This window comes from Magnolia sinica, chromosome 17 (assembly GCF_029962835.1).
Source record: "Magnolia sinica isolate HGM2019 chromosome 17, MsV1, whole genome shotgun sequence".
Lineage (NCBI taxonomy): Eukaryota > Viridiplantae > Streptophyta > Magnoliopsida > Magnoliales > Magnoliaceae > Magnolia > Magnolia sinica.
In genome coordinates, this window is record NC_080589.1 from 21,709,899 (window position 1) to 21,854,077 (window position 144,179).

General features: G+C 39.4%; 3 protein-coding genes, 1 long non-coding RNA gene and 1 other non-coding gene across 6 annotated transcripts; 2 read left to right on the forward strand and 3 right to left on the reverse strand.

Moving 5' to 3' along the window:
• Nucleotides 1–6,670: 6,670 nt before the first annotated feature.
• LOC131232144 (small nucleolar RNA R71) lies at nucleotides 6,671–6,777 on the reverse strand. The gene has a single exon (XR_009164753.1). It is a non-coding gene; the product is annotated as a small nucleolar RNA R71 (small nucleolar RNA).
• Nucleotides 6,778–18,032: 11,255 nt separating this feature from the next.
• On the forward strand, nucleotides 18,033–20,831 carry LOC131230458 (receptor-like protein EIX1). The gene has a single exon (XM_058226382.1). The coding sequence runs from the start codon at nucleotides 18,033–18,035 to the stop codon at nucleotides 20,829–20,831; it is 2,799 nt and encodes a 932-aa protein (XP_058082365.1).
• A 3,478-nt stretch (nucleotides 20,832–24,309) lies between these two features.
• On the reverse strand, nucleotides 24,310–25,755 carry LOC131230878 (uncharacterized). Its single transcript, XR_009164122.1, has 3 exons — nucleotides 25,521–25,755; nucleotides 24,765–25,073; nucleotides 24,310–24,675 (listed from the first exon to the last, which is right to left on the reverse strand). It is a non-coding gene; the product is annotated as an uncharacterized LOC131230878 (long non-coding RNA).
• Nucleotides 25,756–45,059: 19,304 nt separating this feature from the next.
• Nucleotides 45,060–48,986, forward strand: LOC131230395 (uncharacterized). The gene is made up of 8 exons (XM_058226300.1): nucleotides 45,060–45,394; nucleotides 45,571–45,665; nucleotides 45,761–45,864; nucleotides 46,298–46,398; nucleotides 46,510–46,613; nucleotides 46,686–47,123; nucleotides 47,209–47,340; nucleotides 48,629–48,986. Exons 1-8 carry the CDS (start codon nucleotides 45,152–45,154, stop codon nucleotides 48,786–48,788), a joined length of 1,377 nt encoding a protein of 458 aa, XP_058082283.1. The 5' UTR covers nucleotides 45,060–45,151; the 3' UTR covers nucleotides 48,789–48,986.
• Nucleotides 48,987–49,340: 354 nt separating this feature from the next.
• On the reverse strand, nucleotides 49,341–109,495 carry LOC131230394 (serine/threonine-protein phosphatase BSL1). 2 transcript variants are annotated; one of them, XM_058226298.1, is made up of 21 exons: nucleotides 109,063–109,492; nucleotides 108,876–108,936; nucleotides 108,471–108,549; nucleotides 108,282–108,361; nucleotides 108,096–108,190; nucleotides 97,169–97,268; nucleotides 81,205–81,274; nucleotides 80,090–80,191; nucleotides 79,751–79,832; nucleotides 79,480–79,653; nucleotides 61,848–62,040; nucleotides 61,516–61,750; nucleotides 60,873–61,043; nucleotides 60,551–60,789; nucleotides 53,300–53,384; nucleotides 53,118–53,216; nucleotides 52,838–53,037; nucleotides 52,673–52,748; nucleotides 50,556–50,691; nucleotides 50,032–50,171; nucleotides 49,341–49,938 (listed from the first exon to the last, which is right to left on the reverse strand). In XM_058226298.1, exons 1-21 carry the CDS (start codon nucleotides 109,262–109,264, stop codon nucleotides 49,855–49,857), a joined length of 2,703 nt encoding a protein of 900 aa, XP_058082281.1. In that variant the 5' UTR covers nucleotides 109,265–109,492; the 3' UTR covers nucleotides 49,341–49,854. The 2 variants fall into 2 exon arrangements, 1 of the variants encoding a protein (XP_058082281.1); XR_009164009.1 differs by lacking the exons at nucleotides 49,341–49,938; nucleotides 52,673–52,748 and having other exon boundaries at nucleotides 109,063–109,495.
• Between the last annotated feature and the right edge of the window lie 34,684 nt (nucleotides 109,496–144,179).

Below are 144,179 nucleotides of genomic sequence, written 5' to 3' on the forward strand. Positions count from 1 at the left end.
CCCCATCATGCCAAAGACCCCATCACGCAATCGACGATCTAAGTGGGATTCCAATGCTATCGGTAATCCACAAACACCATCGATGATCCATAGACCTCCATCGACGATCCACAAACCACCATCGGTGATCGGTGATCTAAGTGAGATCACAACATCCACCAATGATCCACATACCCCCAATCGACGATTGTAGTGTCCTATCAACGATCCACATTGCCTAGGCTAAAAAATATCTTTCACTTTTAAAATGAGACCAAACTTTCTTCAAAGGGGACCACCACACTCTCCTCCCTTTCACAAACTCTCACTATTGATACTTAGTCAAAAAAAGAAGAAAAAACAACCATAGAGGGGGACCACTACACTCTCCTCCCTTTCACAAACTCTCAACATTGATACTCCACCAAAATTCCTTATATTAACCTACCTTTTGACGTTATAACTTGTATGTTGAAGAGTTAAAACATCTTTAGAGAGTCAACACGTGGCTCAAAAGCACTCCTTTTCTGCCTAGAGAGTATGTTGAGTAGCTGGAGTGTCCTATTGAATGTGAAATATTACATATTTTTTCCTTATTGTGCATTAGTTTTATAAGCATAAGTGTGTTTAATCGATTTAATTACGTATGCTTTACTATACTACGTGATTTGGAGAGATAAGATGAAAAAATGATTAAAGAGAATATTTAATGCTCAAAGAATGACCCAGTGAGGATTTGGAGATTTGGAGGTTATTAATGAAGAATTCAAGTGGCCAATATCCAAGATAACCAGGTGCAAAAGAGAGAGAAAGGACTGAAAAAATCACAAAGTCCATCGATAGAAATAACAAATTGTTCGGTCCCACCGAGGGTTAGTTCGGTCCAACCGAATGTGCACAGAACAATCTAACAAGAAACTGTGATTTTCATACTTAATTTGGCTCGACACTTAGGTGCGACCAAAGTCAGGTTTGATGCCACCGAAGGAAGGTTTAGTGCGACCTCGGGGAGACAAAGACTTACCTATTTTGAAGAAATTCAACTGCAATAAAAAGTGGGTTCGATGCGACCAAAGGTATGTTCAGCTGTAACAAAAGGCTATCGTCAGTATGATCGAATCGTACCGGTCGAATTTTGACAACCTTCGACCCTTAACCGGTATTTACACGCGACCCTGATTCTCATGCCGTCAACCTGAGTCGACTCAACCCAGACCTTGTACCTTAACGACCGCGTCGTCGTCGCAGTTCCGATGCCGCGACTCGCGCGCTGATGCGATGCTCTGGCCAGGAGATGTAGGCCAGCGTTCGGTGCGAGGAAAACGCCGCCCGTTACAAAACCCCAGAGAATCTCTACGAGATGTCACCTCAATCAATCAATCCATCCCATCATGTCAAGTACACATCACCTTTCACCCTTTCCCAAGCAAGCCCCAAAGTCAAAAAGTTCTTACACAAGCCATACTTCTCTTACACCATTAGCCACAAAAGTCAAAAAGCCCCTTACACCCATCACCCACTACATCCATCACTCCATCACCCATCACTCTCTCTCCTTTTACAAGTTTCTCTCTCATTTTCAAACTTTCCTAAGCAAGAGAAAGTCCATACGTATGAGCCTCTCCAACTTTTCCAAGCAACAAGTGTGGCCCACCTTTCCATCCCTAGATCTCCCATCCTAGCCATCCATTTCTCATCTTCCTCCATCAAAGAGAAGCACAAGGAGCTAAGGAAGCCAAGGGAGCAAGAAGATCAAGCGGTGGGTGCTTTGATAGGGTAGTTTTAATTTTTTTAAGATGGGCCAAGTGAGGCCAACCGATCAATGGTTTGGATCTCACTTTGGACCCTAAGATGTGGCCGATGGCCCACTTGGATCATCATGATCATTCCATGATGGGGCCATTCTCCATGGACTCCATCATGATGTTTATTTTTTCTTGCATACTTACGGGTCATTTAGACCGTCTATTTTAGTGGAGAAGGGATCTCCACCGTTGGATTTCGATTTAATGGGCCCACCTGTAATGGCCGCTTAATTTATGTTGTAGATCATTGAAAGGAGGACCCATAGTGCCGGGGTCCCTCCATCATGCGTGTCTCACTCTTTTTTTTTTCTCTCTCTCTCCCTCCCTTTTTATGTTTTTTTTGTGTGATGATAATGAGGTTGTGTGGCCCACTTGAATAGACCCCACCATGAAGTAGGTATTTTATCTAAACCATTTATAAGTGGGGCCCACCTTATATGTATAGTACCCACACCATCCATCATTTGGTGGCCCACGTAAACAGGGCCCACCCCAAGGCATGTGCACTGCCAGACCGTCCAGCGTCCCTGGACGCTGGACAAAAAGGGAAAACACAAATATCAGCTTGTTTTCCAAGCTTATGGGTGACCCACTCATGTAGGCCCCACCTTGATGCATGTGTTCAATCCACGCCGTCCATCCTTTTCCTCAGACTATTTTAGGCGTTGAGCCAAGAAATGAGGTTGATCCGAGTATCTGGTGGACCATAGCATTAAAAATGGTGATTTTCACCTTTCAAAATTGCTTAAAATTTCTTACGCGCCAAGACATGTCCAATATTGGGCTCGATGGACTTGTCACAGTCTGTAGAGACCAATGGCTGGGGTGGATTTACTTAATGCGGGCCCCACACGTGAAATACCCAAAAACTGCTGTCAGAAAGGCAGCAGGCGCTGCCTGCGTACCAGCACCCAGGCGGACGAACAGTGACCCACGGCTCTAGCCGTGGGCCTCACCTTGATGTTTATTTGTCATCCAACCTGTTCATGAGGTGGGTCACTCCCAGCAGTGGGCCCCCTCCAAATTTCAGCTCCGTCGGCAGCTCAGGTGGCCCACACTGCAGGAAAAGGTGGTATTGAATTTCTGCCATTGAAACTATTTTGTGGGCCACAGAAGTTTTGGACCAAGATGAAATTTGTGTTTTTCCTTTCACTCAGGCCCATGTGACCTTGTCAACAGTTTGGATGGTGGGGAAAAAGATTATGGTGGGCCATACACGTGGAACCCACCATTGCTGTGAGTGTTGCTACACCGTCCACGGCTGTGGACGGTGGGACCCTCCATGATGTATACGTTTTATTCATACCGTCCAGCGGACGATAGAGCCCACGGTGATGCATGTGTTTTATGCACACTGTCCAATGACAGTGGGACCCACCCTGATGCATGTGCTGCATCCCATCCACCCAACCATTTTAAAGGCCCATTAGATGTAATTGCGGCCCATGGGTTGAGGCCCATTTGAGGTATTAGGGGCCCATGGGTTAAGGCCCATTAGATGTATTGGGGCCTATGGGTTGAGGCCCATTTGATGTACATATGGGGCCCAATTGGTGTAGCCCATATGATACACATAAGACCCATGAGATTAGGCCCATTTGATGCATTCTAAGGCCCACGGGTTATAGCCCATTGCAATGTACATAAGGCCCATTGGTGCGGCCCATTGATGTGGCCCACTTGATGAATATAAGGCCCATGTGATTTGGCCCATTTGATGTATTTAAGGCCCAATGGGATGTACCTAAGGTCCATTGCAATGTGTGATCCCAACATGGTTTATGTAATGATGTTTATGACAGTCGTGCGTTGGGAGCAATGTTGGTTTGATGTCCACATTACGACTCTCCCTAGGGCCCATTGATAGGCCTATACTCGTTATGTGTAGGCCGTCTAGGCCATCTGCATTGTAAGGATAATGCATTACTTTATGACATACGTAGTATAGCTCCATAACTCATGATCATACGCATCATATGTATGCTTGATATGAAAAGTGACTGATCATAGCATATGCCTTCGGGCAGATTGTTTAGAGGCTCCCGGATAGGGGGTGTTGCCCTACATGAGCGCATGATACGCGTAGGATTGTTGTATGATGGATAGTATGATTTATGCATTCGCATTGTGTGATATGGTTCCGTACACCCTAGCGACATCGGGGCCGTAGCTCCACAGATGTATCGTGGTTGGCGGGATTGTATCGAAAATCTTGTTCTACATGGGGTGCTATGGATATCCCCGGGTGAAAGTCCCTAAACCCTTATGGTACCAAGAGGTTGCTCCAACGTCTATACCGAATGGGTGCATGAGCGCGAGTGCCGATGACGGTTGCACTTTCCACCGTGTCGTGGTTGGTTGGAAGGGGGTGTGGCCTTACCCCGCTCGAGGGAGTAGTCTGAGTTTGACCAACTCGAGGAATGAGTCCGCTATCGACGAACCAAGCCCGATATTAGCGGCGGATAGTGAGGTCTCTTCCATTCACCTTATTGCCGCGATGGGGCGGCAATGCAGTTAGAGTGTATTAGACCGGTGATATTTGATTTGATTTGTATTGATATGTGGACTTAGATGAGGATTTATATGCTTGAGTTGCATTTCGCATTACATGGTCTTGGTATGACCGACATCATTCATGCTTTGCACTGCATGACCTTGGTACGGCTAATGGCATTCTTGGCTTTCATCAGCATTTTTCGCATTACTCTAATACTGCATAACTGCATTACCACCTTGAGCACACACTTTCACCACCCTCTAAGCTTTCCATAAGCTTATGCGTTGGATCGCAGCAGCGCTGAGGCTTGGACGCATGGCTGATCATTTTGGAGTTTTGTTCATCATCATTGTATTTCCCTTTATGCTCATTGTACTTGTAAAGTTTTTGATCATAGTGGAAATGTGATGGAGCTTTTTGGTTGTTGTTTGTGGGTTATGCCTTTGGTTATGCTTATTACGAATTAAACTGATGTTGAAAATCCTCCTTGTAGTATCCCAGGATCGGAACCTCGGGGAGACAAAGACTTACTTATTTTGAAGAAATTCAACTGCAATTAAAAGTGGGTTCGATGCGACCAAAGGTATGTTCAGCTGTAACAGAAGGCTATCGTCGGTATGATCGAATCGTAACAAAAGTACGCAAATTGAACTTAATTCCAAGTTGGTGTGAGTTTTTCCTATTTAAAGGGATGTTTCAAGCTAGTCTAGATACAAATTAAAGTAGAGGAGAGAGCAAGGAGTTGCAGAGCTTCTACGAACTCATCTTTCTTCTCCGATCATTCGGTTCTACTTCAGTTTTTCATATTTTTGTTTGAGTTTAGTTCAATCATGTTTATGGTTGACTAAATCTCTTAGTTATGGCTACGAGGTGAAACTTATAGTAGTTTTTAATATCTTAGTTTACTTTTATTCAAATTATTTGGTTTGAATGTTGAACAATTCATTGATATTTGTTTGAATAAAGATTTATTTTTAGTTTTTCTTGATCCATTGTCGACTCCGAGCATATTGGATGCTTAAGAAAGCAAGAGTGATTGCTTATCTATTTTGAAATGGATTGATTTGTGAAATCCATTGATCTATCATAAACTAAGGGCACGATAGATGCTTTAAATTCCATTTGATCAATACTTTTGTGAGTTATGTGAGGACCATGTTAGTTGAAGTTCATATATGTTTTGGATTATAAATGATAATTTAACCACTCTATTATCCGGATGGATATGATAGGATTTCAATTCTAGTTGAGTAATCTACTTGAATCAAATGAATTAGACATTAAGAATAGTTATAAGTGGATCCTTAACACTCTAGTGTTTTCTTTACTGATTTTCCTTTAAATTATCTTAGTTTCAATCATACTTCTTATAATCCAATTCTATAGTTAGTTCTAGTTCTAGTTCTAGTTCTAAAGTATTTTAAAAAATGTACAAATATAAGTCCATATGGATTCGATCTCAGTCTCACCGAGTAAAACTACATCGCAGCCCAACACTTAGGGTTGTTGTCCTTTTATATAGATTAAGTTTTTGGTGCCATTGCTGAGGACTTCGACTACACTTTTTTGAAATACCTTAGGGTTAGAATTGGTGTAGGATTAGGACTAGTTTCCTCTACATTTTTAGATTAAGTTTTTCTAAGAATTTAGATACTAACATTGCTTTTGTTTCTTTTATTTCATAGAATCTAACCCACAATCGTCAATCAGATAGTATCCTTCCAACCCTTTTTTACTTTAGATTAGTTCCAAATTATTTTATTTTATTATTATTTTTTGTTCTAGAAGTTTTTATTTTTATAAAAGTAGGTTTAGGTTTAGAATTAGGTTTTTGAGTGGTTCATGCTCAAGTGGGTTTGTGACAATACTCTCCATCTCTTAAGTAAAGGATGACTAGTTGAAGGATTACCTATCGATCACCGAAATAGATAACACCTAAGATCCTCTGAATTGTCCGAGAATATTCTTGAGAATCAACTTCATCGTTGTATCAATAAGAAACAAGATGGGAACGATGTGCACAATGGTCCTCCAGCTAGAACCCTACGTAATTATTTGCAACTAGCTAGGACGAACATACCTTCCTACATGATTTTTCCACATAATGTAGAAAATGTAGAATTTAAGTCGAGAGTGATCTAAAACTTCTGAAATTCCATGGAATAGATTCTGAAGTCCATACATACATCTTAAGGAGTTTCATGAGATTATAGCGACCCTACACTTTAACAATGTGTTGGATGACACCATGAGACTAAATTTGTTCTATTTTTCATTGAAGGAGAAGGGCAAGTCATGGCTTCACTCCTTAAGACTGAGATCAATGGGGACATGAGTTGATATGACCTAGCAGTTCCTTAAAAAATTCTTTCCATTTCATAAGACTAGCACTCTTAGAAGGGTCATCATGAACTTCTTGTAGAAAGAAGAAGAAACCTTCTTCCAATGTTGTGAGAGGTTTAAGGATCTTCTAAGTGCCTGTCCACATCATGGCTATGAAATTTGGCAGGTCATAAGTCTTTTCAAAGATAGACTGACTTTGCCCATCCGCCAATTTGTATAGATGATGTGCAATGGGGAATTCATGAACAAATATCCCGATGACACGTAGGACTATTTTGATATGCTAGTTGAAAACACGCAATCATGGGATACCTTAGCCAAATCAACCAATCTCAAGTTGACCGAGGCTAAAGAAAAGGGAGGAATATATGTCTTATGGGAAGAAGACTACATTAATGTTAGGGTGACCAATCTCACAAGAAAGGTCGAAGTCATGGAATTGAAGAAGGTAAAAGTAGTCAAACTCGATGAGACCCTTAAAACAATTTGTGGTATTTGCACAAGTAACATACACTTGACGCAGAAGTGTCCTACAATTCCTGCGTTCTAAGAGTTGTTACATGATCAATCCAATGCCATGAACAACTATTAAAGGCTTTTCAATACTCTAATCTCAAACACATACAATTCTAGTTGGTGGAACCACCTGAACCTCAGTTGGAGGAATGGGCCAATGTAGACAAAAATCCTCAAGGGTCCTTTCCTTCGATACTCATTCCATTTTTAATATAAAAAAAAGGACACAAGAGGATCCAGTTCAAAAATTCATACACGATCAAGAGTAGTTCAATCAAAATATTATGCAAGCATTCTACGATATTAAAACAACTTTACGAATGTTTACATCGTCCATTCAAAGATTGGAGTCACAACTAACTATTAAGGAGAAGAGGACTCTTCTAGCCCAACATTTACCTAACCCAAAACCACAATGCGAGATAAGTGACCCCAACTCTTTCACTCAACATATGGAGCAAGAAAAGTCCATCACCACTCTTAGAAGTGGAAAAACAATTGACAAAAGTATCCCAACAAGGGTTGAGAAGCCTAAGAACTTGGAAAAATCTAAAAGAGATGATGAGTCTATCGATACTATACATGAGAAAGAACCATATATATATATATATAAAAGCCAGTAGCTCCATTCCCACAATGGTTATTCTCACTTAAACCTCTACCCAACACTCAGGAGATCTTAGAGGTTCTCAAAGAGGTAAAAATCAAAATCCCTTTATTGGATGTCATTAAAAAACTCCCATCATATGCCAAATTTCTTAAATACCTTTGTACGGTCAAGAGATAGCACAATGTTAAAAAAAAGAAGATATTTTTGACAGAAAAAGTTTGTGCCATCATCAAACAAGATGTGCCCAAAAAAATACAAAGATCTCGATAGCCCAACCATCTCATGTATGATTGGAAACCATTGGATTGAGCAAGCTTTACTTGATTTGGGGTCGATCGTGAATTTGATCACTTACTTGGTATACGAACAGCTTGGTCTAGGTGAATTAAAACCCACCAAGACCACACTCCAACTCGCTGATTGTTTGATTCATATACGGAGAGGGATGATAATGGATGTGCTTGTCCAAGTCAAAAAATTCTACTGTCCAGTAGATTTTATTGTTTTGAATATGTTGCTTGTCATTTATGTTAATACTCAGATTACTGTCATCCTTGGCCACCCATTCCTAGCCATATTAAACAATATAATCAATTGTAGGAATAAAATTATAAAATTGTCATTTGGGAATATGACACTTGATCTGAACATGTTCAATATGTGCAAACAACAAGAGGATGGTGATGACTTCCACAAATTAACTTGATAAACTCAATCATGGGAGACAAGTCACTTTTGACTTTGTACTCTAACACTTTAAAGACATGCTTGGCCCACTCCACTGACTTGGATGATGACATGATTAGGGAGATGGATGCCTTACTTGATGCGACGTCGGTACTTGAAACTAACTGGCGGAGGCCTGAATTTAAACGATTACATCTAACTCAAAGCTTCTATCGTCTAGTGTCAAAGCACTAAAGCTTGGCCTAAAATCTTTGCATGTTGATCTTAAATATGCTTATTTAGGTCAAGATGAGACATATTCAGTAGTGATTTCCTCCCACTTGGATAAGGAACAAGAGAGTATGTTGATTTCTACTCTCAAAGAATATAAAGGAATCCTTGGATGGACTATTAAGGACCTTAAGGGAATTGACCTTCTGATTTGTACTCACCGCATTCACCTTGAAGATAATGCGAAAATATCTAGACAACCACAATACAATCTAAATCCAAATATGAAGTGGTTAAGGCTGAGGTATTAAAGCTATTGGATATGGGTATTATATACCCTATATCCGATAACTAATGGGTGATCCCAACTCAGGTGGCACCCAAGAAGTCTAGGATTACCATTGTACCCAATGCGGATAATGAACTCGTGTCAACTAGAGTCACTACTAGTTAGAGAATGTGCATTGATTATCAAAAGTTGAATACCGTCATGAGGAATGATCACTTTCCTTTTGCCTTTTGTTGACTAGATTTTGGAAAGGTTAGCGGGTTATTCCTACTATTGCTTCCTGGATGGGTATTTGGGCTACAACTAGATAGAGATTACCCTAAGGAACAAGGAAAAGACTACATTCACATATCCCATCGGCACTTTCTCCTATCAAAGGATGCCATTCAAATTATGTAATGCCCCTACCACATTCAATGATCCATGTTGAGTATTTTTCTGGCATGGTGAGGCAATTTTTAGAAGTCTTCATGGACGACTTATCAATATTTGGTTCTTCCTTCAGCAAATGCCTTGAGCACTTAAAATTGGTGTTCAAGAAATGTGAAGAAAAGAATCTTGTGCCAAATTGGGAGAAATGCCACTTCATGGTTCAGAAGGGAATAGTCCTTGGACAAATCATAGTGTTTAATGGAATTGAGGTGGATAAAGCTAAAATCGACTTAATTTCTAACCTACCACCACCTAAGAGCATACACGATGTACAATCTTTCTTAGGACACGTCCAATTCTACCAAAGGTTCATAAAGGACTTTAAGCTTATCTCTCATCCCTTATGCAACCTTCTTAAAAAAAGAAACTCCCTTCGAGTGGAGCGAGGAATGCCAAAAAGATTTCACCAAGCTCAAAGGTATGTTAACAAGAGCCCCATCATGTAACCACCCGCTTGGAATATACATTTTGAAATCATGTGTGATGCAAGCGATTATGTAATTGGGGCGGTGCTAAATTAGAGAAAAGAAAAGAAGCCTTATGTTATATACTATGTGAACTCTAAACCTTGCCCAGGTGAACTACTTTGCTACATAAATGGAATTCCTAGCCGTAGTGTTTGCCTTGGACAAGTTTAGGTCTTACTTGATAGGATCCAAGATCATCATCTTTACCAACCGTACGACACTAAATTAACTTCTTTCTAAGAAGAATGTCAAGCCTCATTTGTTGAGATGGATCATTCTATTTTAAGAGTTTGATCTTGAAATCCAAGACAAGACGAGAGTAAAAAACGCAGTGGATGACCATCTGTCTTGGCTTGTCCTATCTGATTTCATTGAGACGACAGCTATCAATGATATATTCCCTGATGAATAACTCTCTAAAGTCTCTCAATTACCTTAGTTTGTTGACATTGCCAATTATCTTACTGTAGATACAATTCCTACTTATTGGACTGCGCAAGATAAGAAGAAATTATTTATCAAGGTATGCAAGTTTTTCTAGGATGATCCTTATCTTTTCAAATATTGCCCAAATCAAATCATAAAGAGGTGTGTGCTTGATCACAAACAACACAGTGTCATTTCCTTTTGCCATTCATATGAGTGTGATGGCCATTTTCAGTAAGAAGACTAAAACGAAAATTCTGCAGTGCGGATTGGCCCACTATGTTCAAGGATACTAACAATCTCTGCAAAGAGTGCAAGAGAAGCCAAAAATTAGGAAGATTATCTCGTCAAAATATGATGTTTTTGAACCCCATTCTAATCATTGAAGCACTCGATTGCTAGGGTATCGATTTCATGGGACCATTCCCCCCATCTTTATATTCTCTTTATCATTGACTATGTTTCTAAATAGGTTGAGGCAATTTCGTGCCAGAATAATGACCATCGCATGATAATTAAATTTCTAAAAGAAAATATTTTATCTAGGTTCGAAACGCCTCGAGCCATCATTAGTAATGGAGGATCTCACTTTTGCAATAGAACATTCGAAACATTAATAATAATAATAATATGGTATTTCACATAAATTAAGCACCCCTTAACACCCTTAGACAAGTGGCCAAGCTGAAAATGGTTAACCTGAATTGCAATTATTGGTCACTTCAACTAACTGACACGTTGTGGGTTTACTGTACGATGTACAAAATCCCTATTGGTATGTCTCCCTATAGACTTGTTTATGAGAAGGCTTGCCACTTGCCTGTGGAGTTAGAACATAAGGCGTATTGGGATATACAGAATTTCAATTTTAATCTTGGCAAAGCTAGCACGCAATGAAAATTACAACTAAATGAACTTGATGAAATCTGGAATAAGGCTTACGAGAACTCTCGAATATATAAGGACGAGATGAATGTGTTCTATGACAAGAACATCAATCATAAAAATTTTAAACTACATTAGAAAGTCCTTTTATATAATTTGAGAATTCATCTTTTTTCCAATAAACTAAGATCTAGTTGGGCCCCTTTAAAGTCAAAACGGTTTATCCTCATGGGACTGTCGAGATAGAAAATCTGGTGAATGGTAACATTTTTAAACTAAATATTGTTCACTGCCTTAAGCCATTTGCTGAGAACTTCGATTTAGAGGATATATCCATCCCTCTAAAAGATTATGTCTATCAGGACGAACTTTCTAGTTTAATGGAGGTCTATCTATCCATTTAGTGTTTTCTTAGGATTATGGTAGAATAGTTTAGGTTTTTTGTTAGTTTGTTTTTGTCTAGTGGAAACCTCTTTAGATGATGGAAACTTCATGCCGATGATCTTCTTCAAGTACTCTCTCTTACTCACTCTTTTATTTTCATCGTCTTATGATATGATGTGTTACATATCTTCCTACATTGTAAACTTTAGGGGGTGAGATTTGATTAAATTAATCAATATTTCTTAACTTTTAAGGAAATTTTTTTTTTCAATTTTCAGATTTCAAAACTCATTTTGAAGATTGATATTCTATGTACTTGAGTGTGTTTAAGTATAGGAAGATGATTAGATATAAAGTAATTTTTAAAAGTCTAGAGTCTAGTTGATTAGTAGATTTTTTTTAACAAGTTCTTTTAATGAATTGATTAATATGAATATTTAAACATCAATTGAGTTTAATTCACAATTCACATGACTCAAATTCTTTAAGGTTAACTTGAATTCCTAAGAGTTTAACTTAATGATTATTCAAGAGCGTTAGGATCCAAGCCTAGAGATCTTTATCTACCTTGATATGAAAAGAAGAAAATGACCAACTAAAAAAAGGATAGAATATAAAATGGTTACCTATTGCATGTGCATAAATGATAAAATAATGAAAAAAAAAATGAAGAAGGGACAAAAGTGAGAAAGCTGTCGATGAAAAATCAAAAGCTGCAAAAAAAAAAAAAAAAAAAGTGAAAAGGGAGATGGATTCAGAATTAGTGACTTGAGTTGATCTAACCACTTTGAAGTAATCATCATAGTTAACATCATTGAGAGAAGGCTAACTCTTATGGATTATAAGTTGGAATCACTGAGCACACTAGGAACTTGATGTTCAAATGCATTTTATTAAGTGATTGATGGAAGAAGAATTTCATTTAATAGTTTTCAAGTGATATTAGGTTATAAACTTACAATATTTCATCCCTATATCTTTGAATTCTACCTACATATGTATAGGATTACACATAATGTTATTTTCTAAGAGAAGTTTAAAATTTGGGTTTTAAAGATTAGTTTTTCACTTATTTTGCTCGGGACTAGCAAAATTCTGGTTGGGGATGTATCAAGTGTGAGCTATTGCATATTTTCTCCTTATTGTGTATTTGTTTTATAAGCATAGGTGTGTTTAATTTATCTGATTAGTATATTTTTCTATGTAAGGTGATTTGGAGAGCTAAGATGAAAAGAATGATTAAAGAGAAGATTCAATACTCAAAAAATTACCAAGTAAAAATTTAGAGATTTTGAGGTTATTAATGAAGAATTAAGTACCAAAGATCCAACATAATTAAGTGCAAAAGAGAAAAAAACTGAAAAATCACAAAGTCCATTAACAGAAATAGCAGGTTGTTCAATCCCACCTGAGGTCGGTTCGGTCTGATCAAATGTGCACAGAATAGTCCAGCAAGAAATTGTGATTTTTAGACTTAATTTGACTTGACACTTAGGTGCGAACCAAGCCAGGTTCGGTGCCACCTGAGGGAGACAGAGACTTTAAACCTATTATAGAGAAATTCATTTACAACTGAAAGTGGGTTCGATGTGGCCAAAGATATGTTCGACTGTAACAGAAGGCTATCGTCAGTGCAACCAAAGCATAACAAAAGTAAGAAAATTAAAGTCGGTTCCAAGTTGGTGCAAGCTTTTCCTATTTAAAGGGATGTTCAAAGCTAGCTTAGATACGAATTAGGGTAGAGGAGAGAGAGAAATGAGTTTTGGGGGTTCTACAAAATCCATCTCCAATCATTTGGTTCTCCTTCGATTTTTTTTTATGTTTTTGTTTGAGTTTAGTTCAATCATGTCTATGGTTGGCTAAATCTCTTAACTAGGACTAAAATGTCAAGCTTGTCATTTTTAATGTCTTAGTTTACTTTTATTCAAATTATTTGGTTTGAATGTTAAACAATTCATTGATATTGGTTTAAATAAATAAAGATTTATTTTTCAGTTTACTTTGATCCATTATCGACTCTAGGGACATTTTTTTTTTGTTTTTTTAACACGCACACACACCCCACACACTCATGCTAGTGGAATTTCACCACCTATGGGTACTTGAACCTGTGACCGAGAGTTGAAACTCCTGAGAGTCTACCACCCAAGCAAGAGTAAGGACCCAATATGGATGTTATTGCTTAAATCTAAGGTAATGCTTACCAATGTAAAGCCCATTTTAACCATGGTACTAAGATCCGCTAAGATTCATGAGCTAATACTTTGGTATCTTATGTGGGAACCAAATCAATTAAAATTCATATATGTTTTGAATTATGAATGATGATATAGCTGCTCTATTATCCAGCTGGATAGGATAGAACTTTGATTCCAATTGAGTAATTTAATTGAATCAAGTGAATTAGACATTAAGAATATTATAAGTGGATCCTCGGCGCTCTAGTGTTTGCTTTACTAATTTTCTTTTAGATTATCTTAGTTAACAATCATACTTCTTATAATCCAATTATATAGTTTTAGTTCTAGTTCTAGTTCTATTTTTAAAGTATTCTAGAAAATGCACTAATATAAGTGCATGTGGATTCGATCTCTGTCTCACCGAGTAAAACTACCTCACAGCCCTGCACTTGGGGTTATCATCCTTTTGGATAAATCAGTCATCGGAGATTTCCAGAGAGTGGTAGTCTCCAAGAGAGCATGGTGGTCCCTCATATAAACTTTCAACCATCGTGCAAGATTCAGATCCAGTGGTCCTCTCCTTGAAAGAAACAAACAAAGAGAAAATGAAAAGAGGGAAAATGGCCCTCCTATGCCAAGGTCCCACAATAAGACCCTATCAGGCAACTTATGTTGGTCTATTGGCTTGTCATGAAATTCAAGCAATAGCGTCCATACATGGTGAACATACATCGGGCCAATCAGGTTACTTGACAAGCTCGACTAGTACGAGCGTACGTCGACTTAATCGACAAGAAATGCATAAGCATTCCGCGTGGCCTAACCACTACCATCAAATGACGTATGACTTGGATTCGTCGAATGTATCCATCGTGGCTAAATCAATTCGGCCATCGATCGTAAACCGTTACCGATTGCCTAGGCTACATTGTAGCCCCAATCATACTTCAAACATTAACATTCACGTGTAACAACCAAAGCCAGCATGTGACAACCAAATCTGAATATAAATCTTATCTGAGCATTTCAACATAACACATACTACACATGTTACAATACATAGGCAATTCATCCATCAATCACATAGTAGTAAGGTAGGTTACATAAAAAAACTGTAACCATAGATAAGGGGATTGAGAATCCTATCTCAACACCCTCATTACATACATTTAAACTAGCATTTTCTCATTCAAGCATTTTATCAAACACTTAGTCTACACATATTACATACATGTAATAAATCAGTTAAAATACATGTTATAGCAAATCCTTCTACATAGGAGTTTCCACACGCACAACGATCATGTATTAGCAATTAATAATCATAGTAAGCACAAATCATAATTCCATATTCATTCAAACATTTTAACAAACACTTAGAATGCATTCGAAATAGCGTAACCTACATATATGTGTAATATGTTGAAACATCCTAACTACGCATATGTGATAGCACTCAAGTCAGTCATAAATCATTGACTGACATTGAAAGCCTTGAAAACCATAACCTAAATGCTTATAGTCCGCACCTTACGCCGGTGGACACGTAACGAATTTAGTTCGTTCTCTAACTCGTCGTCTACGGCACAACTGCAACCTACAGTATGAAATAGATTAGTTATTTCATCCTTTACTCTATTTGCAATTAGGATTTCTTACCCGAAAATGGAACCGAGAATCGCGGTATAGCGATATAGTAGCAGTGATATGATACGTAGAGCGGCAGGGAAGAATCTCTACAGCAAACCCTAGCTTTCCCTCACACTTTCTCTCTCTTTCCTTCTCTTTCTTTTCTCTTCTCTCACCTAGGGTTAGAAATTCGTATGTGAAGGGTGAGAGAGGGTTTTAGGCCTTTATATAAGCCCAAGACTGATGGAAATGGCCCCAGGGCCAAGGTATACTTAGGTAATAGCCAAAGGGCGACAATTTCGGTTCAATGGAACACTTTAGGAGGCCCCTGTTTCTCATGCGGTCGGACTTAAGCTTCCTAACATTGGATCTAGGTCGAGTTAAGTTTTCGGTCCGATCGAATTTACAAATCGACCGCGTCAGACTAGTTTCAGTTCAACGGTCACCGGTACTTGATCAGGGCCACAAGTGTACTGACATGTGTTGGAAATTTTTCCTAATCCGAAGGTGTAATTGGGTCAGATTCCGATCCTTAAATTTGGTCTGCAAGTGAACGACTCAATTCACTTAAGTTGCAGTTCATTTCCTAAAGATATTCGCGTTTCTCACGCACTTCGCTACGAGCTCAAGTTGTGTGTTTCAGGATACTATTAGGATTTGATTTCCGAGATGGTTGTCAAGCCCAGTAAGGCGGTCATAACCGTATAGTTTCGCAGTAATCAGACTTTCGATGTGCGGTCCAGATCCGATATGAAGTTTCATGATGCTCCCGAGAGCAACTGGGTTTTGAGATGGATCCTAAGTTTTTAGGTAATATAGCGTTAGCGGTTCTACTCGTTTTGGGTCTTACAGATCGTATTCAAAGTAATTAGTGCTAATTTCACAAGTAATCTAGTTTAACATTAGTTAATTTCTATTTAATTTCTAAAGGATTCGGTCCTAAGTGATTTCTGCCAAAGCCTACTCGGTTCGGATCGAGTCGGATCTAAACGAGTCGAGTTAGCCGGATTGAGTCGTCCGGTGCCCAACTCTACCCATCGACCAGGCGGCAGCAACCCTCCGACCTCTCTCTCTCTCTCTCTCTCTCTCTCTCTCTCTCTCTCTCTCTCTCTCTCTCTCTCGGGTCCGAGTCTTAAAACCATGTTTTCCTCTTATGATTTTTTTATGTAGGAAATGGTGGAAATGGAAGGAAGTGGGTTGCAGACTGCGTAAACTCCCATGATTTATGTATTTTATTCCCTCTATCCATCTATTTTATCCCCTCCATCCAACCCAACAACCCAATCCGAATTGGTGCCAACTCGATCTAACTCGGTATTTCTGACTGGGTTGGACTCGGTTCGGATCAGCTCAGCCCAGGCCCGAACTCGAATCGAGTCAGGCATGCTAGACTCGGTACCAACTCAGATCGAGTTTGGTTCAGGCATTTTTCAAAACTAAATCGAGTCGGGTTGGACCTAACTCGGTCCCACTTGACTCAATGCCCACTTCTGCTTGCCACTAGCTAATGTCTAGTGGTTGGTGCTCTGTGGGCCACAACATGATGTATGTGTATCATCCATGCCGTCTATCATTTTTTTCAAATAATTTTATGGTCTGAAGCCAAAATTGAGGTAGATCAAAATCTCAAGTGGGCTACACAGTGTTGATTGAACTCTCACCATTAAAAACTTCTTGCCGGAAAACTTTGAATATTGAACTCTCTACAAAAGTTATGGATAAGCTGATATTTGTTTTTTAAGTTCATCCCGGTCTGTATGACCTAATCTACAGGTTGGATGTTAAATAAACATTACAGCGGGCCTAAGAGGTTTTTAACGGTAGACATTCAATCACTACTTTTCCCTATGGTGTCGTCCACCTGATATCTAACTTATTTATGTATTAAAATAATGTGTAAAAATGAATGGACAGTGCGGATAAAACACCTAGATTATGGTGGGCCCACAGAGTACTGACCACAAGCCACCTGGCTAGTGGCAGCGTCACTAGCCAAGCCAAGCGGACAGATTTCCTGCTAAAGCCTTTGGCAGGAAGTTCCTGCGCAAGGATGATGGGTGGGGCCCACTGAAATGTACGTGAGAAATCCATTCCGTCCATCCATTTTGGGAGATTATTTCAGGGTGTTCGAACAAAAATGAGTTGGATAAAAGCGAAAGTAGTTCACACAAGAGGTAAAATTGGGGAAAGAAATTTCTACCGTTGAAACCTTCATGGCTCCACCTTGATGTTAATATGCTATCCAAACCGTTTATAAGGTCATTTCCAATGGAATGAAGTGAAATACCAAAAATATAGCCTGATAAAAAATAAAAAATAAAAACTTTTATGGCCATAAGAATACTTCAACGGTGCTCCCTTGCGCAGGAACTTCCTGCGGAAGGCTTTCGCAGGTAATCCGCGTCCCTCATTTTTTGTTCGAACGTACTAAAATGATCTCGAAAAACGGATGGATGGTGTGGATTTCTCACAAACATCTCAGTAGGCCCCACCCAGCATCCTTGCCTAGAAAGGAAATCCGCGTATATTATCTGCGGCCATCTTCTACTGTACAGCTGCACTCGTCACACGCGGTCTCACTCTCCTGCGTCTTCCTTCCACTTTCCTTGCTTGGTCTTTTCTTCCTCATCTATGTTATATAAAGAATTTAAGCTCCCTCCCATACCTGCGAAAATCTTTGATGTTATGTGATAATGGATAAATTAGTGAGAGCTCTGTTTCTTTCTGTATTTGTATTTCTAAGCGCTGAAATCATTCAATCCACTTCTTACAATGGAGAAGTGAAGGTGGTTTGCAAAGAAAGAGAGAGAAAAGCCCTCCTCAAGTTCAAAGAAGGCCTCGTGGATCCAATGAATCGACTCTCTTCTTGGGTGGGCCATGATTGCTGCAGTTGGAGTGGAGTGGGCTGCAACAATAGAACATGGCATATTGTCAAGCTTAACCTCCGAAACCCCCTCTTACAATTCAGTTCAATCGATCAGTCCTATTATCGGTTTCCATACAACTCGTCATTGTCTGGTAAGATAAATCCTTCTTTGCTTGAGTTGAATCATTTGAACTACTTGGACCTAAGCTGGAATGATTTTGGATTTAAACCCATCCCGAAATTCATCGGTTCATTCAAGAAACTTAGATATCTTAACCTCTCAAATGCCTTCTTTGGTGGAATGATTCCCCATCATCTCGGTAATCTCTCTAGTCTGGTTTACCTTGATCTTTACTGGACCAGTGTGGAAGTTGATAACCTTCATTGGCTTTCTCAACTTTCTTCCCTGCAACACCTTGATATGGGAACATTGAATCTCAGTCAGTCACATGATTGGTTACAGGTTATTAATACGCTCCCTTCTCTCTCCGAGCTACGCCTCTCCAGTTGTGAACTTCCTAACATGACCATTTCTCTTCCATATGTTAATTTCACATCCCTTTCAGTTCTTGATCTCTCCAACAATTTTCTTGGCCCAAGAATTCCAGATTGGTTGTTCAACCTCAGCAGCCTAGAGTATCTTAATCTCAAATGGAATCATTTTCAAGATCCAATTCCAAGTGCTCTTGGCAAGCTTTGCAACTTGCGTACTTTAGATTTCTCAGGAAATTTAAACAGGGGAGAGATAACTGGATTTGTAGAATGTTTATCTGGATGCATTCAGGAAAGTTTGGAGACACTGAATTTGGCATGGAATGGACTTAGTGGGTATTTTCCTGATTGGTTATTCCATTATAAAAATCTTAAAAATCTTGATCTCAGTCACAACAACTTGAATGGGTCTTTGCCCCAGAGTCTTGGACAACTTTCAGAGCTAATCAGGCTCAGGATATCTTCTAATTCATTGGAGGGAAATGTGTCAGAAGCACACTTTGCCACTCTAACCAAATTGGAATCATTAGATATATCCTTGAATTCTTTAGTTCTTAATGTTAGCTCCAATTGGATTCCTCCTTTTCACCTCAAACACATCAGAATGAGGTCTTGTCGATTAGGGCCCCTGTTTCCTGCATGGCTTCGTGAGCAAAGAGACATTTACCAACTTGACCTGTCCAATGCTCAAATTTCAGATTCCATACCAAACTGGTTTTGGAACTTGTCTTCTCAAGTCCAATACTTGAATCTTTCTCACAACCAAATCAGTGACGAGATTCCAAATTTGTTGCAGTTTGCTCTTTTGGCAAGAATTGATTTAAGTTACAACTACTTTAGAGGTTCATTGCCACACTCATTTCTTAATGTAGGTTTTTTGGATCTCTCAAAAAATTCATTTTCTGGACCCATCGCCGTGAACTTTGGTGAACCACTTCTTTTTTTCTTATCACTTTCTCATAACCATTTAAATGGTAGCATTCCCTTGTCTTTATGTCAAATTGTGGATTTGGCTAGCCTTGATCTCTCATACAATAAATTAACTGGAGAACTTCCTCCGTGTTTGGAAAATTTGACCAGCCTGTTTGCAATGGATTTCACAAATAATAATATATATGGACATATTCCTGAATCTTTTGGTCTTATGTCTTCCCTAGAATCATTGCATTTGCGTAGAAATAATTTTTCAGGTGAGCTCCCTACATCATTGAGAAACTGCACCAATTTGAGAGTTGTCGATCTTAGTCATAACAAATTCTCTGGAAACATACCAACATGGATAGGGGAAAGCCTGTCAGATGTCTATATTCTCAGCCTTAGGTCAAACATGTTTTCTGGAACTATTACTCCACAGCTGTGTTGTCTTACTTATCTTCAAATCTTGGATCTTGCATATAACAAGCTATTAGGTGCCATACCAAAGTGTTTCGGTAATTTCAGTGCCATGGTTACAAAGGAGCGTAAAAGTGGAACGATTGCGGGGTCCAAGTATCATGATGAGAATGAAGATTATTGGGTACATTATGAGCAGAACATAACGGAGGTTGCTGAAGGATTGAAACTTCATTATAATAAGACTCTTTACCTTGTAACTATGATAGATCTTTCAAGCAATCATTTATCTGGAGAGATCCCTGAAGAATTAGCACGTCTATCCAAGCTGCAAGGTTTGAATTTGTCCAGGAATCATTTGATTGGAAACATTCCAAAGAAAATAGATGGCTTGCGACAATTACAGTCTCTTGACTTGTCATGGAATCAACTTTCTAGTACTATTCGGCAGAGCTTGTTAGCGTTAAATTTCTTAACCAGCCTTGATCTCTCATATAATAAGTTGTTCGGGCAGATTCCATCAGGCAGCCAGCTCCAGACTTTTACTGATCCTTCGATTTATATTGGCAATCTTGATCTTTGTGGGCCTCCGCTTCCAAAAGAGTGTCCAAAAGATAATACATCTCAAACTCTGAAGCCCATTGAAGAAGAGGAGGAAGAAGGGTTTGAATGGGTATGGTTTTTCACTAGCATCGCACCAGGATTTGTGGTTGGATTTTTGGGGGTATGTGGTTTTTTAATCTTCATTCTGTGGGTAACAAAGGTGGCTAGGTCAATGACAAAGCTACAAGACAGCAAGTAAAGGATGGGTGAATTCCACATATTCCAAGAGTATAACCAATGATGTCCTTTTTCCTTGTTAAATGAGTGTTGTATGGATCTTTAGCTTTAATATATATGTGTGCCTTTTTGTTGTTGTATGGATTTTAGCTTTAATATATATGTGTGCCTTTTTGTTGTTGTATGGATTTTAGCTTTAATATATATGTGTGCCTTTGTCCATTTATATGTCTATCTTTAATGAGGTTGCAATTACCCTTCCACTCACATTAGAGTGAAAAGCAATGCATCTGCAAATCGGGAGTACTTCCCTATCAGTATAATGTGATCATTTCTTTTGAAATCCAAGCAAGGTTTTGGAAATGGCCCTGGAACTTAATACAGTGCTTGGTACGTTGAGCATTGAGCCGAACCGGCTACATATGGAAAAGACTGGAATTGTTGACGAAAGTAGACCAACAGAAGATAGATTTGCCAGATAGTGGGACCTATAAGATAGATAAAGGTTAACATTTACTCACCTCTCTATCACCTGAGATTTGGATCTGTCTCATTTTAGGGCACTAGCCCAAAAGCCCTAAAATGAGACAGATCTAGTGCCCTAAAATGAGCTGGAAAATGGATGAACGACCTGGATAAAATGCACATCATGATGGGCCCACATAGCACCGTCTTGCCGGTGACAGTTTGCAGTCATGGTGCGCCCACAGTGTCGGTTTGCAATCTGCGTTCAGTTGCCTGAGACCCCGCCTGCAAGGTCGGAAGCTACGTGGGGCCCACCGAGATGTCTGTGAAAAATCCACGCTGATACGGAAGCTTTGATGGGCCACTCCACCAGGAACAATGTAAAATTCCATTTAAATTTTCTAAATTCACTGGCTGTGGCATACCTGAGTTTTTTATAAGGCTTACTTTTGTATTTTCTCTTCATCCTGGTGAGCCATGACTGATGATTAATGGGCTTGATGAAATACATACACAATGTTGGCCCTATACATAAACCCATACCCATTGTTCCCTGTGGTGTGCCGCAGCAGAGTTGTGGCTCACTGTTTTTTGGCCTCAGGGGTTGGAATCTAGGAGTGCACTTGATGAACAGAGTGGGCCCACAGAGTTTTATTGTTTCATGTGTTAGGTAAAACAAGTGTTGGAGAGGATTCCAACCCCAACGGAGGATAAGTCCGGCAATGGGCTGGCCAGCCCACCTGACCTGACGTGATCTACCTGGCTTTGTGCCCGGCTTGGACCTAGTAGCTTGCCCATGGACAGGGCTTGGCCTCGCATGCATGGTTCGATCAATTATTGAGCCGGGCTTGGGTTTGAGTCATATTAGCCTCACCCAGCTTGGGTTTGAGTCATTTTAGCCTCACCCAGTCGAGTCCTGCCTGTTATAACTGAATGTTATATGTATATGTGTTACAACACACAAATATCTATTTCTTTGTGTACGTGTGGCCCACTTAATTAATGAACAAATTAGGAACATTCAAATGCTAATAGGGATTTTATCAATTTTCGGGCCAGATTGATCTGGGTTGAGCCCTGGCCTAAATGATATTTTTGGGCTTTGGATTGTTATATATACTCAGCCCATTCCAGACTTGGGCCCAGCTCAGGCCTCAGTTTGGCTCAGCCCAAACCTGGCCCATTGCTATCCTGTTGGTGGCCCACACGCTGCTTCTCATCTATTTCCATCATGCGTCTGGTAGAGTAGCTTGGTGTGAGATTGTTGGCATGCATTGAGATATACTCTTTTTATGTGATCTTCGCTCCATCATTGCAACCATTTATTCTATTGTTTGGTGCTTTTCTATGCATCAGAACCGTCCAATTTTGCTGATCCATGTATTTATGTTGGGAACCTGTCACAGACACGTTCCTAGCATGGTTGAGCCAAAAGAAGATGGACCGTGAATTGACTATAACTTTTGATCCGGGTATCGTTACGGGGCGCACAACCTATCAATCTTTACTGAAATGGGCCATCCGAGGTGAACCGACCCACAACGTGGGTCGCATCTGTCCGTTTCGTCAAAAAAGGCGCGCTTTCAGCTCAAAAACGAATTTTTAAGAAAATTTTACTATTTTTAGTAATTCCGATTTTTTAAATATTTTTAGAGCTTTAGATTTTCTTTCCTTTTAGAAATAACTTTTAGTTATACTAGGACTCTTCTAGAGAAAGTTTATTTGCAATTTTTATTTTTAGAAATTAGGCCTTAGAAGAGTTTTATTAGAATTAGGATTTTTATTAGAGTTAGAATTTTGCTATTTTTGGTAATTACGAATTTTAGTTTATTTTTTTCCTATATTAATGGTGTAAGGAGACACATTAGGGAATTATCAATTATTCATCAATCAATTTCGAATTTATTAGAATTTATTTCTATTTTCTGCTTTCTTTCCTCGTGGATTCGAGAAGTCTCTGTGAGGAGTCCAGAGAAGTTCCGTGGATTCGGAATAGTTATCCTCTTGAGGAAGACGGTGCTCGACCTCACGTCCTCCCCTGCGTCATATTGGCTACCTCAATTTCTGTTGGACTCCACACCTAGAAATGAAAGGGCTCAGATGCCAACATCTATGGGCGAGGGATCAGACGATTACGATGACAATGGATATGAATTATCATAATCCTTCTATAGTTTGCTTGATAATAGGTTGTTGGGTATCCCAAACATCAGGGGCCCATCATGTCAATGGTTTTAATTATCAAACCATATCATCCACTGTACACATCCACATGCATCAGGATATTACTTCACATTGACAAATCTTCCCAAAGTAGATGTGTTTGAGCGGATGTGTCGTTATGAGCCACAGATCATAATTATAGGCTCCACTGGGACAGTCAGTTCGGGTTGAGATTACCTGAGCCCGACCTGATCTTGAGAGGACATAGATCAGGACTGAGAATATCAAATTCCTCAAATGAAGACAACCAGGCCGAAATTTGAGAACCTCAAGGGCTGATCATGAATTGATACACTGCAACAGAAAAGGCCTTTAGCCTCAATTCAAAATTGTGGCTAAAAAATTTAAAAACCGAGGCTAAAGCCTTTAGCCTCAATTTTGCCTCAGTTATCCAAATTGAGGCCGCAAACTCAATGGCTAAATGCTTTAGCTTCGGTTTTAGCAACCGAGGCTAAAACGGCTTTTATAGCCTCGGTTCTTCAAGTGAAGCTAAAAGAACATTTTTAGCTTCAATTGTCTCGAAATGAGGCCAAATCAAAATTTTAGCCTCCATAGTTTCCAACCGAGACTAAATCTAAATTTTAGCCTCAGTTGCCTCCAATTGAAGCTAAATCTATTTTTAACCTCGATTCTCATCAACTGATACTAAAGGCTTTAGCCACGGGAGTTGTAATATCAGTTTAGGTATCTGAGACAAAACTGAGACTAAAAATGGATTTAGCTTTTGTTTGCATCAATCGAGGCTAAATTCACTTTTTAACTTCAATTCTCAACAATTAAGGCTAAATCATTTAGTTTAACTCATTCATAAACCTGTGCATAGTCATTCATTCAATCAATCAAATACAATCATTCATTTTAATTTATTCATAAAAACACAATACCAACAAAAAAATGTAGCTTCCTAAATAAAAGAATCAATGGTTTACAAATTACAACAGCTTCTGAGACTAACCAGAAAATCGAATCAACAACTCCACCATACATATCCTCCAACAGCTGACAAGTAGCGAGAAGCATCATGAGCTCTATTGATTCCGCCAGGAGTCAAAGCCTCTGATCAATGGGTTGTAAATGGATTGTAGAAGAGAAGCAGCCTATATGCATCATACCATCATGGCTCAGCAGTCCATGTCTGGTATGGGCATCTTCCAGAAATTCCAATAGTTAAAATCCTCCTGCAAGAAAAGGAAAATCCTCGGATCATTGGTAAAAGAAGAAAATTAGACAACAGTTTCCAGATTCTGAAATGAGATGAGATACTCACCTGCTCAGCCAATGAAGTGGGGGGAAACATGTCATGGACCAGTGTGTGTAGCGAGGTATACGACTTCACATCAATGCAGTGATGATTAACAGCCACCTCACCCTGCCCCAGTTTTAGGGAGAGAATTTAGATGGGCCAAAAACAGATTTTTTTTTTCCTGGCTTAGGATGGAAATGATACCTTAGGATTGATAATGAATATTTAGCCTTTCGGGATCCCCATCTTCCTGTAACTGAGATCATTGGTGTCTCTGTTTCCAAAGCCTGCATAAAATGGGTTGTAGTCTGAAGGGAAAAGTGCTCTAATATCCTGCTTGAAAACAAATATTACAAATCAAAAGAGGCAGCACAACTGTTTTTTTTTTGACCTTCCTTTCTTTGGTTTCTATGAATATCCAGGAAATGGACATGAAGTGATATTCACTTGAGACTTCTGTCTATTGAAAAACATAAGAAAATTTGGGTCATGAGGGTGGCAGCGAATGCCAATTTCTGGGCTTTGGTTCTCAAGGCTCATTTTGGTAAGTTGCACAGAACTTCACTACTACTACTACAAATGATTTCGGTGTTTCCATTCTTGAAATTGCTATGGTAGAGTGAATAACGAAGGGTCCAAGCATATACAAGGATATGAAACATTTGCAGACTGAATTTTCTGTTTGGCCAGAAGTCGAGTTGAGAAAGCAATTACTTGTCAGTAATGGAGATCTACCTGCAAACATGCAATCTGTCGAAACAAGCAACAAGCATTATCTACCTGTATATACAACTTTGAATCCATGATTGAGTTGCTTCACAGTCGCTTTTGCGACAATTCCACTTGTATGGGTTGCTTCATTGTCTTAGCTCCTCACATGCATGCCGATTCATTCTCAATCACCCACCAATTTCCATTTTTCACTCTGTTTACCTGCATATACAACAAGCATCTAACTTCAGTTATTTAATATGGATTGTTATTCCCTCTTGTATTTTTCTTTTTCGTTCTTTTCCTTTTTGACAATTATGGGAATAGAGGATGATTACATGCCAATTCATTCCATAATGTATGCTTTGGTCAAGTTTCAAAATGTTGGGTCCTTACTCTTGCTCCGGTGGTAGACTCTTAGGAGTTTCAACACACTGGTCAAGGGTTCGAGTACCCATAGGTGGTGAAATTCCACTACGGCGTGTAGGGCTGTACACAAACCGGGCTAGCCCGATTAACTCGCTCGACTCGGCCCGACCCGGAACTGAGTTCGGTCCAGGACGGGCCATTTTCTTCAGCTCGAAACTGAGTTCGGGCCGAGTTCGAATATATATATCCTAAATCCTTACCCTAACCATTTGAGACAAAGAAGTGAGAACGCCGCCCGACCCTAAACCCTAAAACTCTCTCTCTCTCTCTCTCTCTCTCTCTCTCTCTCTCTCTCTCTCTCTCTCTCTCTCTCTCTCTCTCTCTCTCAATCTCTCTCTTGACTTCTGGGATAGTTCACCGCTCATCTTTGAAGTGACAGTGACTCATCCACCTCACAGGTGTCATAGATTTACAGCAATCTAGGCCGTCCAAATCGTGGGTCCCTTTGTAGATGGAGCGGGTCCGAAACTGGCTTGAACTCACCCGATTGCTGACGGGGCCAAGTTCGGGCTGGACATGTTGACCCGGTGACCGGGCCGGGCCGGGTTGAGCCCAGTTCGACTCGGTTCGGCCCGATGTACACCCCTAACGGCGTGAGTGTGCAGGATGTGTGTAAAAAAAAAAAAGTTTCAAAATGTTATTGTGGTTCCGGTGCTTAACAAAAAAAAGGATTTATGGTAAAAAAAAAAAAAAAAAAAAAGATGTGATCCTGCTAGTGGATCAGATGTTGAACGAATGTCAATCCATACTACAGTTGTCAGATTTGGATTTAGATGGTAATGAGATCTGGAATCCAACATGCTAAATGGATTTGATCTGTTGGCAAGTGATGGATGTTCTTGCCACACATGTGCCACATCCACGTCTGAATCATTTTCGTTAATACTGATGATAAACCATTGATATCTTGACTTCATAGTTGAAATAGATATGAGGGGAGGCCTTCGTTGGAGATACATGTATTGGGTTTCATTAACATGAATTCTCTACCGAGATAACATATTAACACAAAATAATCTAAAAAAACACAGGTTTTTGTTGAGGATCAAATATTGCATATTAGACCCCAGTTATTACTTAGTTTTAAGTACATGATAATTCTTAATGTTCTATTTTAATCATGTCTTTGTTGAGGGTCAAATATTGCATATTAGACCCCAGTTATTACTTAGTTTTAAGTACATGATAATGCTTAATGTTCTATTTTAATCATGTCTATGTTGCAAGGTGAATTTAGAAGCTTGGATTGGAAAGAGTACTAAAAGCATGGATTTAATGTTCAGGAATTACCAAGGCAAAACGGATGGACGGAGTAGATTTCTCAAAACAGCAAGGTGGGCCCCACTTCATGTGGATGGTGTACACAGCAGATGTACACCGGTAGTGTACCGAGCCAGCAAACCCGGTCAAACCGGGCTGACCCGCACCTTCCAAAGAAAGAGAGAAATCTCTCTCCCTGTTTCCCGCCTTCGGGCGTTTTGAACGCAAGACCGTCCATTGGGACTTGATCAGGCCCACCTCCATCATAATTCAAGATGATCGAAATCGTTCATCAGGTCCATAGGCCCCTTTCGACCACACCCTAGATCAGATTAATCCTAAATCAAATCAAGAAGATCCTAAATTGGGGCAGATCGGCTTACCATCCTAAATTGGGGCGGATCGACTCGTTGAACCCATCTTCCTAGGATTATTGTAAGTGCTCCATTCTCATTTTCTTTCTAGATTTGGGTCTTTGTATGGTTATTGTTCTACATTTTGAAGTCGATTTGGATTTTCTAGTTCATTTTTGTGGGTTTTGATAAAAAAATCTGATTTTCTTGAAACCCATTATTCCCTTGTTATTTATCTCTATTTCTTGCATTCCATGGAGGTTCGAACTAAGAAGAAAGCATCACGTGATTCTTCTTCGAGGGCAACTCCTATTAGGGTGCATACCCTACGACCACCCGAGGAAGACCCGGAATATGTGCGGGACCTCCATAATTGGAAAATCATTGTTGAGCGTACCGTTAATGCTGCTCATTTAGCTCCTTTTCAGCTACTTCCCATCCTTTCCTCTGTAGGTTGGGAAAACATCCTAAATTGGGGCAGATCGGCTTACTGCTCTATTGTGCAAGCAATGTATGCTTCAATTACTGAAGCGTCCCTTGATGATCTATCTTTCTCTATTAGTTTTAGAGAAGGAACATTTAAAGTTAATAAGCATTTAATATTGGGTTTGTTAGACATAAATGTTAATGATGACTATATTCCTATACCAACTCTTGCTAAACGTATGTCTGAATCCAAGCGATGCAAAATAACCTGCAAGTTATGTCACTTTAATGTAGAGTGGAGCGCAGGTAATGCCCTCCGTGCCAATCAGATGTTGCCCAAATACAGGGTTCTTCATTACAAACGTGTATCCTCATTTTGAGAACAAAGTTGAGCTGACTTCATTTATGTGTCGCATACTCCATTCTGTAGTTTATGGCATTCCCATTTGTCTTCTGTCCTTGATTTGTTATATCGTTATTCAATTTTGTCTCCATCCTGGCCATGGTTACATACCATTTGCCTATCTGATGACTACACTAGCTCTTCAGTGTAATGTGGTCATGCCACCTGCTGAGGCACCTATAGGGGTTCTACCTTTCAATAATTCCAATATCAACAAGATGAACCTGAAATTTCTACAAGGCCAACACGATGAGGAGGACGTCGAAGTTGAAGAAGAAGGAGACACCCTGCTAGATGACACTATTATGGATGATATATTTGATCAATTAGAAACTGATGATGAGGTTGACCCTGATTTTCAGCCATCTCAGTTTGATGAGTGTCTTCGCTCACTGGAAGAGAAGGTGGGTGAGTTGAAAATGTCTCAGGACAACCTGAATGAAAGTCACAAATCCTCGATGAATTATATGTACAAATACTTCCATCGCATTACAAGGGGACTTCATCAGATTAACTCGTCCATTCCACCTCCTTCTTCTTCGGGTTCTGATTAGTGATTGTTCTTTTTTATGATGGATCTGTATAACTTAACTTCACTTGGTTTGTATGGGATAATGTTGATGACACTCTTTTTTTTTAAATAATTATGACAATCCTTTTGCTTCTACTCTCTTTCTATTCAATATCATATTTATACTTTGCTTGATTATCTGTCTTCCTTTGTCAAGTTGTGACAAAAAGGGGGAGAGACTTGATAGAAATGATTATGAGCTTGCTTATGTTTGAGTTTAAGTTATTTTCATTTGCTTGATGAGCTTATGGTAACTTATGTGTAAATGAATTAGTTATGTGGATCTCGTGTGGATCTATATATTGTGGATATGTGTATATTTCTTAATAAAGGTACTCTACACTTATACTCAAATGTAAGTCAAAGCTCAGAATATGGGAGAAATGATTGAGGGGGAGTATGTATTGTGGATGATAGAGTGAGTGATTGAGTTGTGAAGTTGTGAAGTTGTGAAGATTGTATTCTATACACTTCTAAATTTGTTTTGTCACAAATTTGACAAAGGGGGAGATTGTAAGTGCTATAATTATCAAATTTCGGCGAGACAAAACTAACCAAAATGTGACTTGTTTGAATGATGAAAAGTTCACCTTCAAGTGAAGGATGATGGAAACTTCACCTTCAAGATCATCACTTATTGAAGATTTGAAGTACAAGACACGAAGATCAAGCTACTGCATTCATGCTACAAAGCCTCTAATGCGAATCTACCTCAAGTAGAAGATCTGAAGTTGCTAAAGATTTGAATTCAATGTTCAATGATTCAGGTATATGTAACCCTAGAATGACCCTTGGTTTAGGTTCTTTCTTATGCATATTATGTTCGGATTTTTATACTTGGAATAGGCTTAAATTCGACTAGTCTTAGCTTATATTCGATTAGTCCAAGCTCTGGCTGGACTAGTCCAGGAACTGCTTCGACCAGTCCAAGTTTTAAACTCAAATTTTGAGTTTTTCTGGTAAATCCTTGACCAGTCGAGCACCCTACTCGACCAATCGTGGAGATCTGCTTGACCAGTCGTGGGGAGATCGACTCGAACTCCAGCAACATATTTTTGCATCCCACGACCAGTTGAGCAGGCCACTCGACCAGTTGTAGGTCGGTTTTATCCAATCATGCCCGAAATTTGAAATTTTGTTGAAACTAAGACCAGTCGAAGGAACCTCTTTTCAGCCTATAAATAGAGGTCTTTTCTCATTCTAATTCATTCAGTTAAGCCCCAGAAAGATTCCACTTTGAGAGAAAAGTCCCCGTCATTATCAAGCTATAGTTCTGTAATTTTAGATTATTTTAATAGCTTATTTTCTTTGTAATTCCTTGATCTCTGCTTTGTAAATCTGCTTTTTTTAAAGGGGGAGTTTTCATTCTACCATTTGAGAGCTAAGGAATTCAAACAAGTAGACAAGGTTTGATTTAATTTAAAATCTATTTAGAACCTAGAACCCTTGATTATATGTGTTAAACATTGAACATCTACATCAATCGAAGCGGTTCATCAGCTACATCAAGCGGCATCTTCAAGAAGAAGATAAGTACTTTTTTTTTTTTACTTTTTGGTTTTGTTTGAGATTAGCTAGAAAAATCTATGTATTAGTTTTGACTAAGATCAACTAGAAAATCTCAGCGCAGGGTTTTAATTGTGTAAGCCCAATCGAAAACACAACTGTATAGGTTTTAAGGTGAACCTGAGAAAACCTTATTTCATAGTGAACACCAATATCACGTGGGTTGTGATTATTGGGAGTGGAGTAGGTGTGGCTGTTTGAGAACAGTTGGTGTACACACCGAACCACTATATATCTTGGTGTTTGAGGTGGATGATGATGTATGTGATGAATGTGTGGTGGATGTTTGTAATTCTTTCTTTTATGTACATGTGGTGAATAATTGTAATAGATAACTTCCATTATTTGCCTCTCGTTTTAGTTTGTGATCTTGATCCTATCTGAGTTCAAGAAATCAGGTTGTCCTACCATAAACATTTGTTTTTGGTGTAAGGTTGTCCTTTGAACAAAGGTTTGAATCAATTTCTCAATACTATTATGATTGAGATCTGCGTTTAATTCAGTTATTTATTATTATGTTCAGCAATTTTTTATTTTAGGATTAGTCCTATTCACCCTCCCCCCCTAAGGACTGAGAGCTCACCCTTTTCACTTGATTTAAGAGTTGCTAAAGTAAAATGAAATATAACATGTAGAGTTAATTCACATAATCATGGTTTACCAATTCTCAATCATGGGATAATGTAAGCCAACTAACATGGTTTGATATTTTAATGTAAACAATCCAAGTTCTAAAATATTAGTTATAATATAAGTAGAAACAATCCTTGAACTAACTTGGAGATGGAAATCCAAGGGGAAAAGTCATCACCTTTCGGGTCAGATTCCCTTACGTAGTTCCTCCTTTTTAGCAATCCAAATTCCCGCGATCAACCCACGGTCCAATGCCACTCGATTGAACACCTAGGGTCATTCCCAATAAGAGCTTGAGATTAATAATCGAATTGATGGATGATTCCAATGGCTCCTAACTACCTAGGCCTGATTTAACTTGGGTTTTCTTTCATCCAATGATGATGAGGCCCGTTTCCATATGTCCCATGTGGACGTCACCTTCATTACTATCATTGAGTGGCCCATAATGCTTCCTAATCACCACAACTAGGTGGGGATTATAGGGATTCACCCAAACGAATGAAAACTTGGCCCAAACCCATCTTGATTCGGCCCAGCAGCTGCGGCCCAAAACTGTGGTTGGGTTGTCTGGCTTGGACGAGCTATGTGTTCACAACCCCAAGTGTAGGGTCGTGATGTAGTAATAATCTCGGTAAGACCGAGGAGAGACTGAAACTTGTACGTATTCTGAAAGTAATTAGAACTAGAACTATAAGAAGATGTAATCTAAATCTGGAGAATTTAAGAGAATAATTATAAATTATTTAACTAAAACTTGTAAATTCAAAGGTGGGAAAATAAGGTTTCCAAGGATCCACTTGTAGAGATCAAGCAGATCTACTTAATTCACAAATACAGCTGGAATCAGAGTCTCATCTTACCTAATTGGAAGATATATTAGTAAAATCAAATCTGAACTTCCTTTAATCTAGTTCTCAATGGATGAGAGGTGTGAGAGCTGAAATTGATTCCATCACAAAACCATGCCCAAGAGACAAAGAAAACAATAGAATTTACCAATCCTCAACCAATCTTAAGAGAATCATGAAGATTAGAAGGATTCCATCACCCAACTATGCCCATGGGACGATGGTGAACAACGGAATTTCTTAATTTCATAATCTCAATACATGAAAAGAACATACTCAAAGCTATCGCAGATCTATTATAATTTAAGTCACAACAAACTATTAAAAACTAAAAGTATTTCTTATAATCAAACTAGAATCAAAGATAGTTCAACTTAAACATGAATCAAAGCCATAGAAAACATCCCATCACGCTATAAGCTTTACCTCTTAGCCCTAGCTAAGAGGTTTAGCCAACCATAGACATGACTGAAAAGAGAGAAAAACTCTAGGTGATGGCCTCTCCACGTGATGGCTTCTCCATGTTTTCCTCCTCTGTCTATTTCTCTCTCTTGCTTCCACGATTTTTTTCTCTCTTGCGGTGCTAGGTGATAGGCGTTTTATAGTACGCCCGAAACGAAATCTGATTGTGTAAAGACGCAGTCCGACCGTGTATAGGATGCGTAACAGCAGCGATAACAGAAGGACCCACCACCTCTAGCTCCGGTCTTCTTGAGATCTCTTCCTCCAATCCCATTCGTCTCATCCATTAGGCGTTCAACGTCCTACTAACCGGTTGTTTTGGGCCCCTGACTAGGCGGTTCTGATGGATTTCATGATGAGGAAACGTCCGTGTTTTCATGGTGGAATCGCTTCACATCGTTTTTCTCCTCTTTGGACATCTATAGGTGGGTCGGATTGGTCATCCAATGTTTTCTGGCCCATCAGATCTACAGTCGGTGCAGAATCACCAACCTTATACGAAGATAGTATTTCCGCACAGCTACGTGAAATCGGCAGAAGTCGTCCGTGAAAGCTGGCGGTAAAGGTGGGCATTTTCTTTCCTCTACATCTTTCCTTCCTTACCGTCAACGTGGGAGGGATCGAACGTGTCCTAGTTCTGATTTGGACGGCCCTGATTTCATTCAGACAAGCCCCTTTGATCTTCTTGCGCAACGCGAAACCGTTTTGGTTTCTTAGTGTCATCCGCAAAAGGACTTTTGCGGACGGAGTTCGGTTTAGGTTGCTTGATCGAGTTTGGTATGTAATAATGGGGTTTGGTTGGATTTGACTCGTCTACAAGATGGACGGTCCGAATCAACGAGATGGTCCAAGGTGGTGGGCCCAATCTTGTTCGATCGGACGTTCTGCGTTCGAATTCCTCGCGGCGGGATAGCTGGAAGAAAAGAGAGGATTTCTCTCTTTTTTGCAGATTTTATCGATCAAACAGAGTTTGACCGAGTCATGTAGTCCAGTGCACCTCAGGTGCATATACCTTGTGCATGTACGCCATGTGCATGGGTCCACAGTGATGCCCATGAGAAATCTACTCCGACCATCTGTTTTACATATAACTTAAGGGGTTGAGTCCAAAGTTGAAGCACGTCCAACGATCAGGCGGGCTCCAAATCAATGATTAATGGCTGATTGGTTGATCTGTCCACTAGCCTTAATGATTCCTGAGCGTTAAATTCATGCTTTTAGCATCCTTTTCAATCCAAGTTCTTGAATTCACCTTGCAACACAACATGATTAAAATAGAATATTAAGCATTTTCATGTTAAAACCAAGTAATAAATGGGGTCCAATATGCAATATTTGACCCTTAACACTATGCAGCCCACTGAACCTTGCTTAGGTGCAGCCCATGGCTGTGGTTGGGTCATCTGGCCTGGCCCAGCTATGCGGCTCACTGAGCTTTGCTCAGGTGCAGCCTGCACTCAGTCAGTGCCTAGCCTACTGGCAACTTAGGTGCGGCCCATTGCTGGTCTCAAGTGTGGCCCAAAACTGTGGCTGGGTTGTCTAGCCTGGCCCATCTATGTGGCCCATTGAGCCTTGCTCAGGTGTGGCCCATGGCTGTGGCTGGGTCGTCTGGCTCTGCCCAGCACCTGAGGCCTGCATTTCCCCCACCGATTCTGTCTTTCCTTCCTTCCCTGAATCCTCCTTTCTTTATGTTTCTCAGGGGCCCAGAGGTTGGTGGATTAGCTCTGGTGTGACCCAACTCAACACGCTTGGCCTGCTCTGGTGAGTTGGCGAACCCAACTGACCCAACGCTTAGCTGGACAGTGGTGATGGTGGGCCGCATGAAGGTCGCAAGTCTAGTTAGAGTGTGGTTCTGGGTTAAGAAGGTGGGTCATGCACAGATCTGGACTCAGCTAAACGAGTCGTGCCCCATACCTAGTGAAACCTTCTCTCGACACGTCTCGATGTGGGATTCTACCGTCAGTGAAACCTTCTCTCACACCTTCCTGAGGCTCTCTTTCTTTCTCTCCCTCTCTCTACTTCTCTTAGCAGAGGTGTTGCTGGTCTGCATTGATTTAACTCGATCCGAACAGACTGGGTCGAGTTAGTGCGGCACCGAGTTGCACCTACCCTACACTCGATCACTCTCTCTCCTTTCCTCTATTCTCTCCCCTTTTCTCTTTGAATCCCATGGTGAGAATCCCGAGACGAACACCTCCTTATATAGCCGTGGAGCACGCTCGAACGTACCATCCAACGCCGGTGAATAGGTGACCACACTCACGTGCAATCCTCGGGTTTTCGCATACATGGGACCCACCTTTACCAGGGATGTGTTTCTGCTGCCAGGGCCCACCAAAAAAGCAAACTTTTATTGTTATGGGGTCCATCCCATCGCAGTGTGGATAAAGGAAATTAGAGTTAAATGAATTAGAGGAGCTGAGGAGAGATTCCTATGAAAATTCTAAAATCTACAAAGAGAAGACCAAAGCTTTTTATGACAAAAATATCCTGAGGAAGAATTTTGAACCTCAGCAAAAGGTCCTATTGTACAATTCCCGTCTCCAGTTCTTTCCGAAAAAGTTAAGATCAAGATGGACAGGCCCCTTCATTGTGAAGAATGTTTATACTCATGGGCTGTTGAAATTGAGAATCCACGTAATGGCAATGTGTACAAGGTTAATGGTCAGAAATTGAAGCCTTATATGGAAAACTTTCATTTGGGAGAGGAGTCCTTCCCTCTTCATGAGCCAGAATATTCAGAATGATGCTTCTAGTCTGACGGAGCATTTCTGTAGGATTTGTATCATATTCAATTCTTTTTAGTGTCACATAGTAGGTAAGTTTTTCATGGTAGGTATTATCTACCCTTTCTTTTATTTTTATTGTTCTCTGCATTACATTATCATTACATTGGGGACAATGTAGATTTTAAGTTGGGGGTGTGGATAGTCATCCATGTGAAGGTTTTTTTTTTTAGGTTTCAGTTTATTTTATTATTTTTAGGTTTCAGTTAGGTTTAAGTTTATTTTTTTAGGTTTATAGGAAATTTTTTTTCAACATTTTCAAAATAATATTTTTATATACAAGAATGTGAACATGATATTTTGCGAATTCCAAAGGCAAAGTTAATACTTAGTGTAGGTTGATAGTAGTTAGAAATCTAATAATTGAAAATTATAGACTTGAGTTCAATTATCTAATCACTAGTTTAAAGTGAGTTGTAATTTGATGTACTGAATTCACAATACACTCTAGCTAACTAAGTGAGGAATATGATATGTGAACTAGAATAACAAATTTTGATTTAAACAAGGTTGAATGAACTAGTACCATTGATATATGCTTAAAAGAGAGAATATTGAAGGGAAAAAATGATGATAGAAAAAGAAATTGTTATTATAGAGCGTGAATGCAATGACCATAACAATCGTGTCAGTAATCCGGAGTACGGATACCTAAGTATCCATTACTGTTACCATTACAAGTACGATATCTTATGTTATGAAGCAAACCTGGTGGGAATCTTCATCTAAGGGTGGTCTATAATAATGAGAATATGATGATAAAAGAAGAAATGTCATGAAGAAAATGAGATAACTAGAGATTTCATATTCTTGGGATGATTGAAAGGAGTTAAGATAGGGAACATGCATATTTCTTAAAGTTAGAGTAGTGTCACGGAGCACCTAAGAATATTGGATAATAACTATTCTAAATTTTGATTAGGTCTCTGAACTTAAGGATATAATGGATTAGAAAATTGAGATTCTAACTAACTTCAGACTTAGGGTAAGTATTGTTTTGTTTTGAAATTCATATGATGAATGAAAGCATAATTGTATAAATTTGTGAGTGTTGAACTATTTTTCATATTTTCAATGTTTGTGGGTAACATTTCTGGAAACTCTCACGAGACTATAACTCATCCACTAGGGGAAACCTAGGGGTTTAAAGGCTTGTTGCATATGCTAAATGCAATCGAGATTACCTGCGAAAGTGGTGTAGTTAGAATTTTATTTTCATTTTAATTTTGTTTTTATAATTAATTTTTATTCTTATTTTTATTTTTCTTCATTTTTTTGCTCAGGACTAACAAAATGTTAGTTAGGGAGTGTGTTGAGACTCAAATATTGTATAATTTTGCTCATTTATATATTGGTTTTATGAACATGAATCCACTTAATATTCTATTTTACTCATGTATGTGTTGCAAGGTGAATTTAAGTGTTGGATTGAAAAGGGGTGTTAAAAGCATGAATTTGATGCTCAAAAATCACCAAGGCAAGGGATGGATCTTAGGAGACTAAGATTGAAGAATTCACATGCCAAAGATCCAAGAAAATCAAGTGACGAATAAAGAAAATCGAAGATTTGAAGTAAAGAATCCTGAAATCGTCCTGAAAAAGTGTATTATGAAGCTCTGAGGTCTATTTTGAAAAACTACGCAGCAGGAAATCTATTTTAAACAAACTGTACAGCGAGAAGTCTATTTTGAAAAACTGCGTATATTTGAGGCGATTTCTAGGGTTTTTCAACTTTGTACGAAAATTGGAGTTCCCTACTTATAAATAGGGCTTCCTAGGGCATTCATACGCATCATTCAAGACATCCCAAAGCAAGAATTAGGGTTTTTAAAGAGTTTTTAATTTTATTAAAGTTCTATAAGTTGTTGTTTTTTTTAAAAATCTTTTCTATTTGCATTTATTTCTTTCTTCTTGTTTTTTCTTTCTTATTTTAATTATGTTTTTCTAAGTTCCTTCTAGCCCAAGCTAGAAGGGAAGCACATGGGTTTAATAATTCTTTAAGATTATGATGATTGATTGTTTTAATGATGAGAAGAATGGTGTATGCATGTTATCTATTATTTAGGTTTTGTTTTTTACTCTCTTGTGAGATCCATATATTTCCATCATATGAGTTCCACATTGATGGATAAGCTTACCCTAGATCAATCAGATTTCCTAGATAAGAGAGGTTCTCAACCTGTTATATTTCTTTGATTTTCATTATCTCATTGATATTGGATTCTTAAAATCACTGACGCTTGAGAATATATATCAATGGTGCAAATCCATGATTTTCTATTTTTTATATCATTTATTAAAATATTTAAACTGTTTTATTTTTCAATTAGGTTGACCATAGTGATCAGATCCTAGTTATCCAAGTCATCATGATTTTGAAACATTAACTTATATGTGGAACTTTAAAGCTTGGGTGTTATTTTATTCAGTTGAATTACATTCATTCAAAAATCTCAAAATCAAATCATCAATTTAGCTTTTATTACTTAGTTTGTTTTGCATTTGATTTTTTCCTTCTCACAATTCATTTCCCTGTGGGATCGACCCTGTATTCACGAGATACTACTTACGAACCTCTGCACTTGGAGGCAAGCAATCAAGTTTTTGGCCATACAAACACCAACCCGATAAAACTTGGGTTGGGCTCGGGTTGAGGTCTCGGGTTGCCTGACCCAACACGAACCTGATTAATATATAAGTTCCTTATAAATTAATTATAATTAAGTGCAAATCATTTGTGTTGAAGGCAAAGAAAATTCCAAATGTCGACTGCTTTTATTGGTCCACATCATTTTCGATGACTCATCTCACATGTAAACTCCTGCATGTCAACATCACATCAAGGGACAATATATACGTTGACTTCCCATTCCAGAGTGCAACTTGTCAATGACTTAAAATAATAAAGAAGAAGAGGATAGAGAGAGGAGAAGAGGGAGAGAAAGGGAAGAGAAAACATTGAAGAGAGAGAGAGAGAGAGAGAGAGAGAGAGAGAGAGTTTAATGCAGTATTTTTTATTAATAGAAATAATGCAAAAGACCAAACTACCTTTAAAGATTAATATAAAAGGACAAAATATTCTAACGATGCATAATAATTTCAACACAAATCATTATAAAGCAGTCATATAACTTGAAAATTTCGAGAATTCTTGCAAGATACTTTTGTTACCATAATATTTGTTAATTCTTGCAAGATACTTTTGTTACCGTGAAGTGAAGCGAATTGACCGTGAAATGCATGTAATTGACCGTGAAATGCATTGAATTGGCCATGAAGTAAAGGGAATTGACCATGAAATGCATGGAATTGACCATGAAGTGAAGGGAAATCACCAGAATTGACCATGAAATGCATGGAATTGACCGTGAAATGAGGGGAATTGACCGTGAAATGCATGGAAATGACCGTGAAGTGAAGGAAATTGACCGTAAAATAAAACAGAAACGCCGGAATTGACTGTGAAATGCATAGAAATGACCATGAAGTGAAGGGAATTGACCGTGAAATGCATGGAAATGACCGTGAAGTGAAGGGAATTGACCGTGAAATGCATGGAAATGACTGTGAAATGAAACAGAATCCTCGGAATTGACCATGAAATGCATGGTAAGGACCGTGAAGTGAAGCGAAGTGACCATGAAATGCATGGAAATGACCGTGAAGTGAAGGGAATTGACCGTGCAATGCATGGAAATGACCATGAAATGAAACGGAATCACCGGAATTGACTGTGAAATGCATCGAATTGACCGTGAAGTGAAGGGAATTGATCATGAAATGCATGGAATTGACTGTGAAGTGAAGGGAATTGACCATGAAATGAATGGAATTGACCGTGAAGTGAAAGGAATTGGTCATGAAATGCATGGAATTCACCGTGAAGTGAAGGGAATTGACCATGAAATGAATTGAGTTGACCGCGAAGTGAATGAAATGGATTTTTGACCATCGACCTGATGGAATCTTTGAAAATAACTAGGTTGGTTGGCTAAATTAGCTTCTCTTACCCCAAAATCATATATGGTACGTCAAGTAACTAATTTTGGTTTAGAAGATATTCTTGTTAAATGAATAAAGAAATAAATGAAAAAAAGAGAGAAATTTTTTTTATATGCTTATATATACATATTTATATAAATATATATTAGAGAAAAATGTAGGTAGAATAAATTTTTTCATGTAAAAAATAAAAATTTAAATAATAATAATAATAATAATAATAATAAAAGAAAAGAGAGTGCATCGCACTACGGCTATGGCTACGGTTATAATCCGTAGCTATAGACCCAGATCTGACCCGGCCGACCCCGATTTGTTGTCCCCCATCTTGCGATCGGCGGGTTATTGCTACGGTTATAGCTATGGTTATAGCTACGGCTATAATCCATAGCTATAGGAATCACCCTGCGCAGGGGCATTTTCGACCTTTGGCAAGTCATCCGTACAGCTGGGGCATGTTCTGGTCAGGTAAAATGGGGTAGGTTTAAGCGGATAAATGGGTCGTACAGTGGTAAATTTCTCTTTAATTATGTTGCATGATTCTCTCCATGTGCTGCGCAATGTCCCTCTCTACTGGACGGAAATGTCAAGTGCATTCGAGCGAGTGTATTTTGTAATTGTATTCGCAGGCAAACGTACCAAAATACATGATCCAAGCCGATCATCAGGTGGACCTCGCCATTTTAGATGGAAAAAAAAAAAAAGACAATATGAGAATCTTCGGTGCTACAGGTTTATATTCATGTGGACTTGTGGTTATATATTTGTAATCGTCCGTATCTTTGGACGCATATAGTCCATTGGATGAATGGACTGTGTTGGAATCCATGCTTCGGGTCCCATCTGGTGAGTGCCTTGAGTCTGGTACATTGGTATGTGTAGCGGTTATAGGAGGGTTCTTATATTATTTCCTTAAAAAGGATGTGCTGTGGGTAAGGGCCAAAATGGGTGGCCCACCTGCCAGTGCAACAAGGACAAGGGGGAACGGATTGGCTACTCCCCCTGACACCAGCCAATGGCTAGTGGTCGGTGCTCTGTGGGCCCCACCATGATGTATGTGTTTCATCCATGCCGTCCATCTATTTTTAAAGATTATTTTACGGCATGAGACCAAAAATGAGATATATCCCAATCTGAAATGGACCACATTACAGGAAACAGTGTTGAATGAGCGTCAACCATTAAAAACATTTTGGGGGCCATAAAAGTTTTGGATCAAGATGATTTTTGTTTTGCCCCTTCATCTGGACCTGTATGACCTAATAAACAGATTGGATGTCAAATAAACAGTATAGTGGGCCTTAGGAGGATTTTAATGATGGATATCCAATCACTATTGTGTTTCATGTGGTGTGGTCCCCCTGAGATTTATATACCTCTCATTTTTAACACATACCCTAAAATGATCTTTAAAAATGGATGAACGTAATGGATGAAATAAATACATCATGGTGGGGCCCATAGAGAACCGACCACCAGCCACGGGGCTAGTGTCAGATCTTGAGGGCTCACACTTCCACACTTCCTAACAGTCTCTGTTCCCATAGAGAGAGAGAGAGAGAGAGAGAGAGAGAACTCCGGTGGTTGTTGCTATAGTTAGGAGAGAGGAGAACAAGACGGAGAGAAGCTCCGACTTGGAAAGATTTAGATAAGTTGATTTTTAGTGCCTTTGTTTTATTTATGATAAATTATAGTTCGTAAAATTGAGCTAGTAGAAGCTTATTATCTACCATCGAAAAATCGAAGTACCTAGTTATTAGAAATTTGTGTGTTCCTTCTTTGACCCTAAACTTGTATTCCAATGCATTCCAAAATTCTTTTATTGAAGTTTTTTTTTTATTTTTTTTAAATTTTTATTCTTTTAAATTAGCTGGTTAGTACACCCCACTGTCAGTTCACACTTCACCGTTAGCCACCCCCACTAGGGATTGATACTAAGACCTCAGTGTTGAAACGAGGTATCTTTTATTGAAGTTGTTCCTCTGTAAAGGTCATACAACCGATCAGACGGTGTGTTGAGAATGTGACCGCGACACATCAGTTCATCTTCTTGTTGTTTGATTCTAGCAGTGATCTGTTTTGAAGTGTCGTTGTCGATTGCTTTTGGTAGAGTTTGTATATTAGGGTCTAGAATGTAGAATATCTTCAATGCAGTGAGAAGAAACTTCAACTTGTCTTGCCATATGGAGAAGTTAGTACCGTTGAATCAGTCTAGTCTGATCAAGTCATGGTTCATCAGTTTGAAGATGCAACACTTTTGGTATTCATGAATTAAGCTTTAAAAATGCTGAAAAATATTTGACAAATAATATTGGAAATAGAAAAATAAAAATAAAAATAACACCAGGCTTAATCATGTATGTAATACGCTGTCCTTAAAGCTTAATTCGACCCATTCTCAATTAAAATTGAAACTGCTGATGGGTTACAGGGGAATTGCTTTTAGGATAAGACAAGCGTTTTTTATTAAGGTCTTGTAGGCAGCAATCACAAAGGGACCTTAATAAAAAATTTTATTACACAGTTTGGAACTCTGGAAAATTTTGCTGAATGATTGAACTTAATGAATGAAATAAGGTTCAAGTCACATAGCAAGTCCTTCTTTAATAACCTTAAAAAGAACCAAAAAAAAAAAACTTAGAGAGATCAAATTGGATTAAATTTGTTGGACTTGGATAATTCTGGACGTGGAGGGTCCAGTTTATATTGCATCTGGGGTGACCGTCCCAAGCCACTTCGCACGGTATCGCGATGGTTCGCATAAGGTCGCGAGGGAGTGAACACTTTATGACACAATGCGCAAATGCAAAATGTGCCATCTAGCGCCACTACAGCTACACTACCTATGATCAAACCCGAGTGCCTGCAAGCATGTGTAGCACTAGAACACACAAACCAATCATCTCTATCTATATTTCTCCAAGTAAGAATAATCCACACTCAAAGACTTGTAAACAAAAAGTTTTCTCCCACTCTATACGACGTGGGACTAAACAAAAAACACTTTTCTTTGTTTGTTTCAAATTCGTTTTTTACAATAAACGAAATTTCAAAGTTTTTTTTTTATATAAAAATTTAAAAAAAAAAAAAGCCAAAATCTCAACAAGGGTGATTTGTTGTATGGAACCGGCTTTGGATCAACTGAGTCCACTGGACCACGACAAGTCGCATAGTACTATTCGTCCTCATCTTAAATCCATGTGAGCGGATTAGTTGTTAACCTTAATGTGTGGGGCCCACATTGATGAATGTGTTTCACGTCCACTTGGTCCATTTATTTTTTCAGCTCATCTAAGGACGTTATCCAAATCTCTAGTAGACTAACAATGGAAAAAGTGGTGAATGACCATTAAAAGCTTCTTGTGTAAGAAGTTTTGGATTAATCTAATCTTTGTAATTTTCCTTCATCCCTTTTTGGTTGACCTTATCAATGAGTTGGATGGAAAATAAAAATTATGGATGTACTTATAGTGGGCCTTGCAAAGTTTTTAATGGTGAGCGTTCGATCATCACCGTTTGTTGTGGTGTGATCTGCCTGAGATTTGGATATGCCTAATTTTTCATACCATGTCCTAAAATGGGTTGGAAAAATGAATGGAAAAAGTGGATATACAACATATTATCAAGGTGGACCATACGTTAAGAGTAATACCCACCAAACTGTTACCTAGGTAACACCTAATCAACGTCCTAAATCCATGATTTTGGTCACCACCTAAAAAATTACTTATAAGAATTCCGTTTGGTTAGAGCTAGGCACGATACAACTTGATTCGGCAGTTCATCCGACTCATTCAGACCTAACTCGACCCAAACCGAGAGGGTGAGTCAATACAGACCGAGTAGACTTCATCCAATCCGAACTCAAACCGAGTTGAGTTCAGGTCACCCAATAATTCGACTCGACTGGACCCGAAATTTGACTCGGTACTAACTCTATTCCATTCGAAACCGAACTCGTACATTAAAAAAAAGAAGAAAAAGAAAAAAAAGAAAAAAAGAAACCAGATTTGAAGTTTTAGATCTAAGATGCCATGTAGCTGATGGAGAGGTTGCAATTTTAAGAGGTGCACTTAGGTTTTGAGCTGTGATTTCAACCTATGGATACCTGCGGCACCCGACTCAACTCGGTTCTGACTCGACCCGACTTGGTACATGTGATCAGGTAAGACTCAGTCCGAGTTAGTTAAGGATAGATCCGAACTCATATCAGGTCAGGCATGCTACCGAGTCAGGTTGAGTTTGTGTCAAGTTTTTTTCAGAACCAGGTCAAGTCGAGCCAGCCCTAACTCGTTCCAACTCGATTCGATGCCCAGCAATGTGGTGGTTCGTTGATCTACCAAAACGTGCATCTAACTATCTGATATACCTGCGGACCACCGTCCCTTTACATAGGAAAAAACGTGTGTTTTGGACTTGCTGGCGTATAAGATAAGATATCTAGATAAATGTCGACCACAACAAGGCGTTTATAGGTAGTCCCCAAGTTTTGTATCAGCCGTTGATATGCTACAGGTGGCATCCCACAAGCGCATCTCCTAGACTCCTCCTTCAGAAAAACTTAGATACTCCGCCGGTGTGATGGTTGATACGCAGGCACTAACTGTAAAGGTGGCATATAAGTAATTCAAATTGAACCGTCCAAAATTAGAGCCCTTATTTAGACAGATGTTAGGCTGAAATTTGTTATGGTTTGATTACAAAAGTAGCCGATTGTTTGATATTTACTGGACGGTACAGAAGAATATGAACTAACGGTTCAAATACATCTGCAAGTGTCCATCAGTCGGAGGTTACTATTGTTTAACTAACATAATCTTGATTCAACAATCTATCTACAGTGGTTCCTACAAATTGGACGGTTAAACATGAGTTAAATTCTGACACTGTTCAATTTTTGAGTGCCTGCGTACCAACCATCTGTTCTGCCAGAGTATCAAAATAACTAATATCCCATAAATGGCGATCTGTAATTGCGTCTATAGACAGAACGAGAAAAATGTGACATCTATTAATGTTTTGCCAATGATGTTTGGTAGATTACATCTCAGCATTGTAATAGAACACATGCAGACGATAGCCGTTGGATCTTAATCATATCAATTGATCCAAACCGTTTATAATACGTACATCACCAACCTTAAAATTCTTAGATGAATTTTGTTTTCCACATTTTTACTATTCAAAATTTTAATTTAAGCTTCCATATTCAAAGGAAAATAATTAAATGATCAAACTGTTGAAAATATTCAGATCTATAGATTTATTTTCTTTATCATCCCCCATCCAAGGTGAGGCCCATCATTTAAACGGTTTGGATCATTGAAAATAATACATATCCAAGGACTATTGCAACACGTAGGATATATTCTCGCAAATCTATATATTAGGAACAGGATCCGCAACCTACTTGTGCGAGTAGGATAGAAACCCCAGTCGCGGCAGCATGTTGTTACACGTGTGAGATATCTGGATCATTCATCAGGAAGCCAGCCATTTAAGTGACTTCGCTTGAAAATAAAGCTGGTCCATCAGGTGGGGCCACGCTTGTACTTGGGACATGAGTCACTGATCATTTCCTTTGGAAAATCAAAGTTTCCATACGTGTGATGATCAGACCAGCCTGATTACAGGGCAGTATACACAAACAGTGGGACCCACTTGATGAGTGTCCACGTCTTCACACGTGAACCGCACTGGCACATGTGTCCGTGAGTACGATTCTATTCCTACTCGCGCGAGTAGCCTTCGCGGTGTCCGCATATATAAAAGCTCCCCTAAGAAGGTACCACATGTGCACTCACATCTTTCTTCCTTCAACAAAGGAGAAAGTGATTTTTGCAGGCTTGAGTTTGTGTCGCAGAAGAACAAACAAAAAGGAGAAGGAAAGAGAGGAAGGGTATCCGACTCCCATCAAAGAATCGAAACCGTTGAATCGACTGGTCACCAGAAGTGACAATGATCAGATGGTGGATTTGGGCCTTTTCATTGTCTGAGCTCTTTGTGAGCTCTGTGGTGCATATGCTATATGGGCTATACATATTCAGCACAGCTGTAGCATCAGACATGTCACAAGCACTTAATACATGTTTTAGACCCAAAACCAATGTTGTGGTGAATGAGGTGCAATGCATGGGACCCAATTCAGATGGACCGCCTCCAATTGTTCTTGTTCATGGCATTTTTGGATTTGGGAAGGGGGTAATGTCTTTTATCTCACCATACATACGTACATACACACATACATGCATGCATGGATACACACATGTATGTACATTTGTACATGAACACATGATGATGAGTTGAATTGAATACAAGCATTTGATGAATTGAATTGTATTTCTATTATGATGATTTGATTCTTTGTTTGTTTGTAGAGGCTTGGAGGGCTGTCGTATTTCGCCGGTGCGGAGAAGAAGGACGAACGGGTCCTCATTCCGGACTTGGGTTCGTTAACTAGCATACATGATAGGTGAGTGGTGCCATGAAAATGCTGGTTTTTATATGTTCTGGTTTACTCATGTTCTGTGTTTGGTTGGGAAGTCCTTAATCAGTTTTGGGTTTCAGGGCTCGTGAATTGTTTTATTATTTGAAAGGTGGGTGGGTGGATTATGGAGAAGAACATAGTAGCACTTATGGACATTCACAGTTTGGGAAAATGTATGAACAAGGTGGGGAGAAGATGAACATGATTTGGTTGCATTGATTTCTATTTTATTTTTTGAGAATTTTGTGAATTGAGTTGGAAACTGTGAATGATCGGCGAATTTTGGGCCATTTCATCAGGTGGGCCATAATGAGACGCCTCGCGGGTTGATGAACTCTAGGCCATTTCATTAGGTGGGTCCATTTTTCATTTACATGAGTGGCAAAAGACTGTTAAGATTTTATTTTTTTTATTTTTTGGGTGTATACAGTTGGTGAGTGGACCAGCCGAAACATTTCTTGGGGCATGTTGATGAGCCCTCACCTGATGAATGGCCTGGATCTTGCACACGCGTGCCAGCACGTGTTCTGCGAATATCCTCTTCAATTCTCTTTGCCCAGAATTTCCTTCCATCTCCCTTTGAATTAAGCTCTGGTTTTGGTTTGCTTGGTATACAGGGCACTATCCCGAGTGGGACGAGCACCATCCGATCCACTTCGTGGGCCACTCGGCAGGAGCTCAAGTTGTTCGCTTGTTGCAGCAGATGCTCGCCGATAAGGTAGTCGATACAACCAGCCGAAATCAACATCTCCAAGGCTTAGAAAAATGTAATACTGTTGCTGGGCCTTAATTTTTCAAACTAATCACATTATCCCATTCTTCGTCGCAGTCATTCAACGGCTACGATGACACTTCAGAGAACTGGGTGTTGAGTCTTACATCCTTATCCGGCGCACTTAACGGAACCACAAGAACATACTTAGATGGGATGCAGTGAGTGAACATGAATTGATCTTTTCCACGAAATTTCAATCGCCAATATCTCCATGCATTGGTTTGTTTCAGGCCCAACGATGGAAGTTCGATGAAGCCCATGTGTCTACTTCAACTGTGCCGCTTGGGTGTTATAATGTACGACTGGCTCGACCTCGCTTGGCTGAAGAACTACTACAATTTTGGATTTGATCACTTCAACTTGACATGGCGAAAGATGGGCCTCTTGGGTCTTGTTGATTGCTTGTTGGGTAATGTGGGTCCATTTGCTTCAGGCGATTGGATCCTTCCCGACCTTACAATTCAAGGGTCCATGCAGATCAACTCCAAGATCAACACCTTCCCTCACACATTCTACTTCAGCTATGCTACTAAGCAGACACGAAGCGTCATGGGGATCACGGTCCCTTCTAGTTTATTCGGCATCCATCCATTGCTTTTCATTAGAGTCTTGCAGATGAGCCAATGGCGGTATCCATCGGACGCCCTGCCGCCTTTCAAAGGATATAGGTAGGTTGGAATTTTTTGGGTTGCACTTAGGCCTTGTTTGATGTATGTAAGTGTTTGTTCTTGATAACTTGTTTAACATGAGCAGGGATGAAGATTGGCATGACAATGATGGGGCCCTAAACATGATATCGATGACCCACCCTCGGATCCCAGTAGAACATCCCAGCCATTTAGTCGTAGACGATTCGGAATGCCAACCTCTGCAACCAGGCCTATGGTTCGTATTTCTCCATGGTCCCATCACCACACCATTGCAGTTGTAACAGAGGAACAGAACTTATTACTACATTTATGTAATTGCGCAAGATCTGAGTCCTTGATCACATGGGTCCCACGTTGAATGTGCCATGGCCAAAAAACCAGGGAGGTTCACTGAACTGTTGGGCTGCACATGAACTTCTAGCATGGACATTAGCTTTGATTTTTTATTTTATTTTTAAATTTTTATATATAACTGTCCACCTCATACATATGCAGCCCACCAAATGAATGGACAGGCCTATACCTGTGTGCCAGGGCACATTGACTCTAATGCCCACCAGATGAATGGCTTGGATCTCATATGTGTCCCACTTGGAAACGTATAGGGTGTTCCTGTTTGGCACATGCAAATGGGATATGATGCTAGATAAGGACAGTTTTCTAACATCATTCTGATAATGGCATCCAACCCTATATAAACATAGTTAACATCTTCATAGGAATTGGCACTATATCTATAAACAAATATCCAACCATTTTATTTGAGTTTTGAGATGGATGGCCAACCACCTCCAACTGCCACTCACATCATCGTAAATACAAGCATCATTATTTTCGCCAGCCCAGCACAACCTCGAAATCATCATCATTGTAATCCACAAGATATGATCCAATACGCAACCATGGCATTATCATCAATTAATGAGACAAAACACAACCACACCTTTCTACACCATATTCGTCAGCTTTCAATTCCGAGAAGTGGGACCCAAGTTCCTAAATCTACACCACTGGTGGGTTACACCCCACCTTGCATGGACCATGCACTCAAAACCCAAAATCTGCTCGATAGGACAACTGCACCTTTTCAATTTTACCGCCTACAAAAACAGCTAGGAACAGATGCAGTAACAGTCCACATTCTACCCCAAAAAAAAACAAAAAAACAAAACCCCTTCAAATTGGTGGCTAGGATCTTCCCATCGAGATCATTGGGGCATGAACCATCCATGGCTGGGCGAAGCAGACCAGTTTTCTGGATTACCAAACCATGGTCCCATTTGATTTGCCCATGGAACCCCTATAAACTGTTCAAAATGTGGGTGGTGAATCATAACATTACTCCATGATCATCATATTCGAAAGAAGATGAGCATCAGATATCATTTCTCCATGATCAGTATATTTGTAGAGACGATTAACATGGCCCCTACACAATGACAGACACACACAAATCAACGAATGGTCCAAATATCATTCCTCCATGATCATCATATTCTAAGAATGGCAAGTGCTGACTACAGGTACTACAAGATCATGGAAGCAGACCACATTTTCTTCATCGTGAATCGTGAGAGGGCAGGAGTGCAGTTTGATATTGTATATGATAGCATCTTCCAACGGTGCCGAAAGCATGCGTTTCGGACCACTCCGCCAACATTACCCAACCAAAGCAAACAGTAGCAGTTCACACCATGTTTCATCATACAAGCCATCTACGCACAACAAGAGAGAATGATAGAAAGCTACCTATGTAAATCAGGTTGTTGTTTGAGCACAAAGCTTCCCTGTTTCTAATATTGCGAGGTTTTGAAGCCTTAAGGTTGCACATCTACACAACGCACGTGCCAACCTGGCAAGCGTGTGGCATATCTGACTCAATTGCTACTAGCCAAATATAACATAATAATAATTAAGTGTAATAAAATGGAATAAAATATGGAAACTAAAATTTCTAAGCAAGCCCCATGTGTGCCCGCTGTTATGGACCGTAGATTGGTCTTGTCCGAAAAGAATAACCATGATTGGATAATCGTAGCCACACAATTGCAGTTATATACGAAATGGACTAAGAGAATAGTCTCCACATCTATTTTTGTATTCCCACATTTGAATAGTTGTAATAATTGGACTAGGATAATGTTGGGGACACATGCAATCCATGATGAAATTCCCCCTATGCACTGCTCCACCATGATCGTAGGTGGGCCGACTCAGGCTCCACACATAAATCCATAGTAATAACATGTGAAGAATTTGTATTCAATCATAGCTCTGAAAAATGATACATGATTCTAGCAGACTTAAGTGATGAACTTCCATGACAAAGCAATTCACAAACAACTTTGTTCGCCCAAGGGATCCCTGAAACTAAAGTAATTTCACTTTACTCATGTTGGGCAAGTACAAAAACATAGATTCACCTAACAACCCTTCCAATGGGGTTTTTCATTTTACAAAAATGTTACAATAACACTTCGAAGGACAGACAATTACCACCATAAACTTGGAGCTTCTCCGCTGCATCTGAACCCGAGCTTACAACATTAGCCTTATTTTCCAATGACTCCGTATGATGTTTCTGCATTTTTGAAATGGCTGGACCCTGTGGATTACCGTTGTATAGCGCCAATCAGAACTGATCTTCTGCTCGATACTAATGGGCGAGGATAATGCCGGACCCAGGAAATATAACTTGGTTCAGTGCTGATCCAAACAATTGACTGAAAACAATCATATGGGTTCCTAATCATATATATGCAAGTGAGCTCCGGTCATGAGCGGGCTGTGGACGACCCCTTGTTGGAGTAGGCGGTCTTTGAATGTTAAGCTCCTGCAAGAACCCATGAACAATGGCACAGACAGTGAGGCCTGAGTACATTGGCAGATTCAATGCCAGACAAACACATTTCCTACTGAATCTCACCTGCATCCATGTGCCTTCTATTACACGCTCGGGAGATGACTCCGGTGATTGAAGGGGAGGTGGGAGTGGATGAATTAGCTTTGGAACCACGACCAACCCCCTACCAACGACCAATATCGCTCCAGCATTGTTGGCCGTTCCTAATGCATTTTCTAAATTAGCATGAACAAGCATTTAACAAACAAACCTTTAATTGAATATTGCTCGCCATTTGTTGCTTGCACAGTGAGCCCTACGACAGATCTAGACCATCTGGATGGGACACTTGGAAAGAATCCTATTGATCAGATTCTTACCATCGATACAAGTGTTGAAATGTGACTGGTTTCTTCTTCTTTTTGTGTGTGTGTGTGTGTGTGTGTGTGTGTGTGTGGTGAAGATATCCAACCGGTGGGACTTTCGACACTTGGCCCTACCCATGGTGGGACCTACTAGATGAAAAGTCTGGATCACCACAAGAAACAAGCAACAATGTGAGAGCAACAAAGAGAGAGAAATGCTAGCAAACTGCTCTTTCGTTATACCACAGTAGTTGGTTGCTGAAAATAGCGTGATCAATTGCCCCTGAGCAAAGCGTTCAAAACCATCCATCACACATTCATGAGCTCTAATAATGAGCTGCAACTTGTTCTTCTTACAGAAGTCAGTGACACGGTCAGGCTGCAAGTGGCAAAAAGACATCATGAATATCACGAATAACCTTGTAAATGAAAAATATTGTAGGAAAGACATGCATATGCAAAGTTGCAAACACTCCATAATCCTGCCAATCATATGAAGTTACTGCTAATAAACATGTCAAACCTTTCCAACTTTGACTCCTGAGCCTCAGTGCTTGTTCTTGGTTCTTTGATGTTAAAAATTGTAATTTTGTGTGCATGTATTCAATGCATATTTGCATCAGTGTGCACATAAAAGGTGTTGGACTTGGATCCATATGTCACATGATAGAGAATTAGTCATTTTCCTAATCATTATAATCATTTTTAATAGAATCACTGCAGTCATATTTTAACCCAAGATCCTCAAGTGTGATTCTAGGGCTATGCTCCACCCACATAGGGCCCACGGTTTGGGCGGTCTGTATCTGTGTGCACGTTCCATGCATATAGGTAGATGAGTTGACACAATTAAGTGAGTTCTGACAAACACACGTCTAGCCCAAATTTCAAATTTTAAGAAAATTTTATTGGATGAAATAAGGGACATTGCATCAACGGGAGAACTCTTTCTTCTATCATTTATCGTTTATTTACTTTTATTGCATCAAAGGGAGAGGCTTTTCTATCATTTAACATTTATTTATTTTTACTCCTTTGAGAATAAGTTTCCTGTGTCGAACAGGGAATTTCTCTGTTTTGCATCGACCACCAAGTGAACCAAGTTTTGTACATGTGGGACCTATGATTGGTTTATGCAAGCCATTGATCTGATAGCCCCCTTCACGGAACATGCCAAAAAATCTCTAAATTGGAAGATCCTAACCATCGAATATTTTGTATTTTCTTCATTGAATGTAGACTGTTGGTGCGTTTCTTCTGAACCATGTATTTTTATGTCCACAATGGAAAGGCTAGAGTAGATTAATTGAAGATACTTGTTGGGTATGGTTCATCCATGATGAGGGGCCAGCAGATCAATGACTTGGATAAACCAACCATGAGCCCCACATGGGGTATCAACAGGGAAGTTCCTGTAACTAAGAAAAAAGCAGGCAAAATGCAACATAACAGTAGTAAGAGTCAATAAATAACCTACTTTGACACTACATCTTTATTAATGCTTGCATGCAGTATGTCTGGTGGATGATGAGTTGTGTACTCATGACAAACACGAATTTGATTAGACGCCTTTTTTTTTTAATACTTGTGAAAATTATACTTAGCGATCTAAGGGCCTGTTTGATAGTTGGGAAAAGAAAGAGGGAAAGAAAAAATGAAATTGTAATGATTTTTGATAATGATTTCCATCAGTACTATTGAGAAATGGATTCAATTTTTAAGGGCATGCTCATTTGGCATGAGGAAATATATCATCTATTAGACAACAGTCACCTTCAATCTTGTGCAAGAAAATTGAGATGGTGGAAAAGGCTAATGATTACGTCATTGAATCAACAAATTTTTTCTTTTTTTTTTTCCATATCAAACATGAGAAAGTGTCTTGTCAAAAGAAAACAGTTTCTTTTTCTTTCCCATTTTTCAAAAAGGCTCTGTGGGAAATTACAATGTAGGACGGTTTTTTTTTTTTTAATCATTTACATATTTATTTAACCAAATTTCTCAAACGTTCTTTGGAAGTAAAAGGTTCACCATCTCCAAGCATGGTTGAGTCAATAAATCCACCAGTAAAAAGTATCACAAGATTCAGAAAGCATTACAGCATAATGTGCATATAACATTAGTGTAACGTATTGATTACATGCTTCATATTTGGTGTAGTGGTTCTAACTCTAGGTTGATATTTGGTGTCACAGAGTTTCATTATCAAGAACAAACAAAACTGTGCATAGAGATTTGGTGTCCAAGAACACGAATTGCAGATATCAATGCACATATATAATGAATCAAACTAATAAAAGAGAATCCAGGCTAAATTTACATCCTTAATTGCTTATAAATATCAGGTAAGGAACACATACACCGAAACTGACGAGACCAGGCCCCCTTGCATTCGGTCTCAAACCCTCTATACTATCGTTCTCAGTGGGGTCTGACCTGTAAACAATACAAAGATAGTTGTTGCGGGACAACTTAAATGGAGAGGAAGATAGATATAATAAATGGTGGGAATGAGTTAGACATACCATAGAAGATCCATTAGAATAATGGAACCAGCATCCATCGTTATGGGCCTTTCAAGTTTCTCTATTTGTTCAACAGAGTTTATAGACCTCCCAATGCCACCATGCATGCAAATAATTTTTTGCTCGATGAGGGCCGCAAGTGGTAGGTAGTTGAAAAGTTGATTGAACCGAGTCCATGCCCATATTCCATCATTCTCACCCTACAGAAACTTAAGTGATCAGTTTCTGCGATCAGTACTACTAAAATTGAACTCGGAAAGATGCATACATGCCTTCATACCATTCTCTCAATGCATTCAAGACGAAAACCAAAAAGCGCATTTATGTCAGCTGCCTCATGGTTTCCCCTGATCAAATGGATATTCTCAGGATACTCAATCTGCATAAATAGATAAGAAATGGGCAAAGGAATATCAGAAAAAAGTGCTACCAAATGTGAAAATTTTTTTACTAGAAATTTACCTTGAGAGCTAGAAGCAAAGTAATTGTTTCCAAGCTATGTTGTCCTCGATCAACGTAATCACCCAAAAATAAGTAGTCAATATACCTGAAATAACAATTTTATAAGGTTGGTGAAAATATTCTGTAAGTCACACAAGATCATCAGCTTTCTGAATTTAGGATGATTGAAATGAACACAGTTGAGAGAATCCTTTGATCAATTTACATGGTATACAAAATTTAAAAGTGCACTGAGTGCAAACATAAGAATAACTTATAGAAGTACATACAACTGACTGTGCGATAGCAAAGTATCAGATCATCATTGTAAATCTAGCCTGTGATGTAACCTGTAATGAGTAAAATGGAAAATTCTCAGCCAGTGCACATTTTGAATGGTTGGAGCTGTTTGGTGCATCCTGTGGAATGTGGATGGCAGCATGCACTAAGCATGAGATCTTCATATATCTCAACTCATACTTTATCTTCGTGCTCGTCATGCAAAGTCAAAGTGGATGAAATTTCTACAAAAAATATACTTCCCTTTTGCGTCACAAGGCTGGAAGTCAGAATAAAGCGACAGATGTTTTGAGTAGAAGGATGGTTCTACTTGGAACACTTGTCATAGAGGTTGTGGGATTCAAGGCATTAAAAGAACAATACAAGGATAACCTTATTTTTGGCGGAGTGCTCGGCATTTGTGCGGACAGCCTAGATCCAAAGTGTGAATTCATCCCATACGATAGAAATTCTATCCTCAAACCATGAGGCGTTGATATATCTCAACTCCTAAAGAAGTTGAGTGCTCATCATGCGAAGATAATGGCATTTCTACAACACACTTTCCTTTTGCGTCACAATGCAGTAGATGCTTTGAGTAGAAAGGTACTAGGAACACTCGATGTGGAGGTCGTGGATTCGAGGAACTAAAAGAACAATACAAAGAGAACCCCATTATTGGCATAATGCTTGACAGTTGTGTGGATAGTCAAGATCCAAAGTGTGAATTCATCTCACATTATGGATATTTATTCAAGGGTTCTTGCATATGCCTTCGCAAGGATTGTTGCAGGAGAAAATCCTAACTTCACTACACAGAGGAGGATTGGATGGACACTTTGAAGAAGATAAAACATTAGCCATGGTGGAGAAAAATACTATTGCCTCATACGCGTCGTGAAGTTAAACAGTTCGTAGCATGATATCATTGATGCCAAGTCTCCAAAGGTCATATGCAGAACATTGGCCTTTATATATATGCAGAACATTGGCCTTTATATATATATGGACTCTCTCTCTCTCTCTCTCTCTCTCTCTCTCTCTCTCTCTCTCTCTCTCTCTCTCTCTCTCTCTCTCTCTCTCTCTCTATATATATATATATATATATATATATATATATGGACGTTGTGCATACCACCAGCATATTCTTTACAGAAATTGTACGACTTCAAAGAATATAGACAACAATAACTTTAGACCGCAATTCAAAGTCCGTGGGGCACTTCTGGCAAACTTTATGGAAGCATTTGGGAACTAAGTTTCAATTCTCTAGTATACAGTGTTTTCAATAACAACGATATCAGCTAATATATCTCACAATATATCGTGTATCCCACCTGGGTAATACAAAACCCCTAGATGGTATATGAAATTCTTTGTATCGTAGAAGATATTGCAATGTATCGGATAATATCATAGCTATCGTGACTAGTCCATTTTATAAATTTCTTGATATCGCCAATATCGGTCGATAATATCGCACAGAAATGTGGGAAGTCCAAGGATTTCTTCAGAAAAGTCAAAAAAATACATTCCAAATTTCTTGTTCTTGATTCCTCTCCACTTTTTAACTAGATCTATTATGTATTTCAACCCTTCCTCTTGAATCCCTTTGAAGAAAAACACAAATTTTGAGTCCGAATTAAGATCCAAGCCGATTTGGGGCCATTTTCAATCTGATTAGCATTTTCGAGTTTCAATCTTCTTTCTTTTTTTCTTTTTCTTTTTTGTAAAATCATGTGAAATCAGTGTCAAATGGTTTTAAAATCCACGATTCTTCATGTTATGCATGAAAAACATGGATTTAGAGCTTCAATTTCAAAATGTGGGAAAGATGGGCCGATTTTCAAAAAATTGGAAAAAATCGAAAATTTCCCAATTTCTCTCAAATCGGTTGCAATATTAATGTCCAAACATGAAATCAAACATGTATATAACATGATATAGTGATTCTTGGTAATTTGGAAATTTTTCAAAAAATAAAAACAATGTTTAATTAAAAATATTAAAAATAATTATTTTTTCAGAATTTCACTTCGATTAGCAGTCAATTGACCCCCATTTTAGAGTATTTATGAGTGTTTGATGAAATCATCCTCACATACACTCTAATTTTAGGATTTGGGGGAAGATAAGTGGATTTGCAAAAAAAAAAAAATTGGGAAAAATCAAAATTTCTCCAAAATTTCCCAAATTGATTGTAATCTTAGTGTCCAAACATGAAATCAAACATGTATACAACCTAATCTAGTGATTCTTGGTAATATGGGGATTTTTTGGAAAAAAATTAATTATTTAATTAAATATATATATATATATATATATATATATATTTCAAAATTCCACCTCGATGAGTGGTTAATTGGCCCCCATTTCAAAAATTTTCTTTTTAATTCCACTCCTAATGCATGCACAACTCTATGTGGGTCTAATCCATAGCCACATAATCATTCACAGGTATATTTCTAGTTTTTATTATTATTATTATTCTTTTGCTTTTAAATGTATTGCCTATGTTTCCAAACATCTTCTTACATTTGCAAATTATATGAATTGACTTTGGATATTCTTGCACTAGGTAAGTCATAAAATGCATAGATTAGGACCCTATACAAAGGAAGCCTATTATGTGTACTTATTTTTTGTGATGTTTTGATTTCTATGTGTGTATTGATGTCTTTTTTAACAATCTCAAAAGTTTCATTGAAAAATTCGACCAATTTCCCAATGTTTCTTCATGTTTCCCAACGACAACGATACATAATGCGATACAACCAATATATCGCATGCAATAACTGATATGTATTCATATCCCAAGGGTGCGATTCACCATGCAATAACAATACAAAAAACATTGTCATTATATATTTCATCTTTAAACAGATAGCGTGTAACGGCCGTAACGGTAACTTTTTTTTTTTCATTTTTAGCTCATTTTTTGCTGTTTTTTTGAAACCTTTTGCTTCCAAACTGTTTTTCACTCCTTCTACTACTAATTTCGACCAACCTTAGCTAGGTATTTGAGATAAAAACACATTATATCACAGATTTTTTTGAATCAAAGCTCGGTGGGCCATTTTTCAGAAATTCGTCAAAAATAGGTATTTATACTTTTTTAATATGTTTTGCTGTTTTAATCATGTCATATGATGTGTTAATCATAGTAGAACATGTTAATGTACATTTTACAGATTTGGGGTGCCATTTAATAATTTTTTAATATTTTTTTCTATTTACGCATGAATTTTGGCCCCTTTTTTTAAAATTCGAAAATTCAAATTTTAATGGTTGTTTTGCTGTTTTAATCATGACATTTGATGTGTTAATCATAGTAGAACATGTTAATGTGCATTTTACAGATTTGGGGTGCCATTTTATATTTTTTTAATATTTTTTTCTATTTACGCATTTATTTTGGCCCTTTTTTGAAAATTCGAAAAATCATTTTTAATGATTCTTTTGCTGTTTTAATGACATCATATGATGTGTTAATCATAGTAGAACATGTTAATGTGCATTTTACAGATTTGGGGTGCCATTTTATATTTTTTTAATATTTTTTTCTATTTACGCATTTATTTTGGCCCTTTTTTTGAAAATTCGAAAAATCATTTATTAATGATTCTTTTGCTGTTTTAATGACATCATATGATGTGTTAATCATAGTAGAACATGTTAATGTGCATTTTACAGATTTGGGGTGCCATTTTATATTTTTTTAATATTTTTTTCTATTTACGCATTTATTTTGGCCCTTTTTTTGAAAATTCGAAAAATCATTTTTTAATGATTCTTTTGCTGTTTTAATGACATCATATGATGTGTTAATCATAGTAGAACATGTTAATGTGCATTTTACAGATTTGGGGTGCCATTTTATATGTTTTAAAATTTTTTCGATTTACGCATTTATTTTGGCCCTTTTTTTGAAAATTCGAAAAATCATTTTTAATGATTCTTTTGCTGTTTTAATGATGTCATATGATGTGTTAATCATATTATAACATGTTAATGTGCATTTTACATATTTGGGGTGCCATTTTATATTTTTTTATATTTTTTCTATTTACACATTTATTTCGGCCCTTTTTTTGAAAATTCGAAAAATCATTTTTTAATGATTCTTTTGCTGTTTTAATGATGTCATATGATGTGTTAATCATAGTAGAACATGTTAATGTGCATTTTACATATTTGGGGTGCCATTTTATATTTTTTTATATATTTTTTCTATTTACGCATGAATTTTGGCCCTCAAAAATAATTGCAAACACCTAAATGTAAGATATTTTCATATTACATTCATTCTAATATATCTATCATTGATAGTAGATAGTTAGAAAATTAAATATATGAATTTTGTAGTCAAATTCAGGTTATCTGGTTCATAAATTCATCAGATAGTCCGATACAACTTCTCACCAAAGAGTGGACCGTTACACCACCATAAACATGTTCCAATTTATAAATGAATGCATATTTGGAATGCTTAGAATATTCCGGATTTAATCCATATTTTTTCATATTTTTTTGACAAAAAAAAAATTTTGCACCGTTACGGGCCGTTACGCCCCCGTATCACCGTTACGCCCCCGTATCCGTATCGGTTTTGGAGGTCACCGTTACGACAACGATACATAATGCGATACAACCAATATATCGCATGCAATAACTGATATGTATTCATATCCCAAGGGTGCGATTCACCATGCAATAACAATACAAAAAACATTGTCATTATATATTTCATCTTTAAACAGATAGCCAAATCAAGGTGATCAACAAGAACCTTGGCAACCTCTTGAAGAGTATCATGGGTGACAACGTATCTCAGTAGGACTTGGCTCTATCCAGTGTTCGAAATGTAGGTATCACATTACGTATCGCACCCTTAGGCTGCAGATACGAATTGGTTATTGCATGGGATATATTGGTTGTATCGTTGTTGTTATAAACATGGGGAAACCAATGATTTAAATATCAATGATATCGGCCAATATCTTGTATCCCACCTGTGCGATACGAAACACACAGGTAGTACGGATATATCTCACATGTTCAATCCAGTGAGCATTTTCAATTTTCGATCCTTTTTTTTTTTTTTTTTGTTAAAATTATGTTAAATCGGTGTCAAATGGTTATAAATCCATTGGTTCTTCATGTTTTGCATGAAAAATCATGGAGTTGGAGCTTTGATTTCGATATCCATTGGTTATTCATGTTCTCCATTTTTTTTTCAAAGTTTTCCTTCAACCAGCTCTCAATTGAGACTAATTTCGAAGTATTTAGGAGTATTTGATGAAATGATCATCACATACACTAATTTTGAAATTTGAGTGTAGTTGGTCTAATTTGGGAAAATTTTAGGAAAATTGAAAAACTTTCAATTTCTCCCAATTTGTTTGCAATGTTACTCCAAACATGAAATCAAGCATGTATGAGGGCTGATCTACTAATTTGTTAAGTCCTTGTTAATTTTCGAGAAATAAAAATTATTTTTTAATTAAAAATTATTTTTTTCCCAAGATTTCTCTTCAACTAGCTGTCAATTGAGACTAATTTCGAAGTATTTAGGACTTAGGAGTGTTCGATGAAATGATCATCACATACACTCAATGTTATGCATTTGATTTGAATATAGTTGCGTTAGTTCAGTTTGACAATGCATAGCTTAGGACCCTCTACACAGGAAACCTATTATGTGCACTTCTTTTTTGAGATATTATGATTTAAAAGTGTATATTAAGGTCTCTTTTAACAATCCCTGAAATTTCATTGAAAAATTCAACCATTTTCCCAATATTTCCCCATGTTTCTCAAAAAGTGCGATAAATTACCTAATACAAACAATATATCCCGTGCGATAACTGATACGTATCCGAATCCCAAGGATGTGATATGTAACACAATACTGATATTTCAAACACTAGGGGACACATTGAGAAATTGGTTAAATTTTTCAATGAAACTTCAATGATTGTTAAAAAAGACATCAATGCACACTTACAAACCAAAACATCACAAAAAATAAGTACATCTAATAGGTTTTCTTGGCATGGGGTCCTAATCTATGCGATGTCTCACTGAATCGATGCAAGTATATTCATATAATTTATAAATGTAAGAAGACGTGTGGAAACACAAGTAATACATTCAAAAGCAAAAAAAGAATCACTAGATCAGGTTACATACGTGCTTGATTTTATGTTTAGACACAAAGATTACAACTGATTTGCGAGAAATTGAAAATTTTTTAATTTTTCTAATTTTTCGAAAGTCAGCCAATCTCCTCCAAATCTCGAAATCGAAGCTCCCAATCCAAAACATGAAAAATCATCGATTTGTAACAATTTGACACTGATTTAACATGATTTACAAGGGAAAAAAAAGGGATCGAAAATCGAAAATGCTCACCAGATCGAACATGGGGGATACATCCCACTACTTGTGTGTTTCGTATCGCACGGGTGGGATACAAGATATATTGTGCGATATGTCGGCCAATGTCGTCGATACTTAAAACACCGGCTCTGTCCCAAGCCAACTTTGCCTGCAACTGCTCAATGTAGGAGGGAGGCATTCCAAAAAAATTTACAAACGAGTTTTCTTAAATATTGTAGGAGAAGAAGTTTGATATCAATAAAACTATTTCTCCCTCTCCACTCAAATATTCTTGCAGGTGTACACTTTTCCATATCAGTGATTCAGGTGTCATGATCTTATTAACTCGATAACTGGATTGCAGTGTCAAGATCTCATTAACTCAATAACTGGATTGCACAAAATTTCAAGACTGAAGAATATCAAAGTAAATTACTATGCAGACGGCTAGTTTACATCCTGCCTACTAGAGTAACTGCCGATACCCTACCTTCCAAATCGAATAATGTATAAAGATTTTGAAAACAAGTAAAACCCCATTTCACCATTTTAACTTAATTATTTCCCTCAATTGACCAGAAAAAGTTTAATGACATCCAAACTCAAACTTACGTTATGTCTCCAGCAGTTGAAGGAAATCCATATTCATCAAATAGGCGCATCAGGTCACCAAACTGACCATGCAGATCACCGAATACTTTAATTGGAGCCTTCAATTGCAAGACCGTGGGTTCCTGCATAAATATCTGCTCTGCGGCATAACAAAGTTCACCCACTTCGTATGAGTCCATAAAGAAGCTTCTATTCGTTGGAGCTTTCCAGTTGCGAGGCCTAAGCAACATAGATATAATCTGCAAAAAAGTGAATCGTAATAAACAGACTGCCTCTTGCTTAAGAGAGCCATAAAATTAGATATTTTCCTGATCATGCTTGCCTTCTTGTGCAGGCCCTGAGGAGACTTCTGTCTAGTGAATAGCTTTTTGTTAGGGTATGCCTGATCAGAATTCAATGGAACCATTCGTCTGCTTTCATTCTCGAACTGATCCAATGAAAGTTGCCTCACCAGCCCACCCAAGCTACCAGCAGCCTCTTTAGCAACCACCACCTGTAGCATTGTGATTGTAGCTTTGTTAACATGAAAAAGATGGAAGTAACTACGAAACAAGCAAAATAGTGTATGATCCATGCTTTGCAGACATTGTGTGAAATGCCATCCACACCACACATGGATGTGGTTGGGAGTGTTGTTCTAGTGACCATTATATGGACAGGCAATATGACAGGAATCATAGTGATTGGCAACTCTTGACCATTGTTGTAGGTTTTGCCCATTGAATGATGCTTGTTTGAGCTAGCAATCCCCTTTTCAGGCCACTGATTGTATGGCTAGCACAGTTCGATTGATTTGTTTTTCAAGATACACGACACTCACATGGTAGCTCACCAGATCAACCATCCTGATCATTACAATAAAGATGTTTTGGTGCACATTTTGTGGAACACCATTAAACGCCCATAACAGTAGCATAGCATTACTTGAAAAATTAACAAATAAAACGAAAATAAAGACAACATACAGCTCTGGGGTGGAGGCGGACATCTGCCTCAAGGGTATCAGTGTCGCTGCTATCTGAGGAGGTTTCTGAGATCTGCATCTTATCGTTTATGCGAGTTCCAGATGCTTTCGCATCTGGAAGCTCCTCTTCTGCAGGGCCTGCAGAAGCTAACTTTGCAGCTTGCCAGACAGCACTAACTGCCTCAGCTTCAGCTGCTGAAGCCTCAGCCAGTTTCTCCATAGATTTCTTATCCATGCTGATAAAGATGAAAACTGGCAATCAGATTGTGTAAAATTGATCGACCTGGATAAAGAAGCTAAAAAGGAATTGAGTGAACTATAGGAAGACAAAACCTCAAGTTAGAGCAGACACTCTCTGATCTGACAGCTGAAGTTGGTGGCACAAATGCTGACTCGGTCTTTGCATTTGACTGGTTAAGCTTGGAACTTGCCATAGTTGGAGTTCTATCGGAACTGAAGATGGGAGAATTAACTTCAGACTGAAGAGGTGAATTTTCTGCGATTAGAAGATCATCAAGCAGCACATCTGCAAAAATAGCATAACAGCATTGGACAGCAACTCAAGAAGAATGGTTAATATACAAATTTTCAAGACCAATGCCATTCAACAAAAAAAAAAAATGTGGAGACTAAATATCCAAACTGAAGCCTGTTGATTAGTTGATATTGGAAGCAAAACCGGAATACACAGAGGGTAGGTTCTAGGAAGAATGAATCCATGCATTGAAGCAACCCCTTATTTCAAGCACAGAAGATAGAAAACTAATTAGTCCATACACATCTTTACTACTTCGGATAATTCAAAAGTCACATTCCCATTTGTGCACCAACCAGAAGGCATGGTACGAGACGCATATTGTTTTATAAGCAGCTGGAGATGGCAGTGCCATTTTCTAGTCTTTATCTTCTTTTATTCTTGTAATTGGAGTGATTTACTAAAAATAGGACAACTGAGACAAACAACAAACAACAGCTACACACACACACACAAAAAAAATAAAAAAGCCCCATATGGTAGAAGGACCACCTATAATACAAAATAAATTGGACAGAAAAGATGAAGATAGCTACGGCCTCTGTCAAGCCGCAATCAGCAACTATCCTCCATTCAATATCCCAAAAGATCTCCTAGTGGCTCCTGACTTGGCCACAGTACCGGCCTGATCATTTGCAGATCGACACACATGGACAAATGAAACAACCATTGAAGCGCTGATGTCCTTGACTTCCTCTCAAATGTTTTATCCAGCAGCCAAGGGAATCTGCCACACTTGATCCAGCTGAACATTCTTGGAATACCCCTCGAATATTATCAGACTTAGGCTGCGATCTGCCACCATCCTAATGCCATATATCCATGTAACAATGCTGACGATTCCACAAAAAAGGAGACGTGAACCATGTCGGTCTACAAATTCAATTATAGTCTACCCCCTGTTGTTCCTGACAAGCACACTAACACCCGTTGAGCCAGGGTAAATCCAGCCTGCAGCGTTTAGCTGGCAGAGCCCTCCAGATTTCTCCGATCTTTGCAGGGGGCCATCCACAACTGAGAATCTTCTCCCAGTTATATGATGTGATGACTCCAGTGATGCCCGCCATCACACTCTTCTTGTCTACTCTAGCGATCGCTAAGGATAGAATTATACATAATACCACTGCCCCAGCTTTTTTGATCCCTTGAAAAATACTGGAATTCATTTGGCCCAAACACACCACAGTAGAGCCTTCAAAGACATCATCCACAGAATTTTGCAAATAGGATCCCACCTACCCATTTTCCAGCTCATGCAACCATCATTCACAAGGTGAGGCATCATCCACTGGATTCCAAACCTTACAAAGAACACAGCCCACAATCTTTGAACAAATGGGGCAGTGGATTAACAAGTGTGCAACATCTTCTTCCTCCGCCTTACACATGACGCATCTGTTAGGGATCATCATCTCTCTGTGTTGCAGAAGATCCACAGTCAGCACCTTGCTGAAGCATGTCAAGCAGCACGGTGCATTAGGTTTCATAGGGATGATCCCATCCCAAACCACCGATGCCTACTCCACTTCATTGACCTCAAGAGCCCTTGGAAAAGATTCTGAAAGGCAATGAAGAGGAGCCATCTGCCTCTGAAGCCAAAATTCTACAATCCTCTCCTGTACAAGCAATGGATACACTCCCCAGCAAGCTCAACTTACTAAGAGCTGAATTTCCTCGTCCTTCAAAGGACATCTGATGATGTTCTAAATGACATTAATAAGCAAAACCTAAAATATTATATCAATCTGACTAACGAGTCACGATCATGAGATCTCATGATGGGCTTTTCTTGACTAATGGGCCTATTCTTTTAAATCAAAACTTCATCTTCTAGCTAGGAGGCCCTCCCTGGACGTCGTCATCGATCTAGATCGACGGTGGGGCCCTTTTTCTTCTGGCGTACGAGCGTAGAGGGTGGCGTGCGTGTACGTGTGGACGGCATGCGCGGGATGTTCTCATAAAAAACAATGGGTAACAAACATGAGGACTTCCAGTGGAGAGACAAGTGAAGGGTTGTCAGTGAACCTGTATCTTTTCGCATTGGTTATGGACAAGTTAACAAGGCATTTATAGGAACTAGGAAGAGGCCCTGCAGTGACATAGTTTTGATTGACAAGATGAGAGAGGGGTTGAATACAAAGCTAGAATTATGGAGAGATGCTTTAGAATCTAAAGGCTTTAAAATTAGTTGAACTAAACTAGAGTATATGTAGTGCAGTTTTATTAATAACGGGAGTGGAAATGAGGAATTAGTTAAGATTGCAGACTAAGTTGTACCTCAAAATGTCCATTTTCAATATCTTGGGTCGATGGCACATAAGATCAAAAAGATTGAGAAGAACGTTGCTCTTAGAACTAAAGATGGGTGAATGAAGCAGAGATGTGCCTTGGAGTTTCATGCAATGTAGTTAAAGGTGCTAGAGCACTTGCCCCTGGGGCACCTAAAGCGCACCTTAGCACGCCCTTGGAGTTTCCAAGCGTAATTTTAATATATAATGAATATTAATATTTATATTAGATATGGCTTTGCTAACGTCCTCAACTATATGAGAATGCTAGCCATGACCCAAACCTTTTAATGGCACACAGGCTGACCTATTGCCGATCCAAACTGTTCATTCATTCACACAACTAGGAGCCAGACATAGTGCAAAAATCATGCCAATCAGGTGACTAAAGCTTCCAATCAATAGCATAGAAATGGACAGTCAAGATTAACCGGAGAAACACAAGTAGGTCCAATCATCATCTTGAAACATCTAATAGATAGATCCACTTTGTATTTCTTGTGATTTTGAACTAATGCTTTGATTTGATGATTCCAACCATGCGATTTATGGCTCGTAAACAACAGCGGTTTGTAACAAACTGCCCCTATTCAAAAGGTTATGATGATCGGATCAACGTGATTCTTGCAACAAGGCTTGCTCCTGGTTGTGTGAATGAATGAATGATTCATATCAACGATAGGTCACACCATGTGCCGTTTAAAAGGTATGGGGACGTTGCTAACACCCCATGAAATATAAATATTAATATATACAAATTTATAGATATATGTTGATATTTTTAGTCAATAAAAATCAACACCACTTCAAATTTCAAAGGAAAACAAAAGGTAAAAATAAAATCAACTTACACAATAAACCATCTAATTATTAAACCAGTATATCAACTGATCAAATAATCATTAATCAAACCATCCATGAAACTGGTCAACTACTAAACTGATAACCGTCAATCAAAAGCTGAAGAAGAGAATTGAGGGAAGATGTTGAACTTCGGGAAAAGACATTCTTAAGAGTTTCATCTCAAAAGAAAAGAGAGTTGTTGAAATAGTCTTTAAAATAGCCCTCTTATGTATTTAGATCATTAAAGGTTGGTAAAATGCCCATAAGGGTACCTCACATCAAATGGCCAACGTGACGCAGACATGGCGAGGTGCACCCATGCACTAGGTGCTAGGCAAACACCTGGCTGGTGCACCCCTTCAGTAAACGCCTTTCTTAGGGTCCAAGAGAGGCCACCATGGGCAAACGCCTACGCATGCACTAATCTGGTTTTATGTGATTGCAAAATACAAATCAAACCAAAGGAAATTTTTATAAGATATCTTGTAGACAATTCATGCTCTATGGGACAATGTTGGCAGTTAAGGAAAATGTTCATGGGATAATTGTAGCTAAAATGACAATGTTGAGATGGATGAGTGGCAAGACAAGGATAGAAATAGAAATTGAGGGAACTTATAGTAGCACTAATGGGTAATAAGATGACGTAAAGTAGTCTAAGATGGTTTCACCATGCAACCAAGACCAAGAACTACACTGGTTAGGAGTGAGTTGATTCAAGTTGAAGGCTCTAAAAGGGCAAGGGAAGGCCCAAAAGGTAGTGGGGTGGACGTATTAAGAAAAGACTTGATGACCTATACTTTGGTTGAGGATATGGTCCTTGATAGAGTGGGAATAGTAGAATGGGTTCCATGTAACAGACCACAATTAATTAGGATAAGGCTTGGATGATGATGATGATCAACCTGATGTGAAGCAAGCATTTCTCAATAACGATCCTCCGGAGAGTTTATATGGCCCTTCTAATGTTTGTCCTTAGCAAGGTATTCAAGAAAGGTTAGATAATGGCCGTTACATAACATGTAATGGTTATGGGGTTGCAACGGCCTGTATTGTATCACTAATGGCCAGTGTTCAAATTATCTCCGATATTATCTTTATCTCTAGCTTAGCGATACTGATCGCACTGGTAGCGATACCAATAACGCTAGTAGTATAAAAAATTCCAGGTATAAGCAATGCATCGCTAAGTATCGCCAACGTATCAATATCGCTAATGTAATCGTCAATATTTTCAACTACATAAATCCTAGGTGTAGCTTGTATTGCCAATGCATCAATATCGCCAATGTATCGCCAATATTTTCGACTATGTAAATTCTAGGTAATGCTTGTATCATAAGTGTATTGACGATATTTCAATAATATTGCCAACTATTGATATCATCAAATTTTTGTTTATTAGAAAAAAAAAATTTATTTCAATTTTTTTTTCATGGGCACATGGTTGTATGTAGTGTTCAATTTTCCATTGATAATATTGATAATATCTTGAAATTATCGATATCGCAACATGTGAGATATTGAGACCACAATCTTTCGTTTCTTTTTCAATTGTTGATGATTTCTTGGTGAAATATCATGTGTTGTTGATATTTTACAATATCGAAGGATGTTTGGATGGTTAAATAGGCCAGAGGGGATGGTTGGATTGATTTCTTACACCAACGCATGCTTTTAAGGCCCCGTTAAATGGAAACTTGTTATGTATGCATTCTTTTTGCAATTTTGTTTTATTTCTAAATATACAAATATGTACATTTTAACATCTCCTGAAGTTTCACTGAAAATTCCATTGTTTTTCCTATGTTTCCCTGCATTTCTGGTTATCAACGATATTATCGGCGATATCGATATTGTTTCCATATACCTGGCTAGAGAAACTTGTAGCGATACCGATAATTTGAACACTGCTAATGGCAATGGCCATTACGGCCACTATACCGTTATCGAATACCTTGGTCCTTAGAGGGAGAGTGGTAAAGTTTGTAGGTTGAGAAAGGCTATCTATGGAGTGAATCAAATCTCCCAAAGCATGGCTTGAAAAATTCAGCAATGCCTCATCACAATTTGGCTTTGACTTATATCAAGTTGGCCTTCAGTAGAGTACATCTGACCATTTAATATTTTTAAAAAAGATGAAATGGAACAATCATTGTGATGATTGTCTCTGCTGATGACATAGTTCTTATGGGTCCATCTGGCATCTGTTGTGCATTATTTGCATAGGAACAACACTGTTGGCATAGCTTATCTCATGCTTGGCGCATTAACAAGTGATGCTCATAGCACACTTACCAAATAATGTTATTTCACGCACCTTTTTTAAGCCTTAATTATGGTATTGTCCAAATAGCGGGATTCCAAGCATGCCTTTTTTAAGCCTTTATTGTGGTATCATCCAGATAACTGGATTCCAAGAAAAAGCTGCAATCCAGTTATGTTCATAACAGAAAAAGTAGAAAGGGACACCAATCTTAGTTTTGTACCATTTAAAAAATGCTTTCATGGTGGTGACACTTCATACAACATATTAGTATGTCAACCCAGACCGCGCAAATTGATGACTCAAACTATGGATGGAGGACCACTTGGTTTCAATCGTACCCATGTCATAGTTGTATGGGAACACAGACCGTCTAAATCACCGACTCAATTATGGTGGTCCACTTGATCTCAACCGTAAACATGGCATAGTTGTAAGAAAATTCAGACACACCCATGGAAAATTTGTATAACAATCCAGACTGTCCAAATCGTTAACTCGACTGTGGATGGTAGGGCAGTTGATCTCAACCATACACATGACATAGTTGTACGTCAATCCAAAACCATCCAAATTACTAACTCAACTGTGGATGGAGCCACGCTTGGTACATGGACCAGATTTCACTCAATTGTACAACATGGGAGTGTGTGGCATGATTAATATATAACATGCTACTTCTATCAGATAGCGTAGTGTCACTGCCAAACACCATATATTCATTGTCGCCACAACTGTAATCATCACAAAATAACCATATCTAGGCAACATTATCCACATTGTTACTATGACGAACACCAAACGAACCATACATGGACAATGATAAGAAGATTCTATAAACCCAATCATATGTGAGAAAATGTCAGTCACCTAGGATCTCAAGCATGATATGTCTTCAGATTGAAGTTGCCAGATCTAATCAAGGCAAGTTCATTTCTTGAAGGATGTACTCCATACTGATTCAAGCATGCTGGGTGCAAGACTTGCAAAATCTCTGATTGAAATCAATCACTGACTTCACGAGGTCAAAATTGCTTGGTGATCTAGGTATTTACTATAGGCCTGTGGGCAGATAATCTACTCGATTATTGCTAGACCGGATATTGCTTAGGCAGTCAATTTGATCAGTTTATGCATGCTCCCGTGTAGACCATCTTAGGGTTTGTAGATTGTATCCTTCAGTATGTAAAGTCTGATCCTAGGAAAGGCATACTATACTCTGATCATTGTCATCTAAAGAACAGCAGTTATTGTGACATTCATTGATTTGGTTTATCTGATCATTGGCTATCTACAAGTGGCTATTATGCTTTCATGTGAGGAAATCTAATAACTTTGAAAAGCAAGAAGCAAAGTGTAGTTGCTCATTCATCTGTAAAAGCGAGTAGCGAGCAATGGCAATTACAACTTATAAGTCCATATGAGTTTTTTTTTTAGAGGAATTTAAAAGTAATAATAATAATAAGCCAGTCTTCAATTCCCCTTCATTGCTACAATCAAGCCACCATCCAGATTACAAATAAGCCAATCTTCCATGAGGGAACCAAGCATATAGAAGTAGATTGTTGCTTCGTTCAAGAAAAAGTGATGGTGAAATTGTTGACTGGGTTACCCGTCCGGTTAGAGAATCAATTGGCAGACATCTTCACAATGGCTTCCAATCAGCACCAAATTAGAGATCTTGGGAAACCTAGGCATAGGTAATATATGCACCAGCTTGAGGGGAGGTGCTGGAAATTATATACGGTTTACATCATCTTTAGCAAACTTGCGGAGCACCAATCCCCTCACATTTCTCTCTTGTAACAAACCATCGTTATCTCTTTGTAGTCGGATTTTATTATAATAAGAGACCAAGGGGAGAAAACCTCTCTCTCTTGCAGAGCACCAATCCACTCACATTTCTCTCTTGTAACAAATCACCGTTATCTCTTTGTAGTTAGATTTTATTATAACAAGAGACTAAGGGGAGAAAACCTCTCTCTCTCTCTCTCTCTCTCTCTCTCCCTCTCTCTCTCTCTCCCCTCCTATTTTCTTACCATGAATAAAAACACAAATAATGACATCCAAGATCAAGGAAGCAACAATGAAGATGCATTCATTAAACACAACTGAGACTTGCAAGCTGTTGTTTTTTTTTTTTTTTGTTTTATTTATAGAATTGAGAAATTTTATTAGAAGCCAAAAGGGAAAAAAGGGAAAAGGGAAAAGCTACAACACATAAATACAAAGGACATGGCCCTACTCCAATGACTAAGAAGCCTATTATTCCCTTACAAAAAAATTCTATGAATAATGGAAGCAACTGGGGCCTTGCAATTCTGAAAGCACATGTTCTTCGTCTCCATCCAAGTTAACCACGAGACCGCCAATAGGGCTAACTGCCTCTCCCCTTTGGCTTTCAAGCTCAAGACACCTTCATGACAAGAAGAGAATAGCATCTCCATGCTATCCGGCAAAAATAAATCGAAGGAATATCAAGTGCAAAGAGGACACCATCCCAAATCAAGTGCACCACTGACTCCTCGTTCTTCATATAAAGAAGATGTGTTTGGATGAACCATACCCCTTTTCCACAAGGTGTCAACAGTGAGAACTTTGCTCCTACCAACCAGTCATGCGAATGTTGCAACCTTCAACGGGCCCCATACCTCCAGGCCATTTGATGCGGGACAACTAACCACTTGCTCTAAAAGAAGATGTGTTTGGATGAACCATACCCCTTTTCCACAAGGTGTCAACAGTGAGAACTTTGTTCCTACCAACCAGTCATGCGAATGTTGCAACCTTCAACGGGCCCCATACCTCCAGGCCATTTGATGCGGGACAACTAACCACTTTCTCTAAAAGCTTGAACTGATAGAGTATGGCAAATAAATCCCTTTATCTCATAGCCCAAACCCCACATCTCATAGGTTAGGTCCTCGGTCGAACCCCCTTGTGGGCCCCACATCACCTGGGTTCCACCTCACGTGGGCCACCCGCCTTACATGGGCCGCCCACCCCAAGTGTGCCCTTGCATCCCACATGCCACCCCACTTGAGCCCAGTGTGAAAATGCCCCTGCATTACCATCCCTGTATGAACACCCTCATTGACGGTGTAGAACCAGACACCAGTTCGAAGAAGGAACGAACAGAGAACCTAAATGATCTATCTCTTCTCCAATATAAATAGTCTTTTGTTGCCAGGGAGGGGTTGATGCCTTCCAAACTCACAAGGAGCTTTGACATCTCAATTTCAGCTTCTAAAAGATTACAATGGCAAGGTGGTAATGTGGTATCCACACACCTCTACTGCCTAGACAGACAAGCACTCGGCAACCCAAATGTCTGGGATTGGAGAAAGCCTGGCAATTCAATGGAACAGAGATCGAAGGAAACCTCTCCCCTCCATGTGTCTCCCCAAAACCATATCCTAGTGTCATCTCCCATTAAAAGTCTTATTTCTAAGAAGACCTTTTAGGCTAATCCAGCGATTGATTTCCAAACACAGGAAGCCCAGTATAAAGATGATTCCTTTATACACCACCCCATCTTAAAGATTCCATATTTATCGATTATAACCAACCTCCAAAGATTCTCCTCCTTGACCCCAAACCACTAGACCCACTTTACCAAAAGATTCGAATTAAACATCTTCCAGCCTTCTTATCCTAGCCTCACCTTCTCTAAAGGGCCTACACACATCTCCCCATTAACATAAGATGGAATTTCCTAGATATGGCACCACCACACCAGAGAAAATCTCTGCGAAGCTTGTCAATTTTCTGGATCACTGACTTGGGTCATCGAAATAAGGACATGAAATGTGGGCGATTAGACAGCGCTGACTTAATAAGGGTGATTCATACCCCCACTGATAGAGGCTTTCCTTTCCAAGAGGAGAGCTTCCTCTCTATCCTTTCATTAATAGCATCCTAGAGAAGATTAGGAGGCTTACCGCAACACAGCGAAAGCCCAAGATACGAGGACGGGAAGGAATCCACCCGACAACCAAACAACTCGACTAATGACTTAACTTCACCCTCGATCAAGTTAACCCCCAAAAGCTCGCTTTTGAAGAGATTAAAAACATCAAATGATTTTGCACGGGTTGTCCACTTGGGACTCCGCCTCACAAAAAATGAGGATGTTATCGGCAAACTAAAGGTGACAAATAGGATTTTTTGCCCCTCGGAAACAAGCCCACAACTTGACCTTTACTGAGCCTTCTGCTCAAAGCCTTAGAAACAACTAGAAAAGGGGGTGGGGGTTGCCCTTTTTAAGATCTCTGGAAGCTTTAAAAAATCCAACGGGAGATTCATTTAACATGACATAGAAACTAGTTGAAGAAACATAATCAAATCCACAATCTCCACTTGTCCCCAAACCCTAACCTACCCAACATGTAATTTAGAAAAATCCAATCAAAATGATTGTAAGCAATATTTTCTGTATCATTAACGCGTAATGTATTGCACCCTTGGGATACAAATACATATTGATTATCGCATGGGATATATTAGTTGTGTCACATAATGTATTGCTATTGTTGGGAATCAAGGAGAAACATTGGGAAATTGGTTAAATTTTTCAATGAAACTTCAAGGATTGTTAAAAAAGACATCAATACACACTAAGAAATCAAAACATCACAAAAAACAGGTGCACATAATAGGTTTCCTTTGTATGGGATCCTAATATATCCATTGTTTAACTGAACTAATGCAATTATATTCAAAGTCTATTCATATAATTTATAAATGTGAGAAGACATGTATAGAAACACAAGCAATACATTCAAAAGCAGAAGAAGTAGAAAACTAAAAATATACTTGTGAATAATGTGTGGATGTGGCTCAAACCCACATAGAGTTGCGCAGTGGCTCAAAATCATCATCTCCATCTCGACGAGGCTAGGCGCAGTATAAGCCAACAATAATATGCTCATGTCATAGTAAAAAATGATACCATTGAAGATACTCTCTAACATAATACTAGTACTCATCCTCTCCGATTTGAGAGAATTTGGAGAAATTTCGAATTTTCCACAAATCAGCCCATCTACCCTTAAATCCCAAAATTAGCATGCATATGATAATGATTTCATCAAACACACTTCAATACTCTAAAATCGAGGCCAATTGACCACTAATCGAAGTGGAAATTCAAAGAAAATTTTTTAACATTTAAATTAATTTTTAATTAAAAAATAATAATTTTTTTCCAAAAAAATCCCAAATTATCAAGAATCACTAGATCAGGTTACATAAATGTTTGATTTTGTGTTTGGACATAGATTCAGCCGATTTGCGAGAAATTGAAAATTTTCAATTTTTCCAAAATTTCTACAACTCGGCCCGTCTCCCTCAAATCTCGAAATTGAAGCTCCAAATTCATGATTTTTTTATGCAAAACATGAAAACTATGGATTTGTAACCATTTGAGACTGATCTAACATTTATAACAACAAAATGGATCGAAAATCGAAAATACTTGCCGGATCGAACAGGTGAGATACATCAGCACTACCTGTGTATTTCGTATCGCACAGGTGGAATACAAGATATATTGTGGGATATATCAGCCGATATCATCGATACTGAAAACATTGATCATAAGCCTCCTCTAGGCCCAGGTCACAAACTATCCCCTTGTAATCCTCCTTATGGTACGAATTGAAGCATTCGATAATGATCAGCGAATAGTCAATGATCTTTCTTCCAAACATAAACGCACATTGGGAATAAAAAATGACGTTAAGTAAGATCAACCTAAACCTCTAAGCGAAAATTTTGGCAACAAATCTTGTAAGGACAGTTGATCAAACTTATGGGACGAAAGTCTTTAATATTGGTTGCCCCTACGACTTGATGAACGAACAACCCAGTTCCTTAGACAGCCAACCCAATTCAAAAAATTCAGCAATGAAACTTAGCAGATCAGCCCTCATAGTTTCCCAAAAAACTTGAAAAAATGCCTTAGGGAACCCATTTGGAACCAGGGCTTTGTCCTCCTAAGCGCCATAACAGCATCCTAAACTTCTTCTGACATGAGCACCTCGAGAAGCTTCGCATCAGATGGGGAGATGCGATCAAAGAACAAATTACCAAGGAACAAGGGTAGGTCGGACCCAATCTTCCTTTGACAAGAGCCCCGAATAGAAGCTGACCACAACAAAACTGATCTGATCTTTCTCTTCGGCATTCTTATTGTCAATCGAAAGGCAAGAAATGTTGTTGCACCAAGCTCGGGCACTAGCAATACCATGGAAGAACTTCGAATTTCGGCCCCCCCTATTTAAGCCACAAGGCCCTTGGTCCCATTCTCTGGTGCCACTTGATTTCTTCCTCCAAACGCTAGCCATAAGCAAGCTAGATTCTCTCTCAGCCTGATCAGATTCCAATAGAGAGCCATCTTCTTCTTTGATGTCCAGAGCTTGAATAGCCATAAGTGTTTGCCGACTCCGCTTCTCTCTGCTCGAAGACTTCCTTGCTCTAAGACTTCAACTTAGATTTGAGAGACTTGAGCTTATGGAATAATCTGAACCCTACCACTCCTTGAACCTGGAATGAATTCCACCACTCCACCACTTGGCCTGTGAAGCCTTCCGCTTCCAGCCATGCTAGCTCAAACCGAAATAGCTTAGGGCTCCAGTTATCCCCGTCCACTTCGAGGATTATAGGGCAATGGTCAGAGGTAAGCTTAGGAAGACTCCTTTGGATCACATGTGGGTACTTTCCACTCCAGGGAGACCGGGAACCTATGAAGCTTGGACATCGTAAGATTCTTTTTTTAAAAAAACCATTAGACCATGTGAACTTGACCCCTCCCATGGGTAGATCAATGAGCCCATGCTACTAGACCCATTCGGAAAACCCACACATAACTAGCTCAAACCAAAACAGCTTAGCACCCCAGTTACCCACGTCCACTTCAAGGATTATAAGGCAATGGTTAGAGGTAAGCCTAGGAAGACCCCTTTGGATCACATGTGGGTACTTTACCCACCCAAGGAGAGACTGGGAACCCATCAAGCTTGGACATCGCAAGATTTTTTTTAAACTTTTTACCATTAGACCAAGAGAATTTGACCCCTCCTATAGGTAGATCAATGAGCCCATGCTTATGCACCCATTCAAAAAACCCACACATACTACTAGCAATGCAAGACCCTTTGAATTTCACATGAGAAAACCTCACCACATTGAAGTCCCCTCCCACACACCACGGGAGCCGCCATCTATCCCATATAGAAGACACCCTAGAACGGCAGCCAAAGACCTAGTTGAATAAGCCCATAAACCCCAGAGCTAGTCCATCTGAACGACAATGCCACGTCTTTAAGGACTACTAAGACTAAAAAATTCATACAACAACTATCCTCCCTAACCCAAATAATCAGGTTCCACAAGTTCAAAATTCCACCAACTACTACAACCGCATTTAGTGCTTCCCATTTAAACCCATTTAGACTTGAAATGGACACCACCACACCTTGATCAACTTTCTGCAATTTAGTTTCCTAAATAACGATAACCCCGGCTTTCAATTTCCCATAGACCTCCCTAACCTTGAGACATTTGTCATGACTTCGGACTCCCTAAACCCCTAGGGGGTGTTTGGCGCATGGAATTAGATGGTATTAAGTGGGATTGAACTTTAAATCCCTTGGTTTGAAAAATCATCCCTGTTTGGTTCATCATAGGTTTCCAACATTGGATCCTGTGCATGCAGTAGGGAGGGCTAAGGAGGGCTTTCCCCAATTCAACCAGGATTTACAAAATCCATGGGATTTTCTCCTAAAAGCATGAGCTAGGAAGTTCTTACGCTGGTAAGGGAGGTGGGGCCGCCTCGATATTTGTGAGGAATCCACCCTATCCATCTGTTTTACAAGATCATTTTAGGGTAAGTGACAAAAAATGAGGTAGATTTAAAACTCAAGTAGGCCACACAAGAGAAAACAATGGGGATTGAGTGACCACCATTGAAACATTCATATGGCCACAAAAGTTTTCTATGTTGTCAATTCATCCCAGCAAGAATGAACTTATAAATGGTTGGGATGACATATAAACATCAAGGTGGAGCTCGGGAAGGTTTCAACGGTAGGAAATTCTTTCCCCACTCTTTCCTCTCGTATGGTCCACTTGTGTTTTGGATCTGCTTGACTATTGGTAGCATGTCCTAAAATGATCTCACAAAACGGATGGATGGGGTGGATTACTCGCAAACATCAAGGTGGGCCCCACCTTACTTCTCACTGTAGTTTTCAAACACGATTTTCGAGATTAGTGGTTGTTTTCCATGTACAACCAAACACTATATGAATTAAAACATGTATTTAAGCCCTACATCATGCATGATCCAAACACCAAAGTGAATAGCTCACTCCCATAGCATTAAGAGACAATCCACAAGCAAGTGCATTATTGCAAAAGAGCAATTCCATCCCACTTAATACCATCTAATTCCATGTGCCAAACACCCCCCTATTGTTCCAACTGAGAATCTTCACAGGGAAATGACTCTTACCCATCTACCTTTGTAATCCCCAAGGGGATGGATTCCCCAAGATGGATTCTAGAAACCCCAATTATGAGCAAAGGACACTTTTAGGAACCTCATTTCCTCGACCACCCGGAAAAAGGCCACATAATCTTCATTGCAATCCCCAAAGATTACCCCTAAGAGTCGCCCCACGTGGCCCATAGCATCCCTAATCCACCTTTTACTAGGCACCAACGTAACCAGACCCCCCACATCTCTAGGAGTCACAAGTAAGGTTAGGACAAAGGATTTTGTCTTGAGCAAAGCTTCCACTCCCAATGCAACTTGCAAAGGAGACCCAGAGCTTCATCATCGAGGCCAAACGTCAAGTCACTATCACGAATTTCATCCCCACAAGACATGCCTTCAGATTGTTCTCGAAACACCACCAGACAACATTCACTAGGCCCGACTTCCTTAGATCCGACCAACCATAAGTCCATTAGCACAAGGGAGAGGATCTTCAATTGAGAGGGCAGCCAAGGAAAGGGGGTGGAAGCCTTTGGCTGAGGCCGGAGGAAGAATGAGGGAAGGAGAAAGGCGAGAGAGAGGGGAGTCTAACTTGGAGACAAGGGGGAGAGACTTGCCGCCTAGGGAGAAAAGGGCTATCCCAGGATTTGAATAGCCACATGTCACCATCTCCTACAACGAGGGGCACATCCTCCAGAGATAACAATTTTTACCAGCCCACTGCCTCCTCGAGCACCCTGCCCATCCAAAAGTATAGCTAGGAACCATCTCACCAGCACAGTTGTACAATGGAAAATCCCCCTTTGGCATACGCCTCCTCAAGAGGAGAATGGCAATAAAAAGTGGCTCTCCCTAAATGAACCCCCTTCTCTCGCATGTCAGACTCCAAACACCTATCCTATGCACACCATTCCCACAGGAACAATAAAGAAGTTGCTTCTCGACCCTTCAAAAAATATCCTGCCATCTATCCCTCTCCTCTTGATGCCCACCGCCCGACTAAAAAGGGGGTTGGATGCGTGGCGACCAATGACACGCCCCCTTGAAGATATTTATCGTATTCTCATTAAAGCCCTAGGATAGCTGTCTTCTTGGAAACATAGCACCTGCCTCCAGTGGCTCTTCTTCTACCGCTAATAGCACACGTGTCACCAAACGACGATGCATTCCCTCCTCAAGGCCACGTGACTCACCAAGAGCCAACCACCTCACTACACCAGCAGCCCTAGAATCATTGCAGCGGCCTCTTGAATCAATGTTGCAGACACGCGTAGCCTCTGCAAATGATTATCTCACTCCGTTAGCTGCTACCCCGCCACAAACCTCCATGTCTCCCCTATCTTCTGCCATGCCCAATACCATAATACCAACTAAACAAGAAGGCAGCTGGCAGCCTTCGCCTGAATCCCTCTTGAGATGACAAGACAGGGAAGGACATGTGCTCCCCTCTCCCACCCTGTGATCCGGTCATACTCTTGTAGGCTAATGTCAACCATGCCTGTTATTGTTGAAAGTTTCATAGCATTGCAGGAGCACGAAACACGTACTCCATCATCCCTAGACACCACCGCTGCAATCTCCATAAGTCATCGGACTGCCTGCAACTATCGGCCTGCTACAGTGGCTTCAAATGCCCCTAACTCCTTGCCTTCTTCAAACACCCGAACAACGAAACGATCCTCTCTGACCACCATCTGAAGAGCCTCCGGGATAACTTTCAATTTCTTCCTCCTAACTCAAATCCTAGCCATTGTAAGGTTCTTCCAACCTTCCGTCTATGAATTTCGAAACAATATCCACCAACTCACCAAAACAAGAAGCCACTACCATAAAGACATCTATAGACCATAGCTCCAGTGGAAGGCCCCACAACTGAACCCAAACGTCGACTCAACCAAAGTGAGATCATTCTTCCCATCGTGAGATGGAAGAAACAAGCCTCTCCCTGAAAACATGGCTAGCTATGATGCAGCGGCCTGCACTCTCCTCGCAGTTCAGAGAAATTTATATTAACAATTCCCCCATGGATCGCAATATGTAGTCATTCAAACCTAATTCACAACACTCTTCTAACCAACCATCCAGCTCCTCCATCAAAGACCCTTCCTTCAGGACTGCTACCAGGCTCCATTATAGAGCTTACCAAGCATTGGCAATGACCTGAGGGTAGACCTCAACCTTAGGTCCCGAAGGAGAGTCGACTCTCCAGATCCACCTATTCTTCTTGAGATTTTGAACAGTGTCCTCCTTAGAACCTTCCATCAGCTTCTCCTCGATATCCAGCACAGCTTCCACCAGATTGGTTGAAGAAAGCAACACCAAGAACTGATAAACTGCAGACAAATATAACTGACAGAAGATCATCAATGAAGGTGATTCGGTTATGGTTTATTTAGGCAAAGAAAGGTCTCCAACTAAAACCTATATTAAGCTCAAGTCTATGAAGCTTGGACCATGCCATGTAAGAGGAAGTTGTATAACAACACATACAACAAGTTTCACGATGACCTCAATATCTTGCTGACTTTCAACATGAATGATTTGCTTTAGCACCATGGGAAGATGCCTGACATGCAAGAACTTGGTGATGAGATCGGCAAGCAGCTCCCCAAAAGAAGGGATAAGTTGAACAAGTGTTAGGTATGAAGGAAATTTGCACCAAAAGAGGTGGATAAACCAATACTTGGTGAAATAAAAGAACAAGTCCCAAGCCAAAGGTGCATGGATTATGAATGAATGACAAACTGGGAAAATCGGATGGGGACCACTGCAATTGTATCTTGTATGAAATATCAAACTCGCCAAAGTTGAGTTCTCTCTTCAAATATTCTTGCCTGATGTGTTTACTTCATTAAATATAGTGATTCAAGCATCTAATTTTCTCCAATTTGAGAATTGGATTGCACCAACTAAGAAATTCATTTCATTCTGCACAATGCTAAAAAAGATAACAATGTCTTTCGAGTTTTGGTTCTACCAATTACAACTACCACTTCAAAAGTTCAGTGAAAAGCTAAGAGGCATCTCACTTGTATAAGAGGATTGTGATTTGATGCTTTCAACAATGGGTATGACATATTCAACAAGCAATGCATCTCACATGAAGCACTCTGGAAGGCAAAACCATGATATTGCTTAAGATTCTCACTTATGTAAAGGATACTGCTGGTCAGCCCAACAGTTCGACAACAGAACCCAAGAAAAAAATTGTTTATATCACTGCTTACCCAAAAGTGGTATTTACAGTTCAACATGGATGGACGGGACCTGCAATCAACAAAACTTTAACTTACAAACCAAAATAAGCTCCTACAACAGTCCGATCACCAAACTTACACTGTTTGTGACCACATACATAATCACAACCTAGAGCCAACAATGTTATCTTCCACTCAATCAAAACAGTGCATCCTACCTCAACCACATGAGGAATTTCATTTTGATACACCTTCTAGATGATTAGAGGCAATCAACAAATATACATAAAGAGGTAGTCAACAAATATACATATAGAGGCAGTCGATAGTCATTACCTCCTCGGAGACCACCATAGGTATATATTCGAACTCCAACAGAAGCAGAAGCATGGCGGCAACGACGCATGAGCTCCAACGAAGCATCAAACTCAACTGACGACTTGCTCATACGAGAGTGGGAAGTAACTAACCCATTTCTGTCTAACCATACGCCATTTGCAGTGTCCAGAACTTCCGGAAAGAAAATAAATAAATAACCACAGAAAACAATGAAATTGCTATACTTCATAACAGGCAGAAGATCAATACAAGAAATGCCAGAACTTACCTGCAATAGCAGCTTCACCTTCGACTGCCCGTCCTCCCTTAAGAGCACCTCCCGTGACATGCAACCGAGCACCAACAAAAACCTGTTTAACTTGCAAAGGAACACAAGACTAAGTTTACTGTTGAAAGAATTGAGGAACAAGTAAAAGAAACAGAACAATTGCATGGATTATGCATACACTGGGGTACATTCAAATAAGCCAACATACTCAACCTAATATGCATACACGACTGGCAGAATATAATTGGTATCACTGCATTCTTTTCCATCTCAAATTCTACCTCTGCTTTACTGAAATATGATAGTAAGGAAATCATGATTTTATAGTTCGTAACTTACCGCTGCATGCTCATACCTTGGGGAAGGAGACACCCCAGGAGCAAGAGTCCACTCCCATGAACCATCCCTATGCTTGAGTAGTCCATAAGCATCTGAGAGTGGCTGTAAATGTGTACAAAGAGTTAATCGTCTATAATAAACCGTCAAGGAAATAATCATGAAAAGGCACATACAAAATCATGGATATGGAAGTAAACAACTATAATTTATTTTTATTTTTTTTTATCGGCAGTAAACACCCATCACTTGCTCTAACTTAAATATTAAAAAAATGAATGTCAATCTCAAACTAAAGAAAAGTGAACAGAACGACAATAGTTATACTATCTAATCTTCATTTTAAGAACGAACCTCTATTGACAACCAAGACAAGCCGGATGGGTGCTACAACTGTATCCAAAATTCAAATTTTTAGAGCACAAAAGTTGCATCCTTGGCATACCCAAGGTACCCATATGCCATCCTTGATAGCATATCATACCAATTCCCATTACCAAAAGTCAGAGATGATGCTTGGTCCTTTTAAGTACCCGTGTCAGATATGGCATGATGTGGTTTGGGCATGCAGTATGTGTTGGATATGGGCTATATCACTCAGCCTTATTACAATTTCATACTAAAAGCGTGCAAAATATGAAAACATGCTTCAAATAAAAATAAAATAAAATATCTATAGAAATAACACTATCATGTTCAATATATTGCCTAGTCCCTGTACCTGCTGAGATTTAGGTGTCAACTGAGTTCAACACATAGACCTGCAACTGTACACGACACCTATACCCCAGTAACAAATTTCAAAGAAATTAAATACCCTCCCAGTGTCCTCACAGTAACTGTTTCAGCTTGGTCTTGTGAAAGGTGGCAGATAAGCAAACTGAACAACTACGAGAAACATGGCAATGGGCACAAACAGGGTACATGTTTATGAAAAATGATCTTACATTACATTTATCACAAATCCATATTAAAGATCTCGTAAAACTGAGAAACACGAAACCCACGTTCAAAATGATATATGCTCTAAGAATGCATATAAATTTACATTGTACACAGTCAATATAAATGGCTAGCAAGTGACTAATTCTAAACCAAACAAGAGTGAAAAATTATACTGTGCCCGAAATGTCTCTTCCACCACAAAGCAAGAGCATGCCATCTGAGCGTGAACTAGCTGTTGCATACCTGAAAAGCAATTTTAAATAATGTTAACTTCCCCCAGAGCAATAGTGTAGAAACAGAAGTAAATACCTAAATTCTAGAACGTCATTACTGATTTATTAAGGAACAGATTTCTACTATATTTTAAAAATACTGAATACTCATCCAATGATAGCTTGATGAAATAGGGAGAAGGGACCAGAGCTAATGCTTTCATCTAGAAAAATAAAAGGCCAACATGGTGGGAAAAATACAGTAGCATAAAATCTTGAAATAGAATGGGAACCACTGTCCGCCCCCCCTTTATTTGCACACATGCACTTTCCATTTCGGTAATTTAAATAGTACAAAAGTTTACTTTTCAGTTCTCAGACAGGAAAATTGGTGAATGCAAATCAATCAGGTTTAGCAAGTCTGCATGTGCAACTGAACCTCCAAATGGACCTTCAGCCATATGAACATACACAAAAGGTTTACTTTTATACAATTAGACCTGATTTTCATCATAGTTTCAGATTATTTTCTCCTCCAAAGGTATTCGTTGGCTATATAAGAAATTCTATTGAAAGTATAATAGATAATATACAGGGATCACAAGTCGTGCCCCCAAATGTAAGAAATGCCCAACTTTCTAAAACAGGAACTTACCAATAAACAAATAAATAACATCATTCAGAAAGTTTGTACAGAATCGAAAAAAAAAAAAAAAAAAAAAAAAAATCTTATTTAACACACCAGATGCCAACAATCTCAAGCACCATTTGGACTTGGCACCAAATAGCAGCAGACTTTTTTCTTCTTCTTCTTTTTTTTTTTAATTTCTAAGATGAATGGGAAATTTTTATTAGAAATAAAGCAAAGAAACAAACCAAAAAGGAACACAGACGCACAAACCGGATTACAGACAAACAAAAAAAGGTCAAATGAAGGCAGGAAAAAAAAAAAGGATAGTGCCATTAGACCAAGGTATCCCGTATCGGTATCGGTTGGCGTAATTGTGCCCTCCGATACCGATACGGGGGCGTAACGGCTCGTAACAGTGCAATTTTATTTTTATTTTTTTTTGCCAAAAAAATATGAAAAAATATGAATTAAATCCAGAATATTCTAAGCATTCCAAATATGCATTCATTTATAAATTGGAACATGTTTATGGTGGTGTAACGGTCCACTCCTTGGTGAGAAGTTGTATCGGACTGTCTGATTAATTTTTGAACCAGGTAACCTGAATTTGACCACAAAATTTATATATTTAATTTTCTAAATATCTAATTTATATACTTAACAATTTAATATCATTTCTCCCAATAGTTCTTTAAAAAAATGAAATTAAATTCAGGTAGATGGCGTTGCCAATTTGGGGCTGACTTGGAGGACCAATCTATGCCCCAAATCAACCTCAAATCCATGCAATTTATTGCCATAATCCCATTTATGAATTGGTGGACATTTATTGGATAGTGAATCATGAAAAAAAATCAAAAGGCCCTATTTTAAAAAATGAAAGTCCACAAATTAACAATTAAAACTATTCAAACAATTTGATTTTGGCATTGTGAGTTAGAAATTGCAATCCATAATTTTAAGTTAATATGTCTCGTGTACAATTTTTAAAGGGCCCGAATTAGGCGGGACTCGGATTGTGAAGTGTGGCACACGTGTCAAAGTTTTTTGGGCCCCACCCGTGATGAATGTGTTATATCCACACCGTCCATCCATTTTGCCAAATAATTTTAGGGCATGAACCCAAAAATAAGGCACATCCAAAGCTCAAGTGGACTGCACCATAAGAAACAACAATAATTAAACGTTCACCATTAAAAATTTATTGGAGGCTACAAAAGTTTTAGATCAAGCTGACATGTGTGTTTTCCCTTCATCCACGTCAGTGTGACCCAATTAATAGGTTAGATTGAAAATAAACATTACAATGGACCCTAAGAAATTTTTAATGGTGAGCATTCTATAACCACTGTTTCCTATGGTGTGGTCCACCTGAGATTTGGATATTACTAATTTTTTGGATCCTGGCCTAAAATGACGTGGCAAAATGGATGGACAACATGGATAAAATATATACATCATGGTGGGGCCCACTCGGGTCTGATCATGAGGTATGTGTTATATCTAAACCGTCCATTCATTTGACGAGCTCGTCTTAAGGCTTGACACGAACAATAATACAGATCAAATTATCAAGTGGACCACACTGCAAAAAGCAGTGGGGGATTGAACGTCTACCATTGAAACCCTTCTTGGGATAACAGAAGTTTTGGATCAATATGAAATTTGTTTTTCCTCTTCATTCAGGTCTTTTTGACCTTATGAACAGATTGGATGGAAATAAACATTACGGTGGGCCCTACGAATTATTTAAAGGTGAAAATCATTATCTTCGCTGCTATTTTTGGTGTCGTCAAAATGATCTTTGGATATAATTCATTTTTTTGGTAGTGCTCTAAAATGATCTTTGGAAATAGATGAACGGTGAAGATATAATAAATACATCACTGTGGAGCCCATGTAACTTTGATCTCCTTTGAACCGCTCGTACAACTCGGAGCTCGAGGAGTGTCAGTGCTCATCTTAGCATGACAGGTACCTACAGCAACTAGCTGGTGTGTGGTACACCTGCAAATAAAAAAAGAAGGGAGAGAGAGGGAAACCGAAAAGAAAAAAGAGGGAAAGAAGAGAGAAGAAAAAAGAGGGAAAGAAGAGAGAGAGAGGAGAAGAAGAAGAAGAAGAAAAGAAAGAAAGAAAGGTAAGTTTTTTTTTTTTCAATTTTTCAAGGCCCGCAACGGCCGTTATGGCCCGTAACAGCCGTTACGATCACAGAATCGGGGGGGGGGGGGGGGGGTGCCCGTTTCGACCCCGTATCGCGTAACGGTGTCGGCCGTTACCGTTACGTATCGGCCGATACGCCCGTATCGTAACGGATACAGGACACCTTGCATTAGACTCTCCTAATCTTCAACTTGGAGATCAATACGGATGGCACCCATCTTTGCAAGATTGTCCATCTCGATTTTGACCTATCCTGATTCTCGCAGAGGTCGATGACTTCATACAGCAGATTCGATGCCTTCCAAGGAAAAACTTTGGAGTCCATCCATAAGATTGCCTTGTTAGTGTACTTACTGATGAACCTTGCTTGTCAATCACGTGCGTCGGTGCGTCAAGGAGTCGGTTGAGCCCTTGGAAGTTGAAGACGGAAGACAAATGAAGACTAGAACATTAAGGAGCAAAGAACATGTATAGGAAGTGCCTTGGTGACGCTAACCTTAACCCAAAACAACCCTTGAACCTCTAAATGATCATGGCCTAATAGGTAAACCTTTGATTAATCATTCATTAACCTTAGAAGCCCCAATTGAACACGATAAGTAGGGTTATAAGAGGTGCAAAGCTGCTGTGAAATCATATACCCAAAACAACAGTTTTCGAGTGGTTCTCAATCCCATCAACAGTCAATCGATGGCATCGAAGATCCCCTCGATGGCAATGAGTAGGTAATTCAGAACTGTCCAGCAAGCATTAACCTATATATTTGAGTTTCTCAATGGCATCAAGGTCCCATTTGATGGCATCAAAGACTACTTGATGGCACTGGGTAGAAGTGTGTAATCTGTCCAGCAACATTTCAGCTGAAATTTTGAATTTCTCGATCCCATCGAGGATATGCTCGATGCTATCAACGGAGCCGTTTTCTGCCCCCTTTTATAGCGTTTGAGCTTGAACCTTATATAAAGCGAATTTTATTCTTGGGCATGGATATAGGTTTTTGGTGCAATAGAAGCTTAGGAAATTCCCCACTCATATCCCACATTCCTAGCCTCCAAATCCATGAGATTTTATTCATCTTCTTGAGCTTAAACACTCTAATGAAGATTTCAACATCGATGTTGAAGATGAACTCAATTTCCACCTTGTTCTAGAGATTAGACCCATGCTTATTGGCAAAACCCTTGTCTAAATCCTCTAGACTACCCATCTAGGTGAATCCCCTAGGATTTCAACTATCTCATTAATTGTAAGAGATTTTACCACCCTCCTATCACCTTGGTCACCTCAAATGAAGCATTTCGTGCAAGGTGTTTGATCTTGGAGTTAAAGCACTAACAAGCATCAACACTAACGATCTGGGGAGCAATTAAGGAGCGGATTCAAGCACGGGAGAGCTTTGAAGAAGCGACTCAAGTACGGTGCGTCAAAGGGGCTCAATTCAACAAGTGTCATATATGAGTCCATACTCTCTTTCCTTGTGTAGGATTGAGGATAAGAGTTTGTGCCCCAAACTCGAATAAGTTCTTGTGTAGGACCTAAGCTCGTGTAGGGTCGAATTTACCGAACACAAGTACATGTGTTAATCTCCGTGGGAGCCTCCGGTGGGAGTAAACGTAGGTCATTGGACTAAGACTGAGGTTGTTGGTTAGCCTATAGAAAACCAACTAAAGTCTCTTACGGGAGCCTCCGGCAGGTGTGTACGCTAGGTCCTTGTGTAGGGCCATATAGGTTAGAGGTGAACCTGATTTAAAACCTCCGATAGTGAATACTGGTGCACTCAAGGAGAGTGCGTCCGTCGAGAGTGGAGTAGGGAAACCGAACAACTATACATGCTTGTGTTTGTAACTGATTGAGCACAATTTTATTCCTACTTATGTGATTGTTTGGTTAAACTATACGATTGCTTGAATTGGATTGTATGCTAGGCACTTAACTTGCAAAGCACACATAAGCTCACTATAATGTTGATAGACTAGTTGCTTGATTGGTACATCATTTATAGCCTATGTGATTGGACCCACTATTGGCTTTGAAGCCTTGGTGTTAATTGACTTAATTAGTTTAATTAGGCAATTGTGTTTTGAATTGGCATAATTGTTTATAGGTCATATTCACATCTCTCTCTCTCTCTCTCTAGGACAACCATTCATTTTATAGCTCTGTCGAGCTTCCGCGTGTCATGGTAGACAATCCACGCAATTTCATGCCTTTCGGAATCCCCCACAAAGATTGCTAGGAATAAATTAAATGCAGTTGACACTCTAATGGCATGAACAAGTGCCACTACCTCCACAGTGTTGGAATCATTGATTCCTATCGGCTCATAAAATGTTTCCAAAACAATTCCATTGTAGTCCCTGGGAATGCCACTAAAACCTAACGGCCCAGGATTCCCCAACAAGCAACCATTGCAATTGAATTTCACACAACCTGTCAGGGGAAAGGACCATTGAGCCACAAGTGACTACTTCGCACACTTAAATTTCAGAATCTCTTCCCAATTTGAAAAGAAGAACACGTTCATTTTTTTTTTCTTCTTAATAATGATAACGGCCATCCCCCTGACTTTGCCAGAGATGATTCTGTTATTCTGGACAACTTTCCTCCAAAGCATGCAGCCAAGATCCATCCACTCCTATCGACAATCCCTCAATCAGACCAACCCAATAAATGCCCGACTTTGAAATCACTGCTGACCAAATTACCCTTGTGTTGCAATGAAAAAAAAAAAAAAAAATGATTTACCGTCTCTTTGCTGGCACAACACATTGGACACTAGTTAGGGATTGCCATTTTGCAATTTCTATGGTGGCAAGTAGTTAAAATCTCGTCCAAACATGCTTCCCAAACAAAATCATTCACCTTTAGCAGGAGTTTAGCAAACCATATCTTTAAGGGAAAAAAAAAAAAAACCAATCCCACTCATATCACCACCCAACAAATAGTGCAAGAAGCACTTAACCAAGAATTCTCCATTCGCTTCCAAAAACCAGATACACCTATATGACCCCGAGTAAGGAATGTAAACTCCCTTAAGAGCTGCTAGCAAATTGGATAATTCATCAATCTCGTAGTCCCTCAGATTTCTGCAAAAAGGACTGCAAACTGTCTGACTACCCTGCCACCAAAAGAAACAAGATACATTTGGCCCTTTATTAACCGACAGGCAGTATAAAATTCCATGCATCTCACATAAAGTTGTTAATCAGCTGAGGTAGATGGGAAGCCAACGGTTCAAAGAAGGAGAAAGGAACCATAAAAAATAGGGTACTTGAGAATAACCATCCGAAGAAGGAAGGTAATGGTTCACTGGCTACAGGGCACAAATCGTTTCGAGATGCTCAAATTCAATCACATCCACAAGTGTCCTTGACAAGGTTTTCTAAGTCAATAGCTAGAGAGACCAGAGAGCGGGAGAAGAACAGGAAAATTGGAAGTGAGCTTGGAAGGAGTATGCGGGCCCAATGCCCAAGGTTCAGGTAAATCCAAAAGTCATTTCAATAACATGGAAGATCTTGGATGAAGTGTTGTTACCTCTGTTCAGGGCGGATCTCAGGCATTATCAAGAAATGGTTAGCAGAATTTTGTGGGATTCAGGAGGAAGAATGTATCCTAAAATCTCTATCTCTTAGTAACGAAGCCATTTGGATCAACTTATACCCAAATGCAGGTCTAGAGAAAATCATCGCTACCTGGGAGCTTTTTAAAGATGATCCAATTCTCCTCTCTATCCATAAATTGAGAGATTAGTATGTTCATGGTTATGAAGATATATGGATTCTAGTGTGTGATCTCCCCCTTGAACTCTAGATTGAAGATGTTTCATTTGGTGCAATCCTTTTTAGGAGAGATGCTTGCCATTGATCCTACTACTGAGAGTTGTGGTACGTTATGTGAGACATTAGGTGAGGAGGAAGCAACCTGACGCAATGCCGGAAACCATATAATTGGGAGTGGCAGAGGCAAAGATCCATTTGAGGGTCTCCAAAGAAGAAGAGGTAAGAAATCCCTCGAATCTCTCCAGCAGAGACACATACACCACCTTCCCAGCAAGATCAATAGTTTCGAAGGGCCTAGGGGCCAAGAAAAAAAGGGGAAAGTGGATCTGTATATCCTACATGTCCCGGCGTTGCCATGGTTGACGATGCTCAGAGTCAACCAACAGGCAAGGGAAGTGGGTGCTCTCGAACAGAATATGAGTGTTCACCCAATTTGGTGCCCCACAAACCATAGAAATTCAAGGATGCTACGTGGCAAGCTGCTAGTGGTGGTGTGTCGATGCCAAATGCAAAGGGAGTTCACATTTCAAACTCTAAATATTATGAATGCGGGATAGCCGGCAATTGAAAAGTCATGCATCATCTCATCCCAACAGTTGGTAGGAGTCACATTTGAGAGGCAAGGAAAATATCCTCATGCATGTGACATGGTATAGTGTGTGCGGGGGAGCTCAATGAAGACTGTAGAGGTGTTGGACGCTCTCCCCCCTCTAGATGGGCCTTCGCTTGCTGAGGGCTCTACAAGCGGCAAGGATGTCGACATTTAATAGCCCGGATTGCTTCCTTTTCTTCTTCTTTTCTTTTTTTTCTTTTTAGAGAGAGAGAGAGAATGAAAATTTTATTAAAAGAAAAGAAAAAAAAAAAAAGACCTACAAGAGGAAAGGGACACCGAGAGGACGAGCCAAAATCTACCGAAGAAAATCAAAATTACAATCTCTTAGCTTGGAAACACAAGAGGCCCATTAGATGGTCAACATCTTAGCCCTATGGGACGTGCCTTCCACCAATTTCCTCATTATTAAAACACATAGCATTTATTTCTTCCCATATTGCCCACCAAACTGCAAGCAATGCCATCCTCCATAACACGGTCTTCACTTTCCCAAGCCTCATCCCGCATTGCTTCCACCCCTTAATTCAATTGATAAGCTAGTTCAAATCTGGTTTAGTTATTAGGGAGATGAAGATGTTTCTCCTTTTCTGCCTAAGAGAGTTATTGTTGTATGGGAGCGTTCAAAGATCAAAGGGGAGGTGGGTGAATAGCCAAGACTATGTTTTGAGGGATAGCCCCAGGGGTGTCAATGTTGGGTTGAGTGGGGTGAGTGGGGTGGGGAATGGGGCCAAGGGTGAAGATGTAGGAATTAAGGGGATGGGGCCAAGGGTGAAGATGTAGGAATTAAGGGGATAGGGAGCCTTGTTAGCCGGATAGAATAAGAGGGTTTTAAGAAGTTGGGGGTTAGGATGAAGAAGGAGTAGTAGGAGCACAGAGGTGGGGATGCAAGAGATGTTAACTGAGGTGAGGATAGAGAAGCGACGGTGGCTCTTAAGGCAGTAGAGGGTAGAGTCGGGCGAGATTGGCATGAGTTAGGCTGTGTGGTCCCTTCTTATCCTGGCGAGACGGTAACTCTATGTGGATAAAAAGGAAAATGGAAAGGCTAGCTAAGGAATTAGCTATGGGGATTGTGGGTGAAGAAAATAACTTCAGAGCAATAGAAGAAAGAAGAAGTGGAGCAGTAGCAGTGAAGAAATCACCTAAATCTCAGAAGGATTTCAAGGAGCTGAAGAATCTAGAGTACGAAATGAATTATGAAACCTCTCAAAGTCTAGAAAGGAAGCGACAAAGAGCAGGTTGGGGATGGAGTTTGTGGCAAAATGATTTTCCAATCATAGAATGTGAAGGGGTTGGGTTGTGCAGATAAGAGGAGGGCAGTCGGAGACATGATCTTGTAGAATAAGGTGGATTTCCTGATCATCCTAGAAACAAAAACAAAACAAAACAAAACAAAACAAAAAGATGCAACATTAGTCCAGGACCTCTAGAGTAACAAAGACTGAGTGGGAAGGGATTAGGGTGAAAGGAAGGTATGAGAGATCATTTGGAATGGGAGAGTCATGAAAAGGTTGATAGGATGACTGGGTGGTGGTGATTATCAATCATTTTTTAACATATAGATAACAGGGCACTTCAGTGGATTTTATCTGCAATTTATGGGCCCAATGTAGCTGCTCTAAGGCCGGCATAGTGCAAGGAGTTGAGTGGGCTTCCAAAGAGATGGGAGTGTTCCCTGATGTTTAGGGGGAGATTTTAATGTGATTCGTCCAAATTAGAAAAGAGGGCAGGGTCTAAGATAACAAAGAGTATGAAGAGGTTCAATGAATTCATTGAGAAGTGTAAGCTAATAGATTTCCCTATACACAGCACAAAGTTTACATGGTTGAATAAGCAAGAAATCCTTGTTATGAGCAAACTCAATCATTTCTTAATTTCAGCCTCATGGCAGGCCTTCCCTGGAGTTCATCTGAGAGCACTTCCTAGGAGATTGTTAAACCACAATCCCATATGTTGTCCTCAAAGATGGAATCCTAGGGCTGAAAACCTTTCATATTTGAAATTATGTGGCCAGATCATCCTTGGTTCCCAGAATCTGTTAAAGGTTGGTGGTCAAACTTCTTTGTCCAAGGGAGGGCAGGATACTGGTAAGGCAAAAAGCTCTGTCTTCTGAAAGACAAGCTTAAACTCTAAAGCAAGTCTGCCTTCAAAGTTGGCAGGGAGTCCAAAATCAAGCTGCATGGAGAGCTACTAGAGCGAGTAAGAGAAGAGGAGTTGAATCGCCTTTCTCCAGACAAAACTTCTCACATCAATGAGACAACAAACTCTCTCGAGGAGAGGAAATTTAATGGAGGCAGCACTCCAGAGATAAACGGATCAAAGAAGAAGATGGCAACAAAGCCTACTTCCATAAGGTGGCGAATATTCAAAGAAGGGCTAAATTCGTCTCCTCCATTCAAGGTATTTCATAATGGTGGCCCTAACGGCCACCATTGTTACCATCAAGATACAGGCCGTTACAGCTTTTTATCTAGAAAAAAAAAAAAAACTATTTCAGCCCTGTAATGGACCATTATGGTACTGTCAAGGGTCATTTTTTGTCAATTACAGTTGTTATGACCCTATAATGTATAATGGTTACCACCATTACCGTTACGTAATGGCCGTTAACGTTTTGGAATACCTTACCTCCATTAGCATAGGAGAAAACATATCCACAGCAATGGAAGAGATACATGCCTGTTTTGTGAAATATTTTCAGGTCCTTTTATCCAAAGAAGTCCCCATGGGCCTCAGCTTGATGGTATTCAATTTAATGGAATACCCAAAGAGCAAGCTAATCAGCTAGACAGAGGGTCAAAGAGGAAGAGGTAAAAGAAATCTTTCAAACCAATGGAGATAGGGCCCTAGGTCCAGGTGGCTTCTAGATTGTCTTCTTTCAACATTGCTAGGAAATCATAAAGGGAGACTTGTTGATGGATTTCAAGGAGTTCTATGAGAATGGGATCCTCTGCAAATCGGTCGGGCCAACATTCATCATGCTAATTCCCCAAAAGGACTGGATTGAAGTTGTATCTGACTGCAAACTAATCAGCTTGATTGGGAGTGCATGCAAGATCACTAATTGTTCCAAGATCTAGGGTTTTGGAGAGAGAGAGAGAGAGAGAGAGAGAGAGAGAGAGAGAAGTTGCCGGGAGGAAGAAAGAAGAAGAAGAAGACGAACACTTTTCCAGGAATGTCTTTTTTTCTTTCTCTAATCTCTATATAGAAGAACCCCTTTTTTATCCTTTAAAAATAATAATAATAATAAAATAAAATAAAAAAATGTAGAAGAAGAAGAAGAAGAAGAAGATAAAAACAGCCCTTTTTTAGTTTATTGTACATAATGACCCTCGGCCAGGGCCGTTATGTTGGTTTGTTATGGACAGTTTCAGGCCCATAATGGCCGTTACAGTCCTTTTTTTGGGGGAACGGGCCATTACAACCCCATAGCGTGTAATAGCCCAAACCATTTCCATTATGTAACGGCCATTACATAACCATTTTTTAATACCTTGCAATGCATTGACAATATATTGATACCTTGCAATATTCCAAAATTATCGATGTTATGAGTTCCCCAATGTCATCAATGTGGACATATTGATGATATTGCACTTGCATCAGTCCCTTCCAAAAAATTGGGGAAATTTCACCAAAAATCCATTAAAAAAAATTTATTTTTTCTGAAATTTTTGTTAGGATTACGTTGCTAAGGGGATTTCGATAAATCCATTTCATTTGTTTGGATAGAGAGATTTGGAAGTGGAAATTGAGATTGGAGAACGTATGGTAGCAGAAACTCAATCAGTGAGTTTTTGCTAGTTTAAACTGTTTTCTCTTATGGGGCTCCTCCCAAAGTGCTCGCCTTCACTTGACTAGTTGGCAGGAAGAAGGTTTTGACAATCGATAACCTTCAAAAGCAAGATATGGCTAGAGGTGGGCATGGGATGACTCAATCTGGCTAACTCGACTCGTCCGACTTGTTTAGATATGACCCGACCCGAACCGAATGGGTGAGTCGGTCCGAACCGAGTAGGCTTCGCCCAATCCGAACTCAAACCAAGTCGAGTTCAAGTTACCTAGTAACTCGACTCGACCCAACTCGATTCGATTAGACTCGACTCTATCCGAAACCCAACTCGACATGGGTTTGGGTATATATTAAAAAATAATAATAATAAATAAATAAACCTAATTTCTATCATCTCTAACCCTACCCGCCGCACCCTACCCCGACCCGATCCCAAACTCTCTCTCTCCCTCCCTCATCCTCCTCATTTTCCAAGCCCGACAACCACCCACCACCATCACCCTCCTCCTCCTCCTCCTCTCTCTCCTCTCCACTCTCTCGGTCTCTCCCTCCCTCATCTCTCAATCCGACTCGATGCCAACTCGACCCAACTCAATACTTCTGACCGGATTAGACTCGATCCGAATCAATCCAGGCCAGACCGGACTCGGATCAAGTCAGGCATGCTGGACTCGGTATCAAGTCGGATCGAGTCGAGTCAGCCCTAACTCGGTCCGACTCAATTCAATGCCCAGCTCTAGCAATGGCCATCCCAAACATGCGTTCTTGATGCATGAAAGATGCGGAATCTATTGACCACGTGTTCTTAACATGCCCATTTTCAGTCAAAATTTGGGTGTATTTCTTATCTCGATTCCAGATGCCTTGGGTGATGTTAGGTTCAGTTTCAACCCATCTTTGGGCTTGGCAAGGTGGAAGCGTGTCTAAAAATATTAGGACTATTTGGAACCTAGTATTTCCGGCTATTTGGTGGGCCGTTTGGGTAGAGTGTAATAGACATTGCTTCCAAGACTCTATGGAATCGGTTGAAGCTCTATTGTTGTCCATAAAAGTGAATATCTTTGAATGGGCTTCTAGTCTAAACGCTGACTTAGATTTTGTGAAGTTTTTGTTAGGGTTGTAATTTGTTTTTCGTTTTCCTCATTGTATTCTTTTCTTGCTTGTTTGCAAGTGGGCCTTTAATATAATTCCCATTAACCTTTAAAACAATTGTCTTCTCTTATTTAAATTGCCTAGAATTTGTGAAATGAAGTTAGTAATCCATGATTTTGCATGTTCAATCATGAATTTTGAACTCCAATTTTGAATTTAGGAAAAATGGATGAATTCAAGGAAAATCCAAAAACAAAAAATCGATTTCACCCATTTAACTTGCAATTAGTATGTGAAAAAATCATGTGAGAGTGCTTGGAGGCTGATCTAAAGATTGATGGGAGATTTTTGAATTTTTTTTGAAAAGAAAATATTTTTAATAAAAAAATACACAAAAATAAATAAATAATAATTTTTTGAAAAAAAATTACATTGACTAGATGTTATTTATGCCGTATATTTATGTATTTATGAAATACATAAATGTATATTGATGTTAACATCTGCCGCACTCATTTATTTATTTTAAAAAATAAATTTAATTTTCTCAAAAATTATTAAAATCATTTAAAATCTAGTTTTTTAAGTAAATGCTTGTATATTGTAGATCATATTTGGCTTTTAAATGTATTGGTTATGTTTTCATACATGTCATCTATAATTTAAATTATATGAACTGATTTTGAATATAGTTGCAACACTTTTGTCAAACAGTGCATATTTTATGACCAGTTGTTATTTATGCCGTATATTTATGTATTTATGAAATACATAAATGTATATTGATGTTAACATCTGCCACACTCATTTATTTATTTTAAAAAATAAATTTAATTTTCTCAAATTTTATAAAAATCATTTAAAATCTACTTTTTTAAAGTAAATGTTTGTATACTGTAGGACAGATTTGGCTTTTAAATGTATTGGTTACGTTTTCATACATGTCATCTATAATTTAAATTATATGAACTGATTTTGAATATAGTTACAACATTTCTGTCAAACAGTGCATATTTTATGACCTTATACAAAGGAAATTTACCATGTGTACTTGTTTTGTGATCTTTTGAGTTCTAACTTCTAAGTGTCTATTAATGTCTTCTTTAACACCTCCTGTAGTTTCAATGAAAATTTTAACCAATTTCCCAATGTTTCCAAGAACCGTCATACATTACACGATACGTGATATACTTCCCATGTGATACCTAATATGTTTCTATATCCCAAGGGTGCAATACATGCTTTGATACCAATACTGGAATTATTGATCTCTACACAAAACCAAGCCCAACTTTATGTCCATAATAACCCCTAGTTTGTATCAAAATCCCCCACTGTCCCTAATCCTGCATTGAAATCCACCAAAGATCCATTTTTTCCTTTTAACCAGTCCCTAAGCCTGAAATATAGCTTACACAACCATTTTCCCAACAAGGCTACAACCTACTAGAGACTCCACAAGACCATTGATTTTTTATTTTTATATATATAATTTTTTTGAACAATACCTCAAGACCATTGATACAAAGATCCCCACAAAGGATAATTCAATATTCTCTGAGATTCAAACCAGGTTGGGTTGAGTGTGCATATTTGGGTCGGTTCTTGTAAGGTTACAACTCAACCGAACCTAACCTTTGGGTTATAAAAATCCAACCCAATCGAAAGGTTGGGTTGAGTGTGCATAGAGTGTAGAAGATCCCTCCGTGATAGGGAGATTGAAGACTACGCAGCCCTTCTCACTCGGATTTACGGCATCTATCCGAATCAACTTGTGGCTGACAGTCTAACATGGCATCCGGATAAGCATGGCATTTTTTCAGTGAAATCTCTCTATATGGCCAATTACTCAACAGCTCTACTCCAATCGAAAGGTTTTTGCTGTATCAAGGTTGGAAATACCACGTTCCTCCTAAAATTGCGGTCTTTGGTTGGTTGGTTGACAAGAACAAGGTTCTTACAGTTGCTAATCTGAGAAAGAGGGGAATGATGATCACTAACATTTGCTTATGTTGCATGGCTAAAGAAGAAATGGTGAACCATCTTTTTATTCATTGCAAATTTACTTATCAGATTTGGTCGGCATTTCTTTCTCGTTTCAAGGTGTCCTAGTGTTTTCCGGAATCAGCAAATGGTCTTCTCCAAACGTGGCATGGTGTGAGGTGTGGGACGAATACATCTATTTTATGGCGAATGTCATTATTTGCTGTTTGGTGGGCAGTTTGGGAAGAAAGGAATGGAAGATGCTTCAATGATACCTCTAATTCAGCGGAGGCTACTTTCCTTAGGGCAACCCATCTGTTGGTCGAATGGGCCAGTTTTTCCAACAAAGCTATAGACTGTAATTTTGCTTTTTTAGGAGATTAGCTGTTCTGCTACCTCAGCAGTTCGGCGCTCTTTTTTCTCTGTTCTATCTTTTTTTTCAATAAAATTTTCTCTGTTATCCTTTAAAAAAAAAAAAAATCCAACCCAAACTGAAACTTAAATCAAGTAACAAAAATTCAATTGAACCAAACCCATATTTAAATCAGGTTACAAAATATCCAACCCCAACCCCAATGAGAACCTAACTAGCCCAACCAGACACGTAAAAACTGTGCTGCTGCAGTCAGGGTCAAGTGGAGACCAGCTCAAGTTGCATGATCCCTACCCCTCATCTTTCTGCAGCTAAGCTTATGAGCTAATGTAAGGAGGGAAAAAAGTGTGTGTGTGTGTGTGTGGGGGGGGGGGGGGGGGGGTGGGGGGGGTCCTGAGGAATCATAATAGTGGTAGTTGTGGTAGGGGCGAGAGGAAGTTTGGGGTGGGAATAAGAGCAAGAAAGACGCCTTTTCTAGAAGATCCCCTACAACTAAGATCCATATTCCTCCAAAGATTAGGGGATTCGGCTGGTTAGTTGGTAAAATCTATTCATACATTTTGCCCTTGCATCAATCAGATCTAGCCAGTTATCTTTTCTTGGTTCGAAATGTCCTAGTCTCTTCGGGATTCGACGGGTTGGTTGCTCAAAGCCTGGCATGGTGTTACTCTTGGAAAACAAAGAACCTTGGTCTGGAGAATGGCCCTTCTAGCCATTTGGTGGTCGGTGTGGGAAGAAAGGAATGGCAGATGCTTTAATGGCGATTCCAATGCAGTGGGGTCCATGGTGAAAAAAAATCAACATTATATTATAGAGTGGACTTCCAACATAGCGCAGTTAAAGGACTGTAATCTGTTTTTGTTCGGAGGGTAATTGATCCACAATCTCGGCAGGTTGATTTACTCCTTGTAATCTTTCCTCCTTAATGCAAGTTTCTATTATCTTTCAAAAAAAAAAAACAAAAAAAACTAAGGTCTATATTCCAACTAAATTAGTGGTTTCAGAAGCATGACGTCTCAAACAATCCTTGCTAGTATATAAACACTCATGCACAGTTCGCACCGGCGTGATTAAATAAGGATTATATTTCACTTTGTTCGAATGTTGAGTTGATTCAAAAGAGCAAGGATAAAAGGTATCTAAAGAAATATAAACGCATTCTTCTTAAGATTATTCTTGTTACTACTACAAATGCAGTCTGCGCCTCGTGATTTAATAAAATAAAAGAAAGAATAAAACAATTGCTTCTGAGTAAAAACTTTTTCTATTGATATGAAACAGAAATTCCAGCAAAGTTGTAACTTGTAATCTGCAGCCTATACAAACACTGACACAACCTCCCATTTAACCACCCAGTGCCGAATGGCAACTCCACAGTTCAGAGAACATAATCTATTTTTATCCAGCCAACCCCAAACCGCCAGAGAAGGCTAAGATGATGATGATGATGATGATGTATCTACTTTTTTTTCCAAATAATCTGAATTGAAAAATATGATCTCACATTCTAGCTGACGGTTTGTCGCCTCCTGGACTAAGTTTCTGCCATCTGTATGGTTTTTGTGCAGTATCCAGAGCCCAAGCGTCAGACAATACTCTCTTGCCTACGCAACAGATATGCATTAAAAGACTATTTATGACAAAAAGCAGCCAAGAAAAAAAAAAAAAGCATGTCACGAGATGATGAAGCAGAAGGTAAGATGATGAAAATGATGAAGGGAATAAAGGTGATGAAGCAAAAGGTAGTAAAAGGTAAAATTGTATGCATAAACTTGGCACGTATTCTACAGTAAAGTTGTGACTGGTCAATACATGATTTGATTTGGCCCAGATATTGCACCAACTGGCCTGCGCCTGTTTTTTATTTCTTCTTCTTTTAGACCAAAAAATGTTATTAAAAAGAAAATGGCCTGGGCAACCAAGCTATTCAAATTTTGGATTTTCCTCAGCATAGGCCCAGGACACATGCAACCTATTTCCATATTGTGTGAGACAACTATAAAACGAAAAGCAACCAGGTAGCACAGGGATCACTTCGGTACCACTGTTTTTTGACCGGGGAATTTGAGCTCAACAGGTGCGGGTGTTCTCCCGAAGTCTAGGACAGTAATAAAGGGGAAGCACAATGAGAATATCATTACCAGCTACAATACACAAATAGATATAATCATAAACAGGGATATGACTCTACATTTCTCCAATCCACATATCCTCCTCCCTGCACCTGCTCTAGGAATGCTGATAATCTAGGTAACTAAGCAAACAAGACATTAAGCAATCGCTTTCGTCCTTAATTTTCCCCTGATGATGGCACATTTGAATGTAATCATACCACCTTCAAATCTAATCGTAGCAAATTACAAAAACCAGAACTTAGAAGCTTGCCACAACACCATTTGAAAAGGGATATTCCAATCTGCCTGCTTCTATACTGACCTTAGACCTAGTTTTTCTACAGAGATGAGTGTAGTTTTTTTCACTCTTAGGGCATGTTTGGATTAGAGGATCCAAAAATGTGAGATTTGGGAGTAAAAATGTTACATCTAAGAAAGACTGGGGATGAAGAAATCTGCGGAAAAGAATAGAGCTGGGCACGGGACGACTCAAGTCGCCTGACTCGACTCGTCCAACTCGTTCAGACCCGACTCGACCCAAACTGAATGGGAGAGTCAGTCCGAACCGAGTAGGCTTCACCCAATTTGAACTCAAACCGAGTCGAGTCCGAGTTACCCAATAACTCGATCTGATCAAACTCGACTCGACATATATATATATATATATACCCTAATTTCTAATTATCTCTAACCCTACCCGCCACACCCGATCCAAACTATCTCTCTCCCACCCTCATCCTCCTCCTCTTCCAAGCCCAACAACCACCCACCACCATCACCGCCCTCTCTCTCTCTCTCTCTCTCTCTCTCTCTCTCTCTCTCTCTCTCTCCCCTCTTCCAAGCCCGGCAGCCACCCATCACCACCCTCCTCCTCTCCACTCCCTCCCTCATCTCTCGATCCAATTCGGTGCCAACTCGACCCGACTCTGTACTTTTGACCGGGTCAGACTCGGTCCGGATTAGTCCAGGCCAGACCCGGACTCGAATCGGGTCAGGCATGCTGGACTTGGTACCGAGTCGGGTTGAGTTTGGGTCAGGCCTATTTCAAAACTGGATTGAGTTGGATCAGCCCTAACTCGGTCCAACTCGACTCAATGCCCAGCTCTAGAAAACAATCCTGGAAAGATCGTTTGTTTTAGTTTCCATGATTTCCAATGAAATGTGGGATTGTTACTTGGTCAAAAGGTAAATTTTGTCCCTTAAAAAGTGTAGAAATGAGGATTATCAAGTTTTTTAAAGGAAAAGAAAAACGCGCTTTTTTTAGGAAACCCATGGAAAGGAAAATAGTTTTCACAAGTTACTTTATTGTCGCAATCGATAGAAAACATCACATATGTAGAAACCGTTTCTTCTCCACTGTTGCTTTTTGTATTCCACCAATTCAAACAGACCCTTAGTTGGAAATATTGCTAACATATCTTATTGACGAGTGAGTTCCCAATTACTATAGGCTTGCACTAGGGGTCAGTATTGAGCCCATACCTTTTCACGTTGGTTATGATGAGTTAATAAGGCATTTGTAAGATAATCATGACATAGTCTTGATTGATAAGACGAGGGGGGGCATAAACACAAAGCTAGATTTATGGTAAGGTGCTTTAGAATGTAAAGGATCTAAGATTAGTTGGACTAAAATGGAGCATATGGAGTACAATTTTAGTAACAACAGGAGTGGGAACAAGGAATTAGTTTCTTTTTAAGGTTGGAACGAGGAATTAGTTAAGATTGCCAACCAAAAAAATTCCTAAAATAACCATCTTCGATATCTTGGGGTGATAATTTACGAGAGTGGAAGAGATTTGAGAAGGATATTGCCCATAGAATTCAAGCGGGCTGGAAGAAATGGAGAAGTGCCTCTGGAGTTTTATGTGATTGTTGTATACCACTCACACTGACAGGGAAATTTTATAGGATGGCTAGAAGACCAACCATGTTTTGTGGAAAAGAATGTGGGGCAATTAAGGAACAAAATGTTCACAGGATGAGTGTAGCAGCAATAAGGATGTTGAGATGAATGAGTGGCAACACAAGAAAGGACAGAATTTGAAATGAATGCATTCGAGGGAATTTAGGAGTTGCACTAATAGGTAACAAGATGAGGGAATGTACACTCAGATGATTTGGTCATGTGCAACAGAGACCAAGAACTACGCCAGTTAGGAGGAGTGAGTTGGTACAAGTTGAGGGCTTTGAAAGGGCTAGGGGAAGGCCTAGAAGGACATAGGTGGAGGCCAAGGTGTCCTGAATCCGTTACGTATCGGCCGTAACGGCCGATACGTAATGGTAACGGTAGTAGCCGTTACGCGATATGGGGGCGTAACGGGCGATGCCCCGATTTTGGTACCGTTACGGGGCATAACGGCCGTTACTACCCCATAACGGTCGAATAACGGCCATTTTTTTCTTTTTTAAGCTCTGTTTTTTCAGTTTTTTTAAAACCTCTTGCTTCCAAATTCTTATTCAATCCTTCTATTACTATTTTCGACCAATCTTGGCCTGGTATTTGACATAAAAACACATTATATTACGGATTTTCTTGAATCGAAGCTCCGTGAGTCATTTTTCAGAAATTCATCAAAAATAGGTATTTATACTTTTTATTGTATGTTTTCATGTTCTAATCATAGAATATGATGTGTTAATCATAGTACAATATGTTAATGTGCATTTTACAGATTTGTGGTGTCATTTTATATTTTTTTATATTTATGCACTAATTTTGGCCCTTTTTTTTTAATTCGAAAAATCATTTTTTAATGAATGGTTTGCTGTTTTAATTATAGAATATGATGTGTTAATCATAGTAGAACATGTTAATGTGCATTTTACAGATTTGTGATGTCATTTTATTTTTTTTATATTTTTTTCTATTTATGCACTAATTTTGGCCCTTTTTTTTAAATTCAAAAAATCATTTTTTAATGAATGGTTTGTTGTTTTAATCATAGAATATAATGTGTTAATTATAGTAGAACATGTTAATGTGCATTTTACAGATTTGTGGTGCCATTTTATATTTTTTATATATATTTTTTCTATTTACGCACTAATTTTGGCCTTTTTTTTAAATTTGAAAAATCATTTTTTAATGAATGGTTTGCTGTTTTAATCATAAAATATGATGTGTTAATTATAGTAAAACATATTAATGTGCATTTTACAAATTTGTAGTGTCATTTTATTTTTTTATATTTTTTTCTATTTACGCACTAATTTCGGCCCTTTTTGTTAAAATTCGAAAATCATTTTTTAATGAATGGTTTGCTGTTTTAATCATAAAATGTGATGTGTTATTTATAGTAGAACATGTTAATGTGCATTTTACAGATTTGTGGTGTCATTTTATATTTTTTTATTTTTTTCTATTTACGCACTAATTTCGGCCCTCTTTTTCAAAAATTCGAAAAATCATTTTTTAATGAATGGTTTGCTATTTTAAACATAGAATGTGATGTGTTAATTATAGTAGAACATGTTAATGTGCATTTTACAAATTTGCGGTGTCATTTTATATTTTTTTCTATTTACGCACTAATTTCGGCCCTTTTTTTTTAATTCGAAAAATCATTTTTTAATGAATGGTTTGCTGTTTTAGTTATAGAATATGATGTCTTAATTATAGTAGAACATATTAATGTGCATTTTACAGATTTGTGGTGTCATTTTATATTTTTTTCTATTTACACACTAATTTTGGCCCTTTTTAAAAAAATTCGAAAAATCATTTTTTAATGAATGGTTTGTTGTTTTAATCATAAAATATGATGTGTTAATCATAGTAGAATATGTTAATGTGCATTTTACAGATTTGTTGTATCATTTTATATTTTTTTATATTTTTTTCTATTTACGCACTAATTTCGGCCTTTTTTTTTTAATTCGAAAAATCATTTTTTAATGAATGGTTTGTTGTTTTAATCATAGAATATGATGTGTTAATCACAGTAGAACATGTTAATGTGTATTTTACAGATTTGTGGTGTCATTTTATAATTTTTTTCTATTTTCGTATTAGTGACTTTATGTTTTTATATGCTTATATTGGACAGGTTTTGGAGCTTTTTAGGGTTTAGTTAGAACATAAAATCATCTTTATTGACATAGGTCATACACTCATACTCATATCTAATCTATATCTAATTATATAGTATCTAACTAAACCTACAGAAATGTCTGGGTCTGGCCAACTACAAGTGAGGACATTGGATGGCAACATTGTGAGAAGGTTGGTGGTATTAGGCACCAAATGAAGTGCAAGTATTGTGATAGACTAGTGACTGGTGGAATTACCCGTCTCAAACAACATTTGGCACATCGAAAGGGTCAAGTTGCGGTATGTACTAGATTACCGAAAGAGATAATGCTTTTAATGCAAGCTAGTCTGAATAAGTTGAAGGGTAAACGTGTTGTTGTACAAAAGAAAAAAGATGATGTTTTGGATGCAGCTCGACAGGAGGTGTTTGGTCCTGAATATATGGGCGTTCGTGATGAAGATATTATCGATTCTGACGAAGATTCAGATCGGAAATTAACTATGGCTAGGAGAGAGAGCTTGCGTCTAGCTCATAAAGAGAAAGAACGTCGCCGCATGTTTGGCACGCATGGGTCAGTGCGTGATACAGGGGGGGCAGTGGGAGTGGGAGTGGAAGTGCAACTGCTTCTGCAGGGAGGGGTAGGTTTGGTGGGTTACAACGTGTTTGGGAACCGACGACAGACATCTTCACGTGATGCCCCTATACGTTTGGATGAAGAAGTAAATGAGCCTAGGAGACCCCCTATTGATCCAATCCTGTTTAGGAAAGAATCAACTAAACAAAAGACGATAAAAGAAATGTGGAGTAGAACTTCCATTGAGAAATTAAGTAGAGCAGCAGCAAAGTTATTTATACATGCCAACATACCTCCTAACGTGGCCAATTCTCCATATTAGGAGGTGGTAATTGATGCAGTAGCAGAAGCAGGTGAAGGAATAAAAGCTCCCACGGCTAAGGAGATTAGGGGGAAATGGATAGATGCAGAGTAAGCAGATGTGAAAGCATACGTGGCTACCTTTAAACCTGTATGGCAAGCCAGAGGATGCACGATCATGTGTGATGGTTGGACTGGCCCAACCAGACGCAGCATGATCAACTTCATGATGCACTACCACTTAGGAACTATATACCACAAGTCAATTGATGCCTCAGAGGTAACAAAGAATTCTACTTATATTACTGGACTAATGGATAAAGTTGTGGAAGAGATTGGAGAGGAGAATGTAGTGCAGATTGTGACAGATAATGAAGCATCATATAAGCTTGCAGGACATATATTGATGAATAAGAGAGAACATCTTTTTTGGTCACTATGTGCTACCCATTGTATGGATCTTATATTGGAAGATATTGGGAAGAAGAAGAATGATAAGGAAATGGTCGAAAGGGCAAGAGAAGTGACGACGTTTATTTACAACCATAATCAAGTAGTCGCAATAATGAGAAAGTTCACGAAATGACGAGATTTGTTGAGGCCTGCGGCGACTAGATTCGCAACAAACTTTATAGCATTAGAGGGTTTATTCCAGCATAGGGGAAAGTTGAGTGAGATGTTCGCTTCCCGAGAATGGCTCAACACAAAACATGGGCAAAAGACATCAGGGACACCAGTTGAAGTTGCGAACACCATACGGGACAACAAATATTGGAAGAGGGTCAAGTCAATCCTAAAGGTGATGAAGCCACTAATGAGAGTACTCCGTCTTGTTGAAACCGACGAAGCACCTACCATGGGCTTCCTATACGATGCCATGGATAAGGCAAAGTTGGCAATTCAACGTGATTGTAGAAGCTGGGAGTCTTATTAGAGGATGATCGACAATAGATGGACAAGACAACTACATTACGATCTTCATGCAGCAGGTTACTACCTAAATCCTAGGTATAGATATGCCCAATCATTTGTTGCGGATGATGAAGTTCGTGTCGGGCTAAAAAATGTGATAAAGAGATTAGAGCCTAACTTAGATTTGCAAATAAAGGCGTTGAATGAATTAGATACATTTGGAAATCGCCTTGGTAGCTTTAGAGATGCTCTTGCACAGCATGCAGTATCTAGGTTGCAACCGACCGAATGATGAATTAATTTCGGAGAGAGAACGAAGGCTCTCCAAAAAATCGCAGTAAAAGTTTTGAGCCAGACAGCATCTTTCTCTAGCTGCGAAAGGAATTGGAATTGTTTTGCGCTTATTCATTCAAAGAATAGGAATAGATTGCAAACTAGAACATTAGATAGACTTGTCTTCATGGACTACAATATAAAACTAAGAATGTGACGACATCATACGAGCATTACAGCTGCCGATGACAGAGATTATTGTCCAATAAACTTGAACAATATTTATGATGAGGATGACACACTTCTACCTTAGTTGAAAATAAGGGAAAAGCAAATTGAAGAGGATATTGAAGAATTGGAAATTGATGACTCAGAAATACGCAAAGCACAACAAGAGAGTCGTGTAGATGTGTTGGACCCAGTAAGAGGGGTAGCGTTTATGTCAAGTACAGGTATGGCTCAAGATCAACAAAAGAGTACGAGCAGTGGTAGTGTGACCGTGTCGGATGATGGTGACGATGACCCCCTACCCCTGGTGCTGGCACTTCTGGTGTTGTTTAGCGCCCTATATAGCCGTCTACAGATCGCGATGCCGATGAACATCGACGAGGTAGTACACGAGGTCGAATTTATAAGTATACCGAGTCACGATACAGCCAGCAAGAGGAGGGTACATCTAGTGGTGCACCGGGTCCGGGAGGTCCGGAACATCAGCAAGCTCATGATCCTGGTTATTATGATGGATATTCTTATGGTCAATTGGATTATGATTATGGTGGTTATATTGAGCCTGTTCCATCACATTCATGTTGGACTAGTCCTCCCAATCAATATCCATATGATTATAGATATCCAGATCCAAATCCAAGTTACTCATCACAGCAGACACACTCTCAATCTCAAGATTCTCAACAGCCTGAGTATGGGCACCAGTATAGCTATTCGACGGGCACTAGTGGATATCCTTACTCGGGGTCAGAGTCGTTGCCTAATCAGGATCAGTCATCCTCTAGTTTCGTTGATCTAGTATTTCCTTCTAGCATTGAATATTATGGATATGCAGCACCTACACCTATTGGACAGCCTCAGCCTAATGATGACGATGACGATGATGTGGAGGTCGAGCAACCACAAAAAAGCAGATTTTCATTTTGGTGGTGACTTGTGATTGTGAGTATATATTTGTATTAAGGTAAGTATTTGCAGCAAACAGCTCACAGCAGTATTATTGCAAGAAGCCAAGCACACACTTGACACTGCCGAACTTGTATTTAAAATAGCTCCCCTGACAACCAATCAAGTAATCCTTAATCAAGTTGCAGGGGAGTATATCAGACACTACTAATTTTTTTAAAAAAATATTCTTGACTTGAGGATGACAGGTCATAGACAGGAATCACAGTCACGTCCACAGGTATGTTCGAGAAATTCCTCAAAAATAATTATAAACACCTAATGTAAGATATTTTCATATTACATTCATTCTAATATATCTATCATTGATCGTAGATAGTTAGAAAGTTAAATATATGAATTTTGTAGTCAAATTCAAGTTATCTGGTTCATAAATTCATCAGACAGTCCGATACAACTTCTCACCAAAGAGTGGACCGTTACACCGCCATAAACATGTTCCAATTTATAAATGAATGCATATTTGGAATGCTTAGAATATTCCTGATTTAATCCATTTTTTTGGCAAAAAAAAAATTTATGCCTTTACGGCCCGTTATGCCCCCGTATCCGTATCGGTTTGGGAGGGCACTGTTACACCAACCGATACCGATACGGGATACCTTGGTGGAGGCAATAAGAAAAGAATTGATAACATATGGTCCAACTAAAATTATGGTCCTTGATAGAGTGGAATAGCATAAAAGGATTTATGTAGCCGACCCTAATTAGTTAGGACAAGGCTTAGATGATGACAATGATATTTCAAAGACTGCAAGGTTGAAGGAGATTATCAGACAATTTGGGGCTTTTCCAACTGCCACCCTTGATACCATATGGGATATTTGGACCTTAGGTGCATGAAGTAGGAGCAATAGTAGGAGTCGACTAGGGTGTGGGAGCAAGAAAATGGTACTTTCTCATAATTTAGGAAGCAGAGTACTAAGAAAAGCCATAATAAATAGTCTTAAAAGGTAAAATCCACATTTCTATTTTTTGTGTGTGTGTGTGTGTGTAAAGAACTGAATGGTGATGGTTTGTAAAGGAACTTACAGAGTTACATATAACTCCAACATTGATGGAGATAAATGCAATACTTATTTATTGATCAAGACAAAAGTGGCCTTCATAGAATCATGATAGTGCAATTCAATGTAGGAGCAAGAAGAGATCTATTGTGAGAGTGGATCTTTGGGAGTAGGACTGACACTGAGTAGAAGCTTCATGAAACTAATATTTGGCGTAGTGCAGCCACAAAATTGTGGTGGTGGGCCTCAGGAATAGATGGATTCTTTTTTCTTTTTGATATGTATCACTACCAGGGATTGAACCTTGGATCGGTGACACACACTACAGTCTCTACTAGCTCATCCAACGAGCAGGAGAGTTGCACCATCACGCACCACACCTCTGTGTGTGCAAGAGTTGCATTGAAAACTTAACCTCAAATAGTTTTGGCAGTCAAGAGGACCCCAACCTAGCCAATTCAAGCATAGATCCTTATGATTACAATATGTTCATGTGATGTTCAATGCAGGGCTGGCAAGTGAGATAAATGTCATGAAGGCACAAAGTCACTCTCTTAGGCGAGCCTTGTGACCTTTTTTTATTTAAATGGCACTCCAAGGCCCTCTTATGTTTGACTGAATTTTATTGCAGTTGTTGGATGGTCTTCTTGCAGAACCCCAATGTTACTTGAGCAAAATTTAGGATGAGAAATTTAACATTTTGCATTGCATAATTGTCAACAATTTCTTGCGTGCATAGGAAAGCTTTTTAAGTGAGAGGAAAATTAATAAACAAAAAAGTCAAACATAGAGGGAAATATTCCCGATACAAAGGGCAGCGGTAGCACACATAACCATTCTCTAGCTAATACTTCATCCATATCGTTGGCCTCCGACCTAACATACACAAACGAAATGACTATCCACAGCCTCGTAGATCTACAAAAGCAAGTCTCCAAGGCACAGTATGCTTTTTCTAGAATGTTTAGCCCAATCAATAAGCTCATATATCTACAAAAACAAGACTATGCTTCAACAGTGCCCAAGAGATGTTCCAAGAATCCCCTTCAACGATCAGATTTGTGGAGAGGAAATTATTCTCAACCCTTTTCTAAGAACTTCCGCCTCTAAATCATCCAGCTTATAGGATCACCCCCTTGACAGCCTTGAGAAAGTCATAATGTCTCTAAGTACACCTTTCAATTTGGACAACCTGCATTGCCAATGAATAACCAAACAAGGCACAGTTTCCAAGGAAGGCTTTTCCACCTCGCATCCCCCCCAACTCTGGTTTCAACCACAGCTTTCCAATCCTCCAGAGAAGACCGACACAAACTCCATTTGGTGTGGGCCCATTTGACAAAGTGACCCTTTAGGGCTGCCAAAAATTTATCAGAATGTCGAAAAAATGAGTTCCACATCCTTTTCCAGGGTTGTGAAAATGTTCTACGTTGGGATGTATATGTTGACTACTCTCTCTCTCTCTCTCTCTCTCTCTCTCTCTCTCTCTCTCTCTCTCTCTCTCTTTAGTTTGTTTTTATAATCGTTACGAATTTTTATCTTTCTTACACAAACACGCTAAAATGGGTCTATACACATGGCCACTATTTCAATTTTAATGGCCTGTTAGGACAGGAAGAATTCAAACCTAACATGAATTCACTTTACGTTGTTTGTTTTGAACATCCAATTTACATGAATGTTGAAAGGTCGACAGTCAAATGGTGAAAGTTGTCTCTCATAACCATGGAAGTGGCCATGAAATAGGCTTTTACAGGGAAATCAATTCACTCATTCCTACGGAAAAGCGTAATAACAACAAACAATTCCCACAGCTACTACTAAAAATACAAACAGCGGAAAACACAATATCCATTGAAATTGATCTCATTTCCAGCATCCCAAATAGCCCCTAAAGGTAACCCTAATACATACCATAGACTATGCTAGGAATGCATCAATTTGTCAATCTAAAAGAAAGAAAGAAAGATAAAAAGAAAGAAAAAGAAAAAAAAGGTGATCAAGCATAGAAGTACGTCCTCACCATCATTGCCACTGACTGTAACTAGATAGCGTTGAGCAACCAAGTCCATGGCATGTCCATGCCGAGGTCCGGGACCAGCCCCTTGAACTACCACTCTACAGTAAAACCCAATAAAAAATCACATAACAATGCCAAAATCCAAATTGAACGAAACCCAAATAGGAAAAAGAAAATAATTCTTCTAACCTGTGCCACTTAAATTTATCATTCGTCAGGTCGAGCACATAAAGGTCATCTGTGGAATGCCCCGCTGGACCGATGCCACCCTAGCATGACGGCATCACCATGTAATGCAAAAATAAATAAATAAAATTCAAAAGATAAATAATTAAAAGAAAAAATAAAAAAATAAGAGAATAATTTCTTTTTCTTCACCTGGAAAACAACCATCGTTCCGACGGCTGCAGCAGCATGCGCAGCCCTAGGTGAAGGTGGCTCTCCAGCCGGTTGCATCCTGTAAATTCAACGATGGCAATTGTTCAGATAGGTGATATGTAGCATTCGATCAAGCATCTTCCCACCCAACAAACTACAAATGTGGGTCCTAACATATGGTGACCAAATGTTTCAAACTGCAGCCCCAACATTCGATGGCAGATACCCACACATCTCGTCCATCGGATTATCCAAACTAATCAGAACATTGATTATGCTCGTCTACTTCATCAGATGGTGAAAATCCCATGATGGTGGGCCCCACAGTAACATTTCTTGACCGAACAGAAAAAAGAAAAAAAAAAATCAAATAATCAGAAGTTGGGAGTGAAAGAAGGAGCATGCCTGGTCCATTTCCCCGTGAGCACATCGTAGGAATGAACAGAGTTCGTAACACCCGCCAGCCCTGCAAAAGACCAATTCAAAAGAAGAGGGAAATCAAATTGATGAAAATTCTCACAAATGAGGAGAAACAACAAACCCTAAGAAGCTGCAAATTCTGAAATTTCTATTGGGAATTGAGGGTTTTAACTGATGCCGGGGGCGGTCGAGGAGCCGCCTTCGATGGCGGTGGCGCCTCCAAAGAGGATGAGGCGGGGACCATGAGCTTTCGTGGCGGCGACAGCTGTAAGAGAGTGGCTGCAGCGCGGGCCCGGAGCGTCGTCATCAGTGTCCCAGCTCGACTCGAGTGGGCGGTACGTTGGGGCCGGGATCAGCCATGGCTTGGAATCCATGGCTGCTGCTCTGAAGAGAGAGAGAGAGAGAGAGAGAGAGAGAGAGGGAGGGAGAAGTGAGCCCTAGATGGTTTGATGGGGGTTGTGATGTGTGGCCCACATAGAGGAGACGAGGTGGGCCGGCGTAGGAGAGGAGAGCGGACGGAGGTGGGCCCACAACGGTGCTGGCGCCTGAGTACAGAGCAGAAAATGGTAAAGAGGCAGAGATGATGGAGGATGGGCATGACATACCCCGTTCCTGCTTACAAGTCAACCTGTCCCGGGATGCTCTGCAGTCACCTGCTGCACTTGCGTCACACATGGGAATGCACCACACGTGTGTAAGATCGAACTCCTTCATCAGGAAATCCTAGCTTTTTACATCTCATGAATTTAGAACTAAGCACGTGTGGTCAGCGAGTGGGTCACAGTGCAAAGGGTAAATTTACACCAGTGGTTGGTCTATGGTGACCGTTGGTTTGTCTTGCACCAGTCTGGCCCACCTGACGATCTTACAAGCCTGCAAAAATCATACTGATGGGATGATCCGATGCATCCATTGATGTAGACTGTTGATCTAATCTAGTGCACATTTCATGCGCTAGCCTGCAAAATCGTTCTGATCGGTTGATCCGATCCGTCCTTGGTTTTGCCTATGTTTATGGCCGTCGGTTTTTTCTGTCCTTTGTTTTGATGGTTACAAATACTTTTACAAAAGTGAGTCTTTAGAATCCCAGGCAATCAATGATGGCCCCGTCAAATAGAAAGATTGAATCGTTGGTTGGACCTATTTTTTTTTTAACCAATCCTCACTGTCCATTTAATAAAAGGCATTGATCAAATAATTAACATTTATTAAACTGGCATGGTACTTGTATACGAGCCATCAAACATGCAAAGTAATAAATGAATGGTTTAAAATGCATGAGTGTGCCGACAGAACTAGAGCTGCCCCAGGCACACGAAGCTGCGTGGGGCCACAGAGACATTGGTGACAAATGAACTCCGTTCATCAGTTTTGTAAGACCACATTAGGACAGGAATATAAAAATGGGAAGCGGATGGGCTGTGTACCACACACCAACTATATAGCTGTGGATAGGTCTAGCTCCCGAGTTGTACCACCGGTTCAAAGGAGATCAAAGTTATGTGGCCCCATAATGATGTATTTATTATATTCAAACGATTATCCATTTTTTGAGATCATTTTAAAGCACTCGTTAAAAAAATGAATCACATCTAAGCTCAAATGGACCACACAATAAATAGCAGCGAGAATAATGATTTTCCCTATTAAAAAAAAGGGTAAGACCATTGTAACTTTTATTTCTCGTACCATCAATTAATAAGGACTAAAATACATGGATGAAGAGGAAAAACAAATTTCCAAACTTCTGTCACCCTAAAAGGGTTTCAATAATAGACGTTTAATCCCCACTACTCTTCTTGGTCTTTATATCTTAGTTTTCGGCTAAGTCTTAAGAGGAGCTAGCAAAATGGATGGGTGGTCTAGTTATAACACATACCTTACGATGGGATTCATAGAACTTGTTGACGCCAATACAAAGGCTATAGCTGGTGTGTGGTACGCCAGCCAATCTGCTTCCATAAAAATCAGGCAGATCAAAAACTCATGTGGGCCACACCACACGAATAGCAGGGTTTGAATGCCCACCATTGGAAAGTTTATAGGCAATAAAAGCTTATGTCAAGATAATATATGTGCCTACAGTCTATCTAAGTGGCAGTAACCATATGAATAGCTTAGATAGATTATGGCCGGCTCAAGAAGGTTTCAACGGCTGTGGATGTTTCTATTCTCACTGTTTCGTGTGATGTGGCCAACATGAGTTTTGGATCTGATTATTTTTAATTATATGTCTTTCTGTGGTCTTGCAGAATTGATGGATGGAATAGATTTGTGAGAGGAATCTCTGTGGGCCCACGTATCTTCCGACTACAGCTGGGCAAAGTCAATCGGCCTTCTGAGAGTGATTACGACCTAACTATGACTTACTTACGGACGCGGTTTGGCTAGTGACATTGCCACCAGCCAGGTGGCTAGTGGTAGGTGCTGCGTGAACCCCACCATGATGTATTTGTTTTATCCACGCCGTCCATCCATTTTGAAAGATAATTCTAAGGCTTGATCTAAAAAATGAGATATATCTAAATCTCATGTGGACCACACCATAGGGATAACATTAGTGATTGAGTGTTCACCATTAAAAACCTCTTAGGGCCAACTGTAATGGTTATTTGACATCTAAACTGTTGATTAGGTCATACAGAATTGTATGAAGGTAAAAAAATATTTATCAGCATGATCCAAAACTTTTGTGGCCCCCAGGAAGTTTTTAATGGTGTGCGTTCAATCAACACTATGCGGTCCACTTTAGATTTGGATTAACCTCATTTTTGGGCTCATACAATAAAATGATCTGGAAGAATGAGTGGACGGAATGGATGAAACACATACATCATGGTGGGGCCCATAGAGTACCAACCACTAGTCATTGGCCAGTGGCAGGGGAGTAGCCAATCCGTTTCCCCTTGGGCCCATTTGGCCGGGTGGATTGCAAGGGATTGAATGGTATTAGGGTGGATGGCATGGATTTCAAGGTAATGATGGTGTTGTCAGTAGATTTTCTTAAGATCCATGGGATTCCATGGGATTGGTATATCGAGTCTATTTGGCACGCGTGGCCAATCCCAGGATTAAACCTTCCCATCCCTTCCAATCCCTCGAACCAAACACCTCCCGGGCAAATTTGAACAGATTAGGGTGGATTGTGGGATTTAAAGGTAATGATGGTGTTGTCAGTGGATTGTCTTAAGATCCATGGGATTGTTATATCCTGGGATCAGATCACTCGATCTGTTTGGCACGCCCGACCATTCCCGGGATTTAACTTCCAATCCCTTCCAATCTGCCCGGCCAAACGGGCCCTTACAATGCTCTTTCAGTGCTCTCACGGCGCCGACGCATTTCGAACGTTCCCTTTCATGGCACCTCAGCAACCCATCTAAACCTTTTAAATCGCAGACGAGCCGACTTATTGCCAATCCAAACCTTTCATATACTCTCTACCCATGTACAACATTTGGTGACGTTGCTGCAGTAGCCATTAAGGTTGACCCATATGTGCGTCTACACTAAGGTTCTAGTTTCTTGAGATGTGTGGTTTGGCTCTTTCACACGCGTGCTTTGACTTATCCATGTGTGACGCGTGTGCACTTACGTACGGTACAGGGAGAGCGCAATTACCATTCCTTCAACCGGTTGGGTACAATCCCACTAAATCTGAATCCACTGGAAACACGAATGTTGAGGCGACTCGCGCGAAGAAAGATCAACCGTGAAATGTGTGCGAACTTTGCACACGTGTATGATACCTGGACCCATCCTTACGTGGAATGAACATAGAAATGTCACAGCCGTAGATCAGGTCAATGAGTTCATGAAGTGGTCCATTCAAACTCTAGATTTTTTTAACATGTTCACCTACAGCTCCACTAGATGGCTCGGGTGGAGCTGGAAGCCTGGAACACAGGTCCAGGTTGCCACCTTTAATGCGGTTCATCTCTTCGATCTCTTTTCCTAGCATATCTCAGGTGATAGGTACTCACGTGGCTTGTGAATAAGAGATCAGCACCATCCAGATCGTGGGGCCCACAATGGATATAGAAGGGTCCAAAAGTAGATGAGGATCATTCATCTTTGGGGCCTCACACAAGCATATATTAATTTTACTGACCCCTGGCATTTTTGTTCATATACATGCAGTCTAGTAGTGGAACCGGTTGATTTGGATCATGTATTGAAGGGTAGCTCCACCAAATGGACGCCGGTGAATCTAGATCCTCTGCTTGCCACCAGCGGAAAAAGTCTGCTTGATGCAATCTAACTGGACCACATCATTGCACACGGTATTTAATGCAGCCGATGCCCACAACTACATTTATGATGTTGACCAATCACTACGTAGGAAAGCAGGATTTTCTTCCCGCGGCAAGATTTCACGCGACTGCCTGCAACGCCCACTCCTACACCTTCTCATTAACAAAAGGCATATACGTTTGTGAAAATTCCAACCCACTCCTACACGTTTCCCATAACAAAAAGGCATATGTTTGTGGAAAATCCAACCTTCTTTCTGTTTTGTCAAATCGTGTTAGGAATAATTCTAAAATTAATAATATCCAAAATTCAAGCGGACTGTAGGACAGGAAACCATGAGAATTGAGTCCACAGTTGAAATATTTAGAGCATCACAAAAATTTTTAATCAAGCAAGTATGTGTATATTTTCAGTTCATCTAAGTAAAAATGACTTTATGAACAGTTTGGATGACAGGTAAACATCACAATGGACACTAAGAAAGTTCAACGGCAGGCATTTCCCTACCCATTTTTTCCTATTGTGCGGCCCACTTAAATTTTGGATCAGTCTCATTTTCGTGCTCCTATCCTACTTTGATTTGACAAAATAGATGGACAGAGTAGATTTTTCACAAACATGGTGGTGGACTCTACTTAACTTTTTAAGTGCAGGAACTTGTTATAAGAGGCTGCTTCCCCACCCTCAGAGAAACCATGCAGATTCCACGAGTATTGCTACAGTATAGTGTGTCCCAATCAAAAGTTTATCCTTCCTGCGTGAATTGCTCTTTTTATTCTCAGCTGGGATTTTGTCGTACCCTTTTGCAAAGTGTGGTGGGATGTACGCTTACCCACACGTTGCTACATACTGGGGTGCGGCTTTTGTGGATCTTGGATCCACCGGGAGTTGATCAGCTGAGCCCCAGGATCCACTAAGGTAGGTGGGACCCCTTACTATGATATATGTGCCTTAAATCCACACCGTCCAACCATTTTAACATCTTATTTTAGGGCATAATGCTAAAATTGAAGGTAGCTGAAATCTTAGGTGGACCACACCACAAGAAATAGTCAGTGATTGAATCATCACCATTAGAAACTTTATGGATTCCACCATAATATTTATTTTCATCTGACCTGTTGATAAGTTCAAAAACACCTAGATGAAGAGATCACTCAAATATCACCTTGATCCGAATCTTTTGTGGCCCACAATAAGTTTTTAATGGTCAATCACCATGATTCATATACAATGGTCCATTTGGGATTTGGATCTATTTCATATGGGAGTGAATAATGTCTTGGGGCCTGTTTGAATTACCACTTTTCTTGGTAATGTAATGCGTCCTCATAATGATTACCTTTAACATAGTCGGACAAACGCTGTCAATGTATTTACTATTTACAACGAAGATTCAGATGTTTGGAATAGCTGCGATTACAGCTAAATCGATTGCTGACTCTTAAGGTCATGTTTGGATTATGATATGAAATATGTATGGTGCAAGACCATCGCATTAAAAAAGGAAAGAAAAAAATATCAAGTAGACTTCTGTCTTCACCTGCAGAAACCGGTGGGTCCCACTTATTCTCTGACGAGTTATTTCTAGAACTTGTATGGGCTATGCACTTTGGTTCTATGCGACCCAGGCTGTGGGATTGACTATGGTACATATGTATCATCCACACCCTCCATCCAACTTTGAGACTATCCAATAGAACATGGTGGTACCATTATGCAATGCGTGAGTAAAAAAATTATTATCACACATTTCACACTTAAAACCTGTCTGTTGTACAAAAAAAAAAAAACCCTACTTAAAACGTAGATACCACCCATCATCTAGATAAAATTCCATACAAGCAAGAACCAAGATCATGAGAGTCACATAGGATGTGCTACATGATTGTCTAGAAGCATCTCAAGCCAATCCAGCATGCGAGAGTCCATCAGATTGAGGGAAAGTGCAAAGTAATGTACATCCGTTATTAGGATGTTATTGGCTCTTAGTAGGATATTGTTCCTTTAGCCCAGAATATCTTTTAATGCTTTCATGACTTTGTTCATTTGGATTATTGCCCTCCCCTCCCCACAATTCAGTCCCAATTTGTTCAATGCAAATGCAACACGGTATGATTCCCCCAAGAACGTTACATGGGCGCCCTACCTTGATCTTCTTATTCAAGTTTACAGTGCTCATGTTTTCAAAGATGGGGGAGCATGAGGAGAGCTCATGTATAAGAAATTTCTAGCATGAAGACTTTCAAAAGACCAACCTGTGTTTGGTGCACTTTCATCGTAGTCATCCAAGTCTAGTTGCACTATATCCTCATACAATGGTGGAGAATCAGATAAAGTATCCATCATCTCTACACCTCCGCATCCCGTAATGTTCTAGAATCAATCTAATATTTTGGTATTTTCCAGTTGCCTAATCATTGCCTATAATGTAGGCCAAATCATCATATGGATCGACTTTCTTTCCCTAGACATGTTTTGAATATGAATGGGATTGTTTTAACATTGTCAAATTTTGAAAAGATAGAAAGATGTTGAGTAAAAAGTAGATATGAGAGATTGGAGAATAAATCCTATTAGGATAAAGAGGATTATAATACTTGGATGTATGTTCCCACACCTTTGGAGTGGCTGTGACAACCTTCGGATCATTATCTCATCCAAAACTGCTGGCATTGAGCATGTCCCAGATTGTATTGAAAAGTTTCTTCAACATACAAAACGATTCGATACTTTGTAAGTTGTGAGGGACATACCCCATTGCTTTGCATTTCATCCACTATGGCTTTTTATGCATCATTTCTAAAACCATTTTCGCCTCACCTACCCAATCCTACTTGCTCCATTAGTGTTTTCTATTAGCGCATTGGCCATTGGGGCATCCCAATAGGTAATAGAGTTCCAGTGTTTCTCTGGATCATAGCTATATTCGCATAATTAATTTCCACGCTATAAGCCATGAAACCTTTAGACTGTATACGATGTAACCTTTAGGTTGTATACTATGTATCCCTACAGAAAACTCTCGTCCCTTCTTATAACACTCCCTAACTTCCCCCGTTGCTTCATACATAAGCTTCTCACGTGGAAAAAGCATGGGTCTTTGACTCCTAGCCACACCAGGAGGCACCTTCTCCTACAGTGTTATCTGACATATACATGCACCAACTTCGCCGTTCATCATGCTGGATAACCCTACATTTATTGTATATGGGATATAAAAGATAGTTGGATGATTTAGATGATGTTGGGACAATGGATAAATGGTATGGATAAGTAAGAGTCAAATTGTCTGAAGCTAATAAACAACTGGAATTTCTCCCAGATACATACGTTGATGCTCCCACCGTTGTAACAAAATTCGAATTCCATTGTGGGAATCTCCTACTGCACACTCTCATCAATGGAAGGCTAGCTAGTGCCCATCGAGATGCTTGTGAGAAATCCATCCCGATCATCCGATTTGCCGGATCATGCTGGAACATGGGCCCTAAAATGAGATAGATCCAAAACTTACATGGGCCCCACGATGGAAGAATTGGCAAGGAATACCCACCATTGAAACCTCCATGTTTCTTACTTTCTCTCATCATTTTCTTCATTTTCTATATTGATAGTTGTTGTAAGAGAGACCAAAGCCATTGAATGGTTCAGATCATTGGATTCTGCTTGCCCAGATGATAGTTTTGGGCACGGTGGGTCCGAGACCCAAGAAGCCAGTTGGAGACAGAAAGAGCCTCGTAGTCGAGTTCTTTTTAAATGTGAGACAACATATTGATGTAGTTTTCATTTTTTTTAATGGTAACCACCATGATTTTTTTAGAGATCCACTCCAACAATCATTTTTTCTAGGTTATGCTGGGCCACGACCCTAATATGAAGTAGATACAAATATCAGGTGGGCCACACGTTGTGAAACAATAGATGATGAGATGCCAACCATTGAAACCTAACTCCCTATTTTCATTTTCTTCTTTCTATTCTTTATGCTTTTTCTTTCTTTTTTATTATTTTTTCCATATGTACATGCTTATGTAACGTTGTTCAATGACATGCTGTTAACATTTTGTTAAACTTCTCATGCCTATAGACTTTGATTACACCATCTAATTAAGTTGAGATTTGGTCAAGATCAACTATTTGATGTGCTTTTTCTAATGAGCCTAATTTGGACTTTAACTTCTCAATGATGATCAAGATGCATTTTAACGGTTTACATCTTTTCATGGTCTCTAACGTTATGTGTGTGTAGCCCGTGTGGAAACTAACTTTAGTTTTAAAGTGTATATCATGTGCTTCACATTGATTCATTTGCTTCGGTATCTAGGTGGCCTAGTTGATTGATCCGAATGTGATAGGCAGTCAAATGATGTGCTAAGGATAAGAAAATTGGATGATTAGGACCCTGATAATGTATATAAGTGGATGTACAGTAAATTTGACAAACTTCTAAGAACAACGTGAGTTTTAGAGGGATCCATGGGTAAGGAGTGTACACCACCATAATTTCAAGTAACTTGTATACATGTACAAGATTCATAAATCGTGATTTTGACAGTAGGCTAAGCATATACAAGGGTGAAGAGCAAGATGATTGGATAAGAATCTTGATTAAATGTGTATATGAGCGGATATGAAAATATGATAATTAGTTTATTATAATCGGCTGATCTAAGTGAAATTTATGATCGGATATCTTAATCTAGTAATGATGAGTTATTTCAATGGTTGATTTGTTGAACGGTCAAATGTATGATGGTATACGAGGGTCCAAAGCTTAATACAAAGTGTATATAGGTCTAAAGGTGTGTACCTGCTCGTTCATTTAAGCATCTCTTTAAAAATAATTCTACTCAATAAACTACCCACATGGGAGAGTGTGTATGAAAATTTTCAAGTTGTTACAAAAACTCAACACCGATGTTAACAAAATACCACAAATCATACCGGGCCTTAGCTTGTCAGAGGGATTTATAAGACTTTTCACTATCCAGAAATGGTCACTCCCGACAGCACAACAAAGAGCGAAGATAGTTAAAATAGCTTTACTGAAAATGATAGATGATGATTGTAAAAATATGATATCCAATATCTAATGAGGCCAAACATCCGGACCGACTGAACCATCAGACGAATCGCACTACATTACTTGATCATAAACAATGATTTATACATAAAAGGAGTCGACGACCCATTGCTCAAATATTTAGGAAAGGAAGAGGCTATGATCGTATGAGAGCAATGCGTGAAGGTATTTGTGGAGCCCATTAAGCAGAACAAAAGATGACGTGGCTGATTTGAAGACACGGCTACTATTAGGCGATTGTTTAAAAGGACTGCATGAAATATGAAAAGGGCTACCAAGCTTGCCAGAAGTATGAACCATTGAACACATGCCTGCATCAGAATTTCACCCTATCGTGAAGCCATGGTCATTTCGATGTGAGGCCACAGATATCATCGTTAAAATCTATTTATCATCTTCAAGGCAATACAACTTCATCATCTTCGTGGCTAATATTTCACTTAATGGGTCAAAGCGTGACCGTTACAAGAAGTCAACCAGGTGAAAGTCATGGATTTCATTGAGGAACATATAATCTATCATTTTGGAATCCCAAAACTATTATTGTAGATTGAGGAGCTGAATTTTCGGGATCCTAGATGCATGCATTCGTGACTGTTTATAAATTTATGTTGGTCTACTCTACCATACACTATGCTCATGCTAATGGGTAGGCCAAGCCAACCAACAAAAAGTTGAAGAATATTATCAAGTAAATGATAGATGACCATCTTTAGCTGTTTCATATGACACTATTAGATGTGTTGTGTGCTTATCAAACATCTCAAAAGACCAGTACCGGGGTTACTCTATTTGCCCTAACTTACGGGCATGATGTTGTGCTCCCCATAGAAGCGAATATTTTCTCATGACTCAAGGTAGCCTAGTAGAAGCAACTAACTCCTCAGGAATTCACTGAAGTAATGATAATGGAGCTTGACGAGCTCGATGATATCAAATTGCAGGCTCCTTTTTTTTTTCTACACACGCACACACACCCCACACACTCCCGCTAGGGGAATTTCACCACCTATAGATAGGTACTCGAACCCTTGACCGAGAGTTGAAACTCCTGAGAGTCTACCACCCGAGCAAGAGTAAGGACCCCAAATTGCAGGCTCTCGACACACTGAAGGTACGGAAGGTTAAGGTTGTCAGATTTTAGAATAAAAAGGTAAAGGGAATGGCTTTTGGTGAAGGAGAAATAGTTTGGAAGACTATTCTCCCTATCGAAACCAAAGATCGTAAGTTTGACAAGTGGTTTCCAACATGGGAAGGGCCACTGGTAGTCAAATGGGTGTTGAACGGAGGAGCATGCTTGTTGCAAGACTTGAACGGCTAAGCAAGTAGAAATCATATAGATGACCGCTATTTGAAGAAGTACTACCTAACTCCATGGGAGTCTATGCAGACAGAAGATGAATTGGTTGTTGAGCAAGCCAACAATGATGAAAAAATAAAAAATAAAAAGAAAAAAAGAAAAAATGAATCTTAAGACGGGCTGAAAAGAAGAGTTTATTATTATTATCTCTTAATCAACTGTTATAAAGACAAATTAAAAAATTTATCTTATATAAAGGATGCATACATTAAAACAAAATTAAGAGATATATCAAAATATAAAAAGTCTTTAGTCGATTGTCCTTCAGGAAGCTAGGTCTTTCACTTTTTTTTTTTTTTTTTTCCTTTTGTTAAAAATAGTGGTAGAGTCTTTGAACTTTAGTGACCGCCTATAGAGAACATTGCTTTTCCATAAGGTTGCCACCACTTGAGCTGGAGAGAGAACAAAGAGCGTTATGACAGAAAGCTAGAATGAGGGAGAAGAGCTGGGTGACGAGTAAGTGCAATAAAAAGCTTTATTTATAGACAATTATGATTGTTGAAGCTCTCACTTTAACATCAATGACAAAAGATTTTCGACTCAGCATTATTGTGAAACCATGGTCATGTCGACGTGAGGCCATAGATATCATCGTTAAAATCTATTTATCATCTTCAAGGCAATACAACTTCATCATCTTCGCGGCCAATATTTCACTTAATGGGTCAAAGCGTGACCGCTAAAAGAAGTCAACCAGGTGGAAGTCATGGATTTCATTGAGGAACATATAATCTATCATTTTGGAATCCCGAAAACTATTATTGTAGATTGAGGAGCTGAATTTTCGGGATCCTAGATGCATGCATTCGCAACTGCTTATATATTTATGTTGGTCTACTCTACCATACACTATGCTCATGTTAATGGATAGGCCAAGCCAACCAACAAAAAGTTGAAGAATATTATTAAGTAAATGATAGATGACCATCTTTAGCTGTTTCATATGACATTATTAGATGTGTTGTGTGCTTATCAAACATCTCAGAAGACCAGTACCAGGGTTACTCTATTTGCCCTAACTTACGGGCATGATGCTGTGCTCCCCATAGAAGTGAATATTTTCTCATGACTCAAGGTAGCCTAGTAGAAGCAACTAACTCCTGAGGAATTTACCGAAGCAATGATAATGGAGCTCGACGAGCTCGATAATATCAAATTGCAAGCTCTTTTTTTTTTTTTTTTTTACACGCGCACACACACCCCACACACTCACGCTAGGGGAATTTCACCACCTATAGGTACTCGAACCCTTGACCGAGAGTTAAAACTCATGAGAGTTTACCACCCGAGCAAGAGTAAGGACCCCAAATTGTAGGCTCTCGACACACTGAAGGTACGGAAGGTTAAGGTTGTGAGATTTTAGAATAAAAAGGTAAAGGGAATGGCTTTTGGTGAAGGAGAAATAGTTTAGAAGACTATTCTCCCTATCGACACCAAAGATCGTAAGTTTGACAAGTGGTTTCCAACATGGGAAGGGCCACTGGTAGTCAAATGGGTGTTGAACGAAGGAGCATGCTTGTTGCAAGACTTGAACGGCTAAGCAAGTAGAAATCATATAAATGACCGCTATTTGAAGAAGTACTACCTAACTCCATGGGAGTATATGCAAACAGAAGATGAATTGGTTGTTGAGCAAGCCGACAATGATGAAAAAAAAAATGAATCTTAAGACGTGCTGAAAAGAAGTATTTATTATTATTATTTCTCTTAATCAACTGTTATAAAGATGAATTAAAAAATTTATCTTATATAAAGGATGCATACATTAAAACAAAATTAAGAGATATATCAAAATATAGAAAGTTTTTAGTCAATTGTCCTTCAGGAAGCCAGGTCTTTTACTTTTTCTTTTTCTCTTTTTTTTTTTTGTTAAAAATAGTGGTAGAGTCTTTGAACTTTAGTTACCGCCTATAGAGAACATTGCTTTTCCATAAGGTTGCCACCACTTGAGCTGGAAAGAGAACAAAGAGCGTTATGACAGAAAGCTAGAATGAGGGAGAAGAGCTGGGTGACGAGTAAGTGCAATAAGAAGCTTTATTTATAGACAATCATGATTGTTGAAGCTCTCACTTTAACATCAATGACAAAAGATTTTCGACTCAGCATTATTGTGCATGACGGTTGAGCGCGAACTCCATGCTGTCAGGTTTCACACGTCGAAGCGACTGTTGAAATCGAAATGTCAAACATCCCTTCACATCTTCCAGATGTAAAGTGATGTAAGTGCATTGTTTATACCTATCCTAGCGTGTCCACGCAGACCAACGAAATGCCTCTATGTGTGGCACTAAGTATGAATGAATGATGAAATCCTACTTGTACCTCAAGGATATCCTTCATCCCATATCCCTCGGCGACATGTCACCTACTAAAAGTAGAATGGCTCAGAGCCGTACACATGTCTATAGATGAGACATTATGATGAAGGATATGTAATTGTCACACCAGCAATGCATGTGGTCGAGCAACAAGTTTAACAAGCTTATAAACCTCCGCCGATATAGGAAATCCATCTCAATCGAAATACACTTGTTAAGAGCTAAATACTTCATATTTATCCCCTATTTTGCAACACTTTCCTATGCAAAATTGTGGTAGAATGGTTTGATTAGATGCATTTTCAATGTACATGAAAGATTAGAAGGTTCAGAATTATATGAACTAAAGTTTAGAATTTAAATTCCAAAGGTAATCATGAGAGCAGTGATTCAAGATTTGAAAGCTTAAGAGATGATGATAAAGCATATTTGAGCATGTGGACTAGAGGAGATCAAGAGGAAGTCGAACAATGCTTGAAAATAAGTGAAGAAACAAACAAAATATAAGTCATAAAATTTCAAGGCCAAGAAAATGAAATCCTAAAATTGCAAGGTTTTATATATATATATATATATATATATATATATATAAGTTTTAAAATTCTAAGGTCGGCCATGAAATTCCATGGTCGACCCTAACTTGTTGTAAATTACTAAATAGACCTTCACGGTCAACCGTAACTTTATGGACGTTTCACAATCAACCATGAACCTTCATGATCGACAGTGCGCTGCATAAATCAATTGTGCAAATGCGTAACGTCAAGGTCAGTGGGTGGATTTTATATATAAATAGGTGTCCTTTGCACGTCCAATCGACACATCCGTGGGTTTCAAGAGGAGCGAGAGCAAGGGCGAAGTCTTGACGACACCTTCCTTCTTCGATATTTGATTTTCTTAGTTTTTTTTCTCTGTTTTTCTATTTTTAGATATAACTATGTGTAGCTAATCTCTTAGCTAAGGCTAAGGGTGAAGCTTTTGATTAGTTTATGATATTTTAGTTTATTTGATTCAATGTTATAATTTAAATGATGATATTAGATTGAATGGATTTGAATTTTACTTTATAAGCTTGTGAGTTATTTATTCATTGATTCGTTGTGAATACCAAGTAAATCCTATTCGTAATTAATTGGCTTGATTAGAGAAGGTATTGATCTGTAGAATTCCTTGATCTATTATAGACTCTGGGCAGAATAGATCCTATTATTCCCTGCGATCAATTATCGAGTGCTTCATGAGAGAATCGTTCAATTGAATTCATATACTGTATGTATGCTCTAAATTGATTAACTAATTAATCTTTCGATTGGAATGAATCTTCATTCAATAATTAAGTTATCGAAGTCGAATTGATAAGTTATGCATTGTAAATTAATTAGAAGTGGATACATGGATCCTTAGTTAGTTTTAATTATTGTTTTTACCCTAAACACTTTGTTAGATTCTTAATTCTAGAAGTAGATTAGTCTTAGTATGTTCTTAACCACATAACTCATGTCCCTATGTATCGACCTCAATCTCACCAGGTATATGCTACTGTGAATCCCTACGCTTGGGGTTGCCCATAACAACATTCAACAATGCCACCTCACACAATCTTACCTAAATGGAAAACTTTTCATAGATGATCGGTGTTTTCATGGCGACTACGATGTTTTGAGAAGCGAATTTCTCCAAGATTAGACGGAAGTCAAATGGTGTAATGAGGAATTTGCGTCCGTCTGGGATACAGATTGACCCCATAACCTTAGAGGATCCAATGTCAACATGAAAATCCATAATACTTGATGCCTCCCGATCTATATAAGGAACAAACGACGAAGAGCTTAAGGCACTAATTGAGCCATCACATACAACATCTCACAATGCAATACTATCTTACCCCATTTTAACCTTTAAATCCCTCCACTTCTGTTCAACTTCGTTGCAGAACGTCTAGAGTTTAGAGTAGCTTAAATCACTCTTGTCCAACACCTTCGTTGCAGTACGCTTAGGAGCAGTGTAAATATCCACGACCTACTGTCGTCAGATCCTAATCGATCGAGTCCATACATGGAAGATCATCCCGGTCATATCCTACTAAACATCTGCCTCGATTGTTTGTCCATATAGGCGATCACATGTATTTATTTTTTATTTTATTTCTCTACTTATTTTATGATCTCGCTGATTGTATTGGACTTCATCATAAATCAATAAAATTAATATTAGCCTTTATTTTAGTTTTTTTCAACCGTTATTGCATTATTGAGAAACCCGAGGCCCGCGATCATTGCTGAAAGAAAAGTCCTTAACTAAAGTTAAAAAGATCTCATTCAAAAGGACTAATAATGCCCTTCTAAATTGCCTGATCACTACACATTAGTGGTTGGACAATCAGATCAATCTTCACAGATCTGATCCTATGACTGATGTGGTGCCTAGGGCTACAAGCGTTCAATCAAATTCGACTCAAGTATGACTCTAGCATGCTCAACATTATCCTAATCAAATATGTTTGATCAAATTTAGGCCATTCATTAACACTCATGATCTCGTGTTCGATTGAACTACAACAAGTGGTTTTGACATCCATTAAAAAAATAAATAAATAAAATAAAATCATGTAATGACTCAATAATTTTATTTATGCATAAGAAAGCCTAATTTCATATTTGTATATTGAGGAAGTAGACAATGATAATATACATATTATTTTATCTGTTATGTCAAATGAATCATGTATATATAAATTCATATAATAACGTTTGATATTAGACCATACTAGAAAGGTTTGTATGACAAAAATGGTTAATTTTTATTTATTAGTTTCTTTATGGAGGGTTGAATGGTTGATTTTAATTTATTAAGCTCTTTATTCAGGGTTCATCGACTATTTTAGAGACATATTGTGTCCAAAACTTTAGACAATCTATGTCTTCTCTTCTCTCACATTCCATAAACCTTTTACATTACATTTCCAATGCTTCATGCATGATGCCTACTGATATATGTACGCCTGACGAACATTGTGCACGTGATGTAAGGGACAACCATGAGTATCATGCAATTCATTTTCGTTCAAACTGGCGGGCTTGCATATGACTCAAAAATTTAGATGAACGGTCGAACAGAAAAATAGCCATTGATCATGGTTAGCGGAAGTGGATATGGCTGGTTTACCACACACCAGCAACCAAGCTGTGTGGGTACGTGCCGTGTGAAGACGAGCACTAAGGTCCGAGTCGTAGAGATCAAAGTTACATGGGTCCCACAATGATGTATTTATCATATCTATACGGTTCATCAATTTGGCGAGATCATTATAATTATTGATCCCAAAAATGAGCAATTTCAAAGGCTCAAGTGGACCACACCAAAAATAACAGTGGCAACAATGATTTTGCCGTTAAAACATTTCTAGGGCCCACCGTAACGTTTACTTACTATCCAATCTGTTCGTAAGGTCACACAGACCTAGATGAACAGAAAAAACAAATATTATTGATTCAAAATTTCAGTGACCTTCAAAAGGGTTTCAGTAGCAGGCGTTCAATCCTCTACTGTTTTTTACAGTGTGGTCCACTTGATTTTTAGATCTATCTTATTTTTCGGCTCAAGCCTTACGCGAGAGCTCACCATGTGAAATGACAGTTTGGATATAACTAATACCTCATACCTCACGATGGGACTCGCAGAACTTGGTGCCGTCAACACACCAGTGACATTGGTAGTGTGTGGTACACCAGCCAATCCACTTCTATGGTTGTCACTGTTTGGTCAGTGCAATATCTAGTCAGTGTCATGACATCAAACAATCCCAACCATACAGTGGTGCAACACTTTGATACATAGCTCAAGTGGTAGACTGAGCGAAAGATACTTCGTTTCAACACTGAAGTGTAGGTATCGATCCTAGTGGGGTTGGCTAACAAGAGGGCGGATTTACGTTAAGAGGAGGGCGGATTGCGTCCTAACCCCGCCTGTCCTGGCAGGACCCTGTGGGGCCCAAAGTGATGTAAATGTTCATCGCTTTTCTCAGATAACTTTAATGTATGATACAAAAACTGAAACAGATCCACAGCTCCAGTGGACCACATCAAAGGAACCTGGTTGAAACCTTTCTAAGGGCCACCAATGATGTTTTTTTTATCATCCAACCTATTAATAATGTCATACTCATACAGAAGTGGATGAAATGAAAACATAAATATTAGCTTGATCTGCAACTTCTCCAGCGCCTAGAAGTTTTTAACGGTGGAAGTTAAATCCCCACTTTGTGGTCCACGTAAGCCCCGTATCTGTCTCATTTTTTATATAATACATTAAAATGATCGTGGATAAAACACTTAGATCACTTAAACCCCGAAGAGCCCTGCCCGGACGGATCAGTGCAATCTGCGTCCGGCGAAGCGTGAACTGACAGTGGCCTGCACTAACAAGCTAACAAAAAAAAAACATACAGTAGTGCAGGCCACGTGTATGGTTGACATGCGAACGAGCAGGCCTGATTTTGACCTTTTGCACTGAAATGAAAGTCGTGGCAGAGAATGATATAGAGTGGTGGGCCCATCTCATGAATGCCATTTGATATAGAGTATGATATAGAGTGGTGGGCCATTATCCTTGATGAAACATCACATACATCGGGCGAGGATAACATAGAGTGGTGGGACCATCTCATGAATGCCATTTGATCGGGAAACGGATTCGATGGTGACCCATGTATTTGTTTTGTCCATGCCCATCACCACCCCGTTTGCCAGCTCATTTAAGGACATGAGCCAAAAATAAGCAGATCTAATGTTCAAATGGACCATACACATGAAACAGTGTGATTGAACGCCCGCCGTTAAAAACTTCGTGGGGTCCAAAAAAAGTTTTGGATTAAGCTGATATTTGTGTTTTCCCTTCATCCAGATATGTATGACCTTATCAATTGGTTTGATGGCCGTAGGAAGGTTTCAACGGTGAGTGTTATTTTTCCATCTTGGACAGACATCCATCTTCCACATATGTGGGCCCACCTTAAGCAATGGTAACCATCAAACATTTGCACTCTTTATTGGAAGATCCTAACCATTTAATCCATACCTTCCAAATAAATGATTAAAACTGAATGGTCCCAGTGGTTCAACGCAAAGATAATTCCACATGTACAGTGCTGGTTAATCTATAATTGTTTTAATGGGAATTTTAAGGCCCGGTCCATCCATGGTTGGAGATATCAGATCAATTGTTTGGATCTCAAACAATTGGGTCCCACTTGTTAGAACTGAAAACCTAAGCACATATGGAGAGTACTATGGTGTCGGGCATCACCAAAGGATTTTTGGCAAGTGAAGACGTTACTGTGGGACGAGGATTACGTCCTACCCCCGGCTAGGGGTGTACATCAGGTCAAACTGAGTCGAATTGGGCTCAACCCGGCTCAGCCCGGTCACCAGCTAAACCAGCCTGAACCCGGCCAGGCCTGATCACCGGGCCAATATGTTCAGCTCGAACCCGGCCCGGTGAGCAATCGGGTAAGTTCAGGCCGAGTTCGAGCCAGTTTCGGACCCATGATTTGGACGGCTTTGATTTTTTGACTCTACTCCATCTACTCCATGTGAAGAACTTAGATAGATAACTTGAACGACCTTGATTTTTGGGAAGATCTTTTGTCATAGATTTTTCAGACTTTGCTCCATCTACAAAGGAATCCACGATTTGGACAGCCTGGATTGCTGTAAATGGTTAGAGTAACTGGGTAAGAATTTAGGAATATAAGCAGAGTCGGGCTAGGTCGAGTCGGGATTCAGGTCGAATCGGGCCGAACTGGAACCTATCCGAACTCGGCCCAAACTCTCTTTCGGACCGAAGAAAATGGCCCGTCCCGACCCGAACTCAATTTCGAGTCGGGCCGAGTCGAGCTTTTTCGAGCTGAGTCGAGTGATTTAATCGGGCTAGCCCGGTTCGTGTACAGCCCTACCCCCGGCCCGTCTCCAGCCGGGAACAAGCAACGGCTTTGAGTGGCCACCGTGATGTATGCGTCTTATCCACACTGTCTATATATTTTTTGGTATCATTTTAGTATATAATCCCAAAAATTAGTCATATCCAAGGCTCAAGTGGACCGTACCACAGGAAGAAGCGGTTATAGTGATTCTCACCATTGAAAATTTTCTAGGGCCCATTGTGATTTTTATTTGCCATCCAACTTATTCATAAAGTTACATAGATCTGGATGATGAGAAAAAACATATATCAGCTCCCTCCAAAACTTCTATGGCCTCCGAGAAGTTTTCAACGCTAAGAGTTTCATCCCCATTGTGTAGTCCACTTCAACCTTGGATCTGTCTCATTTTTAGGTTTATATCTTAACAGGTTACCGATTTTTTTTTTTTTTTTAAGAAAAAAGGATAGACCATGTGGATGAGACCCAAACATGACGGTGACAACTCGAAGCTGCTGCTCGTCCCGGGTAGGACGCAATTGGCGTCCCGTAGTGTGGCCCGTGGGGACGTGGATTGGTCAGTCACCCTGCAACAGTACCATGTGGGCCCCACCATGATGTATGTGTTTCATTCACGCTGTTCATCCACCGTTAAAAACTTCTTGAAGGCTATAAAAGTTTTTTTACGAAGCCGATACTTGTTTTTTTTCCCTTCATCCAATTCCTTATGACCTTATCAACGGGATGGATGTCAAACAAACATTACAGCGGGCCTAAGAGGTTTTTCAACGGTGGATATTCAATCACTACTGTTTTCCTGTAATGTGGTCCACCTGAGATTTAGGAATGCCTATATTTTTATTTTATCAAACTCTAAAATAATCTGAAAAAATAAATGGACGGCGTGGATAAAACACATGTATCATGGTGGGCCACAAAGTACTGACCACCGGCCACCTGACTAGTAGCAGCTAGCGTAGCTAGCCAAACCGCGTCCGTGACTGTGGAGCTGTTAAAACTGGAACAAGCAGAGCCATTTCTCCAAAGGACACGTGGCAGGTGATAAATGGATTGGGACCACATTAATTAAGCATACTTTCACTGAACTAATTTACATTACCAGTGAAGGACGGCATCCCATAAATCACGGCTTTCCAGCCATCAAGTGGGCCATAACACGGTTCGGATTCGGTAGTCAACCCTCCAGTACGGATGGTGGTGATGGAAAAGCTGTGGGCCTATGAATGTATTTTATCCGCACCATTCATCAATTTACTAGTTATTTTAGGGCATGAGCTGAATCAGATCCAAAGGTCAAGTGGACCACACCACAGGAAATAGTGGTGATGGAATGCCTACCACTAAAAGCTCTCAGGGCCCACTGTAATTTTTTAATTTATAATTATTGTTATTGTTTTTTGCATCCCACCAGTTGATTAGATCACAAACCTGGCCGAAGGGAAAGCGCAAATATTAGCTTCATCCAAAACTTTTGTGCAAGCTTTTAACGGTGGGGATTCAATCACTGCTGTTTCCTGTGGTGTGATCTACCTGAGATTTAGATCTGCCTCCTTTTGCACTAAAATGAGTGGAAAAAAAAAATATGGATGCACGTCGTAGATGAAACATATATATCATGATAGCACCGCCTACAAGAGGATTGGGTAAGACCCCGGCCACACCCAAGACAGTGGGACCCTTACCATGGGGCCCACCTTGATGTATCTATTCTATATCTATGCCGTGCATCCGTTTTCCATAACATTTTAGAGCATGATAAAAAAACTTGAAAAAGATCCAAAACTTAAGTGGACCATAATCTAGGAAATAGTGATGATTAAACACCTGACCATTAAAAACTTCTTAGGGAGCACCAAATGTTTTTATAGTGTTTATTTTCCATTCAATCCATTGATGAGGTCACATGACTCTTGATGAAGGGAAAAAACAAATAACAGTTTGATCGGAAACTTTTATGGCCCATTAATGGTCAATCACCACTATTTTCTATGGTATGGTCCACTTGATAATTAGTTTTGCTTCATTTTCGAGATCTTGCACTAAAATGTGAAAATTTACTTGTGGTATGATGGAATTATCATCGCTGCACATGCGGAAGCTTGGCAGAGCTAAGGAATAAATGCTATGTTGTAGAAAGTGGGGTGATTATGATCAAATAAAATTTTCATCTTTTTAAATCACAATTATCTACTTAACCTAATATGAAAATTAAGCTAAGCAAGATAATTAATTTTAAGGCTTTCAAGTTAATAGAAGTTCAAATCACATAAACTACAAATGATATGTCGATTAAATAACTAGTATATAACATGATAGCGTACATGTGTGTGTGAGATATACTAACTATCAAGTCCTACTATTCATCTAATCATACATATAAATAATTAAATAAACATAATTAAATAAGTGCGCAAATGACAATCCTAAACATAATCATGTATAGTAGTTCGGTTTCCCTACTCCACTCATGCCGGACGCACTGAACCCACGAGTGTACCGGATTTTACTATTAGGGGTTTTAAATTAGGTTAACTTCTAACCTTTACAATCCTATATGAGGAAGGGCTCCCGCAAGAGACTTTATATGGTTTTCTATAGGCTCGTCACAAATATCAGTCCTACACAAGAACCTAATGATGTATACTCTTGTCGGTGGCTCCCTCAAGAGACTTTAGTTGATTTTTCGTAGACTAATCAACAATCACGACCCTAGTTCAGGAACCTACGTTTACTTCCGCAGGAGGCTTCCACGAAGACTAACATGTGCACACTTATTTTTGGTGGTCTACACAAGGAGTTGATTTAGATCATACACAAGAGCCAATGTCCTACATAAGAGCCTAGGTTTAGTCCCTACATAAGAGCCAGGGCCCTACACAAGAACTTGGTGTTAGGCCCTACACAAAAGCCAATGTCCTATACAAGAACCTAGTTGAGTTTGGGTTATAAATTCTGACCGTTAATCCTATATAAGGAAAGATAATATACATACTCTTATAATTGACAACTTGTCAGATTGATCCCTTTTTGTAATGTCTTCTTAGGTAGCTTGATTGATGCTCTCCTGTGCTTTGATCAACTCTATTTTGCTCTCCCGATCATGATGTCGATGCTTTGCCAAGGCTCTAGCTCTAAGATCAAATACCTTGGATGTAATGCTCATTTAAAGTGGCCAAGGTGATGAGAAGTTGGTTGAATCTCCTACAACTAATGAGAATTTGTATTTCCTAGGAGATTTACCTAGATGGGTCTTATAGAGATTTTAAACAATGGTATGCTTATAAAGGTTGAGTTTAATCTCTTGAAAATGGAGGAATTCAAGCATATTTTCAAGATGGAGGTTGGAATCCTCATAATAGTGTTAATCTCAAGGAAGATGAATTTAAACTCTTTGGTTTAAAGACTTGGATGAGGGATATGATCACAGAATCTCCTAAGATTCTATTGCTCCAAAAACTCATCAAAATGCCCAAGAACTAAATGTTCTTTATAAGAAGTTCAAGTTCTAACAGTAAAAAAATGACAATAATGGCTTTGTTGATGCCATCAAAAGGTCTTCAATGTCCTCAAGGCGACCTTTAATGTCACGCCCCAAACCCAAAAATCAGCTCACAAAATTCTCGATCGCCAAATCCGATACCGATAGCCTCTGTAGTACTCCATGCTCAACTCCCAGCGCGCATACGCCAGATTCCGATCCTGAGATCCTACAAGGAGGATTTTTCAATGTACATTTGTGTCGTAATAAGCATAACTACAAGTTTACACAAATCACAAAGGCAACATCATCATCACATATCCACTAATATAAACATTTGAATACAGTGCTGAAAGGGAAATACATATATCGAAATCAAAGCTCCAGAAGACCGCTGCACACTCCATGCTCAATGCTGCTGCAACCTAACGCCACCTGCACGCATCTATCGTGCATAAGCTTATAGAAAGCTTAGAGGGTCGTGAAAGTGTGTGCGCGAGATAAGTGCCAAACACACAAATATAATGCAATAATCATACAATATCGAAAATATTAACAAGATTATGAATCATACGATATCAGAGTAAGCGAAAATATTGTCAAGTCCATGAGTCATACAATATCAGGGTACGCACTACAGATCAGATATACAAGTGAGGAGTCATAAAGAGTTAAGTATTAGATACCGAGGATGCAATGTAATATGCGGTGCAAATGACTATGCAGGAGTGTGAAGTCGGGATGATGGTACGTAGTATTGCAGGCTACGGGATCTACCACAAGGGACTTCTATTCAAACCAGTCTCATACCTAAATTTGATAGTCAGACTCAATGTGGTAAACTCCTGATCTCAGGTTAGTCACGTGCCCCAACCGAAATCATGGCTATTGTGAAGGTACACGTAACAAATAGTTGCACAACACCAGCCCAAGTGGATAGTGAATGAATGAATGAATGAATGAGTATGCAACTCCTGCTCGATAAGTCCACATATCAGTACTGTTCATCTCTGGGACTATCACTGGGGTCTATTACACTCTAACCAGCTTGCCGCTCCTATATGAGCCCACAACTGGGTAAGTGGAAGAGACCTCACTATCCGCCTGCCAATATCGGGCCCGGCTCGTCGATAGCGGAACCATTCCTCAAGCTGGTCAAACTCAACCTAGGCATTACCCCCTTACTCAGGCGGGTAAGTCACACCCCCTCCCAACCGACCACTACATAGTGGGAGACACAGCCTACTAGTATACGGCCCTCTTGCGCTCATATATATCCACTCGGTCTCGACGTTGGAGCGTCTCCTAGCCACAGATGTTTAGGAATTTTCACCTAGGGACATCTATGGCGCCTGTATGCTAGAACCAAACATTTTTGGTGTCCCATCTGGCTATCCATGATATGCTTGTGGAGGCTACGACCCTGATGTTGTAAGGGCGTACAGTAATCACAACACACAATGCAAGATGCATGAGTCATACAATGCAGTCATACATCAATCCTGCGCATACCGTGCGCTCATGTGAGATAACCTCCGCCTATCAAGGAGTCTCATAACAACCGGCACTATGGCATATGCAATGGTCAATCATATCTCATAACAAACATGCAGATGATGCGTATGGGCATGATGCTATGCTGTTACATACTCATAATTAGTATTAATAATCGTATCGACAATCAACCTCGACAATGTGGACATTTAACTAACATTGCCCTTAAGGAATGATCCATATAGAGCCTACATACAGTGGACTCATGACCTCACACAAGGGCCAAATATACAACACCATGAGCCTCACTCAAGAGCTTAATATACAACACGATGGGCCTCATATATATCACAATGGACTCCATCGCCTGGCCCTCAAATACATCACAATGGGCCTCGGCACATGGGCCATAAATACATCATCGGGCCCCAACACATGGGCTGGGTATACATCATATTGGGCCTTAAACATGGGCCTCATATACATCAAGTGCATGGGCCGCACCAACGGGCCTTGCACAAATGGGCTACAAATACATTAGGTGGGCCCAATCGCATGGGCCGCACCATTGGACCTTATATACATCAAGTGGGTCGCATTACATGGGCCGCACCAATGGGCCTCATATACATCACAATGGGCTGCACTAACGGGCCGAATAACACAACAGGTGGGCCCTACACATGGGCCTCCAATACATAACATGTGGGCCCCGAATACGCAACAAATGGGCCTTATAGATGGGCTACAAATATATATCAAGGTAGGCCTCACAGATAGGCCACAAGTGGGAGCTTGGATTACATCTAAAATCACTTCAATAGTTGCAGGTGCAACATGTGTATCACTGTACACATCATTCTACGGGGCGCATGACACCCTAATGATGATCAACACTGTCCAAACATTGTCTATGTAAATCAGCACCGTCCAAACATTGTCCAGCACCGTCCAACACAATCTGGACGGCGTGGATGAAATAAATACATCATGGCAGGCATCCCACGCTGTCAAAACAGATGGACGGCTTGCATACAACACATATATCTGATGGCCCACAGAACTTGCTGACGAGATGCAGCAGGCTTGCTGGGACCCACAAAATTTGGGACGTCACACGGCAGTGGGTCCCACCTGGCAAAACAGACGGATGGATTGGGTATAGAATAAATACATCGAGATGTGTACCACCGTCCAACAGTTGGATGGTGGATACAACACCTACCTCAAAGTGGGCCCCACAGTTGGACAGTGTGGGTATAAAACATCTACAGTGGGGGGATCCCACGTGTGTGTGGTCCATCAGAGATTTGGATCTGCCACATCCAGGCCAGGCCTGGATGGACGGCATGTAGAAATACATACATCACGGGTAGGCTCCACCTACCACCGTCCAAGTACGGACGGTGGATATAAAACACTTACATCAAGGTGGGTCCCACTTCCACACGTGTCACACGTGTGGGGTGGACCCACACCTCCAAATGGGTAGACGGTGTTGGATATCATACATGCCTCATCATCAGTCCCTTTGCTAATGTCAATGCAGCAGATGGACGGTTGGATTTGCTCATAAATCAGATGGGACCCACCGTCCAGCTAGTGGACGGTGAGGATACAACATAAACATTGAGGTGGGGTCCACATATACATGGCCCACCCGATCTCAAACGATTTGCATCTCCAGCAGCGCCTGCTGCTGGACGGTGCAGTACAATACATAAATCATGGTGGTCCACACGTGTCGGCCCACCAAGCTGACATTTGTGTTTTCTTCATTTGGGGCTGTCCTTTGCTGGACGGTGGACCATACATCACAGAGGGGCCCACGTGGTAGTGATCCACACGTCCCAAAAAGAATGGACGGTATGGATAAAAACCATACATCATGGTGAGGCGGGTCCCACCGTCCCAGATAGTGGACGGTGAGGATGAATGCATACCTCATGGTGGGTCCCACGTGGGGTCCCACATGATATTATATTAATAATACCTATTATATATATATATATCATAAAATGCATCCAACGTCCAACGTCTAGAGATGGACAGACGGCCTGGATGTGAAATACACACACGCAAGGTGGGCTCAACATGAATGGCCGGTTTGGATCATCAGACCCCACTGGTGTGAGGGTCGCTGGCCCACCGTCAGATGATGGACGGTATGGATATAACACGCATCATGATGGCCCCTACCTGCTGCCAGGTGGACGGCCAGATATATACATCAAGGTGAGTCCCACATGAGTGGGCCACCCCACTCAAAACCCAGCAATGGGTTCTGCATCAACCGTCCAGCCATGCCTGCTGCTGGACGGCCCTGACGGTACCCCACTATTGGGCTTGTCCAGATAGTGGGCCCACTCCCAATGATCTCTCCAAGGGTGGACGGTGTGGATGCACCACACATACAATGCAGTGGGGTCCACGTGGGTGGGCCACACGGCCACATCACCACCATTAAAAAAATATATGAAAGAGAGAAAGAGAGATAGAGAGAGAAAAACGTGAAGGGGAGGGACCCCGCCACTATTGGGCCCTCCCTTCTACAATGCATACATCAAGTGGGTCTCACAACAAGTGGGCCCTAAATTAATAAATAATAAAAAAATGAGATCAAATACTATGAACACCCACCATTGATCTCCTCTTCCTTCTTTCGCCAATGCATGTTAGGGCTCCAAAGGTACAATTTCAACGGTTGGGATCAATTTTGGAGGGTGGGATTGGGTGGTAGGGAGTGGGCCACACCTAGTTTCTCTCATGGAAGCCATGGACGCCCACCTCTCATGTGGGTTGCTTGAAAAAATGGACTGAAGAGAGAGAGGAAGAGGAGTGATGTAAGGGAGAGATGGGTGATGGATGGAGTGATGGATGATGGGTGGTATGGGTTGTGTAAGAGAGAGTTGACTTGGGGAGTGGCTTGTGTACTTGGGGATGGGATGAAGTGATGGGTTGTACTTTGATTGATTGATGAGATTGATTTGACATTTGGTAGAGATTCTCTTGCGCGGCATTTTTTCTCAAACTAAACGTGGGTCCACATCTCCTAGCCTGGATATCGCCTCGGCACGTGAACCGCGGCGACGGCGCGGTCACTAGGGTACAAGTCTTGGGTTGAGCCAACTTCGATATGAAGGACTCGACATAGGATCACTCGCAAATGTCGGATACAGGTCGAGTGCAGCCGAAATTTGACAGGGAGGACCGCGGAAGCCTAAAGAATGGTACGGTTTAGGATACGGTTCTTACAGCTATCCCCACCTAATAGAAATTTCATTATCGCAATTTACAGAACAGACAAGGGAAGAGAAAACATCATCAAGTATATATGTTAAGGCACAATCAATCTACAAAAGGATGAAGATAGCGCTTTCTAATCACAACCTCGCCCTCCCAAGACGCATCATTAAGACTATGGTAACCCTACTAATCTTCGGATCCCGTATCAGGGATGATCGAAACTGAAATACTATGCAGCCTTGCAATCTCAACGGTAGGGAGCTATATCAGAAAATATCTAAGTTATTCGAACTCGGGGACCTAATCATTTTAAGTTCTCAACAATCATAGAGTGAAGTGTAGCTATCAGCAGATATGTGATGTTATCTTCAGGTATTCCCAAGTTATACTCTAATACCATCTTCTGTCATGCCCCAAACTCGAAAATAGGGCTCATAAAATTTTCGATCGCTGAATCCGGTGCCGACAGCTTCAGTAATACCCCGTTCTCGGCTCCCAGCACGCATACGTCAGATTCCGATCTTGGGATCCTACAAGGAGGATTTTCCAACGTATATTTGTCTCATAATAAGTATAACCACAAGTTTACCCAAATCATAAAGGCAGCATCATCATCACATATCCACTAATATAAACATTTGAATACAGTGTTGAAAGGGAAATACATATATCGAAATCAAAGCTCCAGAAGACCGCTGCACACTCCATGCTCAATGCTGCTGCAACGTAACGCTACCTGCACGCATCTATCGTGCATAAGCTTATAGAAAGCTTAGATGGTGGTGAAAGTGTGTGCGCAAGATAAGTGCCAAATACACAAATATAATGCCATAATCATACAATATCAGAAATATTGGCAAGATCATGAATCATACGATATCAGAGAAAACGGAAATACTATCAAGTCCATGAGTCATACAATATCAGGGTATGCAATATAAATCAACTATACAAGTGAGGAGTCATAAAGACTCAAGTATCAGATACCGAGGATGTAATGCAATATGCGGTGCGAATGACCATGCAGGTATGTGAAGTCGGGATGATGGTACGTATTATCGCAGGCTACGGGATCTATCACAAGGGACTTCTATCCAAACCAGTTCCATACCTAAATTTGGATAGTCAGACTCAATATGGTAAACTCCTGATCTCAGGTTAGTCGTGTGCCCCAACCGAAATCGTGGCCATTGCGAAGGTAAGTAACAAATAGTTGTGCACCACCAGCTCAAGTGGATAGTGAATGAATGAATAATGAATAAATGAGGATGCAACTCCTACTCAATAAGTCCACATATCAGTACTGTTCATCTTTGGGATCATCACCGGGGTCTATTACACTATACTCCAGCTTATCGCCCCTATCCAAGCGCACAACTTGGTAAGTGGAAGAGACCTTACTATCTACCTGCCAATATCGGACCCGACTCGTTGATAGTGGACCCATTCCTCAAGCTGGTCAAACTCAACCTAGACATTGCCCCCTCACCCAGGCGGGTAAGGTCACACCCCCTCCCAACCGACCACGACACAGTGGAAGACGCAGCCTACTGGCCCTCATGCGCTCATATATATCCACTTAGTTTCGACGTTGGGGCGTCTCCTGGCCATGGAGGTTTAAAAATTTTCACCCAGGGACATCTATGGCGCCCATATGCTAGAACCAAACATTTTCGGTGTCCTATCTGGCCATCCATGATATGCCTGTGAAGGCTACGACCCTAATATCTCTAGAGCGTACAGTAATCACAACATACAATGTAGGATGCATGAGTCATACAATGCAGTCATGCATCAATTCTGCGCATACTATGCGCTCATGTGAGATAACCTCCACCTATCAGGGAGTCTCATAATAACCGGCATTATGGCATATGCAATGGTCAATCATATCTCATAACAAACATGCAGATGATGCGTATGAGCATGATGCTATGTTGTCACATACTCATAATCGATATCAATAACCGTCATCGACAATCGACATCGACAATGTGGACATTTAACCAACATTGCCCCTAAGGAATAACCCATATAGAGCCTACATACAGTGGACCAATGACATCACAAAAGGACCAAATATACAACACCATGGGCTTCACTCAAGAGCTTAATACACATCACGATGGGCCTCTCACATGGGCCTTATATACATCACAATGGACTCCATCGCCTGGCCCTCAAACACATCACAATGGGCCTCAGCACATGGGCCATAAATACATCACATCAGGCCCCAATACATGGGCCAAGTATACATCATATTAGGCCTTAAACATGGGCCTCATATACATCAAGTGGGCCGCACCAACGGGCCTCGCACAAATGGGCCACAAATACATTAGGTGGGTCGCATCGCATAGGCCGTATCACATCAAGTGCGCGAGACATAGCGTTGGAACCACGACAAAGGTGCGGTCACTAGGGTACAAGTCTTAGGTCAAGCCAACTTCGGTATGCAAGACTCGACATAGGATTGTGCACAAACATCGAATACAGGTCAAGGGTGACTGAAATTCGACCGGGAGAACCATGGAAACTTACGAAATGGTACGGTCTAGGATATGGGTTTTACATTTGATGTTATCGAAGAGTACCTCGATGCCATTGAAAAAAATCAGATAATATGATATATTTCTTACTGGACATATCAGAGTTACCTTTCAATGTCATCGAGTGGTCTTCGATGCCATCGAAGGAGATCTCGATGTCATAGAGAAAATCAGATAAAATGTTCATTTCTTGCTGGACATATCAGACTTTTTGTTTGATGTTATCAAGTGGTCTTCGATGCCATCGATGTATCGAATGAGACCTCAATGTCATCGAGAAAATCACATAAAATATGAATTTCTTACTAGACATACCTAAATTCCCTTCGAAGCCATTAAGGGGATCTTCGATGCCGTTGAAGAACCGCTGAGGTCTACTTGATGGGATCGAGCACCACTCGAAGTTTGCTATTTTGGACGTGTGTTTTCACAGCAGCTTCACATATCTTCTAGCATTGCTTATTATATTCCAATTAGGTTCTTAAGGCTAATGGATGATAAATAAATTTTACCTATTAAGCCAAGATCATCTAGAGGTTCAAGAGTTGTTTTGGGTCAAGGGTTAGAGTCAACTCATTTACTTTTTCTTTGTTTCTTGATGCTCTTGTACTCTTATGTCTTCGTTCTTGAGCTTCCAAAGACTTAACCGTCTACGTGACACAAGGACTCAAGTGATTGACAAACAAGATGTATAAATCAGTGGATTAACAATCTCTTCCTTTGTTAATTATATGACAAAAACGTAGCCTAGATTATGTCATGGTCCATACCAATGACATACCAAAACAACTCAAATTATTACATGTCAAATATAAATGATTTACAACTTGATACACTAAAACACGTAACACATGCATTGCTCCCTCATAATTGCTCCCCCTATCTTATCAATCCTTGCAATAACAAACAAATCATGCAAGATAGAACTCATTATTTTGGTGGAACTTGATCTTTCTCCCCATTTTTGTCAATATTTGATAAAGAGTTAGTTCTAATAAATATACTATTAAAAACATATATGAAACAACTCCATAAGTCATTGATTTACCAATTATGAGGCACATACTAACAGGAGTTAAATGGTGCATATTATCATTAAAAATATCTAACGTGCTAATTATGGTCATTCAAAAGATATACCAATTACATTGGGAATGACCAATGATAGCCTAAGCTAAAGACATATGATGTTTAAAGTTTGGAAACTTTAAAGCTTAAACTATCAATAAAAATGATGCTTAATCCTTAGTTTTACCAATATGCTCAATATGAGGCTGAATCCTCTGATTTTTCAATTAGGCTCATAGATGAGGCAGAAATCCTCAGATTTAACTATATAGTACTAAGGTAATGTTGAAATCTTCTGATTTACTATTAGGCTCATAAATGAGGCTTAATCATCTGATTTAACAATCCATGCCAAATGGACCTTCTAAGGTCACCTACTTGAGGTGTTATGGCCTCCGTATCATCTTATGTTACTGCCATAGCCTTGACTTTAGATATTATTTTTCTAGGGCAATTCGGGGTAAGATATCCATAACCCTTACAGTTGTAACATTGGACTTGCTTAGGTAGTTTGATAGATTTACCTGTATGCTTACCTTCTTGTCCTTCTTGTCATAACTCTTCCCTCTACTAAACTTGAGAAATTTCTTAAAGTTTTTAGATAATTTCGCATCTTCATTCTCATCTTCACCATCACTTTCAGATTTAATTTCTTTATGTTTATGTGAATGCCTATGAGATGTTTTGAGGATGGGTAATTTTTTTCTACTAGAGGCGGTTTTAAAGTGTAGTTCGAATGTTTGTAGGAAACCTAAGAGTTCTTCTACTTTCATTTCATCTAAATTCCTACACTCTTCTATTGAGATTATCTTAGGAGTGAACCTATCTGGTAGGGATCAAAGTATTTTTCTACATATACACCATTCCAGAATCCTCTCTCCTAAATCGCACATGGAATTGCAAATATCATTCAGTTTAGAGTAGAATTCTTTAAAAGTTTTAGGCTCTTCCATTTTAATGTTTTCAAAATGGATCATTAAGAGCTGAAGCTTTGATATATTTACTATGCTGGTTCCATCGTGGGAAACTTCCAATACGTCCCATGCTTCCTTCCCAGTTTCACATGTGTAAATAAGTTTAAATTTATCGGAGGAAACCGCATAGTAAATAATAGTAAGAGCTTTAACATCATAGGTATACCACACTTTCTTATTGGCACTCCATTTGAATTTATTTTAAAGAGCACTAATGGTTTTGCCATCAACCACGACATGTTTCATGGGCACATTTTCCATCCTTGTTCGACAAGAGCCCAAGCCATAGGGTCAATGGATCTTAGAAAGACCCTCATCCTTGCCTTTCAATAGGCGTAATTAGACCTATTAAAATATGGTGGTCATGTGATGATATATCCCTCTTGGTTAAACATCATTCTTAAGCTCATTAGATTAACTTAAGGCGGTTAAGCCCTTTAAGAGCTACCCTCTATGATACTAATTAAAAATTTGCCAATGGTGTAATGTGATTATAAAGACTGCATGTGTGAAAGCTTGACGGAGCTAAGAAATGAAGGCTATGTCCTAGAGGGGGACTGATTATGACCAAATAAAATTTTTATTTTTTTAAACCACCATTGCCTACTTAACCTAATATGCAAATTAAGCTAAGGTAATTAACTCTAAAGCTTTCAAGATAATAGAGGGTCCAATCATATATATTATAAATGATATGCCAATTAAGCAACTAGTTTATAACATGATAATATACATGTAACACTCCGAACTTTTTAATACCCGAGTAATGAAAGTTCTCAAGTGTTACCATGAAATTTAACTTATTATGTACATGTGTACAATACCAATCTAACTGTCATAACCTTACATCTATTCTCCAACATGAATCTAACTGTTGAGAATAATCTCCATTCATAGATCAAGCCATCTGACTGTTGATTTTGAGATAGGATCATCATATACCCAAGTATTCTCACTTGTCCATCATAACCGACCGTTCAGTCAACTATTCACCACTAGGTAAAGATATTTAACCGTCTACTCTGAGTTTGAACCACCTGACTATAGTAAAGTAATTACATGATCTTTGCATCTGCTCGTACACATATCGAATTAAGATTCTAATCCGTTCATCTTGTTTACTACTTATGAATATGCTTGACCCACCATCAAAACTACAATCTGAGAAACTTACACATGTGAATAAATCATTTGAATCTAACGGTATACATGTTCTGCCTCTTGATCACTCCAAAAATCTACTTGTGATCATCCGGTTACAAAACTGGCTATATACCCATTTACATACATGATCAGAGTATTAACCATCAAGTTTTTTTTTATGCTTAACATGTCATATGATAATTCATTATGTTGGTTGATATATGTACATTCTCTTAAGTAATTTGGTGAATAATTCTTTACTTATAATGATTTAGATATAAGTTCTTTTGTAAGAATTACTTAGAAACGTGCCTATAACCATGTAGAACCATTATATTTTCCAAAACTCTCATATCAGTAATAATTACGAAATGCCATTAACCTAGACCCTTAAATTCTAAATCACGATCCGTTTGATGTGAAATTTTATATCATACCTATGTATCATAAATTAACTATACATGTCAAATTTCAACCCCTGCATCATTGTAAAACTGACCTAATTGACAAATCAGCCCTTTAACTGTTGATTTTGGTGTCCATAGAGTAAAGAAACTTCGTGGGTAGTCATAATAGGATTTTTCTTCATATAAATGACTTGGATTGCCTATCAATAGACCAAGTGTGAAATATAAAGACCTCACTTTAGTAGGATTTTCCTTAGTCACGAAGTTATCTTGTAAAGGCCTACCAACTCCTTATAAATCTGGATCTGCTGATTTAACCACTTTCTTCTATCCATCACAACTCAAATTTGTACCAGAATTTAATTTCATATGACTAATAGGTTATACAAAATTTAGGCCTCGATCTATGATCTTACACCGTTGAAGGTTGAAGCCAGCTCTTTCCTTTTGGTACAAAAAGTGAAATTTTAGAATTAGATTTTTTCTACCATCGATCAACCACCAAATTTTCGTTTGCCTATCCTGACTACACATTTCTCCCAAAATTGGGCCCTGATTATTAAGTGTGGACCATTAATTTTTATCAAGTTCTTTTGGCACCCGTTAGGTGAATTTTTAAGATAGGCCAATTTAAATTTCAGATCACCAAGAAAATTATATACCCTAGCTCTATTTGACGACCTTGACACAATGGAAGAATTAGATTCAAAGAAATATCGTCAAAAAAGAGAAAATTGGAGAAACCCAATCCAAATGGGATGTGAAACACATCCCTCTCACACGCCCAATCTCCCAACGCCCAAAGAAGAAAGACAAATAGAAGGAGAAGGAGACAGAGACAGAGAAAGAGAAAGAGAGAGAAAGAGAGAGAGAGAGAAAGAAAGATAAAAGAGAAAGATAAAGAGAAGGAGAAGTCTAGACACTCTCTTCCTTCTCCATATATATGGTGTCCTGTTCTTACTCAAGCGATGTCGTGATTTATGTGGAAGCTTTTCATGTACAAGCTTTCCTACATGGATATCTATTTAAGGTTTAGATTTAAGGTTAATGTGAGGGATTCCTTTAAGCTTACATTAATTTAAGTTGATATGATTTATCTTGCCCTTGTACATGCTTCCATGTAACTGTGAATCCTCCCTGTAATGTTTGATTTACCATCAGTAATTATTTATCTTTTGAGAATTATGGTTAATGTATGATTTTAATTATGCGTGATCTTTATAAATTTATGTGAGGTTATGGATACAAGCATTTCCCTTTACCAATTTTGAGAGCGACACGTGCTTCCACTCTATATTGAGTTGGCCTTTTGCTCATCTTTTCTTATTCTTATTGAGTTAGCATATTTGCTACTCTTATCTTTTATTGAGATAACTTAATGCTACTTTTCTCTTTTATTAGGTCAGCCTTGTGCTACCTCCCTTTATGGCTTGGGCATGTGTCTTGGAATTTCAAAACCCTCATGGTTCTACTTATTTCTTTATTAATGCAAGTAATGTGTTATAGATCTCATATATAGTGGTTCATATATATTATCATGGATGTAATGCATTTCGAGTAGCGGCTCTCTTGGTTGACACGTAATCTCTTGGGTTGGTGCGTGATGCACAATCGATGTAAGTAAATCATCATGCCTGTTATATCACTTCTCAAGATTGGATGTCGCAAATAGTTACTCCAAGAACACATCGTTTCATATAAATCTCTTAATCGCGTTGTTGTGTCGTCTTTAGACATTCACATAAATTCACATTAATGTTGGACACACCGACGAAGCTCCGTAGTATGGGATGTGGGGCGATCCAGGTTTTCTATTAACTGTATTCCACATTGTGATGACCACTAGGTATGATGGACCGCACACACTATGCTAGGCATGCATTCATGTAGATTGGTTGCGCATACTGATACCACTTGTAGTGGTGGAGTACGAGACGTATCAAAACCCTCACATTATTCTTATGAATCTCT

What these genes read in the sequence shown, in the direction of transcription:
- LOC131230458 (XM_058226382.1), top strand. Translation starts at nt 18,033, where the DNA reads ATGGATAAATTAGTGAGAGCTCTGTTTCTTTCTGTATTTGTATTTCTA.
- LOC131230395 (XM_058226300.1), top strand. Translation starts at nt 45,152, where the DNA reads ATGATCAGATGGTGGATTTGGGCCTTTTCATTGTCTGAGCTCTTTGTG. An exon ending in TGGGAAAATGTATGAACAAG is followed by an intron (nt 45,865 to 46,297) that starts GTGGGGAGAAGA and finishes CTTGGTATACAG; the next exon opens with GGCACTATCCCGAGTGGGAC. An exon ending in AGCAGATGCTCGCCGATAAG is followed by an intron (nt 46,399 to 46,509) that starts GTAGTCGATACA and finishes TCTTCGTCGCAG; the next exon opens with TCATTCAACGGCTACGATGA.
- LOC131230394 (XM_058226298.1), bottom strand. Translation starts at nt 109,264, where the DNA reads ATGGATTCCAAGCCATGGCTGATCCCGGCCCCAACGTACCGCCCACTC. An exon ending in GAACGATGGTTGTTTTCCAG is followed by an intron (nt 108,362 to 108,470) that starts GTGAAGAAAAAG and finishes CCGTCATGCTAG; the next exon opens with GGTGGCATCGGTCCAGCGGG. An exon ending in TTCAGCAACCAACTACTGTG is followed by an intron (nt 50,172 to 50,555) that starts GTATAACGAAAG and finishes AAAATGCATTAG; the next exon opens with GAACGGCCAACAATGCTGGA.